Raw genomic sequence first — 144,179 nt, forward strand, 5'->3', positions numbered from 1 at the left:
GTCACACTTGTAAGGTTTTTCTCCAGTATGAGTTCTAAGGTGATTTCTTAAAGTGCGCCGTTGTCCAAAACGAGAACCACATATGTCACACCTGTACGGCCTTTCTATTTTATGAGAATTTTGGTGTTTCAATAAAGTGGAAACTTCCAAGAAACATTTGCCACATTCTTCACAATTATTAATATTTTTTCCTGTGTGAATTTTATGGTGGTTCTTTAAACCTGAGATATGTCTGAAACATTTACCATAAGTGACACACTTGTAATGTTTTTCTTCAATATGATATCTATGATGACCCTTTAAATTTGAGAATTGTCTGAAGCATTTGCCACATGTGTCACACCTGTAAGGCTTTTCTCCTGTATGAATTCTTTGATGCTTCTTTAAACCTGAGGAATATGTGAAACATTTTCCACAAGTGACACACTTGTAAGGCTTTTCTCCTGTATGAATTCTATTGTGTGCCTTTAAAATGGAGAAGAATGCAAAACATTTACCACATTTTTCACACCTGAAGGGCTTTTCTCCTGTATGAATTTTACAGTGGTTCTGTAAATAGGTCAGACTCACAAAACATTTACCACATTTGTCACACATGTAAGGCTTTTCACCAGTATGGATTCTATGGTGTTCCTGTAAAGATTTTATTTTTGTGAACCATTTATCACATTTGTTACAGTTGTAATGCTGTTTTGCTATATGAATTTTACAGTGGTTCTGTAAATAGGACAGGAGTGCAAAACATTTACCACATTTGTCACACTTATGAGGTTTAGTATGAATTGTAGAGTGTTTCCGTAAAGTGCTCTTCAATGCAAAAGATTTACCACATTTGTCACACCTATATGGTAATTCACCAGTGTGAATTCTAAGGTGGTTGTTCAAAGAATAACTTGTTGTGAAACATTGACCACATTTGTCACACTTGTAAGACTTTTCATAGTTTTGATTTTTAAGGTGTATCTTTAAGTGGATAAGCTGTAAAAAACTTTTATCACAGTTGTCACATTTGAAAGGCTTTTCTCCTGTATGAATCTTAAGGTGTATCTTTAAATCCCAAAATGCTGTGAAATATTTACCACACATGTCACACTTGTATGGTTTAATTTCATTATGAATTCTGATGTGTCTCCGTAAGTGTGATGAATCTGTAAAATATTTACCACATTTGACACACTTGAAAGGTTTTTCTCCTGTATGAACTCTGTGATGTCTCAGTAAACTGTTAGATTCTGTGAAACTTTTACCACATGTGCCACATTTGTAAGGTTTTTCTCCAGTATGATGTCTATGATGAATCTTTAAATGTGCAAATTGTGTGAAGCACTGACCACATGTGTCACACATGTAAGGCTTTTCTCCTGAATGAATTAGAAGGTGTCTCTTTAAACCTGAGATCAGCAAAAAACATTTACCACATGTTTCACAAGTATAAGGCTTTAATCCTGTATGAGTTTTAAGGTGTTTTTTTATTTGGAAAATCTTTGTAAAACATTTACCACATATGTCACACTTATAAGGCTTTTCTTCTGAATGATTTCTAGGGTATTTTTTTAATTGACCAATCTTTGTGTCACACTCATTAGCCTTTTTTTCAGTGTGATTTCTAAGGTGTTTCTTCAATTGGCTAAGCTCTGTAAAACATTTATTACATCTGTCACACTTGTAAGCCTTTTTTTTCATAAAACTTATAAGATGTTGATAAAAATTAGATGGTTGGAAAGAATCTTCACTATTTTTAGAAGTGAGACCTAGACTCCAATTAGCAATTTCTTCTCCTCCATGTTTGAATTTTAAATGTGCCTTCAAAAAGGAAACATTTGAAAATGCCACACTGCAATATTGACATGGATAAAGATCTGTAAAATAATATTATTGAATTGAAATTTGTTAATGTTTAATATTTTTGTAAGTTTTAATTCTAAGTGTTTATTTTATCATGCTTTTTAGTGATTACTTCAAACAGTGGACACATTGATGACTGAATACTATATTGGACACAGTGATGATTTGTTGACACAGTTGGACACAGTTGTGACTTATATAGTGGACACACTAATGACATCAGACATGACAAATGAACTACATAAAAACTACAATTAAGACAAAAAAAATCTTATCATGGAGATAAGATTAGGTTGTTGTTTGCCTACTTTTTAAAGCTGTTGCATTGATACTGATGGCTGCAAACAACGAGCAAGAAAATTCTAGGATGCACCTGATTAGCTTATAAAATTGAACAATAAGTATTTGCAATGCACAAAGTAGCGGAATAATAACTTGACTGAGGCAACAGCAAACACTAAGCCGGCCATTTAGCCCACCATGGACAAACATACCACAACAACATTTATTAAAATTAACCCATCATATCACTCAAAGCATCATATCATAGCCATTTAAAAGCTAACAAGATTTTTTTTTGAAAATTCATTTCCTAGGCTACTGATCAATTCTGTTAATTAGAGTTAGAACCAAATTAAAGATATATAAATGTAGTTTTAAATTGTTTTAGTCATCTTAAACAAAAATAAAGTTAAAAATCTTATGCCACACCCTAGATAAGATGTAGGTGCTGGGTGAATTTGCACAGTGTAAAGCGTAAGGGTATGCATCATACACAGTCATTAATCACCTTAGACTTAATTTGCATAAAAAACTTTAAATAATTGATGAAATTGATTTACCACTAGCATTGCTCTCCATTTTGATCAAACTGTTCTTGTTTACAACACCAACCCTCTGTAAATAAATGCCCAAGTCTCTGGCATAGCTGTCACCAAATTACACCTGAAAATACCAGAATACTGTTTTATACTAGATCTAGTCTACTGAAAAATTGCTGTTACCATATCATTTAAATGATGGTTTTGTATTTCAAAAGTCTGTCTAGTTGGTTTGCATGTGTATGTTGAGTATTGTTGAGGTACCACACAATTTGTAAGTGTATTGTAGGTAGATAAATAATAAACCAAAATCAATGGTTTAGTTTTAATTTAATATTAGATCTAGCTTGAATTATGAAATTTTAAAATTCCAACCATCTCAGCAAAGGGCCGGACTACTATATTATATATATATATATATATATATATATATATATATATATATATATATATATATATATATATTATATCAATATAGGCCAGAAATTAACTTTAAACAGCAGTGTTTGTGAACAAGATTTGCATAATAAACAGCGGCCATCTGTAAGTTAGAATGGTTTCCCCTGGTCCCCTGGATCTCTTAACTATAATTTTACCAAAAAAAATATTTTAAGATGGCTGCTAGATCTAATCTAGATTTAAAGTAAATGAGCTTGATTTCATCTGATGAAAACATTGATAGTCTTTATTTATTTTTTACTGAAAAGTTTTAATACGATTGTTTAAAAACAGGTGAAACTTTGAAACATGTTTGTAACTTTCAAAACATATTAAATATTATAGATCTAAATTCTCCTAATAATGTAAAATACTAAAAATAGTAACTAAAATTTAATAAGTCACCTTTTTTACATCACTAGCCTCGGCCGATTTTACGTAGATCTAGATCTAGATCTAGATTCTACCTAAACAGTTCTAAACTAGATCTAGATCTATAGAATATTATACTAGACTAGATCGAGATCTAGATCTAGATCTAGATCTAGATACGCGATCACCAAAGGATAATAAGATTCTTGGCTAAAGACTTCAGTTGCGGAGATCATTAATTAATATTAGATCTAGATCTAATTATTATAGATCTAGATCTTATGGTTTAAATATTTTGAACGTTGTAAGTTGTAGGAGCGCCACAACTTGCCTGATTATGTACTCGCTACGTTTAGAATTTAGGCCTAGATTCTAGATCGCTACTCGGAACCATGGCAAACGTGAGATCCATGACCGAATCCGAAAAGCTATCGATAGATATTAGATAATGTTTAATTTGTTCAGGATATTTAATGCTTTTAATTATAATTAGCTGTCTGTTTTTATTTTCATCAATAAAAATATGTTTAAAACTTTATAATATAGACGAGATCTTCAAAATGTTTCACAATGAATTAAAATTAAATTGGCTTTTAAGTAATCGATACTTATTGCACACTCGAAAATTGCACTGCCGCTTTCCTTTACTTTAAAGGGATGTAACTATTATTGAATACTAGTAGCAGATACCCGACGCTGTCTATGTTTTGTGAATATAATATACCAACCTTTTTAAATTAAATTTTTACATGCAAATATGGACGATTCAGAAAATATTATTAACCCTAATCCTAACCATATTTCTAAGCATAACCGTAACCTCAACCTACCCCCCCCCCCCCCACCATCACTATGTTGTATTGTTAAATGGTGAGACGCGAAATGGCGAGGCATTAAATTGCGAGACGAAATGCGATACATAGAAACTAGAATCACGGGTAAATGGCGAGATATTTTGCGAGACAATTCTTTTATTTCATGCTTTGTTTTTTTTCTTCTTGATCTGGTTTCAGATTTTTTTTAAATAGGCCCCTATTAAAAAATCTTAACATCGTTGATCCTAAGATTATCTGCTCACGTTTTCTTGTTAGCGGAAGAAAAAATCCGCCTAGGTTGACGGGTCATGCGAGTTCACAAAGAGAATATTTTAGGAATACATTTTTGAAAATCTGTATAATTTAAATAATAAAGGTCATTGACTCTTCATTTTTCTTGTCTAATACACATAATTGCATCCTGAGAATAGCCTTGTATAGGAGAAAGTCTGTTAAAAATTGTCGACGGCTAGTTGACACACTGGGTGGGGTTACAAGCCTCATTGTGTTGCTTAGCAACATCATGTTTTTTTTTTAAATGTGTACCATTCACCTGCTCACATTAATTATATGAAGATTTAATTACATTAATATTCTTCCCGTTCATTGATGATCATAATTAAATTGCTGCTTTGTGTTGACTTTTTGCAGATATATTGAAAAATTATATTTGTATGCAGTAGCGTCACTAGATCGGGTTAAGAACCACTGGATTAAAGTAAGGGAAATGCCATAAAATTGTTGGCTATGACTATGGTTCTCACGCTGCTACAATAGTCATGTTCGCCGGGGTTATCATATTGGCTTGTCATGTTATTCAGGTTGTCATGTTGATCAGAGTAATGTTGGTTTTTCATACTGCTACAGCAGTCATGTTCCCCAGGGTTGTCCTGTTGTTAAGATTGTCATGTTGGCCAGGGTTGTCATGTTGACCATGGTTTTAATGTTGGATGGTCATGTTGTTAAGGTTATCATGTTTGACTAGCGTTGTCATGTTGCTAGGGTTTTCGCGTTGGTTTTGTCCTACTGCTAGGGTTGAATTATTGGCTAGGATTGTCGTATTAGCATGTTGAAAGGATTGCCATCTTTGTTTGTGGTTGTGAAGCTGCCAAGGTTTCCAGTGTTTCAGGGTTGTCATTTGCTAAGTTTTTCATATGGCATAGGATTGCCATAATGGCTGGACCTTTCATGTTGCCTAGAGTTTCAATTCTGGCTAGGTGTGTCAAGTTGTTAGATTTGGCTTGTCATGCTACTAGCTTTGTCATATTGGTTTTATTATAATGCTAGGGTTTCCCATCTTGGCAAGGTGGTAAAGCTGCTGAAGATCTCATTGTTCCTAGGGTTGTTAGGTTAAAACATTAAAATCATTGACACCTAACATACAGTTTGATATATACAGGGACTCAACTCAAATCTAAATTATGGACCTAGTAATTCTAAATCTATCCTGTATATACCATTTTACTTGTATTCAATATTGTGTTACCCTGAGGACTTTAACTAAAACCCTTTCAATTGAACTAAAACTTTTTGTAAAGGTGGCTAGAGTGTACTGAACGCCTACACACTAACTCAAATGAAAAGATAAAAAAACAAATGGTACACAGGCACCCGATGGTTTGAATGAACAGGTATCTTTCACCTAACAACCCCCCCCCTCCCGCATACACCACGCCCCCAACCCCACCCCTATACGGTGTCCAAGCGTCCTTCTCACGCGTCTTTTCTTTTGGATATCGTGGCTAGCAGACAAGACGTGTTTTCACTGTCGAGCTAAGTCAAAAAATGTGTTACTGTTTGTCTTTATTTGTCTAATCCAGGGGTCTCCAAACTACGGCCCGCGGGCCGGATGCGGCCCGCGATGTCCTCTCATCCGGCCCGCGGAGATCTTTTTGTCCACGGAAAAAACGTTTGTTGGTGATGGCTGAGGAACTTTGCCCAGAAAAATCAAGAAGAAACTGGCCCCCGAACTGAAATTTGATTGTTAATGCGGCCCTCGGACTGAAAAGTTTGGAGACCCCTGGTCTAATCTGTAATCACACTGTTGTGTGCTGACGAAGACCTTGGGTCGAAACGTCCATAGTACTTGTAACTGTCTTTAACTTGTGAGGTAACTAACACTATCTGTTTTATTACTAACTCAAGTAAACAAAAACGAACAAAGAAAAGCTTGATATTTTAAAAAAAAATTTAAATGCTAACAGCCAAACAAAAAACAAGAGTTAAAATTTGAACATTAAACAATAATTAAAAACAGTCATTAACTAAACAGGGCACATCAGACACTTCAGGTGATGCTTTTCTATAACAGATCATTTCAGTTGTAGATTCTCTTTGCTGGTTGGAGAAATGTGAAAGATCAGAAAAAACTTATTTAACGCACTGGTTTTTCTTCAGTATGAATTTTAGGTGTTTTGTTACGTAGCCAAGATCTCTAAACAATTTGCCACAATTGTAAGGTTTTTCACCAGCAAGAATTCTATGTTGTCTCCATATACAGAAACATTGACCATATTTGTCACACTTAAAAAGGCTTTTTTTTTCCTGTGTGAATTTTTTGATGCTTCTTTAAACCTGAGATATGTGTGAAACATTTACTACAAGTGAAAAACTTGTAAGGCTTTTCTCCTGTATGAGTTCTATTGTGTGCCTGTAAAATGAAGAAGAATACAAAATTTTTTCCACATTTGTTACACCTTTAAGGCTTTTCTGCTATATGAATTTTACAGTGGTTCTGTAAATAGGTAAAGAGTGCTAAACATTTACCACATTTTTCACAAAAGTAAGGCTTTTCACCAGTATGGATTGCATGGTGATCCTGCAAAAATTAAATTTGTGTAGAACATTTACCACACTTGTAAGGCTTTTCACATCTGTAAATTCCACTGTGTTTCTGGAACTTTGAGAGATCTATGAAGCATTTACCACATTTGTAATGTGTTTCCTTAAATCCTAAAACCCTGTAAAACATTTACCTCAAATGTCACACTTGTAAGGTTTTATTCAAGTAAGAATCATTAAGTGTTTCCATAAGTTTGTAGCATCTGTAAAATATATACCACACTGGACACACTTGAAAGACTTTTCTCCTGTATGAATTCTGTGGTGTCTCAGTAAACTGTGACATCTTGTGAAGCATTTACCACATGCCACTCGTATGTAAGGTTTTTCTACAGTATGAAATCTAAAGTGAATCTTTAAATTTTAGAATTGTGACAAGCACTGAACAAATATATCACACTTGTATGGCTTCTCTCCTGTATGAATGTTAAAGTGTCTCTTTATAAACCTGAGAGCTGCAAAAAACATTTACCATATGTCACAGGTATAAGGCTCTAATACTGATGAGCTTTAAGGCGTCTCTTTATTTGGAAAAGCTTTGTAAAACATTTACCACACGTAAGGGTTTTCACATCAATGCATTCTACAGTGGTTCTGAAAATTTGAAAGCTTTATGAAGCATTTACCACATTTGTCACACTTATGAAGTTTAGTATGAATTGTAAAATGGATTTGTAAAGTGCTCTTCAATGCAAAAGATTTACCATATTTGTCACACCTATAAGGTAATTTGCCAGTGTGAATGCCAGTGTGGTTGTTTAACTTTTGATTTGTTGTGAAACATTTACCACATTTGTCACACTGGTAAGGCTTTTCTAAGTTTTGTTTTTTAAGGTGAATCTTTAAGTGAGTAAGCTTTAAAAAACGTTTATCACTGTTGTCACACTTGTAAGGCTTATCACCTGAATGAATTTTAACATGTTTCTTTTGGTAGTAACGATCCTTAAACCATTTACCACATTTGTCACAATTGTAGAGCTTTTCTCCTGTATGAATTTTAAGGTGTCTCTTTAAATCCCAAAAAGCTGTGAAACATTTACCACAAAGGTCACACTTGTATGGTTTTATTCCATTATGAATTCTGATGTGTCTCCGTAAGTGTGATGAATCTGTAAAATATTTACCACATTTGTCACAGTTGAAAGGCTTTTCTCCTGTATGAACTCTATGGTGTCTCAGTAAATCTGTGAAACCTTTACCACATGTGCCACATTTGTAAGGTTTTTCTCCAGTATGATATCTATGGTGACTCTTTAAATTTGACAACTGTAAGAAGCTTTTACCACATATGTCACACTTGTGAGGCTTTTCTCCTGTATGAATAAGAAGGTGTATCTGTAAGCATGAAAACTGCAAAAAACATTTGCCACATGTGTCACAGGTATAAGGCTTTAATCCTGTATGAGTTTTAAGGTGTTTCTTTATTTGGAAAAGCTTTGTAAAACATTTTCCACATATGTCACACTTGTAAGGCTTTTCTTCTGTATGATTTCCAATGAGTTTTATCAATTGGCCAATCTTTGTGTCACACTCAAGAGGCTTTTTTTCAGTGTGATTTCTAAGGTGTTTCTTCAATTGGCTAAGCTTTGTAAAACATTCATTACATCTGTCACACTTGTAAGCCTTTTTTTTCATAAAAATTGTAAGATGATCATGATAACTAGATGGCTGGAAAGAATGTTCACTATTCTTAGAAGTGAGAGCTAGACTCCAATTAGCAATTTCTTCTCCTCCATGTTTGAATTTCATATGTGTCTTTAAAAAGGAAACATTTGAAAATGCCACTCTGCAATATTGACATGGATAGAGATCTGTAAAATAATATTATTAAATTGAAATTTGTTCATGTTTAAGTTTATAATAAGTTTGATATATAATACTGTGATGCTTATATTCATCTTTCATTGTATTTGAAATAAAATGTCTTTTATTGCATGTAGTGTTTATTCTACCATGGTTTTTGTGACTACTTAAAACAGTGAACACAGAGATAACTGATACATTGGGTACAGTGATGACTAACTGCTACAGTGGACACACTGATGACTAATATAGTGGCTACATTGATGACTGATAAATTGGACAGAGTGATGACTAAATGGTACAGAGGACATAGTGATGACTAAATGGTACAGAGGACATAGTGATGACTAAATGGTACAGAGGACACAGTGATGACTAAATGGTACAGAGGACATAGTGATGACTAAATGGTACAGAGGACATAGTGATGACTAAATGGTACAGAGGACATAGTGATGACTAAATGGTACAGAGGACATAGTGATGACTAAATGGTACAGAGGACATAGTGATGACTAAATGGTACAGAGGACATAGTGATGACTAAATGGTACAGAGGACATAGTGATGACTAAATGGTACAGAGGACATAGTGATGACTAAATTGTACAGAGGACATAGTGATGACTAAATGGTACAGAGGACATAGTGATGACTAAATGGTACAGTGAAACAGGGACTGCTGATATAGTGGACACATTGGTGACTAATATGTTGACACAGTAATGACATGAGTGAGACATGACAAGTGAACTAAATAAAAACTATAATTAAGACCAAAAATTAAATGATGGAGATAAGATTAGGTTGTTGTTTGACCTACTTTTTAATGCTGTTGCATTGATATTGATGGCTGCCAGAAAAGAACAATCCTTTTTGTTCGTTACAACATATGTTTGTCATTTCAAAGCTATATAGTCTAGTGTAGTTAGTTTAATGAGTAAATTCTATGATGACCCTGATTAGCTTATAACAATGAATGTTAAAGGTAAATAAATGTAGTTTTTAATTGTTTTAATCACCTTAAATAATAATAAAGCTAAAAATCTTATGCAACACCCTAGATGTGCTGGATGAGCCAGTGTAATCAACAAGAGTATTCATCAAACACAGTCATTGATCAACCCAAACTCTGCTTACATACAAAGCTTTAAATAATTAATAAAATTGATTTACCACTAGCATTGTTCTCCATTTTGTTATCAAACTGTTCTTCTTTATTTGTAAATAAATGCCCAAGTCTCTGTCATAGTTGTCACCAAATTACACCTGAAAATACCAGAATACTGTTTTATACTAGTCAACTGAAACATTGCTGTCACTATATTATTTACATGATGGTTTTGTATTTCAAAAATATACATTAAGTTAAATTTACACATGGAAACAGAAATTAAAACTATGTGCTACAAAAGTCAAGTGTAGCAATTCATATTCTAAAGAAGCACAGAAATAAAATTTGCAGAAAATTTGCGAAAATTAGAATTAACCTAGATCTAGTAAAAAATGTTTATTCAACTAGTAAAAAAGACTACAACAATGATTAGTAAAAGCTGTTTAGCAATAATGATTACCAGAAACATTAAAAATCATTATCACTAGAAAATTAGCAAAACATCTTTACATATATATATATATATATATATATATATATATATATATATATATATATATATATATATATATATATATCCAAATTTGTAATTTAAACTATCACTAAAAGATCTCGCCAAATAAATTATGATTTACAGTTATTTCAGTATATTCCAGAATGTGGTGGCAGACTGTCCACTGTTATAAATGTTTTATTGTTGCTACATCATTTGGGAATAATAACCAAAGCTATATCAGATGATTTCCAAATGTTCTGTGCTTGCAACTTTTTATTCTATTTATCTGTTTAATCCATAGTTTTAAAAATTTAGGTTTTTAATGACTAGATTTAGATCTTTGATTTATCCATTGAAAAGACAGGCCTAGCTGTCCTTATCTTGTCAACTTGAAAAAAAAAATTCATAGTTGTTTAATCTGGCTAGACATTTGTTCATTATTTAGACTAATATATTAATTTATTTCTATTTTGTCTAGCTTTACCTAACAAGATTAGATCTATATGTTCTAGAGAGTAAAATAGACTTGATTGTCACTAGCATTTAGAACAAGACCCAGAACTTTAGATTGTCTAACTATAGACAGGCCTACTACTAGTACTACCAGTAGCGTAGCGAGGGGGGGGACATATGTCCCCGGGCGCCGACCTAAGGGGGCGCCAAAATGGGTTGGAAAAATAAATTGAAAGGTTGAGGAGGGTGCAAATCGAAAGTTTGAGGGGGGGGGGTGCAAATCAAAATCTGGAGGGGGGGGGTGCAAATCGAAAAGTTTGTCCCCGGGCGCCAGGAAGGGTCGCTACGCCTCTGAGTACTACCACTATTTAACTAGATCTTGTCAAGATACTGTCTATCATAGGGGTCGGAAACCTGCTGCTCTTTTGATGTCAGGATGCGGCTCGCCAGTTCCATAAATATTATATTATTTTATTTTCATAACTCATAAAAGTATTAAACTTGAAAAAAAAAAAACTTTAAACATGATAAAAACACTAAGAATAGGTGGAGTACATCATATACAGACAGCCGCTTAAGCACAAGGCCCAGCTCCACAACTGTGCTGTGGCCAGCCTTGTGGCAGTAGTTCCATGCTTTCCACTACTGAAGTGCCCTTTTTTTCCTGCATATTTTAAATAATAATTATTTTATTCAGAAGGCATTTTTTAATGTGTCAGTGTGCATTCATTTGACATGATGGACATAGTTTGTTTTAGTTATTAGCTTCTAAATTGGGCAGGGATGGTGTTATAGTTAGGCTATATAATTTAATTTTATTATCCAAGCAGACCTAGATAAAATATTTTATTCTGTTTTGTGCAAAGCACACGTGTTTTTATATGGATAAATATTATTTCATACTTGAACTAATTTTTAAAAAATGTGTTTACCTAATTTATCAATACCATAATATTAAAAAGAATGTTAGTGTCTCTTGAAAACTTTTTATAAATTTTAACTTTTGGCTCTTCCGGCTCAATAGGTTGTCGACCCCTGGTCTATAGTAATCTATCTATTCTTAATTAAGTTAATACTAGATCGAGAATCTATATTAAATCTAGATCTTATATAATGGAATCTATTTGAATCTATTCTACTAACTTATGACTTATATTTATTTTAAAAATGTAATTCATTTTGATAAAGCTATAGAGGTCTAAGTTAAAAAACAGCAATAATTTTATGACATTTAAATCTAGATCTAGACTTGAAGCTAGGCTAAATCTAGACATTCTTACTAAATCTAGACTAGCGTAGGTCTAAAATATAGATCAAGACCTTATCTTAATCTAGCTAATTTAAGTACAGTAGTTTACCCCGTAGTTGTGTGTAGACTTAGACTACATTGTAGACTGATGAATCTAGTCTAACCTAGATCTAGATTCTAGAACTAGAATTCTAGATCTAGATCTAGAATTCTAGATTTTGACTAGAATCTAGATCTAGATCTGATATCTTGGTCACTTGATCCAATTTATAATTTGTGTTCACTTCTTTTAGTTTTAGTAGACGTATATTTTCTAGATATTTAATAAATACGAGTAACAATCACCGAAGAATAGATTAGATTCTTGGCTACAAACTTCAGCTGCGGAGATTTATATTAATTAATATTAATTATTAATTTATTATAGTGGTATAAACATTTTGAACGTTGTAGAAGCGCCATAACTTGACTGATTATGTACTCGCTACGTTTAGATCGCAACTCGGAACGATGGCAAACTTGAGATTCTTGACCGAATCCGTAAATCTATCGACAGAAAATGTTAATTTGTTCAGTATATTTATTTAAGAATTCTTTTAATTAGGCCCTATAATTAGCCATCTGTTTTTATGTTTATCAAGTTAAATTTTTTAAACCTTTATAATATGGGTCTATAAAACGTGTCTTAATAAATTAAAATTACATTGGCATTTGGTAATCGATACTTATTGTTCACTCGAAATTGTACTGCCGATTTCCTTGACTTTAAAAGGGATATAAATATTATATTAATGACTACTAGCAGCAGATACTCAGTGTTGCCCCTAGGCAGCGCCAAAAGGTGTGAATTGTAATGGCTACACGCCTTTACATACCTATTTAACTCTTTTCTACCTTGATAATGTAACTGTGAACATGTACCCTTTAGAAACAGTAGCTGGCAAAAACGGTGTGCGGACCTTAGGTGCTTTGACCACAGAGGGGCTTTCACTTAATTAAATGATTAATTAGAGTGAATTAAATAGTCTTTTAAGAGCAAAGAGGACAAATCCCGACGGGGAAGGGGGGGGGGGGGACGACGACGACACACACACTATGACGTAAACCGGCTAAGAAAACATGCAATATCCAGCTGAATTTATAACCGAATATAGGTACAAATTGTTAGTATTATCTGAGCACAGTTTAAAGCAATCACCGTGGGGGTGACTGGGGGGGGGGGGGGGGGGGGGCAGTGAGTTACATTAACTCAACGTTGCAATATATATATATATATATATCCCTGAGGAAAAAGGGGTTGGTTGAGAATTGTAATAACCTATGTTACTCCGTGTATATAGGGTGAGGGGGTGTAAAAAAAAAATCAAATACATCCAGAAGAAAAAAAATATTTCAATACATATACACATGCGTATACACATACTTACAAGTGTATATGGAATATATATATATATATATATATATATATATATATATATATATATATATATATTACTTATGGGATGGGGGTGACACCATTAGGTGCCGCACCGACCTCGCTACGCCACTGTTTTGAGCATAGGGGTTATGACCACAGCGGGGCTTTGACCATAGATTCTTACGATTCTCTCGACTTCCACTTGAAAGAAAGATACTTTTACTTGATAGCCTTACACCTTGCCTTGATCACTGTATTAAAGAGAAATAAATATCACGGATTCTTGAATCGCTATCCGATCAGTAAAAAAGCCAGACCCTCACCTAAAATAACGTCGTACCTCAACCTACAACCCCACTCAAAATTGCAATTTTTTCTTAAAACATCGATATTTTTCCAGAAGCTTATCTGAACTCAGTCAACATAGAGTATTTTTATCGACTCATATTACACTTAATTTAAAGTTTTCTAAAACGTGAAATAACGGCTAAAAAAACCTCGTTTTCTAACAATACTAACATTGTTTTTTTACAATGCCATTTGAACCCCGCCCACCATCACAAAATTACGAACCCCCATCCCCCTACGAGTGTGATGTCATTTATGCACGCCCCTTAAGCTGTAAGTCCTTAGTTCACGTCCCTGCCTAGAGTTTTATTATATGATTTCTATAAAACTAGTTATATTTAAATTTAATTTATTTAGCTTCATGATATTGGTAACTAACAGAATACAAAACCAATGCTAAGATTTCTATTAGAGACAATATAACTAAGTCCTTTTTGTGACAAGGGGGGGGGGGGGGGGGGAAGAGGAGGTAAAAAATCGTCCCAAAAAAGCGTGACGTCACTTATACATGACCTCCCTTAGCAGACAAACGTTACCATTAATCTTGGACCCAAACTAAAGACTTTCAGCTTAGCAGACGAACATTCTACCATTGTACTATTTCAAAGAGTGGCAAATTATTGATCATTATTTAAAAAAAAATTTTTTTTTAAAAATTGTATAGTAAATAGACAACCATTGACTTAATGAACGTTATAGTTATACAAGGAAATATCCAACTACTGAAGTAGTAGAATTGTATATGCAGTCTACATCTGTTGCAGTTCTTACTGGGATTTTAAACAAATAGTTGGACATTAAAAAAGTTAAAATACAACTTGTTACAACACCTTCAATTTAACAAAAACTTGTATTAGAAGTGACCAGAGAGTACTAAGCACCTACATACTAACTCAACTGAATAAATGAACAAAGAAAAGCATGATTTTTAAGAAAAAAATTTAATTGCTAACAGTAAAAGTCAAACAAATAACAAGAATTAAAATTTGAACAGTGAAACTAGATTAAAAAAGGTCATTCACTATACAGGGCACATCAGATGACACTTCAGGTAATGCTTATCTCACACAGATAATTTCAGTTGTGGGCTCTCTTTGCTGGTTGGAGAAATGTGAAAGATCAGAAAGCTTTCACCTTATTTAACACACTGGTTTTTGTTCTGTATAAATTGTGTTTTGTTAAGTAGCCAAGATCCCAAAATGATTTGCTATAATTGTAAGGTTTTCATTAGTATGAATTCTATGATGTCTCGCTAAACAGTAAGCCTGAGAGAAACATCTACCACATTTGTCAAACGTAAGGTTTTTTGCTCCTGAATGAATTAGAAACATCTACCACATTTGTCAAACTTGTAAGGTTTTTTGCTCCTGAATGAATTAGATCTGTAAGCTGTGTGAAACATTTACCACAAATGACACATTTGTAAGGTTTTTTCTCCTGCATATATTCTTTGATGCTTCTTTAAACCTGAGTCATGTGTAAAACATTTATCGCAATTGACACACTTGTAAGGTTTTTCTCCAGTATGAATTCTTTGATGCTTCTTTAAACCTGATTCATGTGTGAGGCTTTTCTCCTGTATGAATTCTATTGTGTGACTGTAAAATGTAGGAGAATGCAAAACATTTTCCACATTTATCACACATGTAAGGCTTTTCTGCTATATGAATTTTACAGTGGTTCTGTAAATTGGTCAGCCTTACAAAAGATTTACCACATTTGTCACACATGTAAGGCTTTTCTGCTAGATGAATTTTACAGTGGTTCTGTAAATTGGTCAGCCTTACAAAAGATTTACCACATTTGTCACACATGTAAGGCTTTTCACCAGAATGGATTCTATGGTGTTCCTGTACAGATTTAATGTGAGTGAAAAACTTATCACCTTTCTTACAGTTGTAAGGATTTTCTCCTAAATGAATTTTAAAGTGGTTCTGTAGATAGGTCAGGAGTATAAAACATTTACCACATTTTTCACACATGAAAGGCTTTTCACCAGTATGGATTGCTTGGTGTTTCTGTAAACTTTTACTTTGTGTGAAACATTTACCACATTTACCACACTTATGACGTTTAGCATGAATTATAAAGTGGTTCAGCAGACTGCTCTTCAATGCAAAAGATTTACCACATTTGTCACACCTGTACGGTAATTCATCTGTGTGAATTCTAATGTGGTTGTTTAAAAATTGACTTGTTGTGAAACATTTACCACATTTGTCACACTTGTATGGCTTTTCACATCTATAAATTCCACAGTGTTTCTGAAACTTTAATAGCTCCATGAAGCATTTGCCACATTTGTCACACTTATGAGGTTTAGTATGAATTGTAGAGTGGATCTGTAGAGTGCTCTTCAATGCAAAAGATTTACCACATTTGTCACAACTGTAAGGTAATTCACCTGTGTGAAATCTAAGGTGGTTGTTTAAAGATTGACTTGTTGTGAAACATTTACCACATTTGTCACACTTGTAAGTCTTTCCTAAGTTTTGATTTCTAAGGTGTATCTTTAAGTAAGCAGGCTGTGAAAAACTTTTATCACAGTTGTCACACTTGTAAGGCTTATCACCTGAATGTATTTTAACATGTTTCTTTAAATATTCACGACTCTGAAACCATTTACCACATTTGTCACAATTGTAAGGCTTTTCTCCTGTATGAATTTTAAGGTGTCTCTTTAAATCCCAAAATTCTGTGAAACATTTACCACATGTATCACACTTGTATGGTTTTATTCCAGTATGAATTCTTAAGTGTTTCGTTAAGTGTGATGAATCTGTAAAATATTTACCACATATGTCACACTTGAAAGGCTTTTCTCCTGTATGAACTCTATGGTGTCTCAGTAAACTGCTACATTCTGTGAAACCTTTACCACATGTGCCACATTTGTAAGGTTTTTCTCCAGTATGATGTCTATGGTGACTCTTTAAATTTGACAACTGAAAGAAGCTTTTACCACATGTGTCACACTTGTGAGGCTTTTCTCCTGAATGAATTAGAAGGTGTCTCTGTAAACATGAAAACTGCAAAAAACATTTGCCACATGTGTCACAAGTATAAGGCTTTAATCCTGTATGAGTTTCAATGTGTTTCTTTATTTGATATAGCTTCATAAAATATTTACAACATATTTCACACTTGTAAGGCTTTTCAACAGTATTATTTTTTAAATGGCTAATTTCTGTGTCACCCTTATGAGTCTTTTTTTCTATGCTGTTTCTAAGGTGTTTCTTCAATTGACTAAGCTTTGTAAAACATTTCTTACATCTGTCACACTTGTAAGCCTTTTTTTTCATAAAAATTGTAAGATGTTGATGAAAACTTGATGATTGGAAAGAATGTTCACTATTCTTAGAAGTGAGACCTAGACTCCAATTGGCTATTTCTTCTCCTCCATGTTTGAATTTCAAATGTGCCTTCAAAAAGGAAACATTTGAAAATGCCACTTTGCAATATTGACATGGATAGAGATCTGTAAAATAATATTATTAAATTGAACTTTGTTGATAATTAACTTTATTGTAAGTTTAATATATAATACTGTGATGCCAATATTCATGTAATAGTAAGTTGAAATATAAAGTCCTTTACTGCATGAAGTGTTTATTTTATCATGTTTCTAGTGGCTACTTCAAACAGTGGACACAGTGATGACCAATTGATACAGTGGACACAGAGATGACCAATCAATTGATAAAGTGGACACAGAGATGAGTAATTGATACAGTGGACACAGTGATGACTGATATTGTGACACATTAATGACATCAGACATAACAAGTGAACTACATAAAAACTACAATTAAAGAACAAAAATCAAATCAAGGAGATAAGATTAAGTTGTTGTTTGATCTACTTTTTTTTATGCTGTTGCATTGTTATTGATGGCTTTAAGAAAAGAACAGTCCTCCTTTTTGTTTTTTACATTGTATAACGGCCATTTCAACGCTATAATATTGTAATTACTTTAATGAGAAAATTCTACAATACCTTTGATTAGCTTACAACAATGTTTAGTGTTTGCAATGCATTTTTCATATGCAGTATATTTATTCATTTTGCTGAGTACAAGGTAGCTGAAGATAATGTACATTCTATAAGCTTTGTCAACAGATAAAAAATTAGGTACCCTGTTGTAATAGATTAAATTTAATCATTAAAAATATATTTGACCCTGAAAAACAAATAAGTGAAAATAATAACTTGACAGAGGCAACAGCCAACACAAAGCCCGCTATTTAGCCCACCATGTATTTGATTGTTGAACGTTCTAATGTGTCACAATAACACAGCTTAAAAATTATCATATCAGTATCATAGCCATTAAAAAAAAAACTTTAAAAAAAAAAAAAATTTCCTAGGCTATTGATGAATTCTGATAATTAAAGTTAGAACCAAATTAAAGGTAAACAAATATAGTTTTTAATTGTTTTAGTCTTCTTAGACAAAATCAGATGATGGGGAATAGGACATATCGGCACTTTTTTCTGTGTTTGGTACATTCAAAAGAAGGTCTAAGTTGTGTTCCCATAGAAAATACAGTTTAAAACCATACTCAAAATATACTTTTGTGTTTATGTGTGAAAATTATAAAAATGATTGTTATTAATATTGCCATGATAGTAGTTAATAAATTTTACAGTTTATTCCTAATTTGTAAAAAAAATTTTTTTTTGGTAAAAATGTCCTACATTCCTGACAGTATTTATAAGTAGCAATATAAATTTGGGCCATTAAAAATTAACAAAACTAAATAATCTTCAACATATGCTTTAAGTGTGCCAAAAGCAATATAACAACACATTGTTTAAGACAAAATTTCATTCAGAAATTAATTCTGTAAATAAAGCTAAAGATCTTATGCCACACCCCAGATAAGATGTATATGCTGGATGAATTTGCCCAGAGTAAAGAACCAAGACAATGCTTCAATCAATGACATTGATCACCTCAAACTCTCCTTGCATACAAATCTTTAAATAATTGATTAAATTGATTTACCACTAGCATTGCTCTCCATTTTGATCAAACTGTTCTTGTTTACAACACCAACCCTCTGTAAATAAATGCCCAAGTCTCTGGCATAGCTGTCACCAAATTACACCTGAAAATATCAGAATACTGTTTTATACTAGTCAACTGAAAAATAGCTTTCACCATATCATTCACATGAAAGCTCGTAATTCAAAAGTCTTATGTCAAGTTGTTGGGCACGAGTGTGTTTTGGTACCACACAGAATGTGTGTGTATTTGTGTATATATACATACATACATATATATATATTTAAATATAGATCTATATTGTGAAGTATTTTCACAGATCTAGTATTTAAATTCACATTTGTTTGATATTGCTAGACAGTTGTTTATTATTTATACTATTATATTAATTAATTTCAATTTCGTCTAGATACATCTAACTAGTTTAGATCTTGAGTTTGAGAGCACAAGAGACTAGATACTAGAATCGACCAGAAGAAATCTTGATTGTCTGACTATACTTAACTTACTATTTTACTACTAGGTCTACTTAGTGAGCTACCTAGGCTTAACTAGATTACTTAAATTACTAGATATAGAAATTCTAGATTTTGTCTATTCTATACCAATCTAGATTTATTCTAGAATCTTTCTATAAAATAATATTATATTAATAAACAAACACTACTAACCTAATTTATAAAATTACATTATTTTTTATATTTTACATTAATATTAATTTATTAAATATTTCATGTACATCAATCTATATCTAGTCATGAAGGTCGTAGATCTATTCTAGATCTACTGATCTAGATCTAGTCTCAAAGTCCTAGAAGTAGAAACTCTAGATTGATCTAGATCTAGATATTCTAGATTTAGATCTAGAATAGATCTAGAATTCTAGATTCTAGATCTAATATAGATCTAGAATAGAATCTTTTTAAATATTTAATCAAATCAAATTAATCTAGAATCTAGATTTTATAACTAGAGAAAGGGTGATATTATTAGTAATAAAATAATGTTAATAACAAAATAACGTTAGCTACAGACTTCAGCTGCGGAGATTATTAGATCTAATGTTTAATCTTACTTAGAATTATTATAGCATAGTTTTAAAAATTTGAACGGTGTAGCAGCGCCACAACTTGTCTGATTGATAATGTACTCGCTACGTTTAGATCGCTACTCGGAACCAGGCAAACGTGAGATTGAAAACCGAATCCATAAAGTTATTAATAGATAATGTTAATTTGTTCAGTATATTTGTTTAAGAATTCTTTTACTTAACTATCTGCTTTTACATTTATCAATTAAAATTCTTTTTAAACCTTCATTTTATTGATCTACAAAATTTTTCATAATAAATTAAAATTAAATTAGCATTTGGTAATCGATACATTTTGTTCAATCGAAATTTGACTGGCGATTTCCTTTAAAGGGATGTAACTTACAATGAATAGTAGCAGCTGATACCCGGTGCAGTCTGGGTTTTAGAAATATATAATTTTTAAAAAATTAAATGTTGGATGCGTTAGAAAATAGGCATTTATAATATTATATATTAACACTAACTCGAACAGTAAGCATAAACTTGACCCCCAACCTTGTTAATGTAAGGCTAATACATTCCTATCCTTAACCGAGTGACACCTAGTGACGACACCGGGCCCATGCGATAAAAAAATAAATCGTTGGCGGCCATAATATTAATAATATAGAAAATCTAGTATTTCTTTGCTACCATACAATAAGTTCTGCTTGTGGCGGCAGCGGTGATGCTCGAAGGCGATATATCGGGCGGCTTTAGTATTCCACACGAAAGAAAGAAGTTTATTTAGATTCTACAATTTTAACAATTGCTATTTCAGTGCCTCAAAATTCATTTAAAAAACCTGTTAAATCAGTGTGTAAAACCTTGTAGTCGTTTATTTTCGTAACTTTGACTATGTATAATTCGTTACGTCATCTTAAATCGAGCTTTTAAATTGATTTTTCTTTCCTTCTTCTTTTTCTTCTTCGTTCTTAATTATTAATGTTGAAGGGGATCGAGATTTATCTGCCAGTGGGTTTGAACACGAGACTTTGTTCGAATTTATCAACCATGAGCTTTTTGCCGACTCGATCACGCCTCCAACACAATTAAGCGTTACGTGTCAACTGGTTATGCGCCATTGAGGCCATTGACTCCGATTTCAGCATGCTTTTCTTTTTGGATTTGCTTCCATAGTCTTTGTCCAACCAAGAACAAACTACAAGACAGCAGTTGTTTGATTTTGGAGTTGTCTCTCCTAGAGGAGTGGCTGTCCCCAGCTAACGAGCCTCCTCTGCCCGAGGGTTCGAATTCGAGACTTTTCGGTTTAGCAACCATGAGCTTTACCGACTCGACCACGCCGACCCCTATTTTTCTTTCCCTTTTGGCGCTCCCTAAGGTCGGCACCCTAGGACATAGGCCCCCTGCCCCCCCCCCCCCCAATCGCTACGCCTCTGCTTATACCCGAACCGGCTCCTGTACTTACACATACCTATATTATTTCTTACTCATTATTAACCCCCCCCCCTACCCCTATCTCTTTCTCTAGATGACGGGTAAGTAATTGATAGGATTGGGGGGGGGGGGGTATTGTCCTACTGCTGTTATTTGGGGGCGGGGGTTATGTACAGGCGGTGACTTAAAAGGGGTGTAAGCCACTTTAGCAGTTTCTCGTTGGAATGCAAGCACTTGTTCGTCGCCGCAAGTAAGCTTATCCATTTCATGAAGAAAAAAAAATCAATTCAGCAAAGCAAACCTAAGCATAAAAAAAATCTTCGCGTATTCGATTTGAGGCACTTATGTTCATCCTGTACATATTGGTTACGCACCAGCTAAACGTTTGTTCTTAGGTCACTTAAAATTTTATTTTAGGAGAAAATCTATTAATTAAAAATTGTCTTGCAGCAAGGTGACACAATTTTGGGTTAGAAGTTGTGTTTTATTTTCCTTTTCTGTTTTAATTATATAAAAGGTTGTAGTTAAATTAATAGTATTTCTCTTTGCTGATGAAATTATATATGTATGCATATGTGGCGCAACTACAGCACAATGTTATTTTAAAAAATTAAGGACCTAATCAAGAGCTCCTTTAAGTTTCAGCTGGTTGCTATGTTGGCGTGTCAATCTGCTGGGGTTGGCGTGTTTCCCAGGGCTGTCGACGACGACCGCTGACCAGTGGCGTAGCGAGGTCGGGTGTCCCCCACCAGAGGCGTAGCGACACTTCCCGGGGACAAACTTTCAATTTCCACCCCCCCCCCCTCAAGTTTTTCTCTATATATTTTGCTATTTTTTGCCTTGGTGTCACCCGGTGCTGACCACATTATCCCTTCATATGCTGAGGTCACTGAAACTGGTGAACTATACTTCACCTACCCTGTGGGTTGCCAGGGGAACTTTATTTTACTTTCTTTACAAGTGGACACTAGTCTTGAACAAGCAGGGTGTAGGATTTTGCTTAGGCCCTATACTTTTAGTTATATAATGCAACATTGTAAGGATTTACGAACCTTGACCATTAATGTGCTGAAAGTAAAATGAGTTTAGTTTTCAGATTTTAAAATTTATAATCATTCTTAAAACTAGTTACATTTAATTAGATTTATTTAGCTTCACGATATTAATAACAAACAGAACACAAAATGTATGCAAAGATTTTTATTAGAGACAACAAAACTAATAGTCTATATATGTAATATTCCGCTCATCTGATTGCTTCCTTAATACTTCATATATATTGTTTGCTAAATTTTGTCCTGTAGCTATAGACAGGCTAAATTAAAATATACATTTAGCTACACCTAGGTAGGTCAAAGTTTTAAAAATGTTTACAATACTGCTATATTTTGCTTTATATTTTCATAAGCACTTAGAAAAAGTGGAATTGTTGTGAAAAAGTAATAATGGTAAGAAATATAATTGGGCACACATTTATTTTACCATGGATTTATCTCAAATAGCTAGGTCTACAACTAGCCCTGTATTTACCATTTTAATTGAATATTGCTCTACCTTGCTGACTTTAACTAAGTGCATATTAGTTTAAAACTAATTTACTAGAATGTACTAAGCACCTACACACTCTCTCCATTGAACTTGAACAAAACTAAACCAAAAAATAACAAAGAAAAACCTTGAAATTAAATAAAAAAATGCTAACAGTCAAACAGAAAACAATAATTAATCTTTAACTTAAACAATATTTCACAAAGAAAGGTCATTCACTATACAGGGCACATCAAAGGACACTTCAGGTGATGTTTATCTCAAAAAGACACGCAAGAATCATTTTTGAGATCAGAAAAACTTTACCTCATTTGTCAAACTTGTTTCTCTCCTGTATGAATTCTAAGGTGTTTTGTAAATTTGTAAGGCTTTTCTCATGTATGAGTTGATGTTTCTGTAAAGTACTCTGTAGTGCAAAACGAGTACCACATTTGTCACAACTGTAAGGCTTTTCTCTTTTATAAATGTTTTGGTGGTTCTGTAAAGTGGAAGTGTCTGAGAAACATTTACCACATATGATGCACAAGTATTTTTTTTTTCCTGTATGTGTTTTAAGGTGTTTTTGTAAACCTGCTAAATTATTGGAACATTTACCACAATTGGCACATTTGTAAAGATTTTCTCCTGAATGAATTCTATGGTGGCTCTTTAAAGCTGAGGGGTGTGTGAAACATTTGCCACAAGTGACACATTTGTAAGGTTTTTCTCCAGTATGAAGTCTTTGATGCTTCTTTAAACCTGATTCTAGTGTGAAACATTTACCACAAGTGATACACTTGTGAGGCTTTTCACCTGTATGAATTCTATTGTGTGACTGTAAAATGTAGGAGAATGCAAAACATTTTCCACATTTATCACACATGTAAGGCTTTTCTGCTAGATGAATTTTACAGTGGTTCTGTAAATTGGTCAGCCTTACAAAACATTTACCACATTTGTCACACATGTAAGGCTTTTCACCAGAATGGATTCTATGGTGTTCCTGTACAGATTTAATGTGAGTGAAAAACTTATCACCTTTCTTACAGTTGTAAGGCTTTTCTCCTAAATGAATTTTACAGTGGTTCTGTAAATAGGTCAGGAGTGCAAAACATTTACCACACTTTTCACACAAGAAAGGCTTTTCACCAGTATGGATTGCTTGGTGTTTCTGTAAACTTTTACTTTGTATGAAACATTTACCACATTTATCACACTCATGACGTTTAGCATGAATTATAAAGTGGTTCCGCAGACTGCTCTTAAATGCAAAAGATTTACCACATTTGTCACACTTGTATGGTAATTCATCTGTGTGAATTCTAATGTGGTTGTTTAAATAATGACTTGTTGTGAAACATTTACCACATTTGTCACACTTGTATGGCTTTTCACATCTATAAATTCCACAGTGTTTCTGAAACTTTAATAGCTCCATGAAGCGCTTGCCACATTTGTCACACTTATGAGGTTTAGTATGAATTGTAGAGTGGATCTGTAGAGTGCTCTTCAATACAAAAGATTTACCACATTTGTCACACTTGTAAGGTAATTCACCTGCGTGAAATCTAAGGTGGTTTTTTAAACAATGACTTGTTGTGAAACATTTACCACATTTGTCACACTTGAAAGTCTTTTCTAAGTTTTGATTTCTAAGGTGCATCTTTAAGTAAGTAAGCTGTGAAAAACTTTTATCACAGTTGTCACACTTGTAAGGCTTATAATCTGAATGTATTTTAACATGTTTCTTTAGGTAGTCATGATCCTTATACCATTTACCACATTTGTTACAATTGTAAGGCTTTTCTCCTGAATGAATTTTAACATGTTTCTTTAAATCCCAAAATGCTGTGAAACATTTACCACACGTATCACACTTGTATGCTTTTATTCCAGCATGAATTCTTAAATGTTTCGTTAAGTTTGATGACTCTGTAAAATATTTACCACATTTGACACACTTGAAAGGCTTTTCTCCTGTATGAACTCTATGGTGTCTCAGTAAACTGCTACATTCTGTGAAACCTTTACCACATGTGCCACATTTGAAAGGTTTTTCTCCAGTATGATATCTATGGTGACTCTTTAAATTTGAAAACTGTAAGAAGCTTTTACCACATGTGTCACACCTGTGAGGCTTTTCTCCTGAATGAATTAGAAGGTGTCTCTGTAAACTTGAAAACTGCAAAAAACAGTTGCCACATGTTTCACAAGTATAAGGCTTTAATCCTGTATGAGTTTTAATGTGTTTCTTTATTTGGTAAAGCTTTATAAAATATTTTCCACATATGTCACACTTGTAAGGCTTTTCAACAGTATTATTTTTTAGCTGTTTTTTTAAATGGCCAATTTCTGTGTCACCCTTATGAGTCTTTTTTTCTATGCTATTACTAAGGTGTTTCTTCAATTGGCTAAGCTTTGTAAAACATTTATTACATCTGTCACACTTGTAAGCCTTTTTCTTCATAAAAATTGTAAGATGTTGATGAAAACTTGATGGTTGGAAAGAATGTTCACTATTCTTAGAAGTGAGACCTAAAGTCCAATTGGCAATTTCTTCTCCTCCATGTTTGAATTTCAAATGTGCCTTCAAAAAGGAAACATTTGAAAATGCCACTTTGCAATATTGACACGGATAGAGATCTGTAAAATAATATTATTAAATTGAACTTTGTTGATAATTAACTTTATTGTAAGTTTAATATATAATACTGTGATGCCAATATTCATGTAATAGTAAGTTGAAATATAAAGTCCTTTACTGCATGAAGTGTTTATTTTATCATGTTTCTAGTGGCTACTTCAAACAGTGGACACAGTAATGACTTGCTGCTACAGTGGACACAGAGATGACTAATTGATACAGTGGACACAGAGATGACTAATTGATACAGTGAACACAGTGATGACTAATTGATACAGTGGACACAGAGATGACTAACTGATACAGTGGACACAGAGATGACTAATTGATACAGTGGACACAGAGATGACTAATTGATACAGTGGACACAGTGATTACTGATATCATGACAAATTAATGACATCAGACATAACAAGTGAACTACATTAAAAACTACAATTAAAGAACAAAAATCAAATCAAGGAGATAAGATTAAGTTGTCGTTTGATCTACTTTTTTTTATGCTGTTGCATTGTTATTGATGGCTTTAAGAAAAGAACAGCCCTCCTTTTTGTTTTTTACATTGTATAACGGCCATTTCAAAGCTATAAATTATAGTATAATATTGTAATTACTTTAATGAGAAAATTCTACGATGCCTTTGATTAGCTTACAACAATGAATGTTTAGTGTTTGCAATGCATTTTTCATATGCAGTATATTTATTCATTTTGCTGAGTACAAGGTAGCTGAAGATAATGTACATTCTATAAGCTTTGTCAACAGATAAAAAATTAGGTACCCTGTTGTAATAGATTAAATTTAATCATTAAAAATATATTTGACCCTGAAAAACAAATAAGTGAAAATAATAACTTGACAGAGGCAACAGCCAACACAAAGCCCGCTATTTAGCCCACCATGTATTTGATTGTTGAACGTTCTAATGTGTCACAATAACACAGCTTAAAAATTATCATATCAGTATCATAGCCATTAAAAAAAAAAACTTAAAAAAAAAAAAAATTTCCTAGGCTATTGATGAATTCTGATAATTAAAGTTAGAACCAAATTAAAGGTAAACAAATATAGTTTTTAATTGTTTTAGTCTTCTTAGACAAAATCAGATGATGGGGAATAGGACATATCGGCACTTTTTTCTGTGTTTGGTACACTCAAAAGAAGGTCTAAGTTGTGTTCCCATAGAAAATACAGTTTGAAACCATACTCAAAATATACTTTTGTGTTTATGTGTAAAAAATTATAAAAATGATTGTTATTAATATTGCCATGATAGTAGTTAATAAATTTTACAGTTTATTCCTAATTTGTAAAAATAATTTTTTTTGGTAAAAATGTCCTACATTCCTGACAGTATTTATAAGTAGCAATATAAATTTGGGCCATTAAAAATTAACAAAACTAAATTATCTTCAACATATGCTTTAAGTGTGCCAAAAGCAATATAACAACACATTGTTTAAGACAAAATTTCATTCAGAACTTAATTCTGTAAATAAAGCTAAAGATCTTATGCCACACCCCAGATAAGATGTATATGCTGGATGAATTTGCCCAGAGTAAAGAACCAAGACAATGCTTCAATCAATGACATTGATCACCTCAAACTCTCCTTGCATACAAAACTTTAAATAATTGATTAAATTGATTTACCACCAGTATTGCTCTCCATTTTGATCAAACTGTTCTTGTTTACAACACCAACCCTCTGTAAATAAATGCCCAAGTCTCTGGCATAGCTGTCACCAAATTACACCTGAAAATACCAGAATACTATTTTATACTAGTCAACTGAAAAATAGCTTTCACCATATCATTCACATGAAAGCTCGTAATTCACAAGTCCTATGTCAAGTTGTTGGGCACTAGTATGTTGAGGTACCACACAGAATGTAAGTCTCTTGTGACAAGAAACTAGATGATCAAGATTTAGAATCAACAACTAGGGGCCTAGCAATCTTGATTGTCTGACTATGACCATAGATTCTACTTACTACTACTAGATCTAGTCTACTTACTACACTTAGACTTAATTAGATTACTTACTAGATCTAGATTCTGTCTATCTATTCTATACCAATCTAGATTTATTCTAGATCTAGAATCATGTAGATCTAGATATGTAGGCCGTAGATCTAGAGTCTAGATCTAGGTCTAGTCCCAGAATCTTTAAATTAATAAAATCAAATTAATCTAGAATCTAGAATATTCTAGAATCTAGGCTATATTTTATAACTAGAGAAAGGGTGATACTTTTAATATTAATAAAATAATGTTAATAACAAAATAACCTTAGCTACAGACTTCAGCTGCGGAGATTTTAAATCTTTAATCTAAATAATCTTAATTAGAATTATTAGAGCATGGTTTTAAAAAATTTGAAAGGTGTAGCAGCGCCACAACTTGCCTGATAGTGATAATGTACTCGCTACGCTTAGATCGCTACTCGGAACCAGGCAAACGTGAGATTGAAAACCGAATCCATAAAGTTGTTAATAGATAATGTTAATTTGTTCAGTATATTTGTTTAAGAATTATTTTACTTAACTATCTGCTTTTAAATTTATCAATTTAATTTTTTTAAACCTTCATTATATTGATCAACAAAATTTTTCAAAATAAATTTAAATTAAATTAGCATTGGTAATCGATACATATTGCTCACTCGAATTTGATTGGCGATTTCCATTAAGGGATGTAACTTATAAATTAATATAAATACTTATAATGAATACTAGCAGCTGATACCCGGTGCTGCCCGGGTTTTGGAAGTATTTAATTTTTTCATTTAAATGTTGGATGCGTTAAAAAATAGGCCTATATATTACACTAACTCGAACAGTAAGCATAACCATAAACATAACCATGATCCCCAACCTTGTTAATGTAAGGCTAATACATTCCTATCTTTAACCAAGTGACACCTAGCGACGACACCGGGTCCATGAGATGAAAAAATAAATCGCTGGCGGCCATAATAATAATTAATAAATCTAGTATTTCTTTGCTACAATACAAGTTTCTGCTTGTGGCGGCAGCGGTGATGCTCGAAGGCGATATATCGGGCGGCTTTGGTATTCCACACGAAAGAAAGAAGTTTATCTAGATTCTAGATTATAGATCTATCTTCGGCACGCCTAGCGATGGAAACAAATTTTAAATGCGGTATTTCGGGCGGCTTCGAAAAAGATGGTATTTTAAGTCGACACAAAAGAAAGAGGTTGAGAAAAATCAGCATGTCTAGGACAGAAAAATCGAAAGTTATAGCAATACAAACGAAACGTTTTTCGCCCAGAGGCGTAGCTACCTATTCCGGCGCCCGGTGTGGAATGTAAATTTTCGCCTCCTCCCTCCCATTTCTATTTCATAGTTATTCAAGTCTGTGAAAAACGCCCCTCACCCCTAGTGGGAAAGGTTTGCGACCCTTCTTACCAGTAACTATTTTCTCTTTCGGTGCCTCAAAATTGATATAGAAAACAGTAAAATCAGTGTGTAAAACCTTGTAGTCGTTTATTTTCGTAACTTTGGCTGTGTATAATTCGATACTTCAGCTTAATAAAACGAGCTTTTAAATTAATTTTTCTTTCCCTTTTGGCGCCCCCTTGGGGTCTGCTCCAGAATTTCTTCCAGGCATCTCTTCGGAACGAAATGGAATTTATATAGAAAATATATACTTTTGGCAGTGTCCGCTCCCTCCCCCCCCACCCCGGAAATTGATGTCCGCCCCTCCCCCCCACCCCCCTCCCCGAAAATTTCAAGTGCATTCCCGGAGAAAAAAGTCTGGAAGAAACAAAGGTCTGCTCCCGGGCCACCCGCCCTCCCATAGCTACACCACTGCTTTTGTCTGCATGAAAGTTCATGGTAAATCGGGTGCGGTTTTATGTTCGCACACAGCTTCGCATTTTACCCCCACCCAGAGTAAATAGCAGGTGGGGGTAAGTTGCGAGACAAAAATGTCGAGCGACCGCCAGTTTTCGCACCCTTCTTACAAATTTACCCCCTCGCCATTTCGCAATTTACCAACACCCATAACTATACCACTCTTAAATCTATCCTTTTCAATACCTTTTCCCCTATCCCATTTTATTTTTTCTATTCGCATTCTTACCCTATACCTGCACCAATACTTGTACCCAGAGGTGTAGCGACCCTTTGCGGCGCCCTGGGACAAACTTTCAATTTGCATCCCCCCCCTCAAACTTTCGATTACTTTTTCCAACCCGTTTTGGCGCTCCCTAAGGTCGGCGCCCGGGAACGTATTTCCCCCCCCCCCCCCCATCGCTACGCCTCTGCTTATACCCGAACCGGCTCCTGTACTTACACATACCTATATTACTCCTTACTCATTCTTAATCTCCCCCCTACCCCTATCGCTTTCTCTAAATGACGGGTGGGTAATTGATAGGATGGGGGGGGGGGGGGTATTGTCCTACTGCTGTTATTTTGGGGCGGGGGTTATGTACAGGCGGTGACTTAAAAGGGGTGCAAGCCACTTTCCCAGCTAACACAGTATGTAATACCAGGGTCGGCCCAACCTTGGCCCAATGTTGTAATCATGGCCAAACATTGGACAAGCTTACGCCAGGGTACAGCCAAGATTTGTACATGCTTGCATCCCTTGATACCTTGATATTTAACCGTTTTTACCTTGGCTGCCAAGATTACACTGATTTATGGATTCACTGCAGAAATTTTACTTAAATATGCTTGTTAAACTTAATATATGTTAACTAAAATTAATTTATCTTTTAATATCATGCTCTAATGTAAACATAGCATCAATAACAGACTACGTTGCATGTGTTAAACATTTTGTTAATCTTTTTAAAATTGTGTGCGCTACTGCCACCGGCCCCCTGTCGCCCATTGTCCCTTTGTTCACATTCCTTCCTATTGTTCGCAAGCCAGCATCCCGGTCCTGCGCCATTTTTCTTAACAAAAGACTTTGTATCCAGTCACAGTAAAACAGGTAGGCCCACTGTAGCCATTTTAGTTCAACAGTGAGAAGTAGTATAACTGTATTTATGCAGAATCTGGAAAACTCGTATTTTTTTGTTGGAAACTTTAACTTTATGGGCCTAAGTCATCAAATAAAAGTTATAAAAGGTAGTTTATTTGAGGTAATAAAATGAGCCTAGATCTAGATCTAGTCTAGATCTAGATCTATATATTAATAATACTAGAGTCTATATTCTGTTTATTTTGGCATTAGGCTATAATTACATTTTACAATAATCTCCTTTATGGTAGATCTAGATAGATCTAGATTCTAATAATACTAAATAACTAAAAATCGTAATCAGAGGGCGGTTAATTTTGACAGCACTTTTTTTTTGTATTGAAAAGTATGCAAGTACGTTTGGGGTTATATTGATTATTGATAGATCGATGTATTTATTTGTTTCAACTTTAGGTATAATTATCACGCACAGGGAAAGGGGGGGGGGCTTAAATGTTTATAAATTAATAAATAATCATTCACTTTAACTTTTTAAAAAAACTTAATTTTATTGTTCTAGGCCTATTTGTGTAAGGATTTGAAACTGTCTTTAATAATTAATTCAGAGAGAGAGAGAGAGAGAGGAACAGTAGACACAATTATAGAACAAATTTCTACATGTTAAACAGTGTATTTTGATAGGTATTAATTTTGAAAAAAATTAGTCAACTAGAATTCTAAATTGATTCAAGATTGTCATTCAAATTTCTATTACTGTTACAGCTCCCTATGGGAGAATAAGATGTCATCATCATCATTCCTTTGTGGCCCCTGGGGAGCAAAGGGCTGCAACCACACATCTCCAGCGGACTTGGTTTTGGGCTGCTCCTCTAATCTGTGCCCATGAGAGCCCAGCTGTTTTCGCCTCCTCCTCAACCGTTCTCTTCCATGTTTTCCTTGGCCGGCCCACCCTCCTTTTTCCCTGGGGATTCCAGTCTAATGCATGTTTTGATGAATAAGATGTAAGTTGTGTAAATAGTAGTGTGGAGACCTCAGAGCAACACTTAATTTCATGACCAACAGCGATAAGATGGTACTATTAGTAAGCCATACTTAATGATCAACACTACTCATATTATCATATAGAGGACAGAGTAGGCAAATGGTTGAGGACACTATTGCTAAACATAAAGCCAAGTTAGTAGTACATTCATCAGTTCACCTAAGTCTGATATATACCCAATTTAAGACTATGAAATAAAAAAGGTGGCTAGATATAGTGTTGACTACACAATCCTTTATATACAGAGATTAAATAAACAGAGATACTTAAAAATTAGTATCTAATCTGGCTATCATTTATTGTATCACTCACTCATTTTATTATTATATTTAATAACTAAGAATGCCATTTATTTTCAGGCCTCCAGGTGTTGTGTATATCAATCAGCCCACTGGAGATATATCAATCTTTAATAAATTATAAGGTCCCCACTGCTTGATACTTCACCAAATACTGGCTACACCAGAAAATGACTAAATGTTCTTAACACTTAACAACTGTAAGTTTACATTGTTTCAAAGTGAATAATAATTTTCATTTAGTAATTTTTGCTTGCATGTAATGATCAGCATGTGTAGTTAATGCCTTTACTGATATTAGTAAAATAATTTCAGACCACAAGCATTACTTCTGGGTCACTCTGAAGGGTCTAATCGTTCAATTACTGAATTGATAAAGTTGATGAAATTGCTCAAAAATTGTCTGGCACTTTCTTAACTCAGAGACATAGGGTAAGGGGTTTATAATATTTATATACATACTATTATTTTTTTTATTACCAGGTCTTTTTTTTCACTTTTGTTTATATATATATATATATATATATATATATATATATATATATATATATATATATATATATATATATATATATATATATAATATATATATATATATATATATATATATATATATATATATATATATATATATATACGCAGTATAAGTGTTACCTGGGTAGCATGAACACCCCAGACCACCAGTCTTTATACCTATATAATATATCGTTACAAGGTAGCAAACATGATGTTAGGGGCTTCTTGTTGTATGTTCAGTGCAGTGCAAAATAAAATAAACATAATAAATTTAGTGCAAAATGAGCAGTGTATGGTTGTAATTATTTCATAAATGACTTTTAGTGTGTAACTTTTCTTTTTTAGAATGTGGATGGATTATGACATACCTTGCACAAATCAACAACCAGGCTTTTATTGGATTTGAATCCCAAAGGAAAGAGAAAGTTTGTTATCCAAAACAAACATGGAAAATATCAGAAACCAACAAAACACAAGCAGGCAGAGTGTTATGGACACAACTTTGGGGAATCTCCTAAAACCAAGTATAAAAATAGAGAGGTGTGGTTGTGTCTCTCAGCTCCACAAGGGTCCACAAGAATGAGGACAACAGTGATTTTCGTAATAATTTCAGATCAGATTTTTAAAAAAAATTTGATCAGATGGATCAGGTTAACAGTTTAATACATATTGCATTTAAGTGCTTAACGAAAAGAAAAGATGCTCTTACCAAAATAGTCTAAGAACAATGCTGATTTTAAATTAATAAATTGTTTCCTTTTGTAATAATATAATAATTTAAGTTGGCATTGTATGTATGTTTAGTGTAGATTTAATGCCCTAAATGAAATATACAATTGACATTTTTTTCTTTAAAGAATTAGTTGCAAATTTCTTTCATTATTTAGTTTCACTGTACAATCTGAAAAAAGCTTGCAACATTTGTATTGACAATACTTCTGCTGGTGATATTTATTTCTAATTAATGAAGTAAATTAATATATATTCAGTTTACTATAATTAAATACCTCATACTCGAGACAAAAAAACATTTATTGAATATCGCAGTGATATTCCTGTTCTACACAATGCGTATAAACCCTCGAACCATCTGTCTTTTGAAAGATTGTACATTTTGTATACACAATGGCATTCATTTCAACACTATTTAACCACAATTATAATCTAGAGATCCTGAACATATTTTCGTTCTGTTATTTATGGACAAGGCAGACTGGTCCAGCATTAAAATGTAAACCTTAATTAGAATACTTAAACGAGCTATGCAATTAAATGTTGTTAGACAAATATTTTATACTTTTTATTTTTAATGTTATGTTTACGTATCATAGTACAAGACAGCTTCTGTATTCTTGTACAGTAAATTAAGTTTTTACATTAGTTTAATTTAAACTGTAGGCCTGCTTAACATCTGTTACATTATATGAAAATGTTTTGTATATTTGTTTTAATTTGTTTGTATAAAAGTCAAAATGAAAGTTACTACACTATTATTTACATATTCTTTTTCAATCAATACTTTATAGTATAGTTATAATTTTCTTACAATTGAATGGATGGTATAGATTTTAATAGATGAGCAGTTCTTGTGTATGTATTGCTGCTTTACTACATTTTGATTAAAATTTCTTTCACATTTTGAAATTACCTTTGTAAATATTATGACTGATATGAGAATGGATCTTTTTGTATGCTAAAAATAAAAATTTGAGCCAAGATGTAGCCAGGATATAATACAGGCTGAGCCAAGGTATAGCCAATATTGGGCCAAGATATAGCCATTATTGAGCCAAGATGTAGCCAATATTGGGCCAAGATGTAACCATGATATAGACAATATTGGGCCAAGATATAGCCAATATTGAGCCAAGATGTAGCCAATATTGGGCCAATATGTAGCCGGGATATAGCCAATGTTGGGCCAATATGTAGCCGGGATATAGCCAATATTTGGCCAAGATCTAGCCAATGTTGGGCCAATATGTAGCCGGGATATAGCCAATATTGTGCCAACATTGCGCCAACATCATGCCGAGTTTCACTACCAATGTTTCGCCAAGGTTAAGCCAATGTTGCACCAAGATGTAGCCAATATTGGTAACCAATGTTTAGCCAATATTGGGCCAATATATGTGTGCTGACTGGGTTAGCAGTTTCTCGTTGGAATGCAAGCACTTGTTCGTCGCCGCAAGTAAGCCTATCCATTTCCTGAAGAAAAAAAATCAATTCAGCAAAGCAAACCTAAGCATAAAAAAAAGTTCGCCTTATTCGATTTGAGACACTTATACTTATACCTATGTGCATAGCTTCTACCTATTGGTTACACACCAGTTACACGTTTTTTCTTAGGCCACTTTTTAAAAAAAAAAAATTGGGAGAAAGTCTGTTTATTAAAAATTGTCTTGCAGCAAGTTGACGCACAATGTTGGGTTACAAGTTACTAGGAAACATAATGTTGTTGTTTAATTTTCCTTTTCTATCTTTTAATTATATAAAAGGTTGTAGTTAAATTAATAGTATTATTGTTCGCTGATGAAATTATATATGTATGCATATGTGGCGCAACTACAGCACAATGTTATTTAAAAAAATAAAGGACCTAATCAAGAGCTCCTTTAAGTTTCAGCTGGTTGTTATGTTGGCGTGTCAATCTGCTGGGGTTGGCGTGTCAATCTGCTGGGGTTGGCGTGTCAATCTGCTGGGGTTGGCGTGTTTCCCAGGGCTGTCGACGACGACCGCTGACCAGTGGCGTGGCGAGGTCAGGTGTCACCCCCCCCCCCCCCCCAGAGGCGTAGCGACCCTTCCCGGGGACAAACTTTCAATTTCCACCCCCCCCTCAACTTTTCCTCTATATATTTTGCTATTCTTTGCCTTGGTGTCACCCGGTGCGGTCCGCACCCCCCGCCGCTGACCACACTATCCCTTCATATGCTGAGGTCACTGAAACTGGTGAACTATCCTTCACCTGCCCTGTGGGTTGCCAGGGGAACTTTATTTTACTTTCTTTACAAGGGGACACTAGTCTTGAACAAGCAGGGCGTAGGATTTTGCTTATACTTTTAGTTAAATAATGCAACATTGTAAGGATTTACGAACCTTGACCATTAATGTGCTGAAAGTAAAATGAGTTTAGTTTTCAGATTTTAAAATTTATAATCATTCTTAAAACTAGTTACATTTAATTAGATTTATTTAGCTTCACGATATTAATAACAAACAGAACACAAAATGTATGCAAAGATTTTTATTAAAGAAAACAAAACTAATAGTCTATATATGTAATATTCCGCTCATCTGATTGCTTCCTTAATACTTCATATATATTTTTAGCTAAATTTTGTCCTGTAGCTATAGACAGGCTAAATATACATTTAGCTACACCTAGGTAGGTCAAAGTTTTAAAAGGTTTACAATACCGCTATATTTTGCTTTATATTTTCATAAGCACTTAGAAAAAGTGGAATTGTTGTGAAAAAGTAATAATGGTAAGAAATATAATTGTGCACACATTTATTTTACCATGGATTTATCTCAAATAGCTATGTTTAATTGAATATTGCTCTACCTTGCTGACTTTAACCAAGTACATATTAGTTTAAAACTAATTTACTAGAATGTACTAAGCACCTACACACTCTCTCAATTGAACTTGAACAAAACTAAACAAAAAAATAACAAAGAAAAACCTTGAAATTAAATTTAAAAAAAAAAATGCTAACAGTCAAACAGAAAACAATAATTAATCTTTAACTTTAACAATATTTCACAAAGAAAGGTAATTCACTATACAGGGCAAATCAAAGGACACTTCAGGTCATGCTTATCTCCAAAAGACATGCAAGAATCATTTTTGAGATCAGAAAAACTTTTACCTCATTTGTCACACTTGCTTCTCTCCTGTATGAATTCTAAGGTGTTTTGTCAATTTGTAAGGCTTTTCTCATGTATATGTTGGTGTTTCTGTAAAGTACTCTGTAGTGCAAAACGAGTACCACATTTGTCACAATTGTAAGGCTTTTCTCTTTTATGAATGTTTTGGTGGTTCTGTAAAGTGTAAGTGTCTGAGAAACATTTACCACATATGATGCACAAGTAATTTTTTTTTCCTATATGTGTTTTAAGGTGTTTTTCTAAACCTGCTAAATTATTGGAACATTTACCACAATTGGCACATTTGTAAGGTTTTTCTTCAGTATGAAGTCTTTGATGCTTCTTTAAACCTGATTCTAGTGTGAAACATTTACCACAAAAGTTACACTTGTGAGGCTTTTCTCCTGTATGAATTCTATTGTGTGACTGTAAAATGTACAAGAATGCAAAACATTTTCCACATTTATCACACATGTAAGGCTTTTCTGCTAGATGAATTTTACAGTGGTTCAGTAAATTGGTCAGCCTTACAAAACATTTACCACATTTGTCACACATGTAAGGCTTTTCACCAGAATGGATTCTATGGTGTTCCTGTACAGATTTAATGTGAGTGAAAAACTTATCACCTTTCTTACAGTTGTAAGGCTTTTCTCCTAAATGAATTTTACAGTGGTTCTGTAAATAAGTCAGGAGTGCAAAACATCTACCACATTTTTCACACATGAAAGGCTTTTCACCAGTATGAATTGCTTGGTGTTTCTGTAAACTTTTACTTTGTGTGAAACATTTACCACATTTGCCACACTTATGACGAATTATAAAGTGGTTCCGCAGACTGCTCTTCAATGCAAAAGATTTACCACATTTATCACACCTGTACGGTAATTCATCTGTGTGAATTCTAATGTGGTTGTTTAAAAAATGATTTGTTGTGAAACATTTACCACATTTGTCACACTTGTATTGCTTTTCACATCTATAAATTCCACAGTGTTTCTGAAACTTTAATAGCTCCATGAAGCGTTTGCCACATTTGTCACACTTATGAGGTTTAGTATGAATTGTAGAGTGGATCTGTAGAGTTCTCTTTAATACAAAAGATTTACCACAATTGTCACACCTGTAAGGTAATTCACCTGTGTGAAATCTAAGGTGGTTTTTTAAACAATGACTTGTGAAACATTTACCACATTTGTCACACTTGTAAGGCTTATAATCTGAATGTATTTTAACATGTTTCTTTAGGTAGTCACGATCCTTAAACCATTTACCACATTTGACACAATTGTAGGGCTTTTCTCCTGAATGAATTTTAACATGTTTTTTTAAATCCCAAAATGCTGTGAAACATTTACCACACGTATCACACTTGTATGGTTTTATTCCAGTATGAATTCTTCTTAAGTGTTTCATTAAGTTTGATGAATCTGTAAAATATTTACCACATTTGTCACACTTGAAAGGCTTTTCTCCTGTATGAACTCTATGGTGTCTCAGTAAACTGCTACATTCTTTGAAACCTTTACCACATGTGCCACATTTGAAAGGTTTTTCTCCAGTATGATGTCTATGGTGACTCTTTAAATTTGACAACTGTAAAAAGCTTTTACCACATTTGTCACACATGTAAGGCCTTTCTCCTGAATGAATTAGAAGGTGTCTCTGTAAACCTGCAAACTGCAAAAAACAGTTGCCACATGTTTCACAAGTAAAAGGCTTTAATCCTGTATGAGTTTTAAGGTGTTTCTTTATTTGGTAAAGCTTTATAAAATATTTACCACATATGTCACACTTGTAAGGCTTTTCAAGAGTATTATTTTTTAGCTGTTTTTTTAAATGGCCAATTTCTGTGTCACCCTTATGAGTCTTTTTTTCTATGCTATTTGTAAGGTGTTTCTTCAATTGGCTAAGCTTTGTAAAACATTTATTACATCTGTCACACTTGTAAGCCTTTTTTTTCATAAAAATTGTAAGATGTTCATGATAACTAGATGGTTGGAAAGAATGTTCATTATTCTTAGAAGCAAGACCTAGACTCCAATTAGCAATTTCTTCTCCTCCATGTTTGAATTTCATATGTGTCTTTAAAAAGGAAACATTTGAAAATGCCACTCTGCAATATTGACATGGATAGAGATCTGTAAAATAATATTATTAAATTGAAATTTGTTCATGTTTAAGTTTATAATAAGTTTGATATATAATACTGTGATGCTTATATTCATCTTTCATTGTATTTGAAATAAAATATCTTTTATTGCATGTAGTGTTTATTTTACCATGGTTTTTGTGACTACTTAAAACAGTGAACACAGAGATAACTGATACATTGGGTACAGTGATGACTAACTGCTACAGTGGGCACACTGATGACTAATATAGTGGCTACATTGATGACTGATAAATTGGACAGAGTGATAACTAAATGATACAGAGGACATAGTGATGACTAAATGGTACAGAGGACATAGTGATGACTAAATGGTACAGCGAAACAGTGATTGCTGATATAGTGGACACACTGGTGACTAATATGTTGACACAGTAATGACATGAGTGAGACATGACAAGTGAACTAAATAAAAACTATAATTAAGACCAAAAATTAAATGATGGAGATAAGATTAGGTTGTTGTTTGACCTACTTTTTAATGCTGTTGCATTGATATTGATGACTGCCAGAAAAGAACAATCTACCTTTTTGTTCTTTACAACATATGGTGCTAATTTCAAAGCTATATAGTCTAGTGTAATTAGTTTAATGAATAAATTCTATGATGACCCTGATTAGCTTATAAAAATGAATGTTAAAGGTAAATAAATGTAGTTTTTTTATTGTTTTAATCACCTTAATTAATAATAAAGCTAAAAATGTTATGCAACACCCTAGATGTGCTGGATGAACCAGTGTAATCAACAAGAGTATTCATCAAACACAGTCATTGATCAACCCAAACTCTGCTTACATACAAAGCTTTAAATTATTGATAAAATTGATTTACCACCAGTATTGCTCTCCATTTTGATCAAACTGTTCTTGTTTACAACACCAACCCTCTGTAAATAAATGCCCAAGTCTCTGGCATAGCTGTCACCAAATTACACCTGAAAATGTCAGAATACTGTTTTATACTAGTCAACTGCAACATTGCTGTCACTATATTATTTACATGATGGTTTTGTATTTCAAAAATATACATTAAGATCAATTTACACATGGAAACAGAAATTAAAACTATGTGCTACAAAAGTCAAGTGTAGCAATTCATATTTTAAAGAAGCACAGAAATAAAATTTGCAGAAAATTTGCAACAATTAGAATTAACCTAGATCTAGTAAAAAATGTTTATTAAAATAGTAAAAAAGACTACATCAATGATTAGGAAAAGTTGTTTAGCATTAATGATTACCAGAAACATTAAAAATTTAAAAATCATTATCACCAGAAAATTAGCAAAACATCTTTACATATATATATATATATATATATATATATATATATATATACATATATACATACATACATACATACATACATATATATATATATATATATATATATATATATATATATATATATATATACATACATACATACATATATATATATATATATGTATGTATGTATGTATATATCCAAATTTGTAATTTAAACTATTACTAAAAGATCTCGCCAAATAAATTAAGATTTACAGTTATTTCAGTATATTCCAGAATGTGGTGGCAGACTGTTATAAATGTTTTATTGTTGCTACATCATTTGGGAATAAAAACCAAAGCTATATCAGATGATTTCCAAATGTTCTGTGCTTGTAACTTTTTATTCTATTTATCTGTTTAATCCATAGTTTTAAAAATTTAGGTTTTTAATGACTAGATTTAGATCTTTGATTTATCCATTGAAAAGACAGGACTAGCTGTCCTAATCATGTCAACTTAAAAAAAAAATTACTAGTTGTTTGATCTGGCTAGACATTTGTTCATTATTTAGACTAATATATTTATTTATTTCTATTTTGTCTAGCTACATCTAACGAGATTAGATCTAGATGTTCTAGAGAGTTAAATAGACCAGATTGTCACTAGCATCTAGAACGAGACCCAGAACTCTAGATTGTCTAACTATAGACAGGCTTACTACTAGTACTGCTACTATTTCACTAGATCTTGTCAAGACACTGTCTATCGCTGGGGTCGGAAACCTGCTGCTCTTTTGATGTCAGGATGCGGCTTGCCAGTTCCATAAAATATATATTATTAATATATATATTAATATATATATATATTATTTTATTTTCATAACTCATAAAAATATTAAACTTGAGAAAAGAAAACTTTAAACATGATAAAAACACTAAGAATAGGTGGAGTACATCATAGACAGACAGCTGCTTAAGCACAAGGCCCAGCTCCACAACTGTGCTGTGGCCAGCCACGTGGCAGTAGTTCCATGCTTTCCACTACCGAAGCGCACTTTTTTTCCTGAATATTTTAAACATTAACTATTTTATTCAGAAGGCATTTTTTAATGTGTCAGTGTGCATTAATTTGACTTGAGGGACATAGTTTGTTTTAGTTGTTAGCTTCTAAATAGGGCAGGGATAGTGTTATAGTTAGGCTATATAATTTAATTTTATTATCCAAGCAGACCTAGCTAAAATACTTTATTCTGTTTTGTGCAAAACATGCGTGTTTTTATATGGATAAATATTATTTCATACTTGAACTAATTTTTTTTAAATGTGTTTACCAAATTTATCAATACCATAATATTAAAAAGAATGTTAGTGGCTCTTAAAAACTTTTGTAAATTTTAACTTTTGGCTCTTTCGGCTCAAAAGGTTGCCGACCCCTGGTCTATAGTAAGTAATAGTAATCTATCTATTCTTAATACTAGATCGAGAATCTATATTACTATATTAATTATTAAACCTAGATCTTATATAATATAGGCCTAATCTATTCTACTAAATAATAATTATTTTAAAAATTTAATGAATTTTGATAGAGATATAGAGGTCTAAAAGTTAAAAAAAAAATTTTTTAATTTTATGACATCGAAAAATCTAGAACTAGAAGATAGGCTAGATCTCTAGACATTCTTCTTACTACTAGGTACTAGACTAGGATAGGTCTAGTCTAAAATATAGATCAAGACCTTATCTTAATCTAGCTAATTTAAGTACAGTAGTTTACCCCGTAGTTGTTGTGTGTAGACTTAGACTAGATTGTAGACTAATGAATCTAGTCTAATCTAAATCTAAAATTCTAGATCTAGGTTTAGATTACATCTAGAATCTAGACTAGGGTAGATCTAGATAAGATCTAGATACAATAATTACTAAATAATCTAAATAATTACAATAATTACTAATTAGATCTATTAATTAATTAATTAATTATAAATTATAATTGTGTTCACTTTTAGTTTTAGTAGACGTCTATTTTCTAGATATTTAATACGAGTAACAATCACCGAAGAATACTAATAGATTAGATTCTTGGCTACAAACTTCAGATGCGGAGAATACTAATTATTATAGATCTAGATCTAGATCTAGTATGATTTAAACATTTTGAAAGTTATTGAAGCGCCACAACTTGCCGGATAATGTACTCGCTACGTTTAGATTTTAGATCGCTACTCGGAACCATGGCAAACGTGAGATTCATGACCGAATCCGTAAAGCTACCGATAGAAAATGTTAATTTGTTCAGTAAATTTGTTTGAGAATTCTTTTAATTATAATATTAATTAGCTATCTGTCTGTTTTTATGTTTATCAATTTAAAAACTTTTTAAACCTTCATAATATGGATCTATAAAACGTGTCTTAATAAATTAAAATTGCATTGGCATTTGGTAATCGATACTTATTGTTCACTCGAAATTGTACTGCCGATATCCTTTACTTTAAAGGGATGTAAATATTAATGAATACTAGCAGCAGATACTCAGTGTTGCCCATAGGGAGCGCCAATAGGTGTGAAAAAAAAAAAAAATTAACGCTGATTTTATGCGACAGTTTTTAATTATAAACAGGCTGGGTTAAGAATTGTAATGGCTACACGCCTTTACATACCTATTTAACTCTTTTCTACCTTGATAATGTAACTGTGAACATGTACCCTTTACAGTAACTGGCAAAAACGGCGTGCGGACCTTTGACCATAGGTGGTTTGACCACAGATGGGCTTTCACTTAATTAAATGATTAATTAGAGTGAATTAAATAGTCTTTTAAGAGCAAAGAGGACAAATTCCGACGGGGAGGGGGGGGGGGGGACGACGACGACGACACACCAGTAGCGTACGCAGGGGTGGAGCAGGGGGAGCGGCCGCTCCCCCTCGGGCCATTTTCAGCAACGTGGCGCCTTTTTGGAAACTTTTTAAACTCAAAGTTTTAAATATTGATATTTGTTAACAATTATTTTTAGTCGGCACATCTCTGTAAATCACAAGATTCATTTTCATGCAGCAATTAAGCATAGTAGTAATAGACTAGTAGAATCGACGTTCACAACACGTATTAGCAGCTGCATCCGTTTCGCAATCTAATTATAACCATTACGATGCATTGCAATGTTTAAAAAACCCCTAAGGGTAGTAGCACTTGGCAAGATTAGTGTTAAGTTTAAGGCACCTGTATAATGTATTTGTTTAGAATAATTGAATTAGAAAATGCTACACATAAAACTTCACACATAATTACTTTATATATACAGTTTAACTCGTGTAATTAATTTTTTGAAATTACAATACAGACATAAATACAACTGATGTGGCACCTCTATTTAAATTTACTCATGGGCGAATTGCGTAGCGGTAGGTAAATTTTGACAAGGTCAACAACGTCATCTCGATGAAGTGGTAGTATTATGACAGTTTGGGCGATAGTGATTACGATTACAAATTTATATGAAACAATATCAACTTTATATTAATTATTATTTTAGTTTACTATATCTAGATCTATATTAAATATAAATAATACTATATTTTGTATTAACTCAATTTAAACTAACACTGATCGCACAGTTAATTATCCGCTCAGTAGAGCAGGCGGGGGGGGGGGGTGTTAGGATGGTTATAATCCCCCCCCCCCCCCCCCCATGAACCCCTCTGTAAAATAATTATTTTTATAATACCGCTGCTACTTATTTAAATCTATTTTTGAATCAGTAAAAATGACGCTAAGTTATCCCTCCCCCCACACCTCACCACCACATTTGTGTAGGGTGACATTAATGTCACACCTAGGTATACGCTGGGTTGGATAATTGACCTAAAGTGACCGGACAGTGGTGAATGTAGTTGAACCCCCCCCCCCCCCCCCCACCCCCAACCCTCCAAAACTGATCTGTTAAGTACATTCGGGAAAACGCGTAATGATGTACCAAAGTACCATGCCACCAGAATCATAGCTTTTGAAACGTAAATCTCTGTGAATATTGTTTTTGCAATTACAAGTAAAATGGTGTGTGAGCAATACAGTGACCTAACCCATACCTTATCATTATGTTTAAAAAAAATGATCTTTAAAGAACACAAAAAGTCGGTAGCTAACTTTACCATGTATGATTTGAAAAGCAAGACCTATATATTGGTTATCTGTAGTCTATTTATCCGAATTTAATACATGTAAATTGAAAAGCTGGGTTTTATACCAACTCTGATTTAAAAACTTTCATTATTCTGTAATATTTTAGCATTTATAATGACAATAATTATAATTCTGATTGTAGACAAAATATTTTTGTAAAACCGAATAGCGTTAAGCTACTTTATTAAATTATTAAGTAATTATTGAGTTGTTTTGATATTTATAATTAAATGTGTAGACATATACATATTTATATTAAAAAAGTGATTATTTCCCCTTTTCGCTCGTCTTAATAAATGTCCCAGAAATTATTATGTAATTTTTTTACAAGGATTACAAAACAGATTATGCTGCGTTCATTGTTTTTGGTTGTAGTGTGTGTTTATTTTTCTTGTTTAGATTGATACATTTTTTTTTGTTTTGTCAGCCTACATATTTTTTTTTCTCGCCCTACAATGTGTATGTTTTTTTTTAATTTCTTCAGAGTGCTACTTTCAATTTATTTTACATCATAGCGAAGCGACAACATACAGCTAATATATATATATATATATATATATATATATATATATATACATATATATATATGTGTATATATATATATATACACACACAAAAACACACATATATATATATAGGCCTATATATATATATATATATACGTATATAGAAGATATTACAAATTCGGCGCCTTTTTTTTTTGCTATTTTCGCTCCCCCTACACTGAAAACCTGGATACGCCTCTGCGACACACACACCATGACGTAAACCTGCTAAGAAAACATGCAATATCCAGCTGAATTTATAACCGAATATAGGTACAAATTGTTAGTATTATCTGAGCACAGTTTAAAGCAATCACCGTGGGGGTGACTGGGGGGGGGGGGGGGCGGGGGCAGTGAGTTACATTAACTCAACGTTGCAATATATATGCCTGAGGAAAGAGGGGTTGGTTGAGAATTGTAATAACCTGTTACCCCCCCCCCCCCCCCCCCCCCTTAGCAGACAAACGTTACCATTAGCCTTGGACCCAAACTTAAGACTTTCAGCTTAGCAGACGAACATCCTACCATTGTACTATTTCAAAGAGTGGCAAATTGTTGATCATTATTTAATAAAATTTGTATAGAAAATAGACAAACATTGACTTAATGAACGTTATACAAGGAAATCTCCAACTACTGAAGTAGTAGAATTGTATGTGCAGTCTACATCTGTTGCAGTTTTTACTGGGATTTTAAACAAACAGTTGGACATTAAAAAAAAATATAACTTGTTACAACCCCTTCAATTTAACAAAAACTTGTACTAGAAGTGACCAGAGAGTACTAAGCACCTACATACTAACTCAACTGAATAAATGAACAAAGAAAAGCATGATTTTTAAGAAAAAAATTTAATTGCTAACAGTAAAAGTAAAACAAATAACAAGAATTAAAATTTGAACAATGAAACTAGATTAAAAAAGGTCATTCACTATACAAGGCACATCAGATGACACTTCAAGTCATGCTTATCTCACACAGATAATTACAGTTGTGGGCTCTCTTTGCTGGTTGGAGAAATGTGAAAGATCAGAAAAGCTTTCACCTTATTTAACACACTGGTTTTTCTTCTGTATAAATTGTGTTTTGTTAAGTAGCCAAGATCCCAAAACAATTTGCTATAATTGTAAGGTTTTTCATTAGGATGAATTCTATGGTGTCTCGCTAAACAGTAAGCCTGAGAGAAACATCTACCACATTTGTCAAACTTGTAAGGTTTTTTGCTCCTGAATGAATTCTATGATGCCTCTTTAGAACTGTAAGCTGTGTGAAACATTTACCACAAATGACACATTTGTAAGGTTTTTCTCCTGTATATATTCTTTGATGCTTCTTTAAACTTGACAAATGTGTAAAACATTTATCGCAATTGACACACTTGTAAGGCTTTTCTCCAGTATGAATTCTTTGATGCTTCTTTAAATCTGATTCATGTGTAAAACATTTACCACAAAAGTTACACTTGTGAGGCTTTTCTCCTGTATGAATTCTATTGTGTGACTGTAAAATGTAGAAGAATGCAAAACATTTACCACATTTTTCACACATGTAAGGCTTTTCTGCTAGATGAATTTTACAGTGGCTCTGTAAATTGGTCAGCCTTACAAAAGATTTACCACATTTGTCACACATGTAAGGCTTTTCACCAGAATGGATTCTTTGGTGTTCCTGTACAGATTTAATGTGAGTGAAAAACTTGTCACCTTTCTTACAGTTGTAAGGATTTTCTCCTAAATGAATTTTACAGTGGTTCTGTAAATAGGTCAGGAGTGCAAAACATTTACCACACTTTTCACACAAGAAAGGCTTTTCACCAGAATGGATTGCTTGGTGTTTCTGTAAAGTTTTACTTCGGGTGAAACATTTGCCACATTTATCACACTTATGACGTTTAGCATGAATTAAAAAGTGGTTCCACAGACTGCTCTTCAATGCAAAAGATTTACCACATTTGTCACACATGTATGGTAATTCATCTGTGTGAATTCTAATGTGGTTGTTTAAAAAATGACTTGTTGTGAAACATTTACCACATTTGTCACACTTGTATGGCTTTTCACATCTATAAATTCCACAGTGTTTCTGAAACTTTAATAGCTCCATGAAGCGTTTGCCACATTTGTCACACTTATGAGGTTTAGTATGAATTGTAGAGTGGATCTGTAGAGTGCTCTTCAATACAAAAGATTTACCACATTTGTCACACCTGTAAGGTAATTCACCTGCGTGAAATCTAAGGTGGTTTTTTAAACAATGACTTGTTGTGAAACATTTACCACATTTGTCACACTTGAAAGTCTTTTCTAAGTTTTGATTTCTAAGGTGCATCTTTAAGTAAGTAAGCTGTGAAAAACTTTTATCACAGTTGTCACACTTGTAAGGCATATAATCTGAATGTATTTTAACATGTTTCTTTAGGTAGTCACGATCCTTAAACCATTTACCACATTTGTCACAATTGTAAGGCTTTTCTCCTGAATGAATTTTAACATGTTTTTTTAAATCCCAAAAAGCTGTGAAACATTTACCACACGTATCACACTTGTAACGTTTTATTCCAGCATGAATTCTTAAATGTTTCGTTAAGTTTGATGATTCTGTAAAATATTTACCACATTTGACACACTTGAAAGGCTTTTCTCCTGTATGAACTCTATGGTGTCTCAGTAAACTGCTACATTCTGTGAAACCTTTACCACATGTGCCACATTTGAAAGGTTTTTCTCCAGTATGATATCTATGGTGACTCTTTAAATTTGAAAACTGTAAGAAGCTTTTACCACATGTGTCACACCTGTGAGGCTTTTCTCCTGAATGAATTAGAAGGTGTCTCTGTAAACATGAAAACTGCAAAAAACAGTTGCCACATGTTTCACAAGTAAAAGGCTTTAATCCTGTATGAGTTTTAAGGTGTTTTTTTATTTGGTAAAGCTTTATAAAATATTTACCACATATGTCACACTTGTAAGGCTTTTCAACAGTATTATTTTTTAGCTGATTTTTTAAATGGCCAATTTCTGTGTCACCCTTATGAGTCTTTTTTTCTATGCTATTTCTAAGGTGTTTCTTCAATTGGCTAAGCTTTGTAAAACATTTATTACATCTGTCACACTTGTAAGCCTTTTTTTTCATAAAAATTGTAAGATGTTGATGAAAACTTGATGGTTGGAAAAAAATTTCACTATTCTTAGAAGTGAGAGCTAAAGTCCAATTGGCAATTTCTTCTCCTCCATGTTTGAATTTCAAATGTGCCTTCAAAAAGGAAACATTTGAAAATGCCACTTTGCAATATTGACATGGATAGAGATCTGTAAAATAATATTATTAAATTGAAATTTTTTCATGTTTAAGTTTATAGTAAGTTTAATATATAATACTGTGATGGCAATATTCATGTAATAGTAAGTTGAAATATAAAGTCCTTTACTGCATGAAGTGTTTATTTTATCATGTTTCTAGTGGCTACTTCAAACAGTGGACACAGTAATGACTTGCTGCAACAGTGGACACAGAGATGACTAATTGATACAGTGGACATAGTGATGACTAATCGATACAGTGGACACAGAGATGACTAATTGATACAGTGGACATAGAGATTACTTGTTGCAACAGTGGACACAGTGATGACCAATTGATAGTGGACACAGTGATGAGTAACTGATACAGTGGACCCACTGATTACTAATATCATGACACATTAATGACATCAGACACAACAAGTGAACTACATAAAAACTACAATTAAAGAACAAAAATCAAATCAAGGAGATAAGATTAAGTTGTTGTTTGATCTACTTTTTTTTATGCTGTTGCATTGTTATTGATGGCTTTAAGAAAAGGACAGTCCTCCTTTTTGTTTTTTACATTGTATAACGGCCATTTCAACGCTATAATATTGTAATTACTTTAATGAGAAAATTCTACGATGCCTTTGATTAGCTTACAACAATGTTTAGTGTTTGCAATGCATTTTTCATATGCAGTATATTTATTCATTTTGCTGAGTACAAGGTAGCTGAAGATAATGTACATTCTATAAGCTTTTGCAACTGATAAAAAATTAGGTACCCTGTTGTAATAGATTAAATTTAATCATTAAAAATATATTTGACCCTGAAAAACAAATAAATGAAAATAATAACTTGACCGAGGCAACAGCCAACACAAAGCCCGCTATTTAGCCCACCATGTATTTGATTGTTGAATGTTCTAATGTGTCACAATAACACAGCTTAAAAATTATCATATCAGTATCATTAAAAAAAAAAACTTTAAAAAAAAAAAAAAATTTCCTAGGCTATTGATGAATTCTGATAATTAAAGTTAGAACCAAATTAAAGGTAATCAAATATAGTTTTTAATTGTTTTAGTCTTCTTAAACAAAAATAAAGCTAAAAATCTTATGACACACCCTAGATAAGATGTATGTGCTGGATGAATTTGCCCAGTGTAAAGAACCAAGACTATGCTTCAATCAATGTCATTGATCACCTTAAACTTTAAACTCAAATTGCAAACAAAACTTTAAATAATTGATGAAATTGATTTACCACCAGCATTGCTCTCCATTTTTATCAAACTGTTCTTGTTTACAACACCAACCCTCTGTAAATAAATGCACAAGTCTCTGGCATGGCTGTCACCAAATTACACCTGAAAATATCAGTATACTATTCTATACTAGTCAACTGAAAAATAGCTTTCACCTTATCATTCACATGAAAGCTTGTAATTCACAAGTCCTATGTCAAGTTGTTGGGCACTAGTATGTTGAGGTACCACACAGAATGTAAGTCTCTTGTGACAAGAGACTAGTGACTAGATGATCAAGATTTAGAATCAACAACTAGGGGCCTAGCAATCTTGATTGTCTGACTATGACCATAGATTCTACTTACTACTACTAGATCTAGTCTACTTACTACACTTAGACTTAATTAGATTACTTACTAGATCTAGATCTAGATTCTGTCTATCTATTCTATACCAATCTAGAATCATGTAGAAAAACAAAAAAAAAAAGTGATTGTCGTGAGCGAACGGTGGTTCATAACCGGGATTTCAATTATCTCCAATGCTATGCGTATGAATACAAAATGACTCATACAACATTATATAGTAGAATGGATGTAGACTTACAGGATACTTTCGGTTTGTTTGTATGTGAAACGGTCATTAAATAGCGCCTAATGGAAATAAGAAGTTCCGCTCAGTGAGCGCAGGTCGGACGGCAACTCTAGATCTAGATATGTAGGCCGTAGAATGGCGTAGATCTAGAGTCTAGATACTAGGTCTAGTCCCAGAATCTTTAAATTAATAAAATCAAATTAATCTAGAATATTCTAGAATCTAGCCCAATCTAGGCTATATTTTATAACTAGAGAAAAGGTGATACTTTTAATATTAATAAAATAATGTTAAGAACAAAATAACCTTAGCTACAGACTTCAGCTGCGGAGATTTTAAATCTTTAATCTAAATAATCTTAATTAGAATTATTAGAGCATGGTTTTAAAAAATTTGAAAGGTGTAGCAGCGCCACAACTTGCCTGATAATGTACCCGCTACGCTTAGATCGCTACTCGGAACCAGGCAAACGTGAGATTGAAAACCGAATCCATAAAGTTGTTAATAGATAATGTTAATTTGTTCAGTATATTTGTTTAAGAATTACTTTACTTAACTATCTGCTTTTAAATTTATCAATTTAATTTTTTTAAACCTTCATTATATTGATCAACAAAATTTTTCAAAATAAATTTAAATTAAATTAGCATTGGTAATCGATACATATTGCTCACTCGAATTTGATTGGCGATTTCCATTAAAGGGATGTAACTTATAAATACTTATAATGAATACTAGCAGCTGATACCCGGTGCTGCCGGGGTTTTGGAAGTATTTAATTTTTTCATTTAAATGTTGGATGCGTTAAAAAAATAGGCCTATATATTACACTAACTCGAACAGTAAGCATAACCATAAACATAACCATGATCCCCAACCTTGTTAATGTAAGGCTAATACATTCCTATCTTTAACCAAGTGACACCTAGCGACGACACCGGGTCCATGAGATGAAAAAATAAATCGCTGGCGGCCATAATAATAATTAATAAATCTAGTATTTCTTTGCTACAATACAAGTTTCTGCTTGTGGCGGCAGCGGTGATGTTCGAAGGCGGCTTTGGTATTCCACACGAAAGAAAGAAGTTTATCTAGATTATAGATCTATCTTCGGCACGCCTAGCGATGGAAACAAATTTTAAATGCGGTATTTCGGGCGGCTTCGAAAAAGATGGTATTTTAAGTCGACACAAAAGAAAGAGGTTGAGAAAAATCAGCATGTCTAGGACAGAAAAATCGAAAGTTATAGCAATACAAACGAAACGTTTTTCGCCCAGAGGCGTAGCTACCTATTCCGGCGCCCGGTGTGGAATGTAAATTTTCGCCTCCTCCCTCCCATTTCTATTTCATAGTTATTCAAGTCTGTGAAAAACGCCCCTCACCCCTAGTGGGAAAGGTTTGCGACCCTTCTTACCAGTAACTATTTTCTCTTTCGGTGCCTCAAAATTGATATAGAAAACAGTAAAATCAGTGTGTAAAACCTTGTAGTCGTTTATTTTCGTAACTTTGGCTGTGTATAATTCGATACTTCAGCTTAATAAAACGAGCTTTTAAATTAATTTTTCTTTCCCTTTTGGCGCCCCCTTGGGGTCTGCTCCAGAATTTCTTCCAGGCATCTCTTCGGAACGAAATGGAATTTATATAGAAAATATATACTTTTGGCAGTGTCCGCTCCCTCCCCCCCACCCCGGAAATTGATGTCCGCCCCTCCCCCCCACCCCCCTCCCCGAAAATTTCAAGTGCATTCCCGGAGAAAAAAGTCTGGAAGAAACAAAGGTCTGCTCCCGGGCCACCCGCCCTCCCATAGCTACACCACTGCTTTTGTCTGCATGAAAGTTCATGGTAAATCGGGTGCGGTTTTATGTTCGCACACAGCTTCGCATTTTACCCCCACCCAGAGTAAATAGCAGGTGGGGGTAAGTTGCGAGACAAAAATGTCGAGCGACCGCCAGTTTTCGCACCCTTCTTACAAATTTACCCCCTCGCCATTTCGCAATTTACCAACACCCATAACTATACCACTCTTAAATCTATCCTTTTCAATACCTTTTCCCCTATCCCATTTTATTTTTTCTATTCGCATTCTTACCCTATACCTGCACCAATACTTGTACCCAGAGGTGTAGCGACCCTTTGCGGCGCCCTGGGACAAACTTTCAATTTGCATCCCCCCCCTCAAACTTTCGATTACTTTTTCCAACCCGTTTTGGCGCTCCCTAAGGTCGGCGCCCGGGAACGTATTTCCCCCCCCCCCCCCCCCCCCCCCATCGCTACGCCTCTGCTTATACCCGAACCGGCTCCTGTACTTACACATACCTATATTACTCCTTACTCATTCTTAATCTCCCCCCTACCCCTATCGCTTTCTCTAAATGACGGGTGGGTAATTGATAGGATGGGGAGGGGGGTATTGTCCTACTGCTGTTATTTTGGGGCGGGGGTTATGTACAGGCGGTGACTTAAAAGGGGTGCAAGCCACTTTAGCAGTTTCTCGTTGGAATGCAAGCACTTGTTCGTCGCCGCAAGTAAGCCTATCCATTTCCTGAAGAAAAAAAATCAATTCAGCAAAGCAAACCTAAGCATAAAAAAAAGTTCGCCTTATTCGATTTGAGACACTTATACTTATACCTATGTGCATAGCTTCTACCTATTGGTTACACACCAGTTACACGTTTTTTCTTAGGCCACTTTTTAAAAAAAAAAAATTGGGAGAAAGTCTGTTTATTAAAAATTGTCTTGCAGCAAGTTGACGCACAATGTTGGGTTACAAGTTACTAGGAAACATAATGTTGTTGTTTAATTTTCCTTTTCTATCTTTTAATTATATAAAAGGTTGTAGTTAAATTAATAGTATTATTGTTCGCTGATGAAATTATATATGTATGCATATGTGGCGCAACTACAGCACAATGTTATTTAAAAAAATAAAGGACCTAATCAAGAGCTCCTTTAAGTTTCAGCTGGTTATGTTGGCGTGTCAATCTGCTGGGGTTGGCGTGTCAATCTGCTGGGGTTGGCGTGTCAATCTGCTGGGGTTGGCGTGTCAATCTGCTGGGGTTGGCGTGTTTCCCAGGGCTGTCGACGACGACCGCTGACCAGTGGCGTGGCGAGGTTAGGTGTCACCCCCCCCCCCCAGAGGCGTAGCGACCCTTCCCGGGGACAAACTTTCAATTTCCACCCCCCCCTCAACTTTTCCTCTATATATTTTGCTATTCTTTGCCTTGGTGTCACCCGGTGCGGTCCGCACCCCCCGCCGCTGACCACACTATCCCTTCATATGCTGAGGTCACTGAAACTGGTGAACTATCCTTCACCTGCCCTGTGGGTTGCCAGGGGAACTTTATTTTACTTTCTTTACAAGGGGACACTAGTCTTGAACAAGCAGGGCGTAGGATTTTGCTTATACTTTTAGTTAAATAATGCAACATTGTAAGGATTTACGAACCTTGACCATTAATGTGCTGAAAGTAAAATGAGTTTAGTTTTCAGATTTTAAAATTTATAATCATTCTTAAAACTAGTTACATTTAATTAGATTTATTTAGCTTCACGATATTAATAACAAACAGAACACAAAATGTATGCAAAGATTTTTATTAAAGAAAACAAAACTAATAGTCTATATATGTAATATTCCGCTCATCTGATTGCTTCCTTAATACTTCATATATATTTTTAGCTAAATTTTGTCCTGTAGCTATAGACAGGCTAAATATACATTTAGCTACACCTAGGTAGGTCAAAGTTTTAAAAGGTTTACAATACCGCTATATTTTGCTTTATATTTTCATAAGCACTTAGAAAAAGTGGAATTGTTGTGAAAAAGTAATAATGGTAAGAAATATAATTGTGCACACATTTATTTTACCATGGATTTATCTCAAATAGCTATGTTTAATTGAATATTGCTCTACCTTGCTGACTTTAACCAAGTACATATTAGTTTAAAACTAATTTACTAGAATGTACTAAGCACCTACACACTCTCTCAATTGAACTTGAACAAAACTAAACAAAAAAATAACAAAGAAAAACCTTGAAATTAAATTTAAAAAAAAAAATGCTAACAGTCAAACAGAAAACAATAATTAATCTTTAACTTTAACAATATTTCACAAAGAAAGGTAATTCACTATACAGGGCAAATCAAAGGACACTTCAGGTCATGCTTATCTCCAAAAGACATGCAAGAATCATTTTTGAGATCAGAAAAACTTTTACCTCATTTGTCACACTTGCTTCTCTCCTGTATGAATTCTAAGGTGTTTTGTCAATTTGTAAGGCTTTTCTCATGTATATGTTGGTGTTTCTGTAAAGTACTCTGTAGTGCAAAACGAGTACCACATTTGTCACAATTGTAAGGCTTTTCTCTTTTATGAATGTTTTGGTGGTTCTGTAAAGTGTAAGTGTCTGAGAAACATTTACCACATATGATGCACAAGTAATTTTTTTTTCCTATATGTGTTTTAAGGTGTTTTTCTAAACCTGCTAAATTATTGGAACATTTACCACAATTGGCACATTTGTAAGGTTTTTCTTCAGTATGAAGTCTTTGATGCTTCTTTAAACCTGATTCTAGTGTGAAACATTTACCACAAAAGTTACACTTGTGAGGCTTTTCTCCTGTATGAATTCTATTGTGTGACTGTAAAATGTACAAGAATGCAAAACATTTTCCACATTTATCACACATGTAAGGCTTTTCTGCTAGATGAATTTTACAGTGGTTCAGTAAATTGGTCAGCCTTACAAAACATTTACCACATTTGTCACACATGTAAGGCTTTTCACCAGAATGGATTCTATGGTGTTCCTGTACAGATTTAATGTGAGTGAAAAACTTATCACCTTTCTTACAGTTGTAAGGCTTTTCTCCTAAATGAATTTTACAGTGGTTCTGTAAATAAGTCAGGAGTGCAAAACATCTACCACATTTTTCACACATGAAAGGCTTTTCACCAGTATGAATTGCTTGGTGTTTCTGTAAACTTTTACTTTGTGTGAAACATTTACCACATTTGCCACACTTATGACGAATTAAAAAGTGGTTCCGCAGACTGCTCTTCAATGCAAAAGATTTACCACATTTGTCACACCTGTACGGTAATTCATCTGTGAATTCTAATGTGGTTGTTTAAAAAATGATTTGTTGTGAAACATTTACCACATTTGTCACACTTGTATTGCTTTTCACATCTATAAATTCCACAGTGTTTCTGAAACTTTAATAGCTCCATGAAGCGTTTGCCACATTTGTCACACTTATGAGGTTTAGTATGAATTGTAGAGTGGATCTGTAGAGTTCTCTTTAATACAAAAGATTTACCACAATTGTCACACCTGTAAGGTAATTCACCTGTGTGAAATCTTAGGTGGTTTTTTAAACAATGACTTGTTGTGAAACATTTACCACATTTGTCACACTTGTAAGGCTTATAATCTGAATGTATTTTAACATGTTTCTTTAGGTAGTCACGATCCTTAAACCATTTACCACATTTGACACAATTGTAGGGCTTTTCTCCTGAATGAATTTTAACATGTTTTTTTAAATCCCAAAATGCTGTGAAACATTTACCACACGTATCACACTTGTATGGTTTTATTCCAGTATGAATTCTTCTTAAGTGTTTCATTAAGTTTGATGAATCTGTAAAATATTTACCACATTTGTCACACTTGAAAGGCTTTTCTCCTGTATGAACTCTATGGTGTCTCAGTAAACTGCTACATTCTTTGAAACCTTTACCACATGTGCCACATTTGAAAGGTTTTTCTCCAGTATGATGTCTATGGTGACTCTTTAAATTTGACAACTGTAAAAAGCTTTTACCACATTTGTCACACATGTAAGGCCTTTCTCCTGAATGAATTAGAAGGTGTCTCTGTAAACCTGCAAACTGCAAAAAACAGTTGCCACATGTTTCACAAGTAAAAGGCTTTAATCCTGTATGAGTTTTAAGGTGTTTCTTTATTTGGTAAAGCTTTATAAAATATTTACCACATATGTCACACTTGTAAGGCTTTTCAAGAGTATTATTTTTTAGCTGTTTTTTTAAATGGCCAATTTCTGTGTCACCCTTATGAGTCTTTTTTTCTATGCTATTTGTAAGGTGTTTCTTCAATTGGCTAAGCTTTGTAAAACATTTATTACATCTGTCACACTTGTAAGCCTTTTTTTTCATAAAAATTGTAAGATGTTGATGAAAACTTGATGGTTGGAAAGAATGTTCACTATTCTTAGAAGTGAGAGCTAAAGTCCAATTGGCAATTTCTTCTCCTCCATGTTTGAATTTCAAATGTGTCTTCAAAAAGGAAACATTTGAAAATGCCACTTTGCAATATTGACACGGATAGAGATCTGTAAAATAATATTATTAAATTGAACTTTGTTGATAATTAACTTTATTGTAAGTTTAATATATAATACTGTGATGCCAATATTCATGTAATAGTAAGTTGAAATATAAAGTCCTTTACTGCATGAAGTGTTTATTTTATCATGTTTCTAGTGGCTACTTCAAACAGTGGACACAGTGATGACTTGTTGCTACAGTGGACACAGAGATGACTAATTGATACAGTAGAGCACAGAGATGAGTAATTGATACTGGACACAGAGATGAGTAATTGATACTGGACACAGAGATGAGTAATTGATACTGGACACAGAGATGAGTAATTGATACAGTGGACATAGAGATGACTTTTTGCAACAGTGGACACAGTCTTCTTCTTCTTCGTTCTTAATTATTAGTGTTGAAGGGGATCGAGATTTATCTGCCAGTGGGTTTGAACTCGAGCCTTACTTCGAATTTATCAACCATGAGCTTTTTGCCGACTCAAACCACGCCTCCAACACAATTAAGCGTTACGTGTCAACTGGTTATGCGCCATTGAGGCCATTGACTCCGATTTCAGCCTGCTTTTCTTTTTGGATTTGCTTCCATAGCCTTTGTCCAACCAAGAACAAACTACAAGGCAGCAGTTGTTTAATTTTGGAGTTGTCTCTCCTAGAAGAGTGGCTGTCCGCAGCTAACGAGCCTCATCTGCCCGAGGGTTCAAACTCGAGACTTTTTCGGTTTAGCAACCATGAGCTTTACCAACTCGACCTCGCCGACCCCACTTTTTGCAACAGTGGACACAGTGATAACTAACTGATACAGTGGACACAGTGATGCCCAATTGATACAGTGGACACAGTGATGAGTAACTGATACAGTGGACAGTGATTACTGATATCATGACAAATTAATGACATCAGACATAACAAGTGAACTACATTAAAAACTACAATTAAAGAACAAAAATCAAATGATGGAGATAAGATTAAGTTGTTGTTTGATCTACTTTTTTTTATGCTGTTGCATTGTTATTGATGGCTTTAAGAAAAGAACAGTCCTCCTTTTTGTTTTTTACATTGTATAATGGTCATTTCAAAGCTATATAGTGTAATTTAATAAGAAAATTCTATGATGACTGATTAGCTTACAACAATGAATGTTTAGTGTTTGCAATGCATTTTCTATATGCAGTATAAATAATAATATGCAGTATAGATAAGATGTATGTGCTGGATGAATTTACCCAGTGTAAAGAACCAAGACAATGCTTCAATCAATGTCATTAAACTCAACTTGCAAACAAAACTTTAAATAATTGATTAAATTGATTTACCACCAGCATTGCTCTCCATTTTGATTAAACTGTTCTTGTTTACAACACCAACCCTCTGTAAATAAATGCACAAGCCTCTGGCATAGCTGTCACCAAATTACACCTGAAAATACCAGAATAGTGTTCTATACTAGTCTACTGAAAAATAGCTTTCACCATATCATTCACATGAAAGCTCGTAATTCAAAAGTCTTATGTCAAGTTGTTGGGTACGAGTATGTTGAGATACAACACAGAATGTGTGTATAAATAAATAAATATATATATATAATATATATAGATCTATATTGTGAAGTATTTTCGCAGATCTAGTATTGAAATTTTAAAAATTCACAGTTGTTAGTTATTGCTAGACAGTTGTTAGTTATTGCTAGACAGTTGTTTATTATTTATTATTTTATTTATGTTCCATCTAGGTACATCCAACTAGATTAGATCTCGAGTTTGAGAGCACAAGAGACTAGATCTAGATACTACTAGAATCGACACCTAGAAATCTAGATTGTCTGACTATACTTAATAAATACTTACTAGAACTATATAACTAGTCTACTACTTAGTACTTAACTACTAGATCTAGATCTAACTAGATTACTAGATCTAGAAGTCTAGATCTAGAAATTCTAGATTGTGTCTATTCTATAATCTATAAATTCTATTCTATACCAATCTTGATTTAATACTGATTTATTCTAGAATCTATAAAATAATCTATTCTACTAACTTAAATTATAATTAAATTATTGTTGATATTTTAGATTAGGTCTAGATTCTAATATTTAATTAAATAAATTAAATATTTCATGTAGACTAGGCCGTAGTCCTGCCTAGAAATCTTTAAATAATAAATAAATAGATCTAAATTTTCTAAATCTAGATTCTAGATCTAGAATATTAGATCTATGAGTTTAATCAAATCAATTAATTAACCTAGATTTTAGAACTAGAGAAAGGGTGATACTTTTAATATTAATAAAATAATGTTAATAACAAAATAACCTGAGCTACAGACTTCAGCTGCAGAGATTATTAATCTTTAATCTTAATTAAATAGAATTATTATTAACATGGTTTTAAAAATTTGAACGGTGTAGCAGCGCCACAACTTGCCTGATAATGTACTCGCTACGTTTAGATCGCTACTCGGAACCAGGCAAACGTGAGATTGAAACCCGAATCCATAAAGTTGTTAATAGCTAATGTTAATTTGTTCAGTATATTTGTTTAAGAATTCTTTTACTTAACGATCATCTTTTACATTCATCAATTAAAACTCTTTTTAAACCTTCCTTTTATTGATCTACAATATTTTTCATAATAAATTAAAATTAAATTAGCATTTGGTAATCGATACATTTTGTTCACTCGAAATTTGACTGGCGATTTCCTTTAAAGGGATGTAACGTACAATGCACCCCATGCGGATCATCTCAACGACAGAATCGTTGAGCCTCTCTCCGACTGTGTCGTTGAGAATAAAACCCTTTGGTGGTTTCTCAGTCAACACTGTCGTTGAAAATAAAACAATAATTAAACATGCTCTCCACAATTAGGAAAGCATAAACTGTAGGTGTTTTGAAGCTAATATTCCAGCCATTTTCTTTTGACGAGAGCTAGTCCAGATCTAGATCTAGATCTAGACTAGATCTACTTGATCAACGATTTACACTGATGTAAAACCTACGTAAATCTACAAGATCTAGATTTACATTTAGATCTAGATCTAGAAATCTACATTATTGACTAGATCTAGAGAGAGAAAGTTAAAAGTATGCCTAGTGCGTCGAAAGTAAATGATAGAATCAGAATCTAGCTAGATCTAGATCTAGTAATTTTTCAGTAGCACTAGCTAGTCTAGATTGACTAGATCTAGATAGTAGTATAGAAAGATAATTATCTCCGTGGCATATCTGTCCTTTAGGATCTATTCAATTTTAAATCTCTTCTATTTCAAATTGTTTGTAGATCTATATCTACAAGCTTAGGCTTAGGTCTAAAAATATACTAAAGCTACACAAAAGTACACATTATTCATAAACTTAATGCCATTAATGGCTAAAATTCACTGAGCATTGTTGCACTTATTAAGACTTAAACATAAAATTATTAGGGCCTATGGTAGCTTAATTTTCTTGACAGCTTTTCTCTTCTTTTTTGCCATGCTTAATTTTAAATTTAAGTCACTTTCATGTGCTGGTAGCTTAAAATAAAACTTGTTTAGGAAGTTTATTTCTTTCTCCCTTTCATAATGCTGCAAATATGAGTAAGATGCTTATTATTATAATTAAATAGCTGCGATAAATAATCATTTGCATCTTTTTGGGGGTATTTCTTTTCCATAAACTGTGAAATATGGTATCTCAAATTTTGCGCGTAACTCAAAGCGAAATATTACTCGCTCAACTGCTCGTATTTAAAAAATCTGGTATGTCGAGGCACTAGAATGTTGAGGTACCACAGGACCTACTATGTATTGAAAGAAAACATAAATTAATTATAGAATAATAGGCCAATATAGTAATAAAGTATAGCTTTAGATTTTATTCAGCCTACTAATAAATAATTAAATAGGCCTAAAGTAGTACTAGATATTAGATAAATCCCTAGTATTGTGTAGGGTTATTTTTATTAAAAAAAAACAGATCACATCTTATACTTGACTTATACATTAAGGCGGGCTCAATAAAATAAAAATAATTTATTTAGGACCTAGGCCTATGTTTTGGAGATCTAAAATTCTAAATGAAAAATAAATTATTAATTAGACCAACAATAGGCATAGTATGCTAAATCTATTTTAGTATTTAAATTTAAGGCTCGGCCATCTACTAAAAATTTTATAAATGTCATAAAATGGCCTACTTTATTATAATTACTAATTACTATTAGGCCTAAGTTAAAACCAGACCTAGCCTATTTTATTAGTAGAAAAAGTATTACTATTAGCCATTAGAGTTAAGATGTTATGGCCTTATGTAAATTAATGTAATCAGTGTTAGATTATGATATCGATCAAGCATTTATTATATAATATCGGAAAGGGGCCTAGCACTCTCTTAGTCATTAGTCTATTATTAGGTCTTACAAGTAGTTTAGCCTATTTATATATTATATAGGCTGTTATTTAAATTAGGCCAAAGGCTTATTAGGAAAAGGCTTAATAGGCTTTAGTTTTTAATTAGGCAACAAGGCAGAGGCTTAATGTTGCTTATAGATTTCATTTGAAATTATTATGATATACGCTACTCTGCGGCTATCACTTAACTATAGACTACTATAGAGTATATTATAGCCTAGGCCTATCTAAATAAAATAATTCAACTCACTTAGCTTACCATAATTTTTTAAAATGTTTAGTTAAGTATTCAGCTCTCTATGTCAGCTAAGGCCCATAATTGTTAGATCTATTAATTATTTAATGATTAGTAGGCCTAATTATAGGAATTAGGTCTGATACATTAAGTCCTATATATTGGTCGTAGAGTAATACTATTGGGCTAGTAATTATATACAATATCTATACAAACCTACTTATCGTTAATTTGGGAGTCTTTGCATTGACCTTAGTTTTCAGATGAAGCAGCCTAATTTTTTATCAGATTATACCATAAAATCAAAAGTAGACTTGTAGAACTTTTTAAAACAAGGCATGAAATATTAATTTAAATAATATAAACAAATAGCCTAAATAACAACTACACAAAGTTAAAGTCATAATAACTTTTTATAAAGGTATCTTGAATTTCAACTGGAGGTAGTTTTGATAAATATTAGTATTCTGAATATTAAAATAGGTAGACTTAACATAAATTTGTTCTGAAAACATATTTAGAAATTGGTTTTAAAAAATGAGGTTATGATTGGGGTGGGTAACTAGTTGAGGATTAGATATGAAATTCATTGTGTTTATCCATGTTGTAATTTCTCTTTTACAGGTTCACCCAAAAAAAAAGGGAAGATCTGATTTTTACCAGTAATAAGACTACAGCATACTAAATGACACAAGATGTTCTTTCTCTATTACCTCTTACATTTGACATAAAAGCAGGAAAAGGTATGACAATTATTAATAAGCTGCTTTAAATTTTATAATTTGTTTTTTATAACTTGATTGTACCATTTTTATTTCCAATGATCATAAATATAATTTAGTGTCATTTATATTTTAAAATATTTATATTATACTAGATATAATATACTTCTATAATATTACTATCCAGGTTTAACAGTCTATGCCTACAACATAGATCTCCAGGACTAAAAGTGCAAAAAATTGCAATCAGTATATCACAAGTATTATAACACACGCATCTAATCTGCTTCAGTGGCGAGAACTGGGTGAATCCTCTCAAACATTAATCAGGTAAGTTATCACAAGTTTGCTTTGGTTTATTTTGAACATGTTGATTGAGATAGATTTTTATTTGTATAAATATTGTATTTAAAAAGTATTTTACCTAGTAAAACCAAGTCAGTGGTGAAGATTGATACAATATGTATTTTTTTAAATATTTGTTTTGCAAAATATGCTGATTTGCAGGAAGGATATATATATATATATATATATATATATATATATATATATATATATATATATATATATATATATATATATATATATATATATATATATATATATATATATATATATATATATATATATAACATTATCATTTAGTGGTTTGTCTTACAAATTTGAATTATTTACTTAATCTGTCTTAACTGCTCAACAGGAACTAGGCATACCTAATGAGCGTCAAGCTGATACAGTAGATGTACAGAAGAATTTAAGCACAAGGTAAATATTGATAAATTTTAAGTTTTCTTTTTTTAAGGTTACATGTAGTGTTTAGGGAGAAAGGAATTAAATTATTTAAATTAGGCCTAATAGTTTATTTCTCTATCTTATGTTTCTCTTAAAATAACTTAAATTTTTCCCCCTTTATCACTAAAGCAAAATTTTATAGATATCTATGCCATGATTCATCTCATTCAATCACTTTTTTCTTGTTTTGTTTTGATGTATTAAACTAATTTAAACTAAAGATTATTTTTTTTTTTTTTGCTAATTTTATTATTTCAGATGGATGATTAAGAAAATCATTTTGTTTTGTTTCAGGAAGTGAAAAGTGATGTAAAAGGCAACTAATACTTCCATCTACCATAGTTAAACAAGAATCTGCAAATGGTAATAATTGCAATAATCTTGATATATTAATGTTTGGCTTTATAATTATATGCAATTGTCAGGTTTGATAAATAAATTATTTCTCAAAATTTGATGTATTTGGTTTTCTTACTTTGTACATAAGATGCAAGTGATTGAAAGCTGAAAAGGGTTGTATGTAGTTACAGTATTCCCAGCACAAGTTGACATTAAAACAGCTGAAGCCCTTTTAAAAAAAAAAAAAAATAATAATAATCTAGGAATGCTGTTTCTATTAGCTGAGCACTTATTTGGAAAAGAACTTAATTGTTTACCAGAGAATACTGTGACCCAGTTTGTACTCCAGGCAAAAAGTGCCTATGTTTATTATTATTAAGTTAAAGAAAAGTATCAAACAAACAGGATAATATTAATAATAAAGACATCCACACTAGAGAAGTATGGAATGAGTGTTGCATGGAATCCAAATCAACTTTGATGTTGCTAATTGCTACACTGGGCATAATTGGCCTACATTGACTTTTGCTGAGCTAGGCAACTGTTTTTGTTTAACTTTAGATGTCGACTAAATAAAGAAGAAAACTGACACGCCAATACCAAAATCAAGAACTTGTAAAGTTCGTGGTTGCTAAACCGAGAAGTCCTGAGTTCAATCTCCCGTGTAGATGAGGCTCTATAGTTGGGGATAGCAACCTATCTTGGGGATACAACACTTGTTTTTGGATTGACAAAAGATAAAAGAAATCCAGAAAGAAAAGCAACTGAACGAAGAAGAAAAAGGCTGGATATATTCGGTATCAACTGTACAATTTTAACAGACACACATTTCAAACTACACATGCATTTCAATGACAAAGTTCAGTGAAGCCATAATGTTGAGTTTGACTGAATGAAGAACGATATTGTTATTTCAAGCAAAGTTAAGGTTTATTGTCTTAAAGACATTGTCGTGGATTGATTTAGACTAAGACTTCCCTGTTAAATAAGCCGACAACGATGGCTCTTCTTATTTCTCGTCTTTGATGTTGCTTTCAAGAACTTGTATGAGATTAGATTACCTACATAAGGCTACAAAGTTTGGAATCGTGGCTTTCTAATAGTGGACCTGGCTACATGACATTACCCCCACCCCGTCAATTACCCCCCCCCCCCGGAGGAGACCCCCCTCCCGTATTTACCCCCCGGGGCAATTACCCCTTGTCAATAACCCCCCTGGAGAATCCCCCCCCCCCCCCCCGGCCTCAAGTTATGATCCTAACTCAAACTCTATACCTATGTATTTCCTTAATCCTAATCGATAAAAAAAATGACCAAACCCTAAGCATTCACCTCAGCCTAAAACTTAACACATAACCAAAACCAACTCTAGACTTAGGTTTCAGCCTAACCTTGACCATAACACTAACCCTAATCCTAGCCTTAATCCTAACCCTGACCATAACACTAACTCTAATTCTGAACCTAACCCTAACCTTAGCCCGAACGCTAACCCTAACCTTAGCCCGAACGCTAACCCTAACTCTAGCCCTAACTCTAACCCTAGCCCTAACGCTAACCCTAACCATAACCCTAACCTTAGCACGAACGCTAGCCCTAGCCCAAACTCTAACTCTAGCCCTAACTCTAACCTAGCCCTAACGCTAACCCTAACCCTAGCCGTAACCCTAACCATAATCCTAACCTTGGCCAGAACGCTAACTCTAACCCTAGCCCTAACGCTAACCCTAGCCGTAACCCTAACCATAATCCTAACCTTGGCCAGAACGCTAACCCTAACTCTAACCCTAGCCCTAACGCTAACCCTAACCCTAGCCGTAACCCTAACCATAACCCTAACCCCAGCTGTACCTTAAGAGGTGTGTCCGTGTGGGGGGGGGGGGGGGGGGGTGTCCTCCTTGGCGGGGGGTAAATGACAGGGGATAATTGCTTCAGGGGGGGGGGGGAGAGAACTAATAATTTGTAAGTCCTACTATTCAATACATTTGGTTTAACACAATGTCGTCACACATGTAAAACAAAATAAGCAGTGTTTTTATTATTTGTATCCTTAAAAAATGCAAAATAAATGCTACGCCATTAACTCAACCCTCTTTTTTCTCGTTACATATCGTCACATAAAGCCACCGCCCAAAATGATGGTGACGTCAATATACAATCATAAAGTGGTCACCCATTAACGACGACTCACTCTTCAGACGATTTTGCACCCAACCCCCCTTCTCTAATTGTAACACATTTTCACAAAAAGCCAGATCTTCGCTTCCCCCCCCCCCACCACCACTCTCTTTAAAAACACCACACCTCAACACATAACCCCCTCCGCCGTTCCCCTGAAACTGCATTTTTACTTTCTCGTATATACGAAGTATAGAGAAAGTCTTGTAATCGTGCAAAAAAAAATCGAGATTTTTTTTACAAATCTCGACGTTTTACACCTCACTGATACGGAAAAACATAATTGTGCAATCTTGTCCGTATGTCTGTGTGTCTGTGTGTGTCTGTGTGTAAACACGATTACTTGAGTACCGTTACAGCTAGGTTGATGAAATTTCATATATAAGTATTTTATCAAAATCGTAGATCCGTATAAACTTTTGAGCGATTTCCGATAACCGAAAGTGGTACTTTTTCTACTTTGAATTTTTCAAAAGCCTATAACTTGAGTACTATTTCAGATAGATAAATGAAATTTCACATGTAAGTAAAAGATCTAATTCTCTGCCTTCTGTCAAATTTTGAGTAAATTCCGTTGACAGGAAGTACTAATTTACGCTATTTCCGATTTCTCAAAAAAAAAAACGCACGTAAATTTATAAAGTACTAATAATGTTGCGCACTATTATGCACATCTTTATTTGGCGTTCACTTGGTGTGCAATTCTTTTTTCTACAAGGTTTTATTCTATTTTAAAAAGTTTAAGTATTTAAAGTGGATTAAAAATCATGTCTATTTCTCGAGTTGCCATTCCCGGTAGTGTTATATTAGAATATTCGAGAAAGTTTAGGGGAGATCACTCCCGGTTTATTATAATATGTACTGACCTCGATAAACATTGAGTTAATAAATGAATTAATACCAAAAGCAACCTTTTAAAGCCCGAAATAACGGATGAAAGGAAAAATGTGTCGTCACACTTTCCGATCACCCCTTCCCATAAATGAAAAAAAAAGCCTGAACATACTAAAGGAGAGTATGGATGTTGATGGAGGATCCCAACGTTAAAAATTAAAACAGGGCAAAATTTCAGGAATCCATGTTACATATTATTATTTTCCTTAGGTATAACAAAGGTATTTACATTGTGTTTTATATTTTACGAGCCGCTATCATACGCCGCTATTTAGTTGTTTCATTTTCTACTTTTCAGTAATTCATAATTTGTGAATTCGACAGTAACAATGCTGCCACTGAAAATATTTGCTTTAAAACACTATCAGTAGCTCGTTAAGGACGATAACCTCCCCCTCCCCACCCTCCTTTCACAGAAACCCTACCCCCCCCCAGTGAAAGCAGCCCCCTCTGAGTTACCTCCACTAAGTTTAAAATCGTTTCAAACTAAATTATCTGCCCCTAATAGCTGTCACTAAACCCGGCTCTACGATTGTAAACATTTAGCTTGAACCACAGCTCACCAGACCATGTAGGGATCGGGGTGGTAGGGATAGAGAGAAAGAGAGGGGGCTGCAAGGGGCGCTTACCGCTTGGTGTTTTCTATGGTATCCATGAAGAGAATTATTTATTTAGAAGAAATATATATTAAACCAGCGTACCCGTCCCGCGCGTTGCTGCGGTCTCAGAAGACCGACTGACGCAATATTTTAAGAGGATTCCATAATTACATTAGCAATCACGTATTTTTTTACGCTTGACATTGATTTCTAAATCTAAACAATTTAAATGTAATCAAAGCCGGTGTTATATTGCTTTCATCATAGTTGTTGAGGCGCAAATTCTACCGCACACAGTAGCCCATTGTATCCATAATGTATCGCACTCTTTAAAACGAACGTAGGCGCAATACTGTTTATGAGGGACCCACACAGAGGCGCTAGACCACACGCCAGTGGTGCAGTAGACAAAAGTTTCCCTACTGTAGGGCGCTCTTTTAAAACTCATAGTGTTCCTCCCGAAGCCAGGGGGGCGCACCGGGTCAAACGAATTGTCATCGAATGTCGTGTGCCACAGAGTCAATATTGTAGAGTGCTCTTTAACACAACCTTAGGATATCCCAGGGCGCCAAATCGCATCCTGCCGGGGCGCCGGCAGACGCGCCTGATTCCATATAGTCAAATTATTGTTGACCATCGTGTCTTTAGTGTATAAATTAAAAAAAACAAACACGAACGTAGGCGTCGTAGTGTTCACATGGTAGCACGGGGCGCTTCGGGTTACGTAATATCCGGGGCGCCGGCGGCTGCGCCTGTTGTTGCTTTTTTACCTTAGCCCCCATGCAGAAGGCTCAAGTTTTAATATCGCCGCCCTGGATTTTCGGGCGCCAAGCCATTTATTAACAAAAATCGCACCCTCTAGGGAAACGCCCATAATAAATTTTAATTTTTGTTTTCGCAGAAACCTTCTCGTGAGTGTTTTCATTAACTCTCGAAAGTTTAACGGCACTCAGATGAACGATGTCAAACAGCATCCGTTTTGTTTTTTACAAACTGTGTAGAGAAAAATTGCACCCTCCAGGAGCGCCGCCCTGTTAAAATAATAAAAAAAGAATTTCTTACTGTAACCTCCCCTGAAGTTTTATGGCGAGCGGATGAACGGGATTAAACCGCAATCTACTTTTTCGTATATATACCCTATATAGGGAAGAGTCGATTCGCGCCCTGCTGGGGCACCGTGCTTGTGAAATATATCCAGTGGTATTCTTAACTTAAGTTGCATGGCCATAGGATGAAAGGTGTAGTGCTGCATAGAGGACATAAACAAACCCACAAACAAACAAGCGAAACTTCATTATATATATACATAGAGAGAAATATACATAATTCTACATATGCATATATGCATATATATATATATATATATATATATATATATAGCTACATTTGGTGACTTCCCATTTTCCCCAATGGCGTCAAATTTTGCACATAATCCACCTATTAATTCATGTGAAAAAAAGCATCGTTTTCATCGTAAATTATTAGATTTTGGTATCAGCCTCTCTCCGGTCGTCGCTTAGCAAATCTGTTATCCAAAAATTCAACAAGCATGTATTCACCTGTACATTTTGCCGTTTGAAACATTTCCCCTCACCCCCCCCCCCCCCCCGGGTGATAGTTTTTAAACGTGCACAGTTAATTGTATATTTTTTTTATCTGCAGTCAGTTATTAGTACAGTTAACTCTCATTAGTCATTTATTGAACTGTCAAAATGCATACTTCTTCTATATATTTTGCTATTTTTCGCCATGGAGTCACCCCCGAAATTTTTCCACCTTGCGCAGTCCTCAGCCCCGCCCCCCACCTTGTGACGCCTCTGGTTAGGGGTACTACTTGAGTACAGTAAATATGTATATATATATATATATATATATATATATATATATATATATATATATATATCGGGGGGGGGGGTATAGCCCCTTGGCACACCTTGTACCTACGCCACTACATAATCATGTTCTTAAGATTATATAGCATATACTATGTATAAATTCGATAAAAATAGCTATTACGTATTCTACAATTTTATATTTGTAATAACATATTGTAAACGAAATGAGTCTTAAATTCGATTACAAAATGGGCCTTTATATTATGTATTTTTTCTATTTTGCAATCATATCATGTATTAGTATTACTTGTTGTATAGCCTAGATTCTATAATAATATACTAATATATTCTATATTACATAATCCTATATTATATCGTTTAGTAATCTCTACCCTAATGTTTTCTATACCGAATAATCAATATTCTGTAATTCTAATTGTGTATAAATTAATCATATAATCTCTAAAATTAATCATAACTGTGATCACAATTAAATTCAGCAATCCACTGTATTAATTTATATTGCTAAAAATAATTTAATTTTCAATTTTAAAGACAGAAGATACATTTTTATAATATTAATTATTATTAGCTCTGTAAAATGAATGGTTGTTTAATTTTTCTTATATTAAATATTTTAAGCGATTAATTAATCGAAATGGTTTTATTCCGTTAGCTAGTTTTTACAGTTTATAACTATAATTAGAGTCTCAACGACAGAATCAAATGAGAAAAAATCTATAGCGTTATTATATACCGACACTGTTGATAAGCCACTCAACGACAGTGTCGTTGAGAATAGTGTATGATCGGCTGTACAATGAATACTAGCAGCTGATACCAGGTGCTGCCCGGGTTTTAGAAACATGTAATTTTTAGCGCAATTTCCATACGGACAATTGCGATTTTTAACTCGTTCGATACCTCAGCTTAAAACGATCTTTTGAATTGATTTTTCTTTCTCTTTTGGCGCCCCCTTTGGGTCTGCTCCCAGTCCACCCGCCCTACCTACACCTCTGCTTTCGTCTGCATGAAATTTCATGATAATTTGGATGCAGTGTTTTTTCACAGACATCTTCGCATTTTATCCCCACCCAGAGCAAGTAGCAGGTGGGAGTAAGATGCGAGACAAAAATGTCAAGTAACCGCCGGTTTTCGCACCCTTCTCACATATTTACCGCCTCGCCATTTACCTACACTCATCACTATACCATTCATAAATCTATCCCTTTCTATACCACTTCCCCTATCCGATTTCAATTCATTTTTTCTATTCGTATTCATACTCGTACCTGAACCGGCTTCTGTACTTACACATACCTATAGGCCTACTACTCCATATCCATTCTTAATCTCCCCCTATCTCTTTCTCTAAATGACGGATGGGTAATTGATTGGATTCGGGGGGGGGGGGGAGTTATTGTCCTACTGCTCTTTTTTTGGGGGTGGTGGGGGGGGGGGGGGGTAATGTAGAGGCAGTGATTTAAAAGTAGTGTCAGCCACTTCAGCAGTTTTTCGTTGGAATGCAAGCACTTGTTCGTCGTCGCAAGTAGGCCTATCCATTTCATGAAGAAAAAAATTCAATTCAACAAAGCAAACGTAAGCATTAAATAAACCGGGAGTGATCTCCCCTAAACTTTCTCGAATATTCTAATATGACACAACATGGGATGGCAACTCGGAATATAGACATGATTTTTGTTTACTTAAACTATTAAAAATAGAATAAAATCTAGTAGAAATTAATTGCACACCAAGTGAACGCAAATAAAAAAGCGCATAATAGTGCGCAATATTATTAGTACTTTTAAAATTTACATTAGTTTTTTGAGAAATCGGAAGTAGCGTAAAGTACTACTTCCGGTCAACGAAAATTACTCAAAATTTAACAGAAGGTAGAGAATTAGATCTTTTACTTACATGTGAAATTTCATTTATCTATCTGAAATAGTACTCAAGTTATAGGCTTTTGAAAAATTCAAAGTAGGAAAAGTACCACTTCCGGTTATCGGAAATCGCTCAAAAGTTGATACGGATCTACGATTTTGATAAAATACTTATATATGAAATTTCATCAACCTAGCAGTAACGGTACTCAAGTTATCGTGTTTACACACGGACACACAGACAGACAGACAGACAGACACACAGACAGACACACAGACATACGGACAAGATTGCAAAATTATGTTTTTCCGTATCAGTGAGGTGTGAAACGTCGAGATTTGTAAAAATCTCGATTTTTTTTTTGCACGATTACAAGACTTTCTCTATACTTCGTATATACGAGAAAGTAAAAATGTTCGAGTGTTATTCGATTTGAGACACTTATGTGTATCCTGTGCAAAGCCCCGACATATTGATTACACACCAGCAACACGTTTTTTCTTATGTCACTTTTAAAAAAAAAAAAAGTTATGGGAGAAAATCTGTTAATTAAAAATTGTCTTGCGGCTAATTGACACACAATGTTGGGTTACAAGTCACTAGGCAACATAATGTTGTGTTTTATTTTCCTTTTCTATGTTTTAATTATATAAAAGATTGTAGTTAAATTAATAGTATTAATAATAGTTTGCTATGATGGCAAGGCTTGTCATGTTGCCTGGTTTTTCAAATTGCCTAGGGTTGTCATAATGGCTAGGTTTCCATGCTGAATAGGTGTGTCAAGTCGTTGAATTTGTCAATTTGCCTAGAGTTGCCATGATGGCTAGAGATGCAGAGGCGTAGCTAGAGGAGGGCGGGGAGGGCGGCCGCCCCGGGCGCCGACCCTAAGGGGGCGCCAAAAGGGGTAGAAAAAAAATTAAAAGCTCATTTTAAGCTGCAGTTTTGAATTATAAACAGTCAAAGTAAAGAAATTTAACGGCTGAGAACATTTGCATACTGATTTAACTCTTTTCTACCTTGATTGTGTAACTGTAAAACGTATATCTTTAAGAAACAGTGACTGGAAAAACCGCTTTCCTAGATGGGGCAGGGGGGGGGGGGGGCGCTTTTTCGAAGACTAAATTCCGGATTAAGGAATAAATAACCGATATCACTCAGAAAGGAAACACATTGAACTAAAGTATATTTTACGATTGTGTAACATGTAACATATTGAGATAATTGTGAGGTCAAGGGAACTCACTCTTCTGTATTAGTATTATATTTATATTGTTATCTTGAGTGATGTCCCTTACATATATATAAATAGTTGTCTCTCGTCATTTCCGTCTCTCTTGCTGGTACCATCATGTAGTTAGACCCAATAAACGTTTTATATACAACCACATGCTTCTATCGTCAATCTATTATATCTGACGACGAGGATAAATAATCTACTAGAAAGAGCACCTACTTACGCAAAAAAGAGGTTTGCTAGAGCTTATTAGCTAAGTATTTCTAGAATAATGGCGCTATATGGCCAAATAAAAGAATTTGATTCGGATGATGAAATCATTCAAGATTACCTAGATAGGTTAAGCTTTTACCTTGAAGCAAACAACGTGACGATAGAAGCCAAAAAGAGAGCTGTTTTGTTAACAGTCATAGGGCCTCAACAATTTAGGCTCCTAAAGGACTTATGTGCACCAGCTAGTCTAACTACCAAGAGCTTTAACGAGCTGAGCAAATTGCTAACAGACCACCATGCGCCTACCCCATCAAAGTTTCTATGTAGAGCTAGATTTGACAGTAGGACTCGTCAACCAAACGAGTCAATATCAGAATATGTTGCTGCTTTACGTCATCTAAGTAGATTTTGTGAATTCGGCGATACGCTGTCTGACAGACTATGTGAAAAGTTTGTGACAGGTGTAAACAGCCCTGATATTCAAAGAAAGTTGCTGCTCGAGTCAGATCTAACATTAGAAAAAGCAATACAACTTGCAACTTCATTCCAGCAGTCATCAGATGCGGCGAAATCTCTTACGCCTTCAGGGATCCATGCAGTAAACAGCAGGTTAGTCAACAAACATCAACCCCAACAGAGCATTCCAACTTATGCTAAACAGCCTGCTCGTTCAAATCCTAGATCTAAATCTAGTAATAATTATCAAAAATGTCATCGATGCAAAGGTCCCCATGCATCTCATCGATGCAAGTTCAAGTTAGCAACTTGTTATAAGTGCAGTAAGCAAGGTCACATTGCCAAGGCCTGCTTTGCAAAGTCTTCGTCTGTTGCTAAATCTAGCCAGTCAAGACAGTACCGCAACCAAAAGCAGCACTATGTTAACTCTCACCAAGACTACCTAACCCAACCAATGAACCACTCTACCAGTGAAAATGCTCAAACTGATTCGCAGCCGGATTTCAACCTATTCTCTGTGAAATCAATAAGTCATGCTCCCATCAATGTACCAGTTTATATCAACGGTAAGAGCATCAGCTTCCAACTTGACACTGGAGCATCTCTAACAGTCATAACAAAGAAAGATTTTGACGCTGTCACAGGAGGATCAGTGCCTCTACAGCCATGTCACAAGTGTCTAACAACATACACTGGTGACAATGTTCCGGTAATAGGAGAGTGTATGGTTCATGTAAGTTATAATGGTCAAAGTGTTAAACTTCCTCTTCTTGTGGTTGAAGGAAATGGACCACCATTACTAGGTAGGAACTGGTTAAGTGATCTTAAGTTAAATTGGAAGAGTATATGTTCATTGAACAATGCAAAAGAATCTAGTCTTACTTCAATAGATAAAGTTATATCTGAAAATAAATGTGTTTTTAGTAATCCAGGATTACTAAATGATAGAACAGTGAAGATAAGCATTAAAGACACAAATCCAAGATACTGCAAAGCTAGAGTTCCACCTTATGCAATGAGGAATAAAATTGAAAATGAGCTAAGTAGATTGGAATCTAATGGCATCATAAAGAAGGTAGACTATTCCGATTGGGCGTCGCCCATTGTGCCAGTGTTAAAGAAGGATGGTTCTATAAGAATTTGTGGAGATTATAAAACTACACTGAATAAGCAAATAGAGCTAAATAGGTACCCTATACCTAACATTGAGGAAATTTCTTTGAATTTGGCAGGAGGAGACAAATTCACTGAATTAGACTTTAGTCATGCTTACACTCAACTAGAACTGCATCCAGATTCAAAAGTCTATACGACAATAAACACACATAAAGGACTCTACCAATATGAAAGACTATGTTTTGGCATATCATCCAGCCCTGGAATTTTCCAAGCTGTCATGGACAGTATTTTTAAGGATATTCCAAATGTTTGTGTGTACTTTGACAATGTGTACATAACTGGTAATAATGACACTGAACATCTTAAAACACTTGATAAAGTATTGAAAATTGTTGGTGAAAAAGGTTTAAAGATAAACAAAGATAAATGTCAATTCATGCTGACAGAAATTAGTTTTCTTGGTTATATATTAAGCAAGCAAGGCATCAGACCTCAACCTGAGAAAACAAAAGCCATTAAAGAAGCACCCAAACCTGAAAATACCCAACAACTAAGAGCTTTTTTGGGCTTGATAAATTACTATGCAAAGTTCATAGGGAATCTGTCTGGTAAACTATCACCACTGTACAAGCTGCTACAGAAAAATGCAACTTGGCACTGGGGTAAACAACAAAAAGCTGCTTTTAATACAGCAAAAGAGGCTTTGTCTGCTGACACCTTACTAACTCACTATGACCCAGGGAAAAGACTTATATTAACATGTGATGCTTCACCAGATGGTGTAGGAGCAGTCTTGTCCCACATGGATGAGAAGGGTGACAGACCCATTGCTTTTGCCAGTAGATCTTTGAACCAGGCTGAGAAAAATTATTCTCAGTTAGATAGGGAAGGCTTAGGCATCATTTTTGGTGTTAAGAAATTTCATAAGTTTCTGTTTGGTAGGAAGTTCACCATCTTTACAGATCATAAACCATTGCTAGGTTTATTTGGAGAAAACAAAACCCTACCTGAGCATGCCTCACCAAGAATTCAAAGATGGGCTATCACACTAACTGCATACAATTATGAATTGAAATACAAACCTGGATCTGAGAATAGTGCAGATAGTCTTAGTAGATTACCTTTAAAAAACCAAGGCCTGAGCTATGTACCAGAAGATGTATTTGTTCTCTTCACTATCATGGATAACTCCAATATAAATGTGAATGATATTAAAAGAGAAACACAAAAAGATGAGTGCTTAATAAAAGTATATGAGTACTGTAAAAATGGTTGGCCTGAAGAGTCAGTGAATGAGGACTTAAAGCCATATAAAATAAGAAAAACAGAGTTAAGTCTAGAAGATGGATGTATACTATGGGGGTCAAGAGTAATTATCCCCAAAATGTTACAAAAAGAAGTTTTAAGAACTTTACATGATACTCATCTTGGTTCTTCCAAAATGAAGAGTCTAGCAAGATCATGGTTCTGGTGGCCACATATGGATGCTGATATTGAAAAATATGTAAAACTTTGTTCAAGCTGTGCACAACATTCAAATCAACCAGCTACAGCACCTTTGCAAAACTGGGACTGGCCAATCGAACCATGGAAACGTATACATATAGATTTCGCAGGACCTTTCATGAACAAAATGTTCTTAATTGTTATTGATTCACATTCTAAATGGTTAGAAGTTAAAATCATGAACACAATCACTGCAAATGATACCATTATAGAACTGAAGGAAATATTTTCAACTCATGGATTACCAGATCAAATTGTTTCAGATAATGGGCCTAGTTTCACAGCTCATGAGTTTAAACTCTTTTGTGTGGCAAATGGTATTGAGCATATAACCACATCCCCCTATCATCCTGCTGGGAATGGTTTGGCTGAAAGAGCGGTAGGCATATTCAAAACCGCTATGGTAAAAATGAATACCGGTAACAAGTTTTCTCTTAGGGAAAGAGTAAACAGGTTCTTAACCAAATACCGCACAACTCCTCATATAACAACAGGTGTTGCACCATGTGAATTCTTATGTGGTAGGAAAATTAAAACTCATCTTGACCTACTACATCCAACTGTTCAAAGGTCTGTTTCCCAACATCAACATACACAAAAAGTAAATCATGACAAATCATCCATTGAAAGAGAATTTGCAGTTAATGATAATGTGTATCTAAGAAATTATGGGAGAAAGGAAAAATGGATACCAGGTCAAATTGTTCAATGTACAGGACCTGTGTCTTATAAAGTAAAAACAAATGATGGACTTATTGTCCGTAGACATGCAGACCAGTTAAAAATAACTTGTGCAGATAATAAGTGTGAATCTGTCAATCCCACCAAATCTGAACAGTTCACACCAACTCAGTTTGTTCCACAACCAAGTTCTGTTGATATGAGTGAACCAAGTTGTCTGGAGTCAGAAAATGTAAATTCTGGAGTTAATGATTTAAATCCTAGACCTCCTGAGATAGAGAATCCAGATGGTCAGAATCTTGAGTCACCAAATCAAAAGCCACTGAGAAGGTCAAGCAGGACAATCAAAGTCCCAAATAAGTTAGACCTATGATTTTAAAGGTCAAAAGGACTTTGACATCATTGTTTTGTATCTGGATTATGTTGTAGCATATTGTGCATTGTTTGTAAGGGTGTAATCTACCATAATGTTCATGTTGCAATATATTGGTGATTTTAAGATACTGTCAATTGTCCTATTGAGAGATGTGTTGTGTTTACTAAGGGTAAAGGGATGTAACATATTGAGATAATTGTGAGGTCAAGGGAACTCACTCTTCTGTATTAGTATTATATTTATATTGTTATCTTGAGTGATGTCCCTTACATATATATAAATAGTTGTCTCTCGTCATTTCCGTCTCTCTTGCTGGTACCATCATGTAGTTAGACCCAATAAACGTTTTATATACAACCACATGCTTCTATCGTCAATCTATTATATAACATAAAAAAGTTTGTGGCGTTTAAAATCCGCTCTACCATTTTTGTCCAAGATGGTGGGGCGCTTTTTCACTAACAAAAATCGCAGGATTTGTACTGGATCGGTTACTAGATAACTATTTTAACACTTAGAAAAGAAATCAATTGTAATAACACTTAATGTACGATTTCACTACCCAGTTTTGCTTTGTACGATTCTTACGATTCTCTCAACTTGATCGTGATAGATCAGTTACTTTACTTGATTGCATTACATCTTGCCGGGATCACTGCATTAAAGAGAAATAAATATAACGGATTCTTGTATCGCTATCCGATCAGTAAAATAGCAGACTGACGGAGCGGGTGGATGGGAAGCAACACTCTTTACCAAAATTTTAAGAGAGAAGAAAATTAGTATATTGCACTGATTATTACTTTGTTCAACCTAACTGATAATTCAAAATTGCAATATTTGCCTACTATTATCGAAATTGTTCTAAAGACACGACCAAAAGGAGACCAAATAAGTCTTGCACCTTCTACAAAATACAATCTAAAGCAGTGGTTCTTAAATTTTTGGAGTACTGAACCCAACCAGTTTCATATGCGAAATCACCGAACCCTCCTTAATAGTTGTATCCTCCACAATGACAAAATCCGATCGTGGATTATATGAGTCGGATGTGTCTTGACCTCCACGGAAGCCCTGAGACTGAATTACCAAACCTCTCGGGTTCGATGGAGCCCACTGTTCTAAGCTCTTTTGTTTTTCAACTCTTTATTCGTTTCGGCATCTTAAGGGGCATTTGATTGGCGTATAGTGAAGTTTTAGGGAACGACAATCAGCGTAATTGTTAATTTTTTCCCAGACTGTCGCACACACAAACACACACGCATATATACATACATATATATATATATATATTTGGGGAGGGGGGCGCCAAACTGAGAAAGATCGCCCCGGGCGCCGGGAGGGGTCGCTACGCCTCTGTAGAGATGCATACTGGTTAGTGTTGTCATTTAGGCTAAAGTTGTCACATTGGTTGTCTTACTGGGTATGGTTGTCATGTTTCCTTGCGTTGTCATGACATTGAAGATTGTCTTGTTTACTAGTTACTATTGTCTTTTTTTCCAGATTTTACAAGAGTTATCAGCAGTTTTTTTAATCATTACTACCAGTATCATCACCATATCACTATTATCTTTAATGTATTTCATTCCTCTCTTAAGTTTAATAACTTATATTTTTAATAATCTATATGCAAAAAAAAAAAATCCCGGTGAAAACTGCAACAGATGTTTATTTCTATAGCATTCATTAAGTTAAGTCAATGGTTGTCTACATACTATTAGTTTTTTTTTTATTAAACAATGATCAATAATTTGCCGTTCTATGGCATAGTAAAATGGTAGAGTGTCTGCTAAGCTGAAAGTCTTGAGCTTAGGTCCAAGGTTAGAGTTGTAGCACATCTCTAAGTGGGGGGGGGGGGGGGGGACACGGGACGGACACGACAACAGAGAGCCGCTGACCACATTATCCCTTCATATGCTGAGGTCATTGAAACATGTGAACTATACTTCAGCTGCCCTGTGGATTGCCAGGGGAACTTTATTTTACTTTCTTTACAAGGGGACACTAGTCTTGAACAAGCAGGGTGTAGAATTTTGCTTATACTTTTAATTATATAATGCAACATTGTAAGGATTTACTAGCCTTGAACATTAATGTGCTGTAATTAAAATGAGTTTAGTTTTCAGATTTAAAAATTTACAATCATTCTTAAAACTAGTTACATTTAATTAGATTTATTTATTAATAACAAACAAAATACAAAGTGTATGCAAAGATTTTTATTAGAGACAATAAAACTAATAGTGTATATATGTAATATTCCGCTCATCTAATTACTTCCTTAATACTTCATATATATTTTTTTTTGCTATAGACAGGCTAAATATACATTTAGCTACACCTAGATACGTTTGTTTAAAACCTCGAGTGTGGTAGGCCACATTTTTTAAAATGTTTACAATACCGCTATATTTTGCTTTATATTTTTATAAGCACTTAGAAAAACAATATTGTTATGAAATAGTAATAATGGTAAGAAGTATAATTGGGCACACATTTATTTTACCATGGATTTATCTCAAATAGCTAGGTCTACAACTATCCCTGTATTTACCATTTTAATTGAATATTGCTCTACCTTGCTGACTTTAACTAAGTACATATTAGTTTAAAACTAATTTACTAGAATGTACTAAGCACCTACACACTCTCTCAATTGAACTTGAACAAAACTAAACAAAAAAATAACAAAGAAAAACCTTGAAATTAAAAAAAAAAAAGCTAACAAACAGAAAACAATAATTAATCTTTAACTTGAACAATATTTCACAAAAAAAGGTCATCCACTATACAGGGCACATCAAAGGACACTTCAGGTGATACTTATCTAAAAAAAATATGCAAGAATCATTTTTGTTAATGCTCTTTTTGCTGGTTGGAGAAATGTGAATGAGCAGAAAAACTTTTACCTCACATATCACACTGCTTCTTTCCTGTATGAATTCTGTGTTTTGTCAATTTGTAAGTCTTTTCTCATGTGTGAGTTTTAAGGTGTTTCTGTAAAGTACTCTGTAGTGCAAAGCGAGTACCGCATTTGTCACAACTGTAAGGCTTTTCTCTTTTATGAATGTTTTGGTGGTTCTGTAAAGTGTAAGTGTTTGAGAAACATTTACCACATATGATGCACAAGTATTTTTTTTTTCCTGTATGTGTTTTAAGGTGTTTTTGTAAACCTGCTAAATTATTGGAACATTTACCACAATTGGCACATTTGTAAAGACTTTCTCCTGAATGAATTCTATGGTGGCTCTTTAAATCTGAGGGGTGTGTGAAACATTTGCCACAAGTGACACACTTGTAAGGCTTTTCTGTCATGTGAATTCTATGGTGTTTCAACAAATTTGCAATCCAGCTAAAACATTTACCACATTTGACACATATGTAAGGCGTTTCTCCTGTATGTATTCTATTGTGTGCCTGTAATCGGGACAAGAATGCAAAACATTTACCACATTTGTCACATATGTAAGGCTTTTCTCCTATATGATTTTTACAGTGATTTGTTAAATAGTTCAAAAGTGCAAAACATGCACCACATTTTTCACACATGTAAGGCTTTTCACCGGTATGGATTCTACAGTGGTCCTCTAAAGTTTTAAGTTGTGTGAAATGTTTACCACATTTGTCACACTTATAAAGTTTAGTCCGTATTCTATGGTGGTTCTGTGAAATCTGTTTGGTTGCAAAACATTTACCACATTTATCACATCTGTGTGGAAGTTCTGCTGTATGAATTCTAAGGTGGCTCTTTAATGAATGACTTGATGTGAAACACTTATTACATTGGTCACATTTATAAGGCTTTTCTCCATTTTCACTTCTAAGGTGTTGTTTTAAGCAACAAAGCCACAAAAAACGTTTGCCACATTTGTCACACTTGTACAGTTTTTCTCCTGTATGAGTTTTAAGGTGTCTCTTTAAATCCCAAAAAGCTGTGAAACATTTACCACACGTATCACACTTGTAAGGTTTTATTCCAGTATGAATTCTTAAATGTTTTGTTAAGTTTGATGATTCTGTAAAATATTTACCACATTTGTCACACTTGGAAGGCTTTTCTCCTGTATGAATTCTGTGGTGTCTCAGTAAACCATTAGATTCTGTGAAACATTTACCACATGTGTCACACTTGTAAGGTTTTTCTCCAGTATGATATCTATGGTGACTTTTTAAACTTGAGAATTGTGTGAAGCACTGACCACATAAGTCACATTTGTAAGGCTTTTCTCCTGTATGAATGTTAAAGTGTCTCTGTAAACCTGCGAACTGCAAAAAACGTTTGCCACATGTGTCACAGGTATAAGGCTTTAATCCTGTATGAGTTTTCAGGTGTTTCTTTATTTGGTATAGCTTTGTAAAATATTTACCACATATGTCACACTTGTAAGGCTTTTCAACAGTATGAATTTTAAGTTTTTTTAATTGACCAATTTTTGTGTCACAATCATGAGGCTTTTTTTCTATACTATTTCTAAGGTGTTTTTTCAATTGGCTAAGCTTTGTAAAACATTTATTACATCTGTCACACTTGTAAGCCTTTTTTTTCATACAAATTGTAAGATGTTGATGAAAACTAGATGGTTGGAAAGAATGTTCACTATTCTTAGAAGTGAGAGCTAAAGTCCAATTGGCAATTTCTTCTCCTCCATGTTTGAATTTCAAATGTGCCTTCAAAAAGGAAACATTTGAAAATGCCACTTTGCAATATTGACATGGATAGAGATCTGTAAAATAATATTATTAAATTGAAATTTGTTCATGTTTAAGTTTATAATAAGTTTGATATATAATACTGTGATGCTAATATTCATCTTTCATTGTATTTAAAATAAAATGTCTTTTATTGCATCTAGTGTTTATTCTACCATGGTTTTTGTGACTACTTAAAACAGTGAACACAGAGATAACTGATACATTGGGTACAGTGATGACTAACTGCTACAGTGGACACACTGATGACTAATATAGTGGCTACATTGATGACTGATAAATTGGACAGAGTGATGACTAAATGGTACAGAGGACATAGTGATGACTAAATGGTACAGAGGACATAGTGATGACTAAATGGTACAGAGGACATAGTGATGACTAAATGGTACAGAGGACATAGTGATGACTAAATGGTACAGAGGACATAGTGATGACTAAATGGTACAGTGGACACAGTGATGACTAAATGGTACAGAGGACACAGTGATGACTAAATGGTACAGAGGACATAGTGATGACTAAATGGTACAGAGGACATAGTGATGACTAAATGGTACAGAGGACATAGTGATGACTAAATTGTACAGAGGACATAGTGATGACTAAATGGTACAGAGGACATAGTGATGACTAAATGGTACAGAGGACACAGTGATGACTAAATGGTACAGTAGTGATGACTAAATTCTACAGAGGACAGAGTGATGACTAAATGGTACAGCAAAACAGTGATTGCTGATATAGTGGACACACTGGTGATTAATATGTTGACACAGTAATGACATGAGTGAGACATGACAAGTGAACTAAATAAAAACTATAATTAAGACCAAAAATTAAATGATGGAGATAAGATTAGGTTTTTGTTTGAACTACTTTTTAATGCTGTTGCATTGGTATTGATGACTGCCAGAAAAGAACAATCTACCTTTTTGTTCTTTACAACATATGGCGCTCCTTTCAAAGCTATATAGTCTAGTGTAATTAGTTTAATGAATAAATTCTATGATGACCCTGATTAGCTTATAAAAATGAATGTTAAAGGTAAATAAATGTAGTTTTTTATTGTTTTAATCACCTTAATTAATAATAAAGCTAAAAATGTTATGCAACACCCTAGATGTGCTGGATGAACCAGTGTAATCAACAAGAGTATTCATCAAACACAGTCATTGATCAACCCAAACTCTGCTTACATACAAAGCTTTAAATTATTGATAAAATTGATTTACCACCAGTATTGCTCTCCATTTTGATCAAACTGTTCTTGTTTACAACACCAACCCTCTGTAAATAAATGCCCAAGTCTCTGGCATAGCTGTCACCAAATTATACCTGAAAATGTCAGAATACTGTTTTATACTAGTCAACTGCAACATTGCTGTCACTATATTATTTACATGATGGTTTTGTATTTCAAAAATATACATTAAGATCAATTTACACATGGAAACAGAAATTAAAACTATGTGCTACAAAAGTCAAGTGTAGCAATTCATATTTTAAAGAAGCACAGAAATAAAATTTGCAGAAAATTTGCAACAATTAGAATTAACCTAGATCTAGTAAAAAATGTTTATTAAAATAGTAAAAAAGACTACATCAATGATTAGGAAAAGTTGTTTAGCATTAATAATTACCAGAAACATTAAAAATTTAAAAATCATTATCACCAGAAAATTAGCAAAACATCTTTACATATATATATATATATATATATATATATATATATATATATATATATATATATATATATATATATATATATATATATATATATATATATATATATATATGTATGTATATATCCAAATTTGTAATTTAAACTATTACTAAAAGATCTCGCCAAATAAATTATGATTTACAGTTATTTCAGTATATTCCAGAATGTGGTGGCAGACTGTCCACTGTTATAAATATTTTATTGTTGCTACATCATTTGGGAATGATAACCAAAGCTATATCAGATGATTACCAAATGTTCTGTGCTTGCAAGTTTTTATTCTATTTATCTGTTTAATCCATAGTTTTAAAAATTTAGGTTTTTAATGACTAGATTTAGATCTTTGATTTATCCATTGAAAAGACAGGACTAACTGTCCTAATCATGTCAACTTAAAAAAAAATTACTAGTTGTTTGATCTGGCTAGACATTTGTTCATTATTTAAACTAATATATTTATTTATTTCTATTTTGTCTAGCTACATCTAACAAGATTAGATCTGTATATTCTAGAGAGTAAAATAGACTAGATTGTCACTAGCATTTAGAACGAGACCCAGAACTTTAGATTGTCTAATTATAGACAGGCCTACTACTAGTACTACTACTATTTAACTAGATCAAGTCAAGATACTGTCTATCGGAAACCTGCTGCTCTTTTGATGTCAGGATGTGGCTCGCCAGTTCCATAAATATTATATTATTTTATTTTCATAACTCATAAAAGTATTAAACTTGAAAAAAAAAAACTTTAAATATGATAAAAACACTAAGAATAGGTGGAGTACATCATATACAGAATGCTGCTTAAGCACAAGGCCCAGCTCCACAACTGTGCTGTGGCCAGCCACGTGGCAGTAGTTCCATGCTTTCCACTACCGAAGTGCCCTTTTTTTCCTGCATATTTTAAATAATAATTATTTTATTCAGAAGGCATTTTTTAATGTGTCAGTGTGCATTCATTTGACATGAGGGACATAGTTTGTTTTAGTTATTAGCTTCTAAATTGGGCAGGGATGGTGTTATAGTTAGGCTATATAATTTAATTTTATTATCCAAGCAGACCTAGATAAAATATTTTAATCTGTTGTGTGCAAAGCACACGTGTTTTTATATGGATAAATATTATTTCATACTTGAACTAATTTTTAAAAAATGTGTTTACCTAATTTATCAATACCATAATATTAAAAAGAATGTTAGTGTCTCTTGAAAACTTTTTATAAATTTTAACTTTTGGCTCTTCCGGCTCAATAGGTTGTCGACCCCTGGTCTATAGTAATCTATCTATTCTTAATTAAGTTAATACTAGATCGAGAATCTATATTAAATCTAGATCTTATATAATGAAATCTATTTGAATCTATTCTACTAACTTATGACTTATATTTATTTTAAAAATTTAATTCATTTTGATAAAGCTATAGAGGTCTAAGTTAAAAAACAGCAATAATTTTACGAAGTGTCTATTCACAGTCGACTGTGAATAGCCGTATTGGGGCTATTCACAGTCGTATTCACGTTACCGTTTTTGATAGATTTAATGTTAAAAATACCCAACTAGGCATGAAGAAGTGTGGTCGAGCGGTCATTGGGAGTGGCTGCCGTGCCAGAAGGTGTGGGTTCAAATCCATCAGATGCCCTATTTCTATAACTCTTAATCTATGTATTTCATTCGTAATATCAAAATATTTTTTTCAGTTACTTATGTTAATTTTTTTGTGACGTTATTGTTGGCATATCAGCAAAAAAAAAAAAAAAATTAAATAAAAAGAGAGGAAAAAACACAAAAGTGTGATGGAAACTGTGAATTATAGCTGATTATATTCTAGTGTATAGATCTAGAGTGCATAATTGAGCATCTATGACCTACGTAGCCTGTAGCAGATGTCTGATATGAGCCTAAAAGCTAAACTAAACTTTAATTGTAATAACTTTTTTATAACAAAATAAAAATAGCACTGCTCTCTTAATCTATACCTCATTCCCCAGTCACAATAAATGCTTTTATTATTTTAAGATATTATTCACAGTCGTATTTAGCATGAAATGACAGCCGACTGCGAATAGCCGTATTGGGGCTATTCACAGTCGGCTGGGAATAGCCCCAATACGGCTATTCCCAACCGGCTGGGAATAGCCTTGGCCATAATTTTATGACATTTAAATCTAGATCTAGACTTGAAGCTAGGCTAAATCTAGACATTCTTACTAAATCTAGACTAGCGTAGGTCTAAAATATAGATCAAGACCTTATCTTAATCTAGCTAATTTAAGTACAGTAGTTTACCCCGTAGTTGTGTGTAGACTTAGACTAGATTGTAGACTGATGAATCTAGTCTAACCTAGATCTAGATTCTAGAACTAGAATTGTAGATCTAGATCTAGATCTAGAATTCTAGATTTTGACTAGAATCTAGATCTAGATCTAGATCTGATATCTTGGTCACTTGATCCAATTTATAATTTGTGTTCACTTCTTTTAGTTTTAGTAGACGTATATTTTCTAGATATTTAATAAATACGAGTAACAATCACCGAAGAATAGATTAGATTCTTGGCTACAAACTTCAGCTGCGGAGATTTATATTAATTAATATTAATTATTAATTTATTATAGTGGTATAAACATTTTGAACGTTGTAGAAGCGCCATAACTTGCCTGATTATGTACTCGCTACGTTTAGATCGCAACTCGGAACGATGGCAAACGTGAGATTCTTGACCGAATCCGTAAATCTATCGACAGAAAATGTTAATTTGTTCAGTATATTTATTTAAGAATTCTTTTAATTAGGCCCTATAATTAGCCATCTGTTTTTATGTTTATCAAGTTAAAAACTTTTTAAACCTTTATAATATGGGTCTATAAAACGTGTCTTAATAAATTAAAATTACATTGGCATTTGGTAATCGATACTTATTGTTCACTCGAAATTGTACTGCCGATTTCCTTGACTTTAAAATGGATATAAATATTATATTAATGACTACTAGCAGCAGATACTCAGTGTTGCCCCTAGGCAGCGCCAAAAGGTGTGAATTGTAATGGCTACACGCCTTTACATACCTATTTAACTCTTTTCTACCTTGATAATGTAACTGTGAACATGTACCCTTTAGAAACAGTAACTGGCAAAAACGGTGTGCGGACCTTAGATGCTTTGACCACAGAGGGGCTTTCACTTAATTAAATGATTAATTAGAGTGAATTAAATAGTCTTTTAAGAGCAAAGAGGACAAATCCCGACGGGGAAGGGGGGGGGGGGGGGGGGACGACGACGACACACACACTATGACGTAAACCGGCTAAGAAAACATGCAATATCCAGCTGAATTTATAACCGAATATAGGTACAAATTGTTAGTATTATCTGAGCACAGTTTAAAGCAATCACCGTGGGGGTGACTGGGGGGGGGGGGGGGGGGCAGTGAGTTACATTAACTCAACGTTGCAATATATATATATATATCCCTGAGGAAAAAGGGGTTGGTTGAGAATTGTAATAACCTATGTTACTCCGTGTATATAGGGTGAGGGGGTGTAAAAAAAAAATCAAATACATCCAGAAGAAAAAAAATATTTCAATACATATACACATGCGTATACACATACTTACAAGTGTATATGGAATATATATATATATATATATATATATATATATATATATATATATATATATATATATATTACTTATGGGATGGGGGTGACACCATTAGGTGCCGCACCGACCTCGCTACGCCACTGTTTTGAGCATAGGGGTTATGACCACAGCGGGGCTTTGACCATAGATTCTTACGATTCTCTCGACTTCCACTTGAAAGAAAGATACTTTTACTTGATAGCCTTACACCTTGCCTTGATCACTGTATTAAAGAGAAATAAATATCACGGATTCTTGAATCGCTATCCGATCAGTAAAAAAGCCAGACCCTCACCTAAAATAACGTCGTACGTCAACCTACAACCCCACTCAAAATTGCAATTTTTTCTTAAAACATCGATATTTTTCCAGAAGCTTATCTGAACTCAGTCAACATAGAGTATTTTTATCGACTCATGTTACACTTAATTTAAAGTTTTCTAAAACGTGAAATAACGGCTAAAAAAACCTCGTTTTCTAACAATACTAACATTGTTTTTTTACAATGCCATTTGAACCCCGCCCACCATCACAAAATTACGAATCCCCATCCCCCTACGAGTGTGATGTCATTTATGCACGCCCCTTAAGCTGTAAGTCCTTAGTTCACGTCCCTGCCTAGAGTTTTATTATATGATTTCTATAAAACTAGTTATATTTAAATTTAATTTATTTAGCTTCATGATATTGATAACTAACAGAATACAAAACCAATGCTAAGATTTCTATTAGAGACAATATAACTAAGTCCTTTTTGTGACAAGGGGGGGGGGGGGAAGAGGAGGTAAAAAATCGTCCCAAAAAAGCGTGACGTCACTTATACATGACCTCCCTTAGCAGACAAACGTTACCATTAATCTTGGACCCAAACTAAAGACTTTCAGCTTAGCAGACGAACATTCTACCATTGTACTATTTCAAAGAGTGGCAAATTATTGATCATTATTTAAAAAAAATTTTTTTTTTAAAAATTGTATAGTAAATAGACAACCATTGACTTAATGAACGTTATAGTTATACAAGGAAATATCCAACTACTGAAGTAGTAGAATTGTATATGCAGTCTACATCTGTTGCAGTTCTTACTGGGATTTTAAACAAATAGTTGGACATTAAAAAAGTTAAAATACAACTTGTTACAACACCTTCAATTTAACAAAAACTTGTATTAGAAGTGACCAGAGAGTACTAAGCACCTACATACTAACTCAACTGAATAAATGAACAAAGAAAAGCATGATTTTTAAGAAAAAAATTTAATTGCTAACAGTAAAAGTCAAACAAATAACAAGAATTAAAATTTGAACAGTGAAACTAGATTAAAAAAGGTCATTCACTATACAGGGCACATCAGATGACACTTCAGGTAATGCTTATCTCACACAGATAATTTCAGTTGTGGGCTCTCTTTGCTGGTTGGAGAAATGTGAAAGATCAGAAAGCTTTCACCTTATTTAACACACTGGTTTTTGTTCTGTATAAATTGTGTTTTGTTAAGTAGCCAAGATCCCAAAATGATTTGCTATAATTGTAAGGTTTTCATTAGTATGAATTCTATGATGTCTCGCTAAACAGTAAGCCTGAGAGAAACATCTACCACATTTGTCAAACTTGTAAGGTTTTTTGCTCCTGAATGAATTAGAAACATCTACCACATTTGTCAAACTTGTAAGGTTTTTTGCTCCTGAATGAATTAGATCTGTAAGCTGTGTGAAACATTTACCACAAATGACACATTTGTAAGGTTTTTTCTCCTGCATATATTCTTTGATGCTTCTTTAAACCTGAGTCATGTGTAAAACATTTATCGCAATTGACACACTTGTAAGGTTTTTCTCCAGTATGAATTCTTTGATGCTTCTTTAAACCTGATTCATGTGTGAGGCTTTTCTCCTGTATGAATTCTATTGTGTGACTGTAAAATGTAGGAGAATGCAAAACATTTTCCACATTTATCACACATGTAAGGCTTTTCTGCTATATGAATTTTACAGTGGTTCTGTAAATTGGTCAGCCTTACAAAAGATTTACCACATTTGTCACACATGTAAGGCTTTTCTGCTAGATGAATTTTACAGTGGTTCTGTAAATTGGTCAGCCTTACAAAAGATTTACCACATTTGTCACACATGTAAGGCTTTTCACCAGAATGGATTCTATGGTGTTCCTGTACAGATTTAATGTGAGTGAAAAACTTATCACCTTTCTTACAGTTGTAAGGATTTTCTCCTAAATGAATTTTAAAGTGGTTCTGTAGATAGGTCAGGAGTATAAAACATTTACCACATTTTTCACACATGAAAGGCTTTTCACCAGTATGGATTGCTTGGTGTTTCTGTAAACTTTTACTTTGTGTGAAACATTTACCACATTTACCACACTTATGACGTTTAGCATGAATTATAAAGTGGTTCAGCAGACTGCTCTTCAATGCAAAAGATTTACCACATTTGTCACACCTGTACGGTAATTCATCTGTGTGAATTCTAATGTGGTTGTTTAAAAATTGACTTGTTGTGAAACATTTACCACATTTGTCACACTTGTATGGCTTTTCACATCTATAAATTCCACAGTGTTTCTGAAACTTTAATAGCTCCATGAAGCATTTGCCACATTTGTCACACTTATGAGGTTTAGTATGAATTGTAGAATGGATCTGTAGAGTGCTCTTCAATGCAAAAGATTTACCACATTTGTCACAACTGTAAGGTAATTCACCTGTGTGAAATCTAAGGTGGTTGTTTAAAGATTGACTTGTTGTGAAACATTTACCACATTTGTCACACTTGTAAGTCTTTCCTAAGTTTTGATTTCTAAGGTGTATCTTTAAGTAAGCAGGCTGTGAAAAACTTTTATCACAGTTGTCACACTTGTAAGGCTTATCACCTGAATGTATTTTAACATGTTTCTTTAAATATTCACGACTCTGAAACCATTTACCACATTTGTCACAATTGTAAGGCTTTTCTCCTGTATGAATTTTAAGGTGTCTCTTTAAATCCCAAAATTCTGTGAAACATTTACCACATGTATCACACTTGTATGGTTTTATTCCAGTATGAATTCTTAAGTGTTTCGTTAAGTGTGATGAATCTGTAAAATATTTACCACATTTGTCACACTTGAAAGGCTTTTCTCCTGTATGAACTCTATGGTGTCTCAGTAAACTGCTACATTCTGTGAAACCTTTACCACATGTGCCACATTTGTAAGGTTTTTCTCCAGTATGATGTCTATGGTGACTCTTTAAATTTGACAACTGAAAGAAGCTTTTACCACATGTGTCACACTTGTGAGGCTTTTCTCCTGAATGAATTAGAAGGTGTCTCTGTAAACATGAAAACTGCAAAAAACATTTGCCACATGTGTCACAAGTATAAGGCTTTAATCCTGTATGAGTTTCAATGTGTTTCTTTATTTGATATAGCTTCATAAAATAGTTACAACATATTTCACACTTGTAAGGCTTTTCAACAGTATTATTTTTTAAATGGCTAATTTCTGTGTCACCCTTATGAGTCTTTTTTTCTATGCTGTTTCTAAGGTGTTTCTTCAATTGACTAAGCTTTGTAAAACATTTCTTACATCTGTCACACTTGTAAGCCTTTTTTTTCATAAAAATTGTAAGATGTTGATGAAAACTTGATGATTGGAAAGAATGTTCACTATTCTTAGAAGTGAGACCTAGACTCCAATTGGCTATTTCTTCTCCTCCATGTTTGAATTTCAAATGTGCCTTCAAAAAGGAAACATTTGAAAATGCCACTTTGCAATATTGACATGGATAGAGATCTGTAAAATAATATTATTGAATTGAACTTTGTTGATAATTAACTTTATTGTAAGTTTAATATATAATACTGTGATGCCAATATTCATGTAATAGTAAGTTGAAATATAAAGTCCTTTACTGCATGAAGTGTTTATTTTATCATGTTTCTAGTGGCTACTTCAAACAGTGGACACAGTGATGACCAATTGATACAGTGGGCACAGAGATGACCAATCAATTGATAAAGTGGACACAGAGATGAGTAATTGATACAGTGGACACAGTGATGACTGATATTGTGACACATTAATGACATCAGACATAACAAGTGAACTACATAAAAACTACAATTAAAGAACAAAAATCAAATCAAGGAGATAAGATTAAGTTGTTGTTTGATCTACTTTTTTTTATGCTGTTGCATTGTTATTGATGGCTTTAAGAAAAGAACAGTCCTCCTTTTTGTTTTTTACATTGTATAACGGCCATTTCAACGCTATAATATTGTAATTACTTTAATGAGAAAATTCTACAATGCCTTTGATTAGCTTACAACAATGTTTAGTGTTTGCAATGCATTTTTCATATGCAGTATATTTATTCATTTTGCTGAGTAAAAGGTAGCTGAAGATAATGTACATTCTATAAGCTTTGTCAACAGATAAAAAATTAGGTACCCTGTTGTAATAGATTAAATTTAATCATTAAAAATATATTTGACCCTGAAAAACAAATAAGTGAAAATAATAACTTGACAGAGGCAACAGCCAACACAAAGCCCGCTATTTAGCCCACCATGTATTTGATTGTTGAACGTTCTAATGTGTCACAATAACACAGCTTAAAAATTATCATATCAGTATCATAGCCATTAAAAAAAAAAACTTTAAAAAAAAATAATTTCCTAGGCTATTGATGAATTCTGATAATTAAAGTTAGAACCAAATTAAAGGTAAACAAATATAGTTTTTAATTGTTTTAGTCTTCTTAGACAAAATCAGATGATGGGCAATAGGACATATCGGCACTTTTTTCTGTGTTTGGTACATTCAAAAGAAGGTCTAAGTTGTGTTCCCATAGAAAATACTGTTTAAAACCATACTCAAAATATACTTTTGTGTTTATGTGTGAAAATTATAAAAATGATTGTTATTAATATTGCCATGATAGTAGTTAATAAATTTTACAGTTTATTCCTAATTTGTAAAAAAAAAATTTTTTTGGTAAAAATGTCCTACATTCCTGACAGTATTTATAAGTAGCAATATAAATTTGGGCCATTAAAAATTAACAAAACTAAATTATCTTCAACATTTGCTTTAATTGTGCCAAAAGCAATATAACAACACATTGTTTAAGACAAAATTTCATTCCTAACTTAATTCTGTAAATAAAGCTAAAGATCTTATGCCACACCCCAGATAAGATGTATATGCTGGATGAATTTGCCCAGAGTAAAGAACCAAGACAATGCTTCAATCAATGACATTGATCACCTCAAACTCTCCTTGCATACAAAACTTTAAATAATTGATTAAATTGATTTACCACCAGCATTGCTCTCCATTTTGATCAAACTGTTCTTGTTTACAACACCAACCCTCTGTAAATAAATGCACAAGTCTCTGGCATGGCTGTCACCAAATTATACCTGAAAATGTCAGAATACTGTTTTATACTAGTCAACTGAAAAATAGCTTTCACCATATCATTCACATGAAAGCTCGTAATTCAAAAGTCTTATGTCAAGTTGTTGGGCACGAGTGTGTTTTGGTACCACACAGAATGTGTGTGTATGTGTGTATATATACATACATACCTATATATATATATTTATATATAGATCTATATTGTGAAGTATTTTCACAGATCTAGTATTTAAATTCACATTTGTTTGATATTGCTAGACAGTTGTTTATTATTTATACTATTATATTAATTAATTTCAATTTCGTCTAGATACATCTAACTAGTTTAGATCTTGAGTTTGAGAGCACAAGAGACTAGATACTAGAATCGACCAGAAGAAATCTTGATTGTCTGACTATACTTAACTTACTATTTTACTACTAGGTCTACTTAGTGAGCTACCTAGGCTTAACTAGATTACTTAAATTACTAGATATAGAAATTCTAGATTTTGTCTATTCTATACCAATCTAGATTTATTCTAGAATCTTTCTATAAAATAATATTATATTAATAAACGCTACTAACCTAATTTATAAAATTACATTATTTTGTATATTTTACATTAATATTATTAATAATTTATTAAATATTTCATGTACATCAATCTAGATCTAGTCATGAAGGTCGTAGATCTATTCTAGATTAATCTAGATCTAGTCTCAAAGTCCTAGAAGTAGAAACTCTAGATTGATCTAGATCTAGATATTCTAGATCTAGATCTAGAATTCTAGAATCTAGATCTAGATCTAATATAGATCTAGATCTAGATCTAGAATCTTTTTAAATATTTAATAGCGAGGCTCACTAAATCTTAATTTTAATTATTTATTTTTTTAACCAATACCAATAAAAGCTAGAGATATTTCTCTAACTAACCAGGCACTACATTTGATGATTTTAGCTCATTTTGAACTAAAATACATGATTTTAATTATTGGTGCCATACAGCTTAGCTGGGAAAGATTTTTCCATGACAACCATTCAAAGATCTGGTTCCTAAAGTTGACCTGAAAACGACCAAGGAGGTTCGTAAGGATCATGTGTGGGGAGGGGGAAGTGGAGGTATGCTGCAATAAAACGAAATCGAAAGGATACTCGTAACTTGGTTATGTAATCTATTTACTGTATTTCTAGTAAACGCCAAAGGAATGAACCAAAAAAATCACGTATAAATGTTTAAAAATATATAGATCTAAACTTTTTAAAGGTATTCATTTTCACTTTTATTCAGTCTTGATTAATCAGTGTAAATAGGAATGTTTAATTAGGACAATTAGGCCTAATAATAATAGATTGAGTTAACGGCGGAATCTAACCCTCCTCCCTTATCCAGCATGGAAGCTTTGTCCAGGCTGAGTTTTAAATATTAAAAAAAAGTAGATCTATATAGACATAATAAAATATCTGTTTTTATTTTTAAAACTGTCGTTGCATTAAATTTCATCACATGTGAGCGAGAAATGCATTCCAAACATCGCCACTCATAGGCTGTGCGTAGTGACGGCTCGCTCGCGTTGTTTTGTCAACGAGAGAAACATCGCCCGTCCGAAGCTAGACATATCCAGGCGGAGTTTTAATACTTAAATTTGTATCTAGAGCTGGTGTCTAGATCTATTTAAAGATTGTTAGGCTACGCCTATCACATTAACGTTGATCACTTGTGAGTGAAAAATTATGCAAATTCGTCACGAGCCCGCTTGCGTTCTTTCGTCACGCGAGCGTGTGCGCAAGTCCAAGTACTGTGTCAACTAGATCTAGATCAACTTTTGTTTATGCAGGCTGTCCTCTAATATGATTATTATAATTTATTAGCCTAGTCCTTCTGGATCTAAATCATAATAATCAATTATATAAAAAATGAAAGCAAATGAAAATAATATTAACTATAATTCGATCAAGTCGTAATTAGTAATAATAAAATCAAGTAAATAATTTAGCACCTAGACTTTACTAGACGTATCGAGATCGCGTTTCACCACGAGATCACCGGTTTACGGGCTTTTACAGAAATACCAACTAATTCCTATCTTCCCATGTTCAGATCGAAATACTTAATTAATTTGTCCAGCAATGTAAAAATCAAAATTGGAAAATATTCACTTAACGCTTGTCAACATAAATAACAACACAAACGTAGTAAAGAGTCGATAGAGCCACCTAGGCAAACGTCTCCCGCCCAATAGCGGTCACGTGGGTTATGGAATTTTTACTTTTGGTGTTGACCGTTTTGGAGAATTTTTTTAAAAATTAGCGCATGTAATATTCGATTTATTTTTACACAGACTGCTAAATCTAATATTGATGTACTTTCGGTTTCCGATCTACATCGTAGAAGCTAATATTTAAAAAGATCTACGAATGTTTGTCGGCACCACTTTTTGAGCTTCGGTCTTCATTATCCAAAGCAATTTATAGCGTTTCTCTGGCATATTTAGCACTGCCATTTATAGTTTGTTTACATTATGTGAAAAAACCGCCATTTTTCACGAGGTAAACATTTTAAAAACGAATTCCTAGAAAGTCACTTGGGCAGACAAGAAAAATGTCCGAAACTAAGCGTCCGGTGTAGGACGCCATGTTGTTGTTAGCAACCAGAGACGCTTTCAAGTTAGTGAGCCTCGCTAATATTTAATCAAATCAAATTAATCTAGAATCTAGATTTTATAACTAGAGAAAGGGTGATATTATTATTAATAAAATAATGTTAATAACAAAATAACCTGAGCTACAGACTTCAGCTGCGGAGATTATTAGATCTAATGTTTAATCTTACTTAGAATTATTATAGATCTAGCATAGTTTTAAAAATTTGAACGGTGTAGCAGCGCCACAACTTGTCTGATTGATAATGTACTCGCTACGTTTAGATCGCTACTCGGAACCAGGCAAACGTGAGATTGAAAACCGAATCCATAAAGTTATTAATAGAAAATGTTAATTTGTTCAGTATATTTGTTTAAGAATTATTTTACTTAACTATCTGCTTTTACATTTATCAATTAAAATTCTTTTTAAACCTTCATTTTATTGATCTACAAAATTTTTCATAATAAATTAAAATTAAATTAGCCTTGGTAATCGATACATTTTGTTCACTCGAAATTTGACTGGCGATTTCCTTTAAAGGGATGTAACTTACAATAAATAGTAGCAGCTGATACCCGGTGCAGTCTGGGTTTTAGAAATATATAATTTTTAAAAAATTAAATGTTGGATGCGTTAGAAAATAGGCATTTATAATATTATATATTAACACTAACTCGAACAGTAAGCATAAACTTGACCCCCAACCTTGTTAATGTAAGGCATTGTAAGGCTAATACATTCCTATCCTTAACCGAGTGACACCTAGTGACGACACCGGGCCCATGCGATAAAAAATAAATCGTTGGCGGCCATAATATTAATAATATCGAAAATCTAGTATTTCTTTGCTACCATACAATAAGTTTCTGCTTGTGGCGGCAGCGGTGATGCTCGAAGGCGATATATCGGGCGGCTTTAGTATTCCACACGAAAGAAAGAAGTTTATCTAGATTCTACAATTTTAACAATTGCTATTTCAGTGCCTCAAAATTAATTTAAAAAACCTGTTAAATCAGTGTGTAAAACCTTGTAGTCGTTTATTTTCGTAACTTTGACTATGTATAATTCGTTACTTCATCTTAAATCGAGCTTTTAAATTGATTTTTCTTTCCTTCTTCTTTTTCTTCTTCGTTCTTAATTATTAATGTTGAAGGGGATCGAGATTTATCTGCCAGTGGGTTTGAACACGAGACTTTGTTCGAATTTATCAACCATGAGCTTTTTGCCGACTCGATCACGCCTCCAACACAATTAAGCGTTACGTGTCAACTGGTTATGCGCCATTGAGGCCATTGACTCCGATTTCAGCATGCTTTTCTTTTTGGATTTGCTTCCATAGCCTTTGTCCAACCAAGAACAAACTACAAGATAGCAGTTGTTTGATTTTGGAGTTGTCTCTCCTAGAGGAGTGGCTGTCCCCAGCTAACGAGCCTCCTCTGCCCGAGGGTTCGAACTCGAGACTTTTCGGTTTAGCAACCATGAGCTTTACCGACTCGACCACGCCGACCCCTATTTTTCTTTCCCTTTTGGCGCTCCCTAAGGTCGGCGCCCTAGGACATAGGCCCCCCTGCCCCCCCCCCCCCCCAATCGCTACGCCTCTGCTTATACCCGAACCGGCTCCTGTACTTACACATACCTATATTATTTCTTACTCATTATTAATCCCCCCTACCCCTATCTCTTTCTCTAGATGACGGGTAAGTAATTGATAGGATTGGGAGGGGGGGGGGGGGGTATTGTCCTACTGCTGTTATTTGGGGGCGGGGGTTATGTACAGGCGGTGACTTAAAAGGGGTGTAAGCCACTTTAGCAGTTTCTCGTTGGAATGCAAGCACTTGTTCGTTGCCGCAAGTAAGCCTATCCATTTCATGAAGAAAAAAAAAATCAATTCAGCAAAGCAAACCTAAGCATTAAAAAAATCTTCGCGTATTCGATTTGAGGCACTTATGTTCATCCTGTACATATTGGTTACGCACCAGCTAAACGTTTGTTCTTAGGTCACTTAAATTTTTTTTTTAGGAGAAAATCTATTAATTAAAAATTGTCTTGCAGCAAGGTGACACACAATTTTGGGTTACAAGTTGTGTTTTATTTTCCTTTTCTGTTTTAATTATATAAAAGGTTGTAGTTAAATTAATAGTATTTCTCTTCCCTGATGAAATTATATATGTATGCATATGTGGCGCAACTACAGCACAATGTTATTTTAAAAAATAAAGGCCCTAATCAAGAGCTCCTTTAAGTTTCAGCTGGTTGCTATGTTGGCGTGTCAATCTGCTGGGGTTGGCGTGTTTCCCAGGGCTGTCGACGACGACCGCTGACCAGTGGCGTAGCGAGGTCGGGTGTCACCCCCCCCCCCCCCCCCCAAGGCGTAGAGACCCTTCCCGAGGACAAACTTTCAATTTCCACCGCCCCCCTCAACTTTTCCTCTATATATTTTGCTATTCTTTGCCTTGGTGTCACCCGGTGCGGTCCGCACCCCCCGCCGCTGACCACACTATCCCTTCATATGCTGAGGTCACTGAAACTGGTGAACTATCCTTCACCTGCCCTGTGGGTTGCCAGGGGAACTTTATTTTACTTTCTTTACAAGGGGACACTAGTCTTGAACAAGCAGGGCGTAGGATTTTGCTTATACTTTTAGTTATATAATGCAACATTGTAAGGATTTACGAACCATGACCATTAATGTGCTGTAATTAAAAAGAGTTTAGTTTTCAGATTTTAAAAATTTATAATCATTCTTAAAACTAGTTACATTTAATAAGATTTATTTAACTTCACGATATTAATAACAAACAGAACACAAAATGTATGCAAAGATTTTTATTAGAGACAACAAAACTAATAGTCTATATATGTAATATTCCGCTCATCTGATTGCTTCCTTAATACTTCATATATATTGTTTGCTAAATTTTGTCCTGTAGCTATAGACAGGCTAAATATACATTTAGCTACACCTAGGTAGGTCAAAGTTTTAAAAAGGTTTACAATACTGCTATATTTTGCTTTATATTTTCATAAGCACTTAGAAAAAGTGGAATTGTAAAAAAGTAATAATGGTAAGAAATATAATTGTGCACACATTTATTTTACCATGGATTTATCTCAAATAGCTATGTTTTCAACTAGCCGTATATTTACCATTTTAATTGAATATTGCTCTACCTTGCTGACTTTAACTAAGTACATATTAGTTTAAAACTAATTTACTAGAATGTACTAAGCACCTACACACTCTCTCAATTGAACTTGAACAAAACTAAGCAAAAAAATAACAAAGAAAAACCTTGAAATTAAATTTTTTAAAAATGCTAACAGTCAAACAGAAAACAATAATTAATCTTTAACAATATTTCACAAAGAAAGGTCATTCACTATACAGGGCACATCAAAAGACACTTCAGGTGATGCTTATCTCCAAAAGACATGCAAGAATCATTTTTGAGATCAGAAAAACTTTTACCTCATTTGTCACACTTGCTTCTCTCCTGTATGAATTCTAAGGTGTTTTGTCAATTTGTAAGGGTTTTCTCATGTATGAGTTGGTGTTTCTGTAAAGTACTCTGTAGTGCAAAACAAGTACCACATTTGTCACAATTGTAAGGCTTTTCTCTTTTATGAATGTTTTGGTGGTTCTGTAAAGTGTAAGTGTCTGATAAACATTTACCACATATGATGCACAAGTATTTTTTTTTTCCTGTATGTGTTTTAAGGTGTTTTTGTAAACCTGCTAAATTATTGGAACATTTACCACAATTGGCACATTTGTAAGGTTTTTCTCCAGTATGAAGTCTTTGATGCTTCTTTAAACCTGATTCTAGTGTGAAACATTTACCACAAGTGTTACACTTGTGAGGCTTTTCACCTGTATGAATTCTATTGTGTGACTGTAAAATGTAGGAGAATGTAAAACATTTTCCACATTTATCACACATGTAAGGCTTTTCACCAGAATGGATTCTATGGTGTTCCTGTACAGATTTAATGTGAGTGAAAAACTTATCACCTTTCTTACAGTTGTAAGGCTTTTCTCCTAAATGAATTTTACAGTGGTTCTGTAAATAGGTCAGGAGTGCAAAACATTTACCACACTTTTCACACAAGAAAGGCTTTTCACCAGTATGGATTGCTTGGTGTTTCTGTAAACTTTTACTTTGTATGAAACATTTACCACATTTATCACACTCATGACGTTTAGCATGAATTATAAAGTGGTTCCTCAGACTGCTCTTAAATGCAAAAGATTTACCACATTTGTCACACTTGTATGGTAATTCATCTGTGTGAATTCTAATGTGGTTGTTTAAAAAATGATTTGTTGTAAAACATTTACCACATTTGTCACACTTGTATGGCTTTTCACATCTATAAATTCCACAGTGTTTCTGAAACTTTAATAGCTCCATGAAGCGTTTGCCACATTTGTCACACTTATGAGGTTTAGTATGAATTGTAGAGTGGATCTGTAGAGTGCTCTTCAATACAAAAGATTTAACACATTTGTCACACTTGTAAGGTAATTCACCTGCGTGAAATCTAAGGTGGTTTTTTAAACAATGACTTGTTGTGAAACATTTACCACATTTGTCACACTTGAAAGTCTTTTCTAAGTTTTGATTTCTAAGGTGCATCTTTAAGTAAGTAAGCTGTGAAAAAATTTTATCACAGTTGTCACACTTGTAAGGCTTATAATCTGAATGTATTTTAACATGTTTCTTTAGGTAGTCATGATCCTTATACCATTTACCACATTTGTTACAATTGTAAGGCTTTTCTCCTGAATGAATTTTAACATGTTTCTTTAAATCCCAAAATGCTGTGAAACATTTACCACACGTATCACACTTGTATGCTTTTATTCCAGCATGAATTCTTAAATGTTTCGTTAAGTTTGATGATTCTGTAAAATATTTACCACATTTGACACACTTGAAAGGCTTTTCTCCTGTATGAACTCTATGGTGTCTCAGTAAACTGCTACATTCTGTGAAACCTTTACCACATGTGCCACATTTGAAAGGTTTTTCTCCAGTATGATATCTATGGTGACTCTTTAAATTTGAAAACTGTAAGAAGCTTTTACCACATGTGTCACACCTGTGAGGCTTTTCTCCTGAATGAATTAGAAGGTGTCTCTGTAAACTTGAAAACTGCAAAAAACAGTTGCCACATGTTTCACAAGTATAAGGCTTTAATCCTGTATGAGTTTTAATGTGTTTCTTTATTTGGTAAAGCTTTATAAAATATTTACCACATATGTCACACTTGTAAGGCTTTTCAACAGTATTATTTTTTAGCTGTTTTTTTAAATGGCCAATTTCTGTGTCACCCTTATGAGTCTTTTTTTCTATGCTATTACTAAGGTGTTTCTTCAATTGGCTAAGCTTTGTAAAACATTTATTACATCTGTCACACTTGTAAGCCTTTTTTTTCATAAAAATTGTAAGATGTTGATGAAAACTTGATGGTTGGAAAGAATGTTCACTATTTTTAGAAGTGAGACCTAAAGTCCAATTGGCAATTTCTTCTCCTCCATGTTTGAATTTCAAATGTGCCTTCAAAAAGGAAACTTTTGAAAATGCCACTTTGCAATATTGACATGGATAGAGATCTGTAAAATAATATTATTAAATTGAACTTTGTTGATAATTAACTTTATTGTAAGTTTAATATATAATACTGTGATGCCAATATTCATGTAATAGTAAGTTGAAATATAAAGTCCTTTACTGCATGAAGTGTTTATTTTATCATGTTTCTAGTGGCTACTTCAAACAGTGGACACAGTAATGACTTGCTGCAACAGTGGACACAGTGATGACTAATTGATACAGTGGACACAGAGATGACTAATTGATACAGTGGACACAGTGATGACTAATTGATACAGTGGACACAGAGATGACTTGTTGATACAGTGGACACAGAGATGACTAATTGATACAGTGGACACAGAGATGACCAATTGATACAGTGGACACAGATGACTAATTGATACAGTGGACACAGAGATGACTAATTGATACAGTGGACACAGTGATGACTTGTTGCAACAGTGGACACAGTGATGACTGATACAGTGGACACAGAGATGACCAATTGATACAGTGGACACAGAGATGACCAATTGATACAGTGGACACAGTGATGAGTAATTGATACAGTGGACACAGTGATTACTGATATCATGACAAATTAATGACATCAGACATAACAAGTGAACTACATTAAAAACTACGATTAAAGAACAAAAATCAAATGATGGAGATAAGATTAAGTTGTTGTTTGATCTACTTTTTTTATGCTGTTGCATTGTTATTGATGGCTTTAAGAAAAGGACAGTCCTCCTTTTTGTTTTTTACATTGTATAATGGTCATTTCAAAGCTATATAGTGTAATTTAATAAGAAAATTCTATGATGACTTTGATTAGCTTACAACAATGAATGTTTAGTGTTTGCAATGCATTTTCTATATGCAGTATAAATAATAATATGCAATATAGATAAGATGTATGTGCTGGATGAATTTACCCGGTGTAAAGAACCAAGACAATGCTTCAATCAATGTCATTAAACTCAACTTGCAAACAAAACTTTAAATAATTGATGAAATTGATTTACCACTAGCATTGCTCTCCATTTTGATTAAACTGTTCTTGTTTACAACACCAACCCTCTGTAAATAAATGCCCAAGTCTCTGGCATAGCTGTCACCAAATTACACCTGAAAATACCAGAATACTGTTTAATACTAGTCAACTGAAAAATAGCTTTCACCATATCATTCACATGAAAGCTCATAATTCATAAGTCTAATGTCAAGTTGTTGGGTATACAATGTTGAGATACAACACAGAATGTGTGTATAAATAAATAAATAAATATATATATAATATATATTGTGAAGTATTTTCACAGATCAAGTATTGACATTTAAAAAATTCACAGTTGTTTGTTATTGCTAGACAGTTGTTTATTATTTAGACTGTTTTATTATTTTATTTATGTTACATCTAGGCTAGGTACATCCAACTAGATTAGATCTCGAGTTTGAGAGCACAAGAGACTAGATCTAGATACTACTAGAATCGACACCTAGAAATCTAGATTGTCTGACTATACTTAATAAATACTTACTATATAACTAGTCTACTACTTAGTACTTAACTACTAAATAGATCTAACTAGATTACTAGATCTAGAAATTCTAGATTGTGTCTATTCTATAATGATAATCTATTCTATTCTATACCAATCTAGATTTAATACTGATTTATTCTAGAGTCTATATAAAATAATCTATTCTACTAACTTAAATTATAATTAAATTATTATTGATATTTTAGATTAGATCTAGATTCTAATATTTAATTAAATAAATTAAATATTTTATGTAGACTAGGCCGTAGTCCTGCTCTAGAAATCTTTAAATAAATAATCTTTAATAGATCTCTAGACTCTAGATCTAGATCTAGGATTCTATGTTTAATCAAATCAATTAATTAACCTAGATTTTAGAACTAGAGAAAGGGTGATACTTTTAATATTAATAAAATAATGTTAATAACAAAATAACCTTAGCTACAGACTTCAGCTGCAGAGATTATTAATTTTTAATCTTAATTAATTAGAATTATTATTAGCATGGTTTTAAAAATTTGAACGGTGTAGCAGCGCCACAACTTGCCTGATAGGCCTAATGTACTCGCTACGTTTAGATCGCTACTCGGAACCAGGCAAACGTGAGATTGAAAACCGAATCCATAAAGTTGTTAATAGCTAATGTTAATTTGTTCAGTATATTTGTTTAAGAATTCTTTTACTTAACTATCTGCTTTTACATTTATCAATTAAAATTCTTTTTAAACCTTCATTTTATTGATCTACAAAATTTTTCATAATAAATTAAAATTAAATTAGCATTTGGTAATCGATACATTTTGTTCACTCGAAATTTGACTGGCGATTTCCTTTAAAGGGATGTAACTTGCAATGAATACTAGCAGCTGATACCAGGTGCTGCCCGGGTTTTGGAAATATGTAATTTTTAGCGCAATTTCCATACGGACAATTGCGATTAACTCGTTCGATACCTCAGCTTAAAACGATCTTTTAAATTGATTTTTCTTTCCCTTTTGGCGCCCCCTTTGGGTCTGCTCCCAGTCCACCCGCCCTACCTACACCTCTGCTTTCGTCTGCATGAAATTTCATGATAAATTGGGTGCAGTGTTTTTTCACAGACATCTTCGCATTTTATCCCCACCCAGACAAGTAGCAGGTGGGAGTAAGATGCGAGACAAAAATATCAAGTAACCGCCGGTTTTCGCACCCTTCTCACATATTTACCGCCTCGCCATTTACCTACACTCATCACTATACCAATCATAAATCTATCCCTTTCTATACCACTTCCCCAATCCGATTTCATTTTTTCTATTCGTATTCATACTCTTACCTGAACCGGCTTCTGTACTTACACATACCTATAGGCCTACTACTCCATATCCATTCTTAATCTCCCCCTATCTCTTTCTCTAAATGACGGATGGGTAATTGATTGGATTCGGGGGGGGGGGGAGGGTTATTGTCCTACTGCTCTTTTTTTGGGGGTGGTGGGGGTAATGTAGAGGCAGTGATTTAAAAGTAGTGTCAGCTACTTCAGCAGTTTTTCGTTGGAATGTAAGCACTTGTTCATCGTCGCAAGTAGGCCTATCCATTTCATGAAGAAAAAAATTCAATTCAACAAAGCAAACGTAAGCATTAAAAAATGTTCGCGTGTTATTCGATTTGAGACACTTATGTGTATCCTGTGCAAAGCCCCGACATATTGATTACACACCAGCTACACGTTTTTTCTCATGTCACTTTAAAAAAAAAAATTATGGGAGAAAATCTGTTAATTAAAAATTGTCTTGCGGCTAATTGACACACAATGTTGGGTTACAAGACACTAGGCAACAGTGTTTCTTCCAGACTTTTTTCTCCGGGGGGGGGGGGGGGGCACTTGAAATCTTCGGGGGTCGGTAAACTTTCTTCGGGGGGGGGGGAGGGGCGGACACTGTTAAAAGTATATATTTTCTATATAAATTATATAAATTTCATTTCGTTCGGGGGGGGGGGGGGGGGGGGGGCGGTAAAAATTTGTCGGGGGGCTTCGCCCCCCCGAAGAGATGCCTGGAAGAAACTCTGCTAGGCAACATAATGTTGTTGTGTTATATTTTCCTTTTCTGTTTTAATTATATAAAAGATTGTAGTTAAATTAATAGTATTAATAATAGTTTGCTATGATGGCAAGGCTTGTCATGTAGCCTAGTTTTTCAAATTGTCTAGGGTTGTCATAATGGCTTGGGTTTCCATGCTGAATAGGTGTGTCAAGTCGTTGAATTTGTCAATTTGCCTAGAGTTGCCATGATGGCTAGAGTTGCATACTGGTTAGTGTTGTCATTTAAGCTAAAGTTGTCACGTTGGTTGTCATACTGGGTATGGTTGTCATGTTGCCTTGGGTTGTCATGACATTGAAGATTGTCTTGTTTACTAGTTACTATTGTCTTTTTTTTCCAGATTTTACAAGAGTTATCAGCAGATTTTTTTGTCATTACTACCAGTATCATCACCATATTACTATTATCTTTAATGTATTTCATTCCTCTCTTATGTTATTAATAACTTATATTTTTAATAATCTATAATCTATATGCAAAAAAAAAAATCCCGGGGAAAACTGCAACAGATGTTTACTTCTATAGCATTCATTAAGTCATTGGTTGTCTACATACTATTAATTTTTTTTATTAAACAATGATCAATAATTTGCCACTCTATGGCATAGTAAAATGGTAGGGTGTCTGCTAAGCTGAAAGTCTTGAGCTTAGGTCCAAGGATTACTTCTAGTTATATAATGCAACATTGTAAGGATTTACGAGCCTTGAACATTAATGTGCTGTAATTAAAATGAGTTTAGTTTTCAGATTTTAAAATTTATAATCATTCTTAAAACTAGTTACATTTAATTAGATTTATTTAGCTTCACGATATTAATAACAAACAGAACACAAAATGTATGCAAAGATTTTTATTAGAGACAACAAAACTAATAGTCTATATATGTAATATTCCGCTCATCTGATTGCTTCCTTAATACTTCATATATATTGTTTGCTAAATTTTGTCCTGTAGCTATAGACAGGCTAAATATACATTTAGCTACACCTAGGTAGGTCAAAGTTTTAAAAATGTTTACAATACCGCTATATTTTGCTTTATATTTTCATAAGCACTTAGAAAAAGTGGAATTGTAAAAAAGTAATAATGGTAAGAAATATAATTGTGCACACATTTATTTTACCATGGATTTATCTCAAATAGCTATGTTTTCAACTAGCCGTATATTTACCATTTTAATTGAATATTGCTCTACCTTGCTGACTTTAACTAAGTACATATTAGTTTAAAACTAATTTACTAGAATGTACTAAGCACCTACACACTCTCTCAATTGAACTTGAACAAAACTAAGCAAAAAAATAACAAAGAAAAACCTTGAAATTAAATTTTTAAAAAATGCTAACAGTCAAACAGAAAACAATAATTAATCTTTAACAATATTTCACAAAGAAAGGTCATTCACTATACAGGGCACATCAAAAGACACTTCAGGTGATGCTTATCTCCAAAAGACATGCAAGAATCATTTTTGAGATCAGAAAAACTTTTACCTCATTTGTCACACTTGCTTCTCTCCTGTATGAATTCTAAGGTGTTTTGTCAATTTGTAAGGGTTTTCTCATGTATAAGTTGGTGTTTCTGTAAAGTACTCTGTAGTGCAAAACGAGTACCACATTTGTCACAATTGTAAGGCTTTTCTCTTTTATGAATGTTTTGGTGGTTCTGTAAAGTGTAAGTGTCTGATAAACATTTACCACATATGATGCACAAGTATTTTTTTTTTCCTGTATGTGTTTTAAGGTGTTTTTGTAAACCTGCTAAATTATTGGAACATTTACCACAATTGGCACATTTGTAAGGTTTTTCTCCAGTATGAAGTCTTTGATGCTTCTTTAAACCTGATTCTAGTGTGAAACATTTACCACAAGTGTTACACTTGTGAGGCTTTTCACCTGTATGAATTCTATTGTGTGACTGTAAAATGTAGGAGAATGTAAAACATTTTCCACATTTATCACACATGTAAGGCTTTTCTGCTAGATGAATTTTACAGTGGTTCTGTAAATTGGTCAGCCTTACAAAACATTTACCACATTTGTCACACATGTAAGGCTTTTCACCAGAATGGATTCTTTGGTGTTCCTGTGCAGATTTAATGTGAGTGAAAAACTTGTCATCTTTCTTACAGTTGTAAGGATTTTCTCCTAAATGAATTTTACAGTGTTTCTGTAAATAAGTCAGGAGTGCAAAACATTTACCACATTTTTCACACATGAAAGGCTTTTCACCAGTATGAATTGCTTGGTGTTTCTGTAAACTTTTACTTTGTGTGAAAAATCTACCACTTTTATCACACTTATGACGTTTAGCATGAATTATAAAGTGGTTCCGCAGACTGCTCTTCAATGCAAAAGATTTACCACATTTGTCACACCTGTACGGTAATTCATCTGTGTGAATTCTAATGTGGTTGTTTAAAAAATGACTTGTTGTGAAACATTTACCACATTTGTCACACTTGTATGGCTTTTCACATCTATAAATTCTACAGTGTTTCTGAAACTTTAATAGCTCCATGAAGCGCTTGCCACATTTGTCACACTTATGAGGTTTAGTATGAATTGTAGAGTGGATCTGTAGAGTGCTCTTCAATACAAAAGATTTACCACAATTGTCACACCTGTAAGGTAATTCACCTGTGTGAAATCTAAGGTGGTTTTTTAAACAATGACTTGTTGTGAAACCTTTACCACATTTGTCACACTTGTAAGGCTTATAATCTGAATGTATTTTAACATGTTTCTTTAAGTAGTCACGATCCTTAAACCATTTACCACATTTGTCACAATTGTAGGGCTTTTCTCCTGAATGAATTTTAACATGTTTCTTTAAATCCCAAAATGCTGTGAAACATTTACCACACGTATCACACTTGTATGGTTTTATTCCAGTATGAATTCTTCTTAAGTGTTTCGTTAAGTTTGATGAATCTGTAAAATATTTACCACATTTGTCACACTTGAAAGGCTTTTCTCCTGTATGAACTCTATGGTGTCTCAGTAAACTGCTACATTCTTTGAAACCTTTACCACATGTGCCACATTTGAAAGGTTTTTCTCCAGTATGATGTCTATGGTGACTCTTTAAATTTGACAACTGTAAAAAGCTTTTACCACATGTGTCACACATGTAAGGCTTTTCTCCTGAATGAATTAGCAGGTGTCTCTGTAAACCTGCAAACTGCAAAAAACAGTTGCCACATGTTTCACAAGTAAAAGGCTTTAATCCTGTATGAGTTTTAAGGTGTTTCTTTATTTGGTAAAGCTTTATAAAATATTTACCACATATGTCACACTTGTAAGGCTTTTCAACAGTATTATGTTTTAGCTGTTTTTTTAAATGGCCAATTTCTGTGTCACCCTTATGAGTCTTTTTTTCTATGCTATTTGTAAGGTGTTTCTTCAATTGGCTAAGCTTTGTAAAACATTTATTACATCTGTCACACTTGTAAGCCTTTTTTTTCATAAAAATTGTAAGATGTTGATGAAAACTTGATGGTTGGAAAGAATGTTCACTATTCTTAGAAGTGAGAGCTAAAGTCCAATTGGCAATTTCTTCTCCTCCATGTTTGAATTTCAAATGTGTCTTCAAAAAGGAAACATTTGAAAATGCCACTTTGCAATATTGACACGGATAGAGATCTGTAAAATAATATTATTAAATTGAACTTTGTTGATAATTAACTTTATTGTAAGTTTAATATATAATACTGTGATGCCAATATTCATGTAATAGTAAGTTGAAATATAAAGTCCTTTACTGCATGAAGTGTTTATTTTATCATGTTTCTAGTGTCTACTTCAAACAGTGGACAGTGATGACTTGTTGCTACAGTGGACACAGAGATGACTAATTGATACAGTGGACACAGAGATGACTAATTGATACAGTAGAGCACAGAGATGAGTAATTGATACTGGACACAGAGATGAGTAATTGATACTGGACACAGAGATGAGTAATTGATACAGTGGACATAGAGATGACTTTTTGCAACAGTGGACACAGTCTTCTTCTTCTTCGTTCTTAATTATTAGTGTTGAAGGGGATCGAGATTTATCTGCCAGTGGGTTTGAACTCGAGCCTTACTTTGAATTTATCAACCATGAGCTTTTTGCCGACTCGACCACGCCTCCAACACAATTAAGCGTTACGTGTCAACTGGTTATGCGCCATTGAGGCCATTGACTCCGATTTCAGCCTGCTTTTCTTTTTGGATTTGCTTCCATAGCCTTTGTCCAACCAAGAACAAACTACAAGGCAGCAGTTGTTTAATTTTGGAGTTGTCTCTCCTAGAAGAGTGGCTGTCCGCAGCTAACGAGCCTCATCTGCCCGAGGGTTCGAACTCGAGACTTTTTCGGTTTAGCAACCATGAGCTTTACCAACTCGACCACGCCGACCTCACTTTTTGCAACAGTGGACACAGTGATAACAAATTGATACAGTGGACACAGTGATGCCCAATTGATACAGTGGACACAGTGATGAGTAACTGATACAGTGGACAGTGATTACTGATATCATGACACATTAATGACATCAGACATAACAAGTGAACTACATTAAAAACTACAATTAAAGAACAAAAATCAAATGATGGAGATAAGATTAAGTTGTTGTTTGATCTACTTTTTTTTATGCTGTTGCATTGTTATTGATGGCTTTAAGAAAAGAACAGTCCTCGTTTTTGTTTTTTACATTGTATAATGGTCATTTCAAAGCTATATAGTGTAATTTAATAAGAAAATTCTATGATGACTTTGATTAGCTTACAACAATGAATGTTTAGTGTTTGCAATGCATTTTCTATATGCAGTATAAATAATAATATGCAGTATAGATAAGATGTATGTGCTGGATGAATTTACCCAGTGTAAAGAACCAAGACTATGCTTCAATCAATGTCATTAAACTCAACTTGCAAACAAAACTTTAAATAATTGATTCAATTGATTTACCACTAGCATTGCTCTCCATTTTGATCAAACTGTTCTTGTTTACAACACCAACCCTCTGTAAATAAATGCCCAAGTCTCTGGCATAGCTGTCACCAAAGTACACCTGAAAATATCAGAATACTGTTTTATACTAGTCAACTGAAAAATAGCTTTCACCATATCATTCACATGAAAGCTCATAATTCATAAGTCTAATGTCAAGTTGTTGGGCACGAGTATGTTGAGGAACAACACAGAATGTGTGTATAAATAAATAAATAAATAAATATATATATACATATATACATATATATATATATATATATATATATATATATATATATATATATATATATATATATATATATTGTGAAGTATTTTCACAGATCTAGTATTGAAATTTAAAAAACTCAGTTGTTTGTTATTGCTAGACAGTTGTTTATTATTTAGACTGTTTTATTATTTTATTTATGTTCCATCTGGGTACATCCAACTAGATTAGATCTCGAGTTTGAGAGAACAAGAGACTAGATCTAGATCTAGATAGTGATACTACTAGAATCAACACCTAGAAATCTAGATTGTCTGACTATACTTAATAAATACTTAGATCTACTAGTCTACTACTTAGTACTTAACTACTAGATTCTAGATCTAGATCTAACTAGATTACTAGATCTAGAAATTTTAGATTATGTCTATACTATTCTATAATCTATTCTATACCAATCTAGATTTAATACTGATTTATTCTAGAATCTATAAAATAATCTATTCTACTAACTTAAATTATAATTAAATTATTTTTGATATTTTAGATTAGATCTAGATTCTAATATTTAATTAAATAAATTAAATATTTCATGTAGACTAGGCCGTAGGTAGATCTAGATCTAGATCTAGGTACTAACTAGGTACTAGGTAGTCCTGCCTAGAAATCTAGATCTAGATCTATATATTATATTTAATCAAATCAATTAATTAACCTAGATTTTTAATATTAATAAAATAATGTTAATAACAAAACAACCTTAGCTACAGACTTCAGCTGCAGAGATTATTAATCTTTAATCTTAATTAATTAGAATTATTATTAGCATGGTTTTAAAAATTTGAACGGTGTAGCAGCGCCACAACTTGCCAGATAGGCCTAATGTACTCGCTACGTTTAGATCGCTACTCGGAACCAGGCAAACGTGAGATTGAAAACCGAATCCATAAAGTTGTTAATAGCTAATGTTAATTTGTTCAGTATATTTGTTTAAGAATTCTTTTACTTAACGATCATCTTTTACATTCATCAATTAAAACTCTTTTTAAACCTTCATTTTATTGATCTACAAAATTTTTCATAATAAATTAAAATTAAATTAGCATTTGGTAATCGATACATTTTGTTCACTCAAAATTTGACTGGCGATTTCCTTTAAAGGGATGTAACTTGCAATGAATACTAGCAGCTGATACCAGATGCTGCCCGGGTTTTGGAAATATGTAATTTTCTAGCTCAATTTTGACAATTGCGATTATTAACTCGTTCTGGATGGATGTGTGTCCGATGTGTGGCCGCAGCTTTAAGTCGTATCTCCTCCTCAACGAAGCAATATCGAGGACTAGTTTCAAAAGCAAATATGTTAAGCAAGTTCCGAGGATGATTGTTGGCAAAACATTCCGGAATTCCTTCCTGGATTTCCCGGTAAAGCCAAAAAAACTCGAAAAAAATGCAGTTTTTGGCCCATATCTCGGTAACCAGACCACTTAGGGACTTGAAACATTTACCAATCGTTTCATGCCATAATTTAGAACAATATTGCCGAAGAAAGTTTTCAAAAATATCCTTTCGTTCGGTCACAAAATTAAAAAAAAAAAAAAAAAAAAAATTACATAAACACCTACAAACCGATCGTTCTCCTAGCTTGAACGCACCCCAGCATTATACGTCTTGTGATTTGTCCCCGTGTGTGCTTTACGCTACGACAGATCTATTTTTAGATAACATAAGGAAATTGCGCTTAGATTGTCACTAGACTTTTTATTAACTTGTTTCAATTAAATGTTGGATGCGTTAGAAAATAGGCATATATATTACACTACTCGAATAGTAAGCATAAACTTGACCCCCGACCTTGTTAGGCTAATGTAAGGCTAATACATTCCTATCTTTAACCGAGTGACACCTAGCGACGACACCGGGCCCATATATGAAAAAATAAATCGTTGGCGGCCATAATTATATAGAAAATCTAGTATTTCTTTGCTACAATGTAACAATACAATCAGTTTCTGCTTGTGGCGGCAGCGGTGATGTTCGAAGGCGATATATCGGGCGGCTTTGGTATTCCACACGAAAGAAAGAAGTTTATCTCTAGATTCTAGATCTATCTTCGGCACGCCTAGCTATGGAAACAAATTTAAAATGCGGTATTTCGGGCGGCTTTAATTTACTTTAAACAAGATGGTATTTCAAATCGACAAAAAGAAAGAGGTTGATAAATCAGCATGTCTAGCGACGGAAAAATCGAAAGTTATAGCAATAGAAACGAAACATTTTTCATCCAGAGGCGTAGCGACCTATTCCTGCGCCGGGGGTGGAATGGATATAAATTTTCACCCCCTCCCTCCCGTTTCTATATAGTTATTCATGTTTGTGAAAAACGCCCCTCACTCCTCTATTTGGAAAGATTTGTGGCGCTTCTTACCAGTAACTATCCCGTAACAATTTCTATTTCAGTGCCTCAACATTGATTAAAAAACTAGTTAAATCAGTGTGTAAAACCTTGTAGAGTCTAGTCGTTTATTTTCATAACTTTTACTGTGTATAATTCGATACCTCAGCTTAAAACGAGCTTTTGAATTGATTTTTCTTTCCCTTTTGGCGCCCCCTTTGGGTCTGCTCCCAGTCCACCCGCCCTACCTACACCTCTGCTTTCGTCTGCATGAAATTTCATGATAAATTGGGTGCAGTGTTTTTTCACAGACATCTTCGCATTTTATCCCCGCCCAGAGCAAGTAGCAGGTGGGAGTAAGATGCGAGACAAAAATGTCAAGTAACCGCCGGTTTTCGCACCCTTCTCACATATTTACCGCCTCGCCATTTACCTACACTCATCACCAGAGGTGTAGCGACCCTTCCCGGCGCCCGGGGACATACTTTCAATTTGGCGCCCCCTTGGGAGAAAATTTTCGATTTGCACCCCCCCCCCTCGAACTTTTCATTTGCACCCCCCCCCCTCAAACTTTCAATTTAGCGCCCCCCCCCTAAGGTCGGCGCCCGGGGACATATGTCCCCCCCCCGCCCCCCCCCCCCCTCGCTACGCTACTGCTCATCACTATACCAATCATAAATCTATCCCTTTCTATACCACTTCCTCTATCCGATTTCATTTTTTCTATTCGTATTCATACTCGTACCTGAACCGGCTTCTGTACTTACACATACCTTATAGGCCTACTACTCCATATCCATTCTTAATCTCCCCCTATCTCTTTCTCTAAATGACGGATGGGTAATTGATTGGATTCGGGGGGAGGGGGGGTTATTGTCCTACTGCTGTTTTTTTTTTGGGGTGGGGGGGGGGGGGGGGTAATGTACAGGCGGTGATTTAAAAGTAGTGTCAGCCACTTCAGCAGTTTCTCGTTGGAATGCAAGCACTTGTTCATCGCCGCAAGTAGGCCTATCCATTTCATGAAGAAAAAAATTCAATTTAACAAAGCAAACGTAAGCATTAAAAAATGTTCGCGTGTTATTCGATTTGAGACACTTATGTGTATCCTGTTCATAGCCCCTACCTACTGGTTACACACCAGCAGCACGTTTTTTCTTAGGTCACTTTTAAAAAAAAAAGTTATGGGAGAAAATCTGTTAATTAAAAATTGTCTTGCGGCTAATTGACACACAATGTTGGGTTACAAGTCACTAGGCAACATAATGTTGTTGTGTTTTATTTTCCTTTTCTATGTTTTAATTATATAAAAGATTGTAGTTAAATTAATAGTATTAATAATAGTTTGCTATGATGGCAAGGCTTGTCATGTTGCCTGGTTTTTCAAATTGCCTAGGGTTGTCATAATGGCTTGGGTTTCCATGCTGAATAGGTGTGTCAAGTCGTTGAATTTGTCAATTTGCCTAGAGTTGCCATGATGGCTAGAGATGCATACTGGTTGGTGTTGTCATTTAGGCTAAAGTTGTCACATTGGTTGTTATACTGGGTATGGTTGTCATGTTGCCTTGGGTTGTCATGACATTGAAGGTTGTCTTGTTTACTAGAGTTACTATTGTCTTTTTTTTCAGATTTTACAAGAGTTATCAGCAGATTTTTTTATCATTACTACCAGTATCATCACCATATCACTATTATCTTTAATGTATTTCATTCCTCTCTTATGTTATTAATAACTTATATTTTTAATAATCTATATGCAAAAAAAAAAAAAAAAAAAAAAATCTCAGTGAAAACTGCAACAGATGTTTACTTTTATAGCATTCACTAAGTTAATGGTTGTCTACATACTATAATTTTTTTTTTTTATTAAACAATGAACAATAATTTGCCACTCTATGGCATAGTACAGTGGTAGAGTGTTTGTCTGCTAAGCTGAAAGTCTTGAGTTTAGGTCCAAGGTTAGAGTTGTAGCACATCTCTAAGGGGGGGGGGGGGACGACGGACGGACACGGGACCTGACAACAGAGAGCTGCTGACCACACTATCCCTACATATGCTGAGGTCACTGAAACTGGTGAACTATACTTCACCTGCCCTGTGGATTGCCAGGGGAACTTTATTTTACTTTATTTACAAGGGACACTAGTCTTGAACAAGCAGGGTGTAGGATTTTGCTTATACTTTTAGTTATATAATGCAACATTGTAAAGGTTTACGAGCCTAGAACATTAATGTGGTGTAATTAAAATGAGTTTAGATTTCAGATATTAAAATTTACAGTCATTCTTAAAACTAGTTACATTTAATTAGGTATTCTAAATGAGCCGAAAAAAACGTACTGCGCGCAAAAAAATTTGGTCGGGTTGCGCCAACGCTCGGAGATCCGATACCATAATACATACGATTACACTAAAAACTAATATAGAAAGTAGAATGGACGACCTTTAAGATGATATGACTTTGCACGCTGTAAAATATAATTTAATGCTAAAAATGATAGATTTAAAAGTTTCAAATCATTTTTTTAAACGAAAAAATTATTTTACAGCCGGCAAAATTATATATTCAGATCGGGCGTCCAATTTACCAAAAAAATGTTATAATTTAATTAACACTTAATGTATGGTATCGGATCGCAGAAATAAAAACGAACGCATACGTATCGTGATGACCCGCGCTAACTTTTGCCGGCTTAAATCTAGTTTTGCGTAATGTCACGGAACACCCGGCTCAAGTTCAAAGCAGGATTTTGTGTTTATTCGCGGATTACCATGGATTTTAAACAATGTCTAGGTAAGTTAAGTGCTTTATAAATTATTAGCTATATTCATTTTATTTATAATAAACTGCTGCTTTAAACCATTTGCATTTTAGTGTCCACTTATCGGTAATTGCTACACGCTTAAAAAAACATTTACAAAAAAATTATCTAGACCTTTTTAAAAGTTCTTTGTATTTAATTTACGATTACCAAAATAAAAAAGGAATGCACAGTTAAATCAAAAAGATGTTAAAAAGTGTGATAGAATTTAATTTGTATTCGTGAATCTTATTAATTACTAACATCGACCGATTAAACAATCAATAAATTGTCGATATTTCAAGCCGCTTGTCGGCCATTTTTTTTTTTTGCCTTCTCGTAATGTTGGATTCAACTATTATATTACGCAGGGTTAACAGCATACTTTCAATTTATTGTAGCATTGTTTATTTTGTTTTTCCTAGTTTAATAGTTAACTATTCTATATAATTGCAGTAATTACATTAAATTTTAGAATACTACGATTGTTAATGTTTCTGATCTCTAGGTTTATTGAACTGACGACATTAAAATAAAATGTAGCCCCCCTTCAGTAATAGTTTAACCCAAAATTGTTTCTAGATCTAGTTAGATTAGTTAGATTCACTATTGCTTTCATGTTAATATTTCGTAGTAGAACTATCTAAAGTGTTTACCTTTGATATCTAAAAAAGCATTGAGCAGCCTTACTTTTAATATTATTCTATTTACAGAGCAAGATATTAGCAAAAGAAAGGGGAAACTGAAAGGCCTGCCAAAAATGTGTATTGTTTGTGTAAGCACCAACAGGACTACTGAATACCTTTGAAGGAAACCATATGTCAGTATTTTCTGCACTTTGCTTATTACACTTAGTTATTATGATGTAATGTTACATGATTAATATCTAAGTAGGTATAAAGATATACAGACCTACTATATAAGTCAGTATATTGGAAATGCTAATTAATTGTTTTTATTCACAGACATTTTCTATACTCTGGACCAATGGAAAGATCCCTTACTAGTTTCCATAATTTGATGTGTGCTGCCAGTTCACAATAATTTATTACAATGCTACTCCAAACCTTGAAGAAGAAGACAAACTCAACCAAGATATTGACTATTAATTACAATGCTACCCAACCTCATAGAGAACTTTCCCAATCAGGATATTGACCTGTCTTTTTTAACCTGCTCTAAGATTTCTGATAATTGTATAAGTTAGGACCTAGACATTTCCAGAAGTTGACATTGATCAATAACTAACTAGATCTAGAAGAAATAAATTTACTGGTAACAAGTAAATTTAGGCTAAGCATGTCATGATTAGGGAGCAGAGTAACAAAACTAGATGAACATCACAAAGCTAACAGTTAGGATCATTTATAAAGAATTTTAGTTTAATTAGTTATCTTACTTCATCAGTGTTTAAAAGGCATGAAATTTCTCCTTAGTAAGTATATATAAGTAAAGTAATAGTATTGTTATTTAATTTTTTATAACAAAGTAATGCTAACATGTTTCCTACACAATTTATATTACTTTCTTAAAAGTAAGGACACTTTTTACAAGATGTTAGGTAATGAAAATTCTTGATTTTGGGCGTTAAGGAAGGATGCCTTATATTGTTTTGCAGAATGATTATTTTATGTTTCTGTGTTTATTATATATTAAGAACATCATGTGCTTTAAGATGGTGTAAAATTTATTAAGATACCTTACTTCAATATTTTTTAATAATTTTTTGAAAAAGGATGAAATTTCTAATTTTTATAAACTGACCTTGCAGAATCTGGTCTCGCTAATTACTTTCTTTATTAATTCTTTACCTGCTTATTTTATATTAACATGCTTTGAATTTCCTTTCTTAGAACATTTATATTATCAATGTGGCTTAATTAGTTTATTTTATATGATTTTTTAAAAATGACTGTAAATTGACTTTTTGTCTCCCTTTTCGTACTTTGGTAAAATTGTGCTTTGGCTCATTTTTAAGTGAATAAATTTTCCATTTATATCTGTCTGGGTTTGCTATTTGTATTGCTGGCTGTGTGTGCAAGAAATTTGTGAGTTCTAACTTAGTTATTTTAGAAGTTAGTAGGGGTCTCAAATAGACCCTTTACTGCTCGAAAAGCGAACACATTTTTTGAGTTTTAAAAAATTCATAACTTTTTTAAAAATGGACATACATCAATAAATTTGGTGTTTCTGTTCTGATGAAAGCAATCCCTATCAGGTGGAAGTGTTAAAATTTTAAAAATTTCAGTATGAAAATTTCATTTAGAATACCTAATTTAATTTGATTTGTTTAACTTCATGGTAGTAATAACAAACAGAATACAAAAAGTATTCAAAGATTTTTATTAGAGACAATAAAACTGCTAGCCTATATGTTTAATATTCTGCTCATCTAATTGCTTCCTTAATACTTCAAATATATTTGTCGCTAAATTTTGTCATGTTGTTATAGACAGGTTAAATACATATAGCTACACCTAGATAGATTTGTTTGAAACCTTTAATCTGTTAAAATAATCATACTATAACAGTAACACACAACCCCCTCATAATTATGTTTTTTCAAGAGCATTATGTAGGTCCAACTTGTTAAAATGTTTACAATATGCCTATATTTTGCTTTATATTTTTATAAGCATGTAGAAAAAATAGAATTGTTGTGAATTAGTTATAATGTAAAAGAAATATAATTGTCCTGTTGTTATAGACATGCTAAATACATATAGCTACACCTAGATAGATTTGTTTGAAACCTCTAGAATGTTAAAATAATCATACTATAACAGTAACACACAACCCCCTCATAATTATGTTTTTTCAAGAGCATCATGTAGGTCCAACTTGTTAAAATGTTTACAATATGCCTATATTTTGCTTTGTATTTGTATAAGTATGTAGAAAAAATAGAATTGTTGTGAATTAGTTATAATGTAAAATTGTAAAGAAATATAATTGGCCACACATTTCTTTTACAATGATGCATTGATTGGTTTATAAAAAAAACCAAAGAGTTGACACCTGACAATTGGATTTATCTCAAATAGTGAGGTCTACATTGGCGTTGTATTTACAATTTTATTTGAATATGGCTCTACATTGCTGACTTTAACTATATACATCAGTTTAAAACTAATTTACTAGAGTGTACTAAGCACCTACACACTCAATTAAACTTGAACAAAACTAAAAAAAACAATAACAAAGAAAAACCTTGAAATTAAAAATGCTAACAGTCAAACAGAAAACAATAATTAATCTTTAACAATATTTAACAAAGAAAGGTCATTCACTATACAGGGCACATCAAAGGACACTTCAGGTGATGCTTATCTCATTTTTGAGATCAGAAAAACTTTTACCTCACATATCACACTGCTTCTCTCCTGTATGAATTCTAAGGTGTTTGTAAATTTGTAAGGCTTTTCTCATGTATGAGTTGGTGTTTCTGTAAAGTACTCTGTAGTGCAAAACGAGTACCACATTTGTCACAAATGTAAGGCTTTTCTCTTTTATGAATGTTTTGGTGGTTCTGTAAAGTGTAAGTGTCTGAGAAACATTTACCACATATGATGCACAAGTATTTTTTTTTTCCTGTATGTGTTTTAAGGTGTTTTTGTAAACCTGCTAAATTATTGGAACATTTACCACAATAGGCACATTTGTAAGGTTTTTCACCAGTATGAAGTCTTTGATGCTTCTTTAAACCTGAGTCATGTGTGAAACATTTATCGGAATTGACACACTTGTATGGTTTTTCTCCAGTATGAATTCTTTGATGCTTCTTTAAATCTGATTCTAGTGTGAAAGATTTACCACAAGTGTTACACTTGTGAGGTTTTTCACCTGTATGAATTCTATTGTGTGACTGTAAAATGTAGGAGAATGCAAAACATTTTCCACATTTATCACACATGTAAGGCTTTTCTGCTAGATAAATTTAACAGTGGTTCTGTAAATTGGTCAGCCTTACAAAACATTTACCACATTTGTCACACATGTAAGGCTTTTCACCGTAATGGATTCTATGGTGTTCCTGTACAGATTTAATGTGAGTGAAAAACTTATCACCTTTCTTACAGTTGTAAGGCTTTTCTCCTAAATGAATTTTACAGTGGTTCTGTAAATAGTCCACGAGTTTAAAACATTTACCACATTTTTCACACATGAAAGGTTTTTCACCAGTATGGATTGCTTGGTGTTTCTGTAAACTTTTACTTTGTGTGAAAAATTTACCACATTTATCACACTTATGACGTTGAGCATGCATTATAAAGTGGTTCAGCAGACTGCTCTTCAATGCAAAAGATTTACCACATTTATCACACCTGTACGGTAATTCATCTGTGTGAATTCTAATGTGGTTGTTTAAAAAATGATTTGTTGTAAAACATTTACCACATTTACCACACTTGTAAGGCTTTTCACATGTATAAATTCCACAGTGTTTCTGAAACTTTGATAGCTCCATGAAGCATTTGCCACATTTGTCACACTAATGAGGTTTAGTATGAATTCTTAAGTGGGTCTGTAAAGTCCTCTTCGATACAAAAGATTTACTACATTTGTCACAACTGTAGGGTAATTCCCCTGTGTGAAATCTGAGGTGGTTGTTTAATGAATGTCTTGTTGTGAAACATTTACCACATTTGTCACACTGGTAAGGCTTTTCTAAGTTTTGATTTCTAAGGTGTATCTTTAAGTAAGTAAGCTGTAAAAAACTTTGATCACAGTTGTCACATTTGTAAGGTTTTTCATCTGAATGAATTTTAACATGTTGCTTAAGGCGGTCACGATCCATAAAACATTTACCACATTTGTCACAATTGTAAGGCTTTTCTCCTGAATGAATTTTAACATGTTTCTTTAAATCCCAAAACGCTGTGAAACATTTACCACATGTATCACACTTGTATGGTTTTATTCCAGTATGAATTCTTAAGTGTTTCGTTAAGTTTGATGATTCTGTAAAATATTTACCACATTTGTCACACTTGAAAGGCTTTTCTCCTGTATGAACTCTATGGTGTCTCAGTAAACTGCTACATTCTGTGAAACCTTTACCACATGTGCCACATTTGTAAGGTTTTTCTCCAGTATGATGTCTTTGGTGACTTTTTAAATTTGAAAACTGTAAAAAGCTTTTACCACATGTGTCACACTTGTAAGGCTTTTCTCCTGAATGAATTAGAAGGTGTCTCTGTAAACATGAAAACTTCAAAAAACAGTTGCCACATGTTTCACAAGTATAAGGCTTTAATCCAGTATGAGTTTTAAGGTGTTTCTTTATTTGGTACAGCTTTGTAAAACATTTACCACATATGTCACACTTGTAAGGCTTTTTAACAGTATGATTTTTTAGCTGTTGTTTAAATTGGCCAATTTTTGTGTCCCACTCACGAGTCTTTTCTTCAGTGCTATTTCTAAGGTGTTTTTTCAATTGGCTAAGCTTTGTAAAACATTTATTACATCTGTCACACTTGTAAGCCTTTGTTTTCATAAAAATAGTAAGATGTTGATGAAAACTTGATGGTTGGAAAGAATGTTCACTATTTTTAGAAGTGAGACCTAGACTCCAATTGGCAATTTCTTCTCCTCCATGTTTGAATTTCAAATGTGTCTTCAAAAAGGAAACATTTGAAAATGCCACTTTGCAATATTGACATGGATAGAGATCTGTAAAATAATATTATTAAATTGAAATTTGTTGATGTTTAAGTTTATTGTAAGTTGCATTGTTATTGATCGCTATAAGAAAAGAAGTCCTTTTTATTTTTTTACATTGTATAACGGTCATTTCAATGCTATATAGTGTAATTAATTTAATGAGAAAATTCTACGATGCCTTTGATTAGCTTACAACAATGAATATTTAGTGTTTGCAATGCATTTTTCATATGCAGTATATTTATTCATTTTGCTGAGTACAAGGTAGCAGAAGATAATGTACATTCTATAAGCTTTATAACTGATAACAAATTAGGTACCCTGTAGTAGTAGATTAGATTTAATCATTAAAAATATATTCTAATCTGAGAAACAAATAAGGGAAAATAATAACTTAATTGAAGCACAAAGCCCGCTATTTAGCCCACCATGTATTTGAATGTTGAACATTCTAATGCATCACTATAACATAGCTTAAAAATTATCATATCAGTCATAGTATCATAGCCATAATAAAATAAAGTTTTTTTTTTAATAATAATTTTTCTAGGCTATTAATGAATTCTGATAATTAAAGTTAGAAAAAAATTAAAGGTAAATAATTATAGTTTTTAATTGTTTTAGTCACCTTAAACAAAAATAAAGCTAAACATCTTATGCGACACCCTAGATAAGATGTATGTGCTGGACAAATTGGCCCAATGTAAAGAACCAAGACAATGCTTCAATCAATGTCATTAAACTCAACTTGCAAACAAAACTTTAAATAATTGATGAAATTGATTTACCACCAGCATTGCTCTCCATTTTTATCAAACTGTTCTTGTTTACAACACCAACCCTCTGTAAATAAATGCCCAAGTCTCTGGCATAGCTGTCACCAAATTACACCTGAAAATGTCAGAATACTATTCTATACTAGTCATCTGAAAAATAGCTTTCTACATATTATTCACAACATGAAAGCTCGCAATTCAAAAGTCTTATGTCAAGTTGTTGAGCACGAGTATGTTGGGGTACTACACAGGAAGTGTGTATGTGTATATATATATATATATATATATATATATATATATATATATATATATATATATATATATATACATATATATATATATATATACATATATATATATATATATATATATATATATATATATATATATACATATATACATATATATATATATATTGTGTAGTATTTTCACAGATCTAGTATTTAAATTCACATTTGTTTGATATTGCTAGACAGTTGTTTATTATTTATACTATTATATTAATTTATTTCAATTTCATCTAGATCTAGATACATCTAACTAGTTTAGATCTTGAGTTTGAAAGCACAAGAGACTAGATTATAGAACTAGAAATCTTGATAGTCTGTCTATAACTTACTAGATCTAGATCTACTTACTACTTACTTAGACTTAACTAGAATCTAGATATTTACTATTATTTACTAGATCTAGATAAAGATATTCTGTCTATTCTATACCAATCTAGATTTATTCTAGAATCTATAAAATAAATAATTAAATATAGTCTATGCTATTATTACTATTAACTTAAATTATAATTAATTAATTAAATTATTTTTTATATTTTCCATTAATATTAATTATTAATTTATTAAATATTTCATGTAGAATCTAGATCTAGTCATGTAGGCCGTAGATCTAGATCTAGTCCCAGAGTCCTAGTCCAGCTAGATCTAGATCTAGATTTAGATCCTAGTCCTAGATCTAAAAATCTAGACTAATCTAGACTGTCTAGACTCTAGAAAATCTAGAATCTATTTATTTTTTCTTTAATATTTAATCAAATCAAATTAATCTAGTTTTTATAACTAGAGAAAGGGTGATACTTTTGATATTAATAAAATAATGTTAAGAACAAAATAACCTTAGCTACAGACTTCAGCTGCGGAGATTATTAATCTTAATCTTAATTAGAATTATTATAGCATGGTTTAAAAATTTTGAACGGTGCAGCAGCGCCACAACTTGCCTGATAATGTACTCGCTACGTTTAGATCGCTACTCGGAACCAGGCAAACGTGAGATTTAAAGCCGAATCCATAAAGTTGTTAATAGATAATGTTAATTTGTTCAGTATATTTGTTTAAGAATTCTTTTACTTAACTATCTGCTTTTACATTTAGCAATTAAAATTCTTTTTAAACCTTCATTTTATTGATCTACACAATTTTTCATAATAAATAAAAATTTAATTAGTATTTGGTAATCGATACATTTTGTTTACTCGAAATTTGACAGGCGATTTCTTTTAAAGGGATGTAACTTGCAATGAATACTAGCAGCCGATACCCTCTGCTGCCCGGGTTTTAGAAATATGTAATTTTTTCAATTAAATGTTGGATGCGTTAGAAAATAGGCATATATAATAATATATATTAACACTAACTCGAACAGTAAGCATAAACTTGACCCCCAACCTTGTTAATGTAAGGCTAATACATTCCTATCTTTAACCGAGTGACACCTAGCGTCGACACCGGGCCCATAGATGAAAAAATAAATCGTTGGCGGCCATAACAATATAGACTATAGAAAATCTAGTATTTCTTTGCTACAATACAATAAGTTTCTGCTTGTGGCGGCAGCGGTGATGTTCGAATGCAATATATCGGGCGGCTTTGGTATTCAACACGAAAGAAAGAAGTTTATCTAGATTCTACAATTTTAACAATTTCTATTTGAGCGACTCAAAATTGATTAAAAAACTAGTTAAATCAGTGTGTAAAACCTTGTAGTCGTTTATTTTCGTAACTTTTACTATGTATAATTCGATACTTCAGCTTAAAACGAGCTTTAAAATTGATTTTTCTTTCCCTTTTAGCGCTCCCTTGGGGTCTGCTCCCAGTCCACCCGCCCTACCCTAGCTACACTACTGCTTTCGTCTGCATGAAAGTTCATGGTAAATCAGGTGCAGTTTTTTTTCAAAAACATCTTCGCATTTTACCCCCACCCAGAGTAAGTAGCAGGTGGGGGTAAGATACGAGACAAAAATATCAAGTGACCGCCGTTTTTCGCACCCTTCTCACAAATTTACCCCCTCGCCATTTTGCAATTTACCAACACCCATCACTATACCAATCTTAAATCCAGGGGCGTAGCGAGGCGGGGGGGGGGGGGGGGGGGGCGGAGGTTGCGGACCGCACCGGGTGACACCATTTAGGGGGGGGGGTGGGGTGACACCAAGGCAAAAAATAGCAAAATATATAGAGAAAAACTTGAGGGGGGCGCAAATCGAATGTTTGAGGGGGGGGGGGGGTGTGCAAATCGAAAACTTGAGGGGGTTGCGAATCGAAAAGTTGAAAGTTTGTCCCCGGGAAGGGTCGCTACGCCTCTGAGGGGTGACACCATTAAGTGCCGCACCGGGTGACACCCGACCTCGCTACGCCACTGCTTAAATCTATCCCTTTCTATACCTCTTCCCTTATCCCATTTTATTTTTTTCTATTCGCACTCTTACCCTATACCTGCACCAATACTTGTACCCAGAGGCGTAGCGACCCTTCCCGGCGACCTGGGACAAACTTTCGATTTGCATCCCCCCTTCAAACTTTAGATTACTTTTTCCAACCCATTTTGGCGCTCCCTGAGGTCGACGCCCGGGGACATATGTCCACCCTCCCCCCCCCCCCCCCCCCATCGCTACGCCTCTGCTTATACCCGAACCGGCTCCTGTACTTACACATACCTATATTACTCCTTACTCATTATTAATCTCCCCCTACCTCTTTCTCTAAATGACGGGTGGGTAATTTATCGGATTGGGGGGGGGGGGGGGGGGTATCGTCCTACTGCTGTTATTTTGGAGCAGTGGTTATGTACAGGCGGTGACTTAAAAGGGGTGTAAGCCACTTTAGCAGTTTCTCGTTGGAATGCAAGCACTTGTTCGTCTTCGCAAGTAAGCCTATCCATTTCATGAAGAAAAAAATCAATTCAGCAAAGCAAACCTAAGCATAAAAGCGTATTCGATTTGAGGCACTTATGTTCATCCTGTACATATTGGTTACGCACCAGCTTAACGTTTGTTCTTAGGTCACTTAAAATTTTTTTTTAGGAGAAAATCTATTAATTAAAAATTGTCTTGCAGCAAGGTGACACACAATTTTGGGTTACAAGTTGTGTTTTATTTTCCTTTTCTATGTTTTAATTATTTAAAAGGTTGTAGTTAAATTAATAGTATTTCTCTTCGCTGATGAAATTATATATGTATGCATATGTGGCGCAACTACAGCACAATGTTATTTTAAAAAATTAAGGACCTAATCAAGAGCTCCTTTAAGTTTCAGCTGGTTGCTATGTTGGCGTGTCAATCTGCTGGGGTTGTCCTGTTTCCCAGGGCTGTCGACGACGACCGCTGACCAGTGTCGTAGCGAGGTCGGGTGTCAACCCCCCCCCCCCCCCACCGAGGCGTAGCGACCCTTCCCGGGGACAAACTTTCAATTTCCACCCCCCCCCTCAAGTTTTTCTCTATATATTTTGCTATTTTTTGCCTTGGTGTCACCCGGTGCGGTCCGCACCCCTCGCCGCTGACAACACTATCCCTTCATAAGCTGATGTCACTGAAACTGGTGAACTATACTTCACCTACCCTGTGGGTTGCCAGGGGAACTTTATTTTACTTTCTTTACAAGTGGACACTAGTCTTGAACAAGCAGGGCGTAGGATTTTGCTTATACTTTTAGTTATATAATGCAACATTGTAAGGATTTACGAACCATGACCATTAATGTGCTGTAATTAAAAAGAGTTTAGTTTTCAGATTTTAAAATTTATAATCATTCTTAAAACTAGTTACATTTAATTAGATTTATTTAGCTTCACGATATTAATAATAAACAGAACACAAAATGTATGCAAAGATTTTTATTAGAGACAACAAAACTAATAGTCTATATATGTAATATTCCGCTCATCTAATTGCTTCCTTAATACTTCATATATATTGTTTGCTAAATTTTGTCCTGTAGCTATAGACAGGCTAAATATACATTTAGCTACACCTAGGTAGGTCAAAGTTTTAAAAGGTTTACAATACTGCTATATTTTGCTTTATATTTTCATAAGCACTTAGAAAAAGTGGAATTGTTGTGAAAAAGTAATAATGGTAAGAAATATAATTGGGCACACATTTATTTTACCATGGATTTATCTCAAATAGCTAGATCTACAACTAGCCCTGTATTTACCATTTTAATTGAATATTGCTCTACCTTGCTGACTTTAACTAAGTGCATATTAGTTTAAAACTAATTTACTAGAATGTACTAAGCACCTACACACTCTCTCCATTGAACTTGAACAAAACTAAACCAAAAAATAACAAAGAAAAACCTTGAAATTAAATAAAAAAATGCTAACAGTCAAACAGAAAACAATAATTAATCTTTAACTTAAACAATATTTCACAAAGAAAGGTCATTCACTATACAGGGCACATCAAAGGACACTTCAGGTGATGTTTATCTCAAAAAGACACGCAAGAATCATTTTTGAGATCAGAAAAACTTTACCTCATTTGTCAAACTTGTTTCTCTCCTGTATGAATTCTAAGGTGTTTTGTAAATTTGTAAGGCTTTTCTCATGTATGAGTTGATGTTTCTGTAAAGTACTCTGTAGTGCAAAACGAGTACCACATTTGTCACAACTGTAAGGCTTTTCTCTTTTATGAATGTTTTGGTGGTTCTGTAAAGTGGAAGTGTCTGAGAAACATTTACCACATATGATGCACAAGTATTTTTTTTTTCCTGTATGTGTTTTAAGGTGTTTTTGTAAACCTGCTAAATTATTGGAACATTTACCACAATTGGCACATTTGTAAAGATTTTCTCCTGAATGAATTCTATGGTGGCTCTTTAAAGCTGAGGGGTGTGTGAAACATTTGCCACAAGTGACACATTTGTAAGGTTTTTCTCCAGTATGAAGTCTTTGATGCTTCTTTAAACCTGATTCTAGTGTGAAACATTTACCACAAGTGATACACTTGTGAGGCTTTTCACCTGTATGAATTCTATTGTGTGACTGTAAAATGTAGGAGAATGTAAAACATTTTCCACATTTATCACACATGTAAGGCTTTTCTGCTAGATGAATTTTACAGTGGTTCTGTAAATTGGTCAGCCTTACAAAACATTTACCACATTTGTCACACATGTAAGGCTTTTCACCAGAATGGATTCTATGGTGTTCCTGTACAGATTTAATGTGAGTGAAAAACTTATCACCTTTCTTACAGTTGTAAGGCTTTTCTCCTAAATGAATTTTACAGTGGTTCTGTAAATAGGTCAGGAGTGCAAAACATTTACCACATTTTTCACACATGAAAGGCTTTTCACCAGTATGGATTGCTTGGTGTTTCTGTAAACTTTTACTTTGTATGAAACATTTACCACATTTGCCACACTTATGACGAATTATAAAGTGGTTCCGCAGACTGCTCTTCAATGCAAAAGATTTACCACATTTGTCACACCTGTAAGGTAATTCACCTGCGTGAAATCTAAGGTGGTTTTTTAAAGAATGATTTGTTGTGAAACATTTTCCACATTTGTCACACTTGAAAGTCTTTTCTAAGTTTTGATTTCTAAGGTGCATCTTTAAGTAAGTAAGTTGTGAAAAACTTTTATCACAGTTGTCACAATTGTAAGGCATATAATCTGAATGTATTTTAACATGTTTCTTTAGGTAGTCACGATCCTTAAACCATTTACCACATTTGTCACAATTGTAAGGCTTTTCTCCTGAATGAATTTTAACATGTTTTTTTAAATCCCAAAAAGCTGTGAAACATTTACCACACGTATCACACTTGTAACGTTTTATTCCAGCATGAATTCTTAAATGTTTCGTTAAGTTTGATGATTCTGTAAAATATTTACCACATTTGTCACACTTGAAAGGCTTTTCTCCTGTATGAACTCTATGGTGTCTCAGTAAACTGCTACATTCTGTGAAACCTTTACCACATGTGCCACATTTGTAAGGTTTTTCTCCAGTATGATGTCTATGGTGATTCTTTAGATTTGACAACTGTAAAAAGCTTTTACCACATGTGTCACACCTGTGAGGCTTTTCTCCTGAATGAATTAGAAGGTGTCTCTGTAAACTTGAAAACTGCAAAAAACATTTGCCACATGTTTCACAAGTAAAAGGCTTTAATCCTGTATGAGTTTTAAGGTGTTTCTTTATTTGGTAAAGCTTTATAAAATATTTACCACATATGTCACACTTGTAAGGCTTTTTAACAGTATGATTTTTTAGCTGTTTTTTTAATTGGCCAATTTTTATGTCACCTTTATGAGTCTTTTTTTCAATGCTATTTCTAAGGTGTTTCTTCAATTGGCTAAGCTTTGTAAAACATTTATTACATCTGTCACACTTGTAAGGCTTTTCTAAGTTATGATTTCTAAAGTGTATCTTTAAGTAAGTAAGCTGTGAAAAACTTTTATAACAGTTGTCACATTTGTAAGGCTTATCATCTGAATGAATTTTAACATGTTTCTTTAGGTAGTCACGATCCATAAACCATTTACCACATTTGTTGCAATTGTAAGGCTTTTCTACTGTATGAATTTTAAGGTGTCTCTTTAAATCCCAAAATGCTGTGAAACATTTACCACACGTGTCACACTTGTATGGTTTTATTCCAGTATGAATTCTTAAATGTTTCGTTAAGTTTGATGATTCTGTAAAATATTTACCACATTTGTCACACTTGAAAGGCTTTTCTCCTGTATGAACTCTATGGTGTTTCAGTAAACTGCTACTTTCTGTGAAACCTTTACCACATGTGCCACATTTGTAAGGTTTTTCTCCAGTATGATGTCTATGGTGATTCTTTAGATTTGACAACTGTAAAAAGCTTTTACCACATGTGTCACACCTGTGAGGCTTTTCTCCTGAATGAATTAGAAGGTGTCTCTGTAAACTTGAAAACTGCAAAAAACATTTGCCACATGTTTCACAAGTAAAAGGCTTTAATCCTGTATGAGTTTTAAGGTGTTTCTTTATTTGGTAAAGCTTTATAAAATATTTACCACATATGTCACACTTGTAAGGCTTTTTAACAGTATGATTTTTTAGCTGTTTTTTTAATTGGCCAATTTTTATGTCACCTTTATGAGTCTTTTTTTCAATGCTATTTCTAAGGTGTTTCTTCAATTGGCTAAGCTTTGTAAAACATTTATTACATCTGTCACACTTGTAAGGCTTTTCTAAGTTATGATGTCTAAAGTGTATCTTTAAGTAAGTAAGCTGTGAAAAACTTTTATAACAGTTGTCACATTTGTAAGGCTTATCATCTGAATGAATTTTAACATGTTTCTTTAGGTAGTCACGATCCATAAACCATTTACCACATTTGTTGCAATTGTAAGGCTTTTCTACTGTATGAATTTTAAGGTGTCTCTTTAAATCCCAAAATGCTGTGAAACATTTACCACACGTGTCACACTTGTATGGTTTTATTCCAGTATGAATTCTTAAATGTTTCGTTAAGTTTGATGATTCTGTAAAATATTTACCACATTTGTCACACTTGAAAGGCTTTTCTCCTGTATGAACTCTATGGTGTTTCAGTAAACTGCTACTTTCTGTGAAACCTTTACCACATGTGCCACATTTGTAAGGTTTTTCTCCAGTATGATGTCTATGGTGATTCTTTAGATTTGACAACTGTAAAAAGCTTTTACCACATGTGTCACACCTGTGAGGCTTTTCTCCTGAATGAATTAGAAGGTGTCTCTGTAAACTTGAAAACTGCAAAAAACATTTGCCACATGTTTCACAAGTAAAAGGCTTTAATCCTGTATGAGTTTTAAGGTGTTTCTTTATTTGGTAAAGCTTTATAAAATATTTACCACATATGTCACACTTGTAAGGCTTTTTAACAGTATGATTTTTTAGCTGTTTTTTTAATTGGCCAATTTTTATGTCACCTTTATGAGTCTTTTTTTCAATGCTATTTCTAAGGTGTTTCTTCAATTGGCTAAGCTTTGTAAAACATTTATTACATCTGTCACACTTGTAAGCCTTTTTTTTCATAAAAATTGTAAGATGTTGATGAAAACTTGATGGTTGGAAAGAATGTTCACTATTCTTAGAAGTGAGACCTAAACTCCAATTGGCAATTTCTTCTCCTCCATGTTTGAATTTCAAATGTGCCTTCAAAAAGGAAACATTTGAAAATGCCACTCTGCAATATTGACACGGATAGAGATCTGTAAAATAATATTATTGAACTTACATTGTTTTTCGTTAAATTTTATGAAAACTTTGATGGAAATACTATGATGCCTATAATCATATCATTGTATGTTGAACATATAAAGTCATTTACTGCATGAAGTGTTCTATTCTAATGACTACTTGAAACAGTGGAAACAAAGATAATTAATGGATTTAACATCAGACATGACAAGTCAACTACATAAATACTCCAATAATGATCTGAAATTAGATGGTGGAAATATGTATGTACTGGATGAATTTGTCCAGTGTAGAGAATAGAGAAAATGTATTTGTCAGCATTGTTCACTTCAAACTCAGCTTGCATAGGCCTACAGAAAGAATAGAGTAAATGTATTTACCACCGGCTCTGTTCTCCATATTTGTTAAGCTGTTATTGCTTATACTAGCAATTCTCTGTAGCTAAATACCCATGTCTCTGGAATAGCTGTTGCAATAATACACCTGAAAATATCAGAATGTTAATCTATTCTAGTCAACCCAGACATAGCTGCAGAAATAAAATTATAAATATACTACATGATGGCTTATTACATTAGTTAAGTATGAAATATTAGTTCAGCTTAACGGTGACTACAATTTTTAAAAATTTAACGGAACAAATTTTAAGTGTGTCTACTTTTAAAATATTACCATAACACTACATTTGCTTAAAGTGAATATTAGAAAGAATAAAAGGATATTTTAAAAGCAGAATATTTTTTAGAAAATCGGCTGCTCATGGCTCTATTTAAAACAATGATAGCACCATCTAACAACACATTATGATGTGCAGGAATGGACCACTCGTTTTAGTACAGAGGTCTCATAACCAAATAGCACAATTGATCTCACAACAACGCTTCTTATCACTGGGCAATATTTCTCCTATTCCTCCTTGTTCCATTTTATTCAAATGCTGTAAGTAACTCATCTTTTGCAGCGACTAGTAAAAATATCAGGCTTGGATTTTCATGTCCATTGGTGTTAAATTTCACAACACTTAAAACAGCTACGTTTCAAGTTTGTATGCCATTGTAAGGTGCTAGTTTTACAATAGCTTATACCTAATTTTACATGGGACTTCTGTTAGTTAAATTACTCAAAAATTTATTTTAAGAACATTATGTAGTAATATATCTTTGTATAGATTCTCGACTTACACTCTCTAAACTGGATTGAATACGCATATATATCTATATACATATATATCTAAATACTAATACATATATATCTATATATATATATTACATTACATTGACAAACACCTTGATACCTATGGCTATAACTAGAACTGTAATAGCATGACCTTTTTTCTAGTTTATATGAGGTACCTACAGGGATAATAAAAATCCGTGCTTGTCTTATAAAATCTCATTAATTTAAATTTAAGGCTTACGGAAACTAAACAATAATTGATAGTGGGTTGCTATCTATGCCAGAAAAATGTGTGACTTCTTGATTAAAAATTAAAGTTGAGAAAAACTATTGTTGTTGTACAATGGAGATCTAGATCTAGGCCTAGTTCAATTTTAAATAAAATTTAACAGCTGTGATAATTTGAAAAGCATATTGAAGTACAAATAAATACATTAAATTAAATGACATTAAAAATAGTAGGCTAAAGTTCATAGGATCTCAAACTTTTTAAATTTTATCTAGCTAGTGATTTTAGTCTGATCTAGAATGTTAATCTAGATTTTAGACTTTGGTAATCTATCGTTTTGGGTACGTAAAATCGCCAGAGGCTATTAATGTACGAAAACGTTACCTCATTGTCAAGGCTGTAATAGAAGTATATTGTGATATGTTTGTGTCAAATATTATAGATAAATGAATAATAAACCTAAATCAATGGCTAAATATATCAATATAGGCCCGAAATTAACTTTAAACAGCAGTGTCTGCAAGCAAGATTTGCTATATAAACAGCAGCCATTTGTAAAATAGAGTGACTTCCGCCTGAATCTTGCGCTATAAGTCTATAAAAATAAAACTTTAACAAGATGGCTGCTATAGTAAATGAGCATGGTTGCATCTGTTGGAAACATCGCTGGTGTTCATTTATTACTGAAAAGTTTTAATTCAATTGTTTAGAAACAGGTACATAAATGAAACAAGGAAACATTTTTGTATTTTTCAAAACATAAATCCTCCTCAAAATGTGAAATAATTATTAAAATGTAAGGAGTCACCTGTTTTTCACATTACTAGTTGCGGGCGATTTTACGTACCTAAAACGATAGATTACCTAGACTTTTTTTAAAGTCTAGATCTTGATTTAAAATATTCTAAATCTAGAATAATTAGAATAGATTGTAGATATAGATTAGCTACTCTGAGCTAGAAATCTAGATCTAAATCTAGATTTGATTATAATTTATAGAATTATACTTATACTAGACTAGATCAGTAGTAGATCTAGTACTAGATTTCTAGATCTAGATCTCTAGATCTAGCAGAAACTTTATGCCAGAAACTAGAAAGTAAGTAACTCTGCATGAGTACTGACTACGCGCCTGGTTTAATTCGTGTCTACATTTATTATTACCTAGAGATCTAACTCGCTATAAATTTAATACGAGTAATAATCACCACATTATAGATTGTTTGCTAAAGATTTCAGCTGTGAAATTTATAGATCTAGATCTAGATCTAGTAGACTCTAATTTATAAGTTTAAAATTATCTAGAAGCGCCGGAACTTGTCAGGTTGAGTACTCGTTAGGTTTCGATCTTTTGGCCAGACTTTCATGACCGATTCCGTAAATTCATCGATAAACCCAGTTGGTTTGTTTAGTAAATTTTAAAATAATGTTTTTTATTGAGATAGCTCCACCTGATTATCCTTTCTTTCATAAAAATAATAAAAAAAAACATAAGAATATACTTAATTTATTGTGATAAAATTGGCATTTGGTAATCGGTTATTATTCCTTGCTTGAAATTATAGCATCGATATCTGGTAAAGGGATATAACTGTCATTGAACGTTAATGAATATGGTTGAATCTGATCACTTGTTTTAACGCGTTGTTGGCAGACTGCGTTCTTGTAAAAATAGCATGTTTGTTAAGTTACCTATACGCAGATTTAAAAAAAAAGTTAAAACAGAAGCTGATAATGAGCTTTATGATAAATTTATTTTACGAGTGAAGGGTTCAGAAAAATAAATAAAAGTCGCAGGATTTCATTTATTAGACATTTACCAACCATTTGGCAAGGAGGTGTACTGTATGAAGTTGAATTTTTTTGGGGGGGGGGGGGGGGGTGGGCCTCCCCCCAAAGAGATGCCTGGAAGAAACTCTGCTCCCAGGCATCTATTCAGGGGAAGATCTGCCCCCCGAAAAAAGTCTACCGCCCCCTCACCCCAAACCAAATTGAATTTATATAGAAAATACATACTTTTAACTGTGTACCTCCCCCCCCCCCCACGGAAATTTCAAGTGCCCCCCCCCCCCCGGAGTAAAAAGAAAAAGTCTGGAAGAAACACTGGTACCATAGCTAGGCTTAGTGTGTTATACGACACGCAATATACATTTGAGACACAGAACCTGGACATATACAAACATCTTCCTTGTTAAGATTTCTTTTTGTTACAATATTAGGCATTATCATATGATTATCATTATGATTATAATTACCAATACCAACATCATCACCATCTCCAACATCAGAATCAGTAACAGTATCATTTTCATGGAACAACTAACCGAATAAAATTAAAATAACAGTTTTAAATGCCTTGTTTTGAAAATAACGTAAGGGATGATATAGGCCTACACAATAAAGAACTCAAAATATAACGTTTGAACTCTTTCCCATATTATGATATATGACTTTGTAAGAGAATGCTGTATGTGTCATAACGGAGAGAAACTATGAACCTGGTGATAATGTGAAACTAAGGATAATGTGAACCTGAGGATAATGTGAACCCAAGGATAATGTGAACCTGAGAGTAATGTGAACCTGAGGATAATGTGAACCTGGTGATAATGTGAACCTAAGGATAATGTAAACCTAAGGATAATGTGAACCTAAGGATAATGTGAACCTGAAGATAATGTGAACCTGAGGATAAAGTGAACCTGAGGATAATGTAAACCTAAGGGTAATGTGAACCTGAGGATAATGTGAACCTGAGGATAATGTGAATCTAAGGATAATGTGAACCCAAGGATAATGTGAACCTGAGGATAAATGAAACTAAGGATAATGTGAACCTGAGGATAATGTGAACCTGAGGATAATGTGAACCTGAGGATAATGTGAACCTGAGGATAATGTGAACCTGAGGATAATGTGAATCTAAGGATAATGTGAACCCAAGGGTAATGTGAACCTGAGGATAAATGAAACTAAGGATAATGTGAACCTGAGGATAATGTGAACCTGAGGATAATGTGAATCTAAGGATAATGTGAACCTTAGGATGTGAACTTGATGATGTGAACCTGAGGATAATGTGAACCTGAGGAAGTGAACCTGAGGATAATGTGAACCTAAGTCCTGGATGCAGAAATATGTATTTATGTAATGTAAAGAATGTTATGTTGCCAACATGGATACACCAGTTTAGCAGTGTGTCTATACGCACATTTGAAAACAAATTACACTCTTATTGTAGATGTCCTAATAATTACAAATCAACATTAACTTTGCCTGTTTTTAAAATGTTCTTTAACTAGACACTTATACACTTAAAGCATTGGTTAAAACACAATGTGCATTTAGATTGTAAATATGTATGCCTATAGGTCTACACTTTAAATAAAAAAGCATTTTTATCCCCAAAGTAAATAATAAGTCAACACAAACTATTTAACGATATACAAATTAATTTATTACCATACAAGTCACTTTGAAATTAACATACAGATTTATCTGTTTTGTAAATACAAATATTGTTTATATCACACAAGCTGATGAGTTAATGAGTTACAAACTTACAAATCCATGTTTTATTACATTTAAAAATTCAAGAGCTTATAAAGATCAGCTTATTATGTTTGGTACCTATTTGAGCTAGGTTAACTCACAGGAGTCCATACACACCAAATTGAGAAGAAAAAAACCAGGGTAACTTTCAAATCTATTGCCACGTTTTATTTTGTAGGTTACCTAATAACAAAATAACGTCAAAAAACACAATTGACAGCAGAAGATATGAAGATATCAATCATTTAATTTTAAAATTAATTAATTTTAAGGAGAAAGCATGAGAATTTACACTCTCCAATGTACTCTTCAGATTCTAAAGATAAAAAACACAACACATCCCCACGCTCCATGGCAAACACAGGCGAACAAGAGGCCTGTTTGTGTTCCGGTGTGGCATTTACATTTCCAATGTTTTCAGTTCCTTGTTTGTGTTGGCACTCCAGTAACATTTTGATAGACTTGTCACTAGCCTGTCTGACCGCGAGATGTGCTATGTAAATACCATCGCATGGAGCGGTAAATCTCCCTGTTTTTGGATTAAAATGTTTTCCAATGTTAGACCACACAACGTGGAACTGCAACAATGAAGTTGACTTATCTGTTTCTGAACCAAGTGCGATGAAACCCAATGCTGAAGACAAGACACCTTAATAAGAATAAAGAAAAAAAAAGAATGCTCATAATAGATTATTTTCTACAAAATGTAATAAATATATATTTGAATCTAAACTAGTGTGTTTTCTTGCTTAAGACAAGAAATATTAATACAAAAAATAGTTTGATTAGTATTTTTCTTAAACAAACCAATGAATTATTCTTTAAAATTAATTAAGCCTTATAGTTTTTGTTGAATTTTCAAGTTGATACTAATGTTTTCTTTATTTAATAGCATTTTAAATATGTTGTTGACCACATCAGCTCAACTACTTTTATTTATACGCAGATAAATGTATGTTAGGTGAAAATAACGTACACAAACAAACAAGTCAAGGGACTTACAATACAATATAATCTAAATATAAATTATTAATTTCCTGTTTTCAAATGTTCTGTTATAATAAATTTAATTAATATACACAAGAAATTATATATATGATATAAAATCCTCATATAAGTAAAATTTGTTTTGAATATGTGTGTATTTGTGATGTTTTTTAAATTTAATTAATATCCAGCCATAAAGACCACAACTTAGTCAAAATAAAATATTTTACTTACCAATGCTTCTTATTTCCATTGACATATTAACAATATCTTTTTCAATAGATTCAACCTAAAACAGATTATATATATATATATATATATATATATATATATATATATATATATATATATATATATATATATAATTTTTATATAGGGTATATATACATATAGCCTATATATATAGGCTATATAAATATATATAATTTCTCTAATACTTTGTGTTATAACCAAGATTAGCAGAGGGTAGGGAAATGGGATAAAATAGTTTTCATTTTAAATATAGCTATGTCCATGTCCATATTTTATTGTGTAATAGGGCTTGTAAAATTCAAAATCTCTTTAGTGAGGGATATACCTTTTCAAACTAAATTAATTGTTTTGAGCATGATTCCCATTGATAACAAAAAAAAGTGGTGTCTTTCATTTTCTAGGCCTCGTTTAAAGATTTTAAAATACCATGTGTACCCGCAAAAGCAAAAATTATAATTATGTTTTACTAATATTAAAATCAAATTAAGTACCCCTAGGTCTAGGCTATCCGTATTCTAATAATGTTGTAATTATGTTTAAGGCAGCATGTTATGGATTCGAATAAATAATAATGTTCGCTTATTTTTTAAATCACAATTTAACGTAGTCTATGTTATTTTTTAAGATAGACTAAATCTTGTAGTTTAGCATGATGATTGTTAACGATTTAAAATGTATTAGCAATTCCGGTAGTAAATTCCGGGGGGGGGGGGGGGGGGGTTGGGGTTGGCAATGTGTGTCTGTGTGTATGTGAATGCTTGTTTGAATCAACCAATCAATCATTTTTCCATAAAAAGTTGTATCATTAAATAAAACCTTGTTCTGATATGATAAAATTACTACCACACCTTTGTCCATTTCTGTCTGCTTGTTGTGGAAATCTGATTCAACATTTGCATCAACTGGTCAATAGGCATCAACCTTTGTTGTACGATATTGCATATCATACTGTACTGAAAGAAATAGGATAAATTTGATTAGATAAAATAAAAAATGCTGGTTTACTACCAAAATAAACCAATAATTAGAATGAAATATTGCGCTAGTTTTATCTTGAAGTTCTAACTTACTGCAGTAACAGAATTACGAAATTAGTAATCATAACACTAAACTAATATGTAAGTATAGTAAATCATAATGGACATATAAAAGAATGGTGTAAGACATCATAAACGCGAGCTTTAAATACCTTTGAGGATAAGTTCTGAATATTGCTCCTTAGAAGTGAATTAGCCTTTGCATTTATTCCCATGTTAAATATTACATCAGAATGTCTCTTGATCTCTAGTTTCATATTGTTATTACTGTCGGATTGAATTTGCAAATCCTCACACATTTTCTGAAACTTGTTTTCGTTTTCCTGCACTTTTAATGACAGCTTTTCTATCTCATTGTTTACATTTATTTGATTTTCCTTTAAAGACACAATATCTTTGTTTACTTTATTACTGTTCCTATCTCGCTCATTCAGCTGAGTCTGAAGCATTTGAAAATGCTGTGTTTGTGTTTTGGACAGGGTTTTTAACCATTCTTCAATATCACATTGCCAAGTGGATACATTTTCCTGTTGTGTGCTCATCGTTTGTTCTATTGCTTCTATTCTCTGCGTGTTTCGAAGGCTGGAAAGGGTTGTTTCAACCATCTCCAACTTCATCAAGACATTAGCTAAAATATCGCCTGTCAATCAAATGCTTGTCATATTATTTAACCTATACAATCCTTTTTTTAATCATAAATCAAAATTTGAAAAATGGTTTGTTTATTTTCAAGCATTCAGCAAAGGAACTTATGGTTTGTTTAAATAAACTGTTTAATAAACATTAATATAGATAAAGATAAAAAATAAAACATTTAGCAGGCAATAAACAAATAATAGTTTATTCAAAACTAATTCAATTTAGCATCTTTCTTCACCTAAATCAAATAATTATTGCATATATTTTATATAAATATTTTTAATTAATTCAAGCGCCTCATTGTTTTTTTAGCACAATTTTCATACTGACAATTGCGATTTGTTATTTCTGGATGGATGAATGGATGGATGGATGTGTGTCCGCAGCTTTAAGTCGTATCTCCTCCTCAACGAAGCAATATCGAGGACTAGTTCCAAAGCAAATATGTTAAGCAAGTTCCGAGGATGATTGTGGGCCCAAAACATTCCCGTGTTTCCTTCCTGGATTTCCCGGAAAAGCAAAAAAAAAACCTCGAAAAAATGCAGTTTTTGGCCCATATCTCGGCAACCAGACCACTTAGCGACTTGAAACATTTACCAATCGATTCCTGCCATAATTTAGAACAATATTGCCGAAGAAAGTTTTCAAAAATATCCTTTCGTTCGGTCACAAAAAATTTGCTGAATATATGATTTATCTCGATTTAAAATTGTTATGGATAACAAAGAAATTGCGCTTATATTGTCACTAGACTTTTTATTAACTTGTTTTTTAAAAGATACCTGATACGGCGGCACAAGAGTCATGGGGGCAGCTTGGTGGTGGTACATTCTCACTTTCTGATAGCTTTAACTCTGGACTCAATCTGGGATCATCTAAGTATGTATGATTTCAAAATGTTTTTACTTTCTTGTATATACAAAGTATAGAGAAAGTCTTGTAATCGTGAAAAAATAAAAAATCGAGATTTTTACAAATCTCAACGGTTTACACCTCACCGATACGGAAAAACTTAATTTTGCAATCTTGTCCGTATGTCTGTGTGTCTGTCTGTGTGTCTGTCTGTGTGTAAACACGATAACTTGAGTACCGTTAGAGCTAGGTTGATGAAATTTCGTATATAAGTATTTTATCAAAATCGTAGATCAGTATCAACTTTTGAGCGATTTCTGATAACCGGAAGTGGTACTTTTTTACTTTGAATATTTCAAAAGCCTATAACTTGAGTACTATTTCAGATAGATAAATGAAATTTCACATGTAAGTAAAAGATCTAATTCTCTCCCTTCTGTCAAATTTTGAGTAATTTCCGTTGTCCAGAAGTACTAATTTACGCTACTTCCGATTTCTCAAAAAACGCATGTAATTTTATAAAGTACTAATAATATTGCGCACTATTATGCACATTTTGTTTTGGCGTTCGCTTGGTGTGCAATTCTTTTTTCTATGAGATTCTATTCTATTTTTAAAAGTTTAAGTAATTAAAAATTATGTCTATATTCCAAGTTATATAAGTATTATAAGAATATACGAGAAAGTTTAGGGGAGATCACTCCCGGTTTATTTTTTATAAACTGTTATTAAAAGAGGGTAAATTTTACAAAGTAAACAACACAGACGGAGCACAAACTGTATTAAGTTTCTATTATTGTATTGTACGGAACTTCATCTGTGTTACTCAATGCTGAACCATGTGAATATAATGAACGTTTACAGTAGCACAACGTATCCGTTGTGTATCGTACTCTTTGAAACGAACGTAAGCGTAATAGTACTTATTTAGAGAACCCAGGGCGACAAATCGCTTTCTTGCAATTTGTTGTCTCATGATGGATATACTTTACCATGAAATGGGCTACATTACTTAATTAGCAAATGGTTTCGATAATTGACTTACAATTTAGTGAGACAGTCTACTAGTATATATATATATATATATATATATATATATATATATATATATATTAAATATATATATATATATATACAGAGAGAGAGAGACAGAGCGAGAGACAGAGAGAGAGAGAGTCCCGAAATTATTTTTTGTTCTGGGGCATTTTTTTGTAGTTCTGCCAATGAGTGTACTTAATCAAAAGACAACATATATAGATTGTCATTGTGTTAAATGATAGAAAAAAGTGGTCTCGCTAGGTCGGATGTCACCCAATGCGAAACCTCATGGTGTCACCCCTACCCCTTTTTTTCTCTGTAAATAGCGTTAAAGTGTTCACATGTTATTCTTATAATGGTTATCTATTGTCGGTTGTTAATAAAGCTGGGTGTAGCATTGTTTTCTCTATAGTGTGTATGTTTACGTCATGGTGTCCCCTCCCCCCCTCCCCCCATCCCTGTAAGGATCAACATATGTACTCAAAAAACTTTTTGACTCTAATTAACCATTCATTAAACTGACAATATATCTTGCAGTTTTTTTGTCTTGGTGTCACCCCCCCCCCCCAAAAGGTGTCAACCGGTGCGGTCCGCACCCCTTGCTCCCGCCTCGCGAAGTTTCTGATATAAAATACATTTTTTGCCCTTTAAGTTTAATTTTGCTATTGAAAATTTTAATGCGTCTTTTAATGTAACACACAGAAGAAGATTTAACAGGTAAACATACCAGGTATCCTCTCTATATACTCAAGCAATGTGGTGTTGGCTGCTGTTACCTTTGCAACAGCTTCCTTGAAGGTCATATTATTATCAGGGTTAGCCATCCAATTTTTTGTATTTGTCAAAATCTTTGGCATAAAAAAAAATATTTTTATTTAATTGTGAATATTAACATATTGTCATACACATTTATTTAAAAAAACGATGAAACATTATATGCTAAGCAATACAATGGCTAAAATGATATATCGAGGTAGGGAAATAGCAATTACATAAAAAAAATTTCTCAGAACTATTACATATAACTAGCAGAGTTTCTTCCAGGCATTACTTCGGCGAGGGGGGGGGGGGGAAGAGAGCTGAGCTCCCCCGACCCCCCCCCCCGAACAAAATGATACTTTACCAGTGCCCGTACCCCGGAAATTTTAGTCCACCCACCCGTCCCCCCCACCCCACGGAGAAAAGTCTCGAAGAAACACTGATGGCTAGGTTGGTTGTGTAAACTAATAGTAGATCTGTATACAATTTATATTAATCATTTCGCCGCAAAAGACTACTATAATTACTTTCACTAAAAGACAATTACTGTTTAGTATAATGTTATATTATACTCTTGGTTTCAAAACATTATAAATAACTCAAGGTAAAATGTGTAATACTGTAGGTCTACACTATTTCTAGAATCTGTATACAAAATTCAACGCGGGGATGGAGTAAAAGCATCAACCAAACACTGAAATACCTAAAAACAACTTGGTATTTCTAGAGAAATTAGAATGCACATGAAAGTTATATCAGAGCGTTTTCGATAGGAATCCCGGATGACTGTTACATTGTAAAGATCACCAAAATCAATAATTACTTATAATAATGTAAGTGCCAAATTAACTAATGTCCCTAGTGCTAAATTCATTCATCAACATACTCAGTTTAAAAGTAACCCCACCCATCCCTCTCCAATTATTACCATGCTTTCAAATTTCAGTAGCTATTCATCTTTTTTTATTTTTTTTTATTTTTTTTTAAATACAAAATAGCCATTTTTTCTCAAAACTTAAAAAAAAATTGTTTCATTTTAAACGGGATATAACCAGTACCTAACGAAATACAACATCTGATATATTTTTAGCAGCTAGGATCTTATGCGGAAAATATAGCGAATAAATATTTTATATTGAAAATCTCAGCAAATCCGAACCTAAATTAGATTAAAAAATTAAGTTTAATAGTTTAGGTTAGGATAGGTTAGCCTGTCGCCTCTCCTGAGACATAGACGGCTAACAAGAGCTGTCCAGACGTCTCTGTCCAGGGCTAGTCTCTCAAACTATCCCCTGGTGTATCCAATATTGTTTGTGTCTTCTTCAAGGTCATGTCTCCAGGTCTTTCTTGGTCTGCCTCTCCTCCTCCTGCCCCGTGGATTCCAGGTGAGGGCCTGTCTTGTTATGCTGGATACAGGCTTATAATAGATTATCACAATTTTTTTAAACTGTTCAAATTCAGTTTAAATCTACTTGTTTGCTTTGCAACAGCGTACTGTAACAAATATTAACCATCGACATCCTTTCATCGTTATAATAACGTGTTTGACGTTATTAATACACAAACACTTGGAGAATACTCTGGGTATTATAATTTCATAGTTTACTTTCAGGGTTTTTATTATTCATTATTCTTCCGGAGAGTGGACACTTCAAAATGAACGGGAGAGGGGGGGGGGGCAGAGGCGTAGCGACCCTTCCCGGCGCCCGGGAGACAAACTTTTTATTTGCACCCCCCCCTCAAACTTTTGATTTGCACAACATCCCTCAAACTTTCAATTTGTTTTTACAACCCATTTTGGCGCCCACTATGGCCGGTGCCCGGGGGTGTGGTGGTACTGAAACTTGCAAAAATAAACACTCTCGGTATACATTATTATTATTTCTTCCGGCGGAGGGGTGAGTAGGCGGTGCACTTTCTTCGTAGTCACTGCCCCCTTCGACATAAGAGAGATACCTGAAAGAAGCACTATTTGGCTTTCGGTAAAACATTATCATTAGACCCATTTTAGTTACATTTTAGTTTAAAACTGTAAGGGTACTGACGTAAAGGTTTACTAAATACAATATAACCTGCCAGATATTGCAGTCGAAATGTAATAGGTTATATTTTAAAAGATACTGTATAGGTCTACTCACAGAATCTGTAAAAAAAAACTTATATTGGTCTACTTACCTGTGTAACAAAATCACCCAAAAGCTGTTATATTGGTCTACTTACCTGTGTGACAAAATGACCCAAAAGCTGTTACATTGGTCTACTTACCTGTGTGACAAAATCACACAAAAGCTGTTGCAGCTGACTATGTGACTCCTCTAGATGCTCCAACAATTTGGTTAAATGTTTCTTGGAATGGCTCTTTAGTGCCATCTTCAGTTTTAAAACAACTACATACAAACAAATGATGAACAGAGGAGATAGTAGGCTAACACAAGCAATGATGTCATTATTTTATCTGCTTTTAAATTGGGAAGCCTTAATCTGATAACTTATTATCTGATCTAGTTTAAATCCACTGACGTATAGGCCTTTATGTGTGAGTGTGTTTGAGAGAGTGTCATTGTGTGTGTGTGTGAAAGACTATATATAAATCTTATATATATATATATATATATATATATATATATATATATATATATATATATATATACATATGTGTGTATATATATAATTTTTGGGAAGATTATATGAGATTAAAATGGGCAAACGCTAAATAATTCAGCTTTAATTAATGATGTATCGAGCTAGCTAGAAAAAGTAATCAAGTAATTACAACTGCTTTTCTTTTTGCTTGAAGGGAAACAAATCGATTAATATTTTTTCAATTTAAAACATGCTTTGCTTCGTCCCCTAAAAACACATCTGTAAATAATTGATAAAGAAATGGGTGATTAGCAGTTATCAGTTGTAGTGCGACTATACTTTTAGCTTTGAGGGATGGGATCAGACTTTTATTTTAGATCACATTACACAGCATTTGAATATTCACACTGAAGATAGGCAAGATGTGTCTCTCTATGATGTGTGTCACAACAACCGTGCTCTTAGGAATCCCAGGAAATTTATCAGGAGGGAAAAGACTGAAGACGGTGGAGAAAAACATATGAATGTGATATTTGTCATAAATGTGATATTTGTCATAAATGTGATATTTGTCATTAAAAGTTTCTTCAAATATATTACTTAACTTATAAGAAATTTCATTCAAGTAATAAGAAATATGAGTGTGATGTCTGTCTAAAAATTTTCTTATGGAAGTCTTAAGAATTGCAGTTGGATGTTTTTTTAAACATCGATATTTTTCCAAAATCTTGTCTGAACTATCAAAATAGAGTATTTTATCACTTCCTATTACAATTTATCAAAACAATTTTCTAAAAAGCGAAATAACGTCTAAAATTCGTTTTCTAACATTGCTTTTTTATAATGCAAAAGTGTGACGTCGCACCATCTGACCCCCCCCCCTTCCCCCTCATCACACACCGTCACAAAATTACGGACCCTCCCCCTCCCCCCTACGAGTGTGACGTAATTTATGGACGACCCCCTGAGCCTGTTTGTCGGGAGCCAATATGTTGGAAGTCCATTTGCTGGTAGCCTAAATGTCGCGAGTCAAAGTGACGGGAGCTGATTTGACGGGAATCAATAAGTCGGGGCCCTTTTGATGGGGCTATTTCGACTGGGTCGTTTTGTCGGAGGTCGATTTGACGGGGTCATAATAACAGGGCCGCTTTGACGGGGTTGTTTGTTCCGGGCCGTTTTGACAGGGCACCGCAGTTGGTGTCTAAATCTACTTCCAGATCTCAAGAATTATATCTAGATGTAGAATATAAATATAAATTTGATGTGTTAGCAAACATTGATCTTTATTTATTTGACACTTTACTTTTAAAATATTTTTCCATTAAAAAAATTAGGTCGAAAAAAATTAAACTAGTTTGATATAATTACTTTAACTAGGCCTATAAATAATTAATTTATACATGAATTCATTGGAAAAAAAAATCCTGGCAAATTAAAATGATATGACATTTTGACCAACTCATACCTTGCATAAGGTTATATTATATTGATTTAGACCATTACACTTCCTATACTCATCATTGGGCACATGAAGTAGAGTTCATGTTTCTTGACCTCAGCATATGAAGGAAAGGTGTGGTGAGCAATTTGCCCAGCCGCCTTTACTTTCCCTAAGATGAGTTAGGTATCCATCAGAGCTGGGCGGACTAAGGGACTATCTATGGCCAATATGATTATTTTAAAGTTAGATTTTATGACTGCTATAAAACTGTCAAATCATGTTTGCACGGTTTAGTTGAGATGAAGATATGTACCATCCGGACACAACACAATAAACAGAATAAAGCAACTCCCGTGATACAGTGCTAGAAATGTTTATTGTTTTTATTATAGGATTTCCCTTTTCGTGATACATAGAGTAATTTTTTCTCTCCCTTAGAGTGTAATTTACAGCGTCAGTTTGTCTTGACATTTTCGCTTTAGTATGAACTATACATTATTACAGTCTTCATCATATTCACCGCTTTGTGAGGACTGATAAAGATTTACAATAGAAATAATATTGCTTCTTTCTGACATGTACTTTCATTTACTGAAGATGGCTCACATATACTGCCCTATACAAAATGTATAATTTCAAACACTGAAATTTTTTAATTAAACAGTGATTCGATGTATTGTAGAAAAGAGAAATAAAAATTGAAGAGCACTTTTTTTAGAGGTGTGGGTTGAGGGGTATATAACTAGAGCTAAAATAAATTTTGGATTATAGGAAAATAATATAAAAATATCATAAGCAGCTTGGCTGTTATGTAGAGTAAATTGAGACACATAAAACGATCTTCATTTCTAAACAATCATATCCATAGCAGAGTCCTCCTACAAAGTTTCTTTTTTTTTAAAAATTAAAATTAGTTTTAAGGTATACATTTAATCACAATACAAGTAAACACTTTTAATCCAAGAAACTGTTGAGACGTTTTGAGTGAAGAAACAAGTAATTCATTTTTTTTTCTTTAGATTTTATAGCATGTGATAACGGAGTATTTTCCAAACTCGAAATCCTCATCAGCTGCTGTAACTTTTAAAAATAATATGTTTCCTGTTTCTAGTACGTCATAAGATATATAATAGTTTCTTCCACTAGATGTGTCAACATCAAATATTATTGTGATGTCTGTTTCTTCATGTTCTTCGTCATCTACGTTTGCTACAAGAACTAATTCGATTTTTACGTCACCAACGACTTGTTTGTAAACACTTAAACTAATACAATAAATCCCATCTGACGGTACGGTAAACTCGCCACTGGTGGGATCAAAATGTCCGCCATGATTGAAGTAAACGTCGGAGAAATCACTAATCACATCTCCGGTTCTGACTTTCAAGCCACTCCAAATCATTGCGCTAAATCCTACACGAGTGATTCCGTACGATCGCTCTAATTAAAAATGAATAAAAACATCATTATTTTTTTAATCACAATAATTCTTATATCATTTCTGCGATATATTTTCTACT

The 144,179-nt window shown here is 33.6% G+C and overlaps 15 protein-coding genes and 2 long non-coding RNA genes across 25 annotated transcripts in view; 2 read left to right on the forward strand and 15 right to left on the reverse strand.

Annotated features, from left to right (window-relative positions):
* LOC131948831 (zinc finger protein 883-like) overlaps positions 1-2,706 on the reverse strand; it is a 6,187-nt gene extending 3,481 nt beyond the window's left edge. The window contains exons 1-2 of the mRNA XM_059310526.1: positions 2,688-2,706; positions 1-1,634 (exon numbers count right to left, since the gene is read on the reverse strand). The exon at positions 1-1,634 is cut by the window's left edge and continues 161 nt beyond it. Coding sequence (XP_059166509.1) covers positions 1-1,634; positions 2,688-2,706 — 1,653 coding nt within the window. The remainder of the gene's footprint in view (positions 1,635-2,687) is intronic.
* A 4,162-nt stretch (positions 2,707-6,868) lies between these two features.
* Positions 6,869-10,164, reverse strand: LOC131948790 (zinc finger protein 234). Its single transcript, XM_059310477.1, has 2 exons — positions 10,112-10,164; positions 6,869-8,943 (listed from the first exon to the last, which is right to left on the reverse strand). The coding sequence occupies exons 1-2, from the start codon at positions 10,128-10,130 to the stop codon at positions 7,706-7,708; spliced, it is 1,257 nt and encodes a 418-aa protein (XP_059166460.1). The 5' UTR covers positions 10,131-10,164; the 3' UTR covers positions 6,869-7,705.
* A 5,165-nt stretch (positions 10,165-15,329) lies between these two features.
* LOC131948832 (zinc finger protein 729) lies at positions 15,330-29,762 on the reverse strand. The gene is made up of 5 exons (XM_059310527.1): positions 29,658-29,762; positions 23,358-25,603; positions 19,072-19,122; positions 18,009-18,148; positions 15,330-17,490 (listed from the first exon to the last, which is right to left on the reverse strand). Exons 1-5 carry the CDS (start codon positions 29,760-29,762, stop codon positions 15,569-15,571), a joined length of 4,464 nt encoding a protein of 1,487 aa, XP_059166510.1. The 3' UTR covers positions 15,330-15,568.
* Positions 29,763-30,172: 410 nt separating this feature from the next.
* LOC131948812 (uncharacterized) lies at positions 30,173-34,035 on the forward strand. 2 transcript variants are annotated; one of them, XR_009388073.1, is made up of 5 exons: positions 30,173-30,629; positions 31,383-31,621; positions 32,022-32,161; positions 32,277-32,393; positions 32,823-34,035. It is a non-coding gene; the product is annotated as an uncharacterized LOC131948812 (long non-coding RNA). The 2 variants fall into 2 exon arrangements; XR_009388072.1 differs by lacking the exon at positions 30,173-30,629 and having other exon boundaries at positions 31,230-31,621.
* Positions 34,036-36,256: 2,221 nt separating this feature from the next.
* On the reverse strand, positions 36,257-37,431 carry LOC131948846 (gastrula zinc finger protein XlCGF26.1). The gene has a single exon (XM_059310539.1). It carries the CDS (start codon positions 37,365-37,367, stop codon positions 36,399-36,401), a length of 969 nt encoding a protein of 322 aa, XP_059166522.1. The 5' UTR covers positions 37,368-37,431; the 3' UTR covers positions 36,257-36,398.
* Positions 37,432-45,407: 7,976 nt separating this feature from the next.
* On the reverse strand, positions 45,408-54,381 carry LOC131948833 (zinc finger protein 208-like). Its single transcript, XM_059310528.1, has 3 exons — positions 53,948-54,381; positions 47,680-47,805; positions 45,408-47,391 (listed from the first exon to the last, which is right to left on the reverse strand). Exons 1-3 carry the CDS (start codon positions 54,318-54,320, stop codon positions 45,662-45,664), a joined length of 2,229 nt encoding a protein of 742 aa, XP_059166511.1. The 5' UTR covers positions 54,321-54,381; the 3' UTR covers positions 45,408-45,661.
* A 48-nt stretch (positions 54,382-54,429) lies between these two features.
* Positions 54,430-58,390, reverse strand: LOC131948835 (zinc finger protein 708-like). Its single transcript, XM_059310529.1, has 7 exons — positions 58,304-58,390; positions 57,305-57,407; positions 55,377-55,988; positions 55,052-55,151; positions 54,792-54,967; positions 54,557-54,748; positions 54,430-54,440 (listed from the first exon to the last, which is right to left on the reverse strand). Exons 2-7 carry the CDS (start codon positions 57,321-57,323, stop codon positions 54,430-54,432), a joined length of 1,110 nt encoding a protein of 369 aa, XP_059166512.1. The 5' UTR covers positions 57,324-57,407; positions 58,304-58,390.
* A 330-nt stretch (positions 58,391-58,720) lies between these two features.
* LOC131948822 (uncharacterized) lies at positions 58,721-62,094 on the forward strand. Of its 5 annotated transcripts, none has more exons than XR_009388076.1 (4): positions 58,721-58,870; positions 61,240-61,358; positions 61,525-61,667; positions 62,038-62,094. It is a non-coding gene; the product is annotated as an uncharacterized LOC131948822 (long non-coding RNA). The 5 variants fall into 5 exon arrangements; XR_009388078.1 differs by lacking the exon at positions 58,721-58,870 and adding an exon at positions 58,928-59,073; XR_009388077.1 differs by lacking the exon at positions 58,721-58,870 and adding an exon at positions 59,075-59,093.
* Positions 62,095-78,233: 16,139 nt separating this feature from the next.
* LOC131948836 (gastrula zinc finger protein XlCGF26.1-like) lies at positions 78,234-81,410 on the reverse strand. Its single transcript, XM_059310530.1, has 2 exons — positions 81,392-81,410; positions 78,234-80,170 (listed from the first exon to the last, which is right to left on the reverse strand). The coding sequence occupies exons 1-2, from the start codon at positions 81,408-81,410 to the stop codon at positions 78,420-78,422; spliced, it is 1,770 nt and encodes a 589-aa protein (XP_059166513.1). The 3' UTR covers positions 78,234-78,419.
* Positions 81,411-86,982: 5,572 nt separating this feature from the next.
* LOC131948837 (zinc finger protein 91-like) lies at positions 86,983-90,914 on the reverse strand. Its single transcript, XM_059310531.1, has 2 exons — positions 90,850-90,914; positions 86,983-89,321 (listed from the first exon to the last, which is right to left on the reverse strand). The coding sequence occupies exons 1-2, from the start codon at positions 90,866-90,868 to the stop codon at positions 87,400-87,402; spliced, it is 1,941 nt and encodes a 646-aa protein (XP_059166514.1). The 5' UTR covers positions 90,869-90,914; the 3' UTR covers positions 86,983-87,399.
* Positions 90,915-96,408: 5,494 nt separating this feature from the next.
* Positions 96,409-107,870, reverse strand: LOC131948838 (zinc finger protein 208). The gene is made up of 6 exons (XM_059310532.1): positions 107,770-107,870; positions 104,363-106,452; positions 98,501-98,735; positions 98,165-98,278; positions 97,978-98,110; positions 96,409-97,875 (listed from the first exon to the last, which is right to left on the reverse strand). Exons 1-6 carry the CDS (start codon positions 107,786-107,788, stop codon positions 97,098-97,100), a joined length of 3,369 nt encoding a protein of 1,122 aa, XP_059166515.1. The 5' UTR covers positions 107,789-107,870; the 3' UTR covers positions 96,409-97,097.
* Positions 107,871-116,147: 8,277 nt separating this feature from the next.
* On the reverse strand, positions 116,148-117,233 carry LOC131948819 (zinc finger protein with KRAB and SCAN domains 1-like). Its single transcript, XM_059310515.1, has one exon. It carries the CDS (start codon positions 117,122-117,124, stop codon positions 116,606-116,608), a length of 519 nt encoding a protein of 172 aa, XP_059166498.1. The 5' UTR covers positions 117,125-117,233; the 3' UTR covers positions 116,148-116,605.
* Positions 117,149-117,679, reverse strand: LOC131948818 (gastrula zinc finger protein XlCGF26.1-like). The gene has a single exon (XM_059310514.1). It carries the CDS (start codon positions 117,677-117,679, stop codon positions 117,149-117,151), a length of 531 nt encoding a protein of 176 aa, XP_059166497.1.
* Positions 117,680-117,703: 24 nt separating this feature from the next.
* On the reverse strand, positions 117,704-120,878 carry LOC131948817 (zinc finger protein OZF). 2 transcript variants are annotated; one of them, XM_059310512.1, is made up of 3 exons: positions 120,778-120,878; positions 119,664-119,766; positions 117,704-118,884 (listed from the first exon to the last, which is right to left on the reverse strand). In XM_059310512.1, the coding sequence occupies exons 2-3, from the start codon at positions 119,680-119,682 to the stop codon at positions 117,704-117,706; spliced, it is 1,200 nt and encodes a 399-aa protein (XP_059166495.1). In that variant the 5' UTR covers positions 119,683-119,766; positions 120,778-120,878. The 2 variants fall into 2 exon arrangements, with proteins under 2 accessions (XP_059166495.1, XP_059166496.1); XM_059310513.1 differs by having other exon boundaries at positions 120,791-120,862.
* Positions 120,879-124,092: 3,214 nt separating this feature from the next.
* On the reverse strand, positions 124,093-128,119 carry LOC131948839 (zinc finger protein 493-like). The gene has a single exon (XM_059310533.1). It carries the CDS (start codon positions 127,947-127,949, stop codon positions 124,422-124,424), a length of 3,528 nt encoding a protein of 1,175 aa, XP_059166516.1. The 5' UTR covers positions 127,950-128,119; the 3' UTR covers positions 124,093-124,421.
* Positions 128,120-132,982: 4,863 nt separating this feature from the next.
* On the reverse strand, positions 132,983-141,042 carry LOC131948785 (uncharacterized). Of its 3 annotated transcripts, none has more exons than XM_059310471.1 (7): positions 140,901-141,042; positions 138,604-138,724; positions 136,769-136,861; positions 135,500-135,975; positions 135,159-135,263; positions 134,293-134,347; positions 132,983-133,720 (listed from the first exon to the last, which is right to left on the reverse strand). In XM_059310471.1, exons 1-7 carry the CDS (start codon positions 141,003-141,005, stop codon positions 133,329-133,331), a joined length of 1,347 nt encoding a protein of 448 aa, XP_059166454.1. In that variant the 5' UTR covers positions 141,006-141,042; the 3' UTR covers positions 132,983-133,328. The 3 variants fall into 3 exon arrangements, with proteins under 3 accessions (XP_059166454.1, XP_059166455.1, XP_059166453.1); XM_059310472.1 differs by having other exon boundaries at positions 132,983-133,600; positions 135,500-135,987; XM_059310470.1 differs by having other exon boundaries at positions 135,500-135,987.
* A 1,995-nt stretch (positions 141,043-143,037) lies between these two features.
* Positions 143,038-144,179, reverse strand: part of LOC131948811 (uncharacterized) — a 4,227-nt gene continuing 3,085 nt past the window's right edge. Inside the window, exon 8 of the mRNA XM_059310508.1 lies at positions 143,038-144,099. Coding sequence (XP_059166491.1) covers positions 143,675-144,099 — 425 coding nt within the window. The 3' untranslated portion in view covers positions 143,038-143,674. The remainder of the gene's footprint in view (positions 144,100-144,179) is intronic.

The sequence above is a fragment of the Physella acuta genome, unplaced genomic scaffold, assembly GCF_028476545.2.
Source record: "Physella acuta isolate Inbredline_101_S28 unplaced genomic scaffold, ASM2847654v3 ptg000661l, whole genome shotgun sequence".
NCBI lineage: Eukaryota > Metazoa > Mollusca > Gastropoda > Physidae > Physella > Physella acuta.

What these genes read in the sequence shown, in the direction of transcription:
- LOC131948832 (XM_059310527.1), bottom strand. Translation starts at nt 29,762, where the DNA reads ATGCGAATAGAAAAAATAAAATGGGATAGGGGAAAAGGTATTGAAAAG. An exon ending in TTCATACAGGAGAGAAACAA is followed by an intron (nt 19,123 to 23,357) that starts GTTTGACAAATG and finishes TGATATTTTCAG; the next exon opens with GTGTAATTTGGTGACAGCTA. An exon ending in TTGTTGTAAGCTAATCAAAG is followed by an intron (nt 17,491 to 18,008) that starts GTATTGTAGAAT and finishes ATTATTTTACAG; the next exon opens with ATCTCTATCCATGTCAATAT.
- LOC131948846 (XM_059310539.1), bottom strand. Translation starts at nt 37,367, where the DNA reads ATGGAGCTATTAAAGTTTCAGAAACACTGTGGAATTTATAGATGTGAA.
- LOC131948833 (XM_059310528.1), bottom strand. Translation starts at nt 54,320, where the DNA reads ATGTGTGATAAATGTGGAAAATGTTTTGCATTCTTGTACATTTTACAG. An exon ending in TACTCGTTTTGCACTACAGA is followed by an intron (nt 47,806 to 53,947) that starts GTACTTTACAGA and finishes ATTATTTTACAG; the next exon opens with ATCTCTATCCATGTCAATAT. An exon ending in AGCTCTCACTTCTAAGAATA is followed by an intron (nt 47,392 to 47,679) that starts GTGAAATTTTTT and finishes AAACTCATACAG; the next exon opens with GATTAAAGCCTTTTACTTGT.
- LOC131948835 (XM_059310529.1), bottom strand. An exon ending in TTTCAAATGTGGCACATGTG is followed by an intron (nt 55,152 to 55,376) that starts GTAAAGGTTTCA and finishes AAATTCATTCAG; the next exon opens with GAGAAAAGCCCTACAATTGT. An exon ending in ATACAAGTGTGACAAATGTG is followed by an intron (nt 54,749 to 54,791) that starts GTAAATGTTTCA and finishes CAACCACATTAG; the next exon opens with AATTCACAGATGAATTACCG.
- LOC131948838 (XM_059310532.1), bottom strand. An exon ending in TTTCAAGTGTGTCAAATGTG is followed by an intron (nt 98,279 to 98,500) that starts GTAAATATTTTA and finishes AAATACATTCAG; the next exon opens with ATTATAAGCCTTACAAGTGT. An exon ending in TTTCAAGTGTGACAAATGTG is followed by an intron (nt 98,111 to 98,164) that starts GTAAATGTTTCA and finishes GATTTCACGCAG; the next exon opens with GTGAATTACCTTACAAGTGT.
- LOC131948819 (XM_059310515.1), bottom strand. Translation starts at nt 117,124, where the DNA reads ATGTGTGATAAATGTGGAAAATGTTTTGCATTCTCCTACATTTTACAG.
- LOC131948818 (XM_059310514.1), bottom strand. Translation starts at nt 117,679, where the DNA reads ATGGAGCTATCAAAGTTTCAGAAACACTGTGGAATTTATACATGTGAA.
- LOC131948839 (XM_059310533.1), bottom strand. Translation starts at nt 127,949, where the DNA reads ATGAAAAAAAAGGCTTACAAGTGTGACAGATGTAATAAATGTTTTACA.
- LOC131948785 (XM_059310470.1), bottom strand. Translation starts at nt 141,005, where the DNA reads ATGGCACTAAAGAGCCATTCCAAGAAACATTTAACCAAATTGTTGGAG. An exon ending in GCAGACAGAAATGGACAAAG is followed by an intron (nt 134,348 to 135,158) that starts GTGTGGTAGTAA and finishes AATCTGTTTTAG; the next exon opens with GTTGAATCTATTGAAAAAGA. An exon ending in AATGGAAATAAGAAGCATTG is followed by an intron (nt 133,721 to 134,292) that starts GTAAGTAAAATA and finishes ATTCTTATTAAG; the next exon opens with GTGTCTTGTCTTCAGCATTG.